The 144,179-nt window shown below is 40.4% G+C and overlaps 3 protein-coding genes, 1 non-coding gene and 1 pseudogene across 8 annotated transcripts; 3 read left to right on the top strand and 2 right to left on the bottom strand.

Annotated features, from left to right (window-relative positions):
• The first annotated feature begins 17,736 nt into the window (after window positions 1-17,736).
• On the top strand, window positions 17,737-17,842 carry LOC131910120 (U6 spliceosomal RNA). The gene has a single exon (XR_009378987.1). It is a non-coding gene; the product is annotated as a U6 spliceosomal RNA (small nuclear RNA).
• Window positions 17,843-21,333: 3,491 nt separating this feature from the next.
• Window positions 21,334-21,923, bottom strand: LOC131907740 (large ribosomal subunit protein uL11-like; annotated as a pseudogene).
• A 12,530-nt stretch (window positions 21,924-34,453) lies between these two features.
• Abcb11 (ATP binding cassette subfamily B member 11) lies at window positions 34,454-98,706 on the top strand. Of its 3 annotated transcripts, XM_059260618.1 has the most exons (25): window positions 34,454-34,508; window positions 35,896-35,983; window positions 37,133-37,266; window positions 39,846-40,017; window positions 42,909-43,033; window positions 46,068-46,242; window positions 51,050-51,163; window positions 54,281-54,391; window positions 55,682-55,807; window positions 56,376-56,579; window positions 59,620-59,790; window positions 60,204-60,405; window positions 61,260-61,329; window positions 65,308-65,407; window positions 70,244-70,405; window positions 77,110-77,214; window positions 77,302-77,463; window positions 82,877-83,080; window positions 85,163-85,404; window positions 87,217-87,373; window positions 90,745-90,942; window positions 93,446-93,652; window positions 96,000-96,146; window positions 97,006-97,179; window positions 97,303-98,706. In XM_059260618.1, the coding sequence occupies exons 2-25, from the start codon at window positions 35,900-35,902 to the stop codon at window positions 97,324-97,326; spliced, it is 3,570 nt and encodes a 1,189-aa protein (XP_059116601.1). In that variant the 5' UTR covers window positions 34,454-34,508; window positions 35,896-35,899; the 3' UTR covers window positions 97,327-98,706. The 3 variants fall into 3 exon arrangements, with proteins under 3 accessions (XP_059116601.1, XP_059116599.1, XP_059116600.1); XM_059260616.1 differs by having other exon boundaries at window positions 97,006-98,706; XM_059260617.1 differs by lacking the exon at window positions 34,454-34,508 and adding an exon at window positions 35,613-35,685 and having other exon boundaries at window positions 97,006-98,706.
• Window positions 98,707-111,330: 12,624 nt separating this feature from the next.
• G6pc2 (glucose-6-phosphatase catalytic subunit 2) lies at window positions 111,331-128,736 on the bottom strand. Of its 3 annotated transcripts, XM_059259177.1 has the most exons (6): window positions 128,254-128,736; window positions 123,004-123,105; window positions 117,727-117,836; window positions 115,349-115,460; window positions 112,707-112,822; window positions 111,333-112,053 (listed from the first exon to the last, which is right to left on the bottom strand). In XM_059259177.1, exons 4-6 carry the CDS (start codon window positions 115,438-115,440, stop codon window positions 111,542-111,544), a joined length of 720 nt encoding a protein of 239 aa, XP_059115160.1. In that variant the 5' UTR covers window positions 115,441-115,460; window positions 117,727-117,836; window positions 123,004-123,105; window positions 128,254-128,736; the 3' UTR covers window positions 111,333-111,541. The 3 variants fall into 3 exon arrangements, with proteins under 3 accessions (XP_059115158.1, XP_059115160.1, XP_059115161.1); XM_059259175.1 differs by lacking the exons at window positions 123,004-123,105; window positions 128,254-128,736 and adding an exon at window positions 118,365-118,582 and having other exon boundaries at window positions 111,331-112,053; XM_059259178.1 differs by lacking the exons at window positions 112,707-112,822; window positions 123,004-123,105; window positions 128,254-128,736 and adding an exon at window positions 118,365-118,582 and having other exon boundaries at window positions 111,905-112,053.
• A 156-nt stretch (window positions 128,737-128,892) lies between these two features.
• Spc25 (SPC25 component of NDC80 kinetochore complex) lies at window positions 128,893-140,727 on the top strand. Its single transcript, XM_059259174.1, has 7 exons — window positions 128,893-129,026; window positions 129,723-129,872; window positions 129,973-130,038; window positions 133,716-133,862; window positions 135,651-135,755; window positions 137,825-137,923; window positions 140,046-140,727. Exons 2-7 carry the CDS (start codon window positions 129,734-129,736, stop codon window positions 140,168-140,170), a joined length of 681 nt encoding a protein of 226 aa, XP_059115157.1. The 5' UTR covers window positions 128,893-129,026; window positions 129,723-129,733; the 3' UTR covers window positions 140,171-140,727.
• Window positions 140,728-144,179: the final 3,452 nt, after the last annotated feature.

Below are 144,179 nucleotides of genomic sequence, written 5' to 3'. Positions count from 1 at the left end.
GTTTTAAAGCTATAAATAAATGATTTAAATTATGAAAAATGTTTCAGATTGCTTTCCCCTTCTATTATATAAAAGTTCAGAGCTTAACATTTAATAGAGTTCTGATAAGCTGGTAGAGCAGTGACTACGTACTATTCAATAACAAGTTCAACATTTTAGATTTATTTTGGTTGTAATCTAAATATAAACTTCAAAGTGTTTTTCATCAAGCCAAAAAAAAATCTCTGTCCAATTTATGCCTGGCTCTCTGGACAGAAGTAAAATGCATGTGCTTTTAACCTAAATCTGTAGTTTTTGCTAGGACTCATAAAAGGTATGAGTTTACTTCTGCTGTTTTACAGATACCTATGACTTGCTTTGTCTACAATACGGTTTTCAGTACAGATTGATAATACTAATATATCTAAAACTTTTATGTCATTTTGTAAGATAATTCATATAGGCCTCAGAGGATTAAAAGAGTCATAAAAATTGGATCCACTTCACAGAGGTTAGAAGGACTCCAGATAACTACAGCTTTAATTTTGTCCACTTGTCTATTCCTAAAGATATTTTTTTCTTTCTCCTGGTCTTGGGACTTCTGCCCTTCCCAATTACTAAAGACTATGAGCCTAAAAGTTCCAAATAAATTCATAAATTTTGACTTCTGTTCCTGGTTTAAAATTGTCTCACCAGGTTTTCACTTAGCTGACAGTCACCTCCAAGCTTCAGTTGCTGACTACACTGCTCCGGACAACTATAAGCTCAGGATTTGCTAAAAGCTGATGTGGACCAGCCCAGCCAATGTGATTGTTCTTTGTCTCTACAGCTAGAACAGATAGCCACATGCTTCTGACAGATGCCCCCTGCCCAGCCTTTGACTAGCTTTTCAGCATTTTTTGGAGCCTTGACAACAATGCCCCAAAGTCAGCTCAAAGCATTTCCAGAAGAGAATGTTGTCCCATGTTCCCTGCCCAGAATAGGTTGAAATACTGGATCAAAAAGAAACTCCCTCACACAGGGGACAAAATGGTTAACTATAATGTACATTGACAGATCAGGAAAATAGGTTCAGAGTTGTCAATTGATAAATTTATTAACTGAAATGGTTCTGCAATAAGATGACACTTAATCCTCTTTGTGAAGAACTAAAGAGGTATTATATGGCTTTAAAAATATTATTTAAGATTATAATCTGGTTGTACTCAAAGATCAGAGCTACAGGGCCTTAAGAATGGCAATAGAAATAGTTGTCACTGATCTAGAAAAATCTGTTAACTAATGGATCTTAGGTCCCAATACCCTTGAACCCCTGGGCAGATAGGACTCATGATTGAGTCCTGTCCTTGGTACTTATGAAGGACAGAATGGGGGCGGCAAAACAGCTTGACCACACAACTGTCATGACAGACTTAGAAGCCCAGACACAGCTTCTGTAACTGGCTAACTGGTAGGTAATACCTGAAACCAGCAAAAGCCATGAGCTGACTACCCAGTGGGGCCTGCATCTAAGGGGCAATACCTGACATTCCAAATATTCCCTATACCCCTAGACACATGTTAGCCAATCAGGGTCCTGAACCCTAGAAACCCCCTCGCCCCAATCTCTGCTATAATAAAATGTCCACCCTGCCTGGGCTTGGGACTCTCTGCTCTTGCCACTTCGTCAGCAGAGAGTTCAAGTTCCAAACTTGAAAATAAAGACTCTTTGCTTTTACATGTGGTTTTCAGTCTACGTGATGGTCTTTTGGGGGTCTCCACAATCTGGACATAACAAGATGACTAGTGCTGAGTTTTTACAACTCATATTGATCTGCAGGGTGATAATAATGAAGCAAAAGAGTTCATAGGTGGCCATTCCCTGTTATTCTGTGCCGCTGGGCTGACATTTCATTCTCAGACTGCAATCCATCTCCCTGCCTCTGAAAGTCATTCTTGGCCTGTCTTCACCCACTTAGGTAAACATGCATGCCACTGTATTGCAACATCCAGGCTTTTTGCTCAATAGTCATATGCTGGTGTGGTGGGCATGCTTTAGGAAGGTCTTTCTCATGGTCTGGGCTGGAAGTAATGAAGACATTCTAAAGAGTCGCTTTGTGTCTCTCAATCTGATCATCAGACTACAGGAGCAGTGCACCCCAAAGAAATGGAAATTTCCTTGAGAATCTCCCACTGGGAGAAGGAAGAGATACCAGCAGGGTCAAGGGAAGCATGGGGTGTATGTGTGGGTTGTCTCTTGAGGTTTCACACAGTTCTAACAACTAGTCAGACCACCTTACAGGAGCAAGCCCAAAGCACAGACAGTGGGGGTAAGAGGGGTGCAGGGTGGTGGTGGTGGTGCAGGACCACACCTTGACTGGAGCTGCTTAGATGTGCATTTCATTGGTGCTCTATTTAAACTTTGATCTCACTTCAAGAGCCCAGGGACTGAGTGTTCACTGAATAAAATCTCCTTTTTCTTCTTTCCATTATTAATTCGCATGTTTTTATTGGCTTATAAATGACAGGTGGCCAGCTCTGACTTGGGGTACATGTTGTGACCCCATGTTCACAATCCTACTACTACCCCTTTGCAAGGAGAAAAATAAAAAATAAGTAGCATTTTGAGTCATATAACTATATTACTTTTAAAAATGTAATTCAAATTAATAAAGAAAAAAATAGTTAAAAAATACTACGCTTTTTTCTTTTCTTTTCTTTTTTTTTTAGAAATAGATAGAGTTAATAGTAAGAAAGCAGAAAAGGAGACCTGGGTAATTCTAAGCATTTATTTGCCTTGAGTCTTTGTTAATGAAAATGTATTTTTAAAGACACGCATTTCTACTGCAGCTGGTAGGTAGAGCTTGTGGTTACTGACTCATCAGGCCAGGGTTCAAGGGTCACCTCTGTGCTCAGACCTCTGAGCAAGAAGACAATTGCATGATATCAGTTCTCCACAAAACCAGGTGGGCTGGTTCCATATCACCCAGGGTCCACAACCCCAGGATGTCACAAGGGCCACTTCAAATCGAGGAGAGAAGACTAGCAGTATTTTTGTCTTGTTAGATTTTTAAAGTAAATTTTTAAAATCAAGGGCTTACAAAAGAAGAGTCAGGCCTCTTCCAGGCTCTCTACCATTAGGCTCATTCTAAGGCAAATAGCTCTTTCTAGAGCTTGTTGATACCCTCAGAAGGTTCCTGGTGCACTCTGGGTTTGGGGGTTACTGCTTTGAATATGGTTGACCTTTCCTTTCATGTTGCTGAACTGTGCTAGATCTGGACTTTAGGGCATTGACCTATAAGCAAATAGTGTCCTGGAAAAAGCCCGATTTCTGTTCACTGCTTCATTACGATGTAAGCTGAACTTGGAAAGGGGTGTACAACCCTGGCTTTCCACAGTGGAGTCTCCTGCTTCTCCTGGCTTCTTCAAATTCACAACCATAGGTAAGTGACTTGCATTTGCCTGTAGCACTTTAAGTCTATGCTTTCCAAGTCTTTTTTGTTGAAATCTCTGTTTATTGGTGTTGTGTTTTTGATTTACCCAAAGCCTAGTGTTGTCTTATGATAAGGCTACAGCCCTTGGGTAGATGTGTGATGGCTGGTTTCTTGATACATTTAGTGACGGAGCTTGGTGACTGTCCCACAACAATGCTAGTTTGTACATCAGCTGTCTTGAAAATGTGTGTGTGTGTGTGTGTGTGTGTGTGTGTGTGTGTGTGTGTGTGTGTGTGGTAAAAATGGGTTAACAGATCGGAAAAAAAAATGTATCACCCAAAGTAAAAATTCCAGAGAGATGCGTTTTAAACTTGATGTTACAAAGTTTGGTGTTATAAAAGCATGATCCTGTTTGATCTAATAATCACAAAGTCTCAAGCCTTATCAGAGACTTTTAAACACCGGTTAGTCTTTTCTTGCCTAAAGCCCTTCATAAGCTTCCATTGTTCCTGGGATAAAGCCCCAAGACCCCAGTGTTAAAGATCACGAGGAACCAAGAGATCAAGGACAGCTCCAGAGGTGGCTTGTACTCCCCCCTCTCCCAGACCCGTTGGTATTCTTTAACCTTTGCCCCTGTTCTGTCTCTGGGGTCTGGGCCTACCATATTCTCCTCCCTTCCCTGTCTAGTTTGAGTTTTTCTCCAGGGCAAATTCTTGGTGGACGTGTTTATTCCAGAGCTTCCCAAGCTGCTGCCCACACATCCCCTTCACATACGGTCATCTCTCTTGCTGTTCTTCCACGAGTCTATCAGCTGTCTTTTGCTTAGTCCAGAAGCTCCACGAGGGTGAAGCTAGTTAGAAGGTTGGAGCTCTAGACAATATTTTAGTTGAAAAAATCACATCCTTGAGGATTTTCTCACTGTTCTGAACTGACTTTGTGGTACTGGAGTGGGAGGATTTTCTGTAAAGAGCCAGAGAGATAATACAGTGAAGGACATTCAGTTTATGTCAGAGATACTCAGTGATGCAGAAAAAGACAATAAGAAAATGGGTGAGTGTAATAACAATATTCCAATAAAACCATGATTCAGAGAGAGAGAGAGAAAGCATGCAAGCAGGTAGTCAGCTGGTTGCCTTTATTGCATTAGGATTGTGGGATTCTTTACTCTGAAATCAGTTTCTGAGAGTCTGTTTCTCCTTCCTCCCTCTGTTCCTTCTACCCTCCCTCTGTCCCTCCCTCCTTCCCTCCGTCCCTCCATCCCCTCTTCCCTTCTATAATACCAATAGTCAGTTGTTAGTGTGGACCAGGCCCTTTGAGAAGTTCAACCCATTCATCTGCTGCTCTAGTCTGATATTTCCACCACGCCACAGTGCATCTTGGCCACCATGAGGTGCACACAAGAAACTGGTGGACATTGACTTTTTTTGTGTTCCCAGAATCTTTGTCCTGCATCTGCATGACTCTGAGGACCCTGTGTCCATCTCCTTCATCTGGAGTGTCTGCAGGATCCTTCATTCAGACTCTTCTCTGGATGCTATCACACCCCAGGTTCTCCCAGACAACCCATGCAGATGCTTGTCTCTGCCTTTCTGCTCAGCAGTGGTCTTCTACAGGCTGCTGCTAATGCTCTAAGATAGAAAGATTGTCGCTGTGCCTACCAGTTATGACCAGGGGACTGACCTTCGGTGTTTGTTCCTGAGTTGATAAGATTCCATCTTTTATCAAAAAGGAACTTCAACCTAGTTCAACAGAAGTTGAACAGAAGCTTATGTAGTAGACAAGTTAACTATCACATGTCATTGAATGGAGAAAGACACTGGGTTGTGGTCAATTAAGTCTTCTTGAGGGGTTCCTATTTAGGTAGCCAAGTCAGCCAACCACTGCATAAAAATCTTAATTTCTGCTTTTAACTGCTAGATTCTCTGATGTTTCAGAAAATTGTTTTTTTTCTGAAAGAACTTGGAAATTCTCAATCTTTTCCTGAAAGATTTGGGGGAGATGAAAACAATTCAATATATAAAAGTTCAAATGAAAAGCAAAAAATCTTGAAAAAAAGCATAAAATCTTGTTTTCAGCTCTGAATTCTCTTGTGTTTGTTAAAAAAATTATTATTGCAAATTATGAAGACATTCTGGTTATAGCTTTTGGCAATGGATAAAATAATTTAGGTGCTATTTAAGCATTAGAAGGAATTAGCTGAGAAAGCATTATGACTGCTTCTGTTGATAAGGGAAACAAGACAAAAACAAGATAAACTTCTGAAGGAGGAGGCTCATCCTGAAGATCCTGCCAAACAAGTCTGTTTATCATTGAAAACTGGGTTTCTCCACAGCCTTCTGACATCCAGGAGCTGGTCGGCCACTCCAGTTAAGCTCTGTTATTCTCCTAAAACAAGCAACTGCCCAACACTAATCACAGACCTTACTCTGAGAACATACATAATAAAATGAAATAACACAAGAACAGTTAACAGTTCGGCCACAAAATGCAGAGCATGAGTGAATGCCATTTCTTTACTCATCTTAAAGCATCCCAATTTGTTGACAGCATCTATTTAGAGATGACTCTCCCTTCTGTAGTTGACCTAATGGAAACCCAAGTCCCATAACTGGACCTTTCTGTCACTCTCTTACTGAGATACCTCATGGCCATCAATGTGCCCTCCTCTGTCACTCAACCTGTTGACTCAGAGTTGTGTTCATGGTGGTCTTTGCTGAAGGACATTGATGATGTTATGAGTATAGAAATCTACAATGGGAATAAAGCTTTGTCTTTCAGAATGTTTCATTTTTATAATAAAATAAAGATCACAGAAATGAATTCTAAGGATGTCCAGAAAGACATAAACCATAGGAAACCTCAAGTGTGGGATTGCCAAGGGGCTAGAATACGAGAGTGAACTCAGGTTAGTGGGTTGACCACAATGACCCTGAAAGGCAGAGTTAGGGAAGGAGCGAGGGGATTAGGTGTAGAAGTATAAAGGGCAGAAGAAACTTATGTTCTCTTCTTTTGTGGATTTTACCACTATCAGCTGAAGATGGATTAGTCAGGACTCAGAGATATGTTAAAAACAAACAAACAAACAAACAAACATGATTGACTTGATGGTGTTACCTATAATCCCAGCACTAAGGATGCAAGTTAAAGACCAACCATGGTTTACATAGTGAGTTCCTTGCTAGAGAGCTATGTAGTAAGATCTTGCATCAACTCCCATTGTGCCCTCCACCCAAAAACCACAATGGAGTAGCAAGTAACTACAGGACCTGTGAAACTCCAAACTCTGAGGGAAAGCATTGTACTTTGGCCTCTTAATACTGCTGAAGATATATATGCACAGCAGCAGACAGAAACTTCTTAAATGAAGGAGTAAATTAGGAAAAATAATTGGTGACTGAATGAAAAAGAACATGTCTTGCTGGTCTCAAGGGACCCCACCCTCACTATTTGGTACTGTGATGCTTCAGGGAGAGGGGCAATCATTGCCTTCTGTATCTACTATGACCTCCACAAGGCTTCAATGGATAGTTCCAGCACAATGCTCACACCAGTGGCTCTGGTTGAACTATATAGGTCACACAATGCACCACAAAGTTATAAATCTGGGATAGGAAAAGTAAGGGTTAATAGTTTTGGGAAGGATAAGAGATAAGAGAGGGGACGCATAGAAAGAGACAGAGAGACAGAGAGACAAAGACACACACACACACACACACACAGAGAGAGAGAGAGAGAGAGAGAGAGAATAAATAAGGACTTATTATATATCTCTCCAATCCATACTTTTCCTGGATTCTCCTCATTATTTCATTTAGTCTGAATTACAAAAGACAGTACACTGTGGACTCATTCTCTTCTTATTTTACATTTTCTTCAAGCTTTGGATTCCAAAGACATGCTGTAGTAAATATGTTAATATGTGTCTCAGCATGGATCTCATATGGTGTGAGCTTGAATCTAGGCTCCACCAGTTACTAAGCAGTAACTAATGTGTATGGTGATATTTTATTTGTACTGAAATGTGATTTTATTTGTATGTTAATAAATCAAGTTGCCTGGGGGTCAGAGCTATTAGCAAGCCATAGCAGAGCCTGGCATTGGTGGTGCACACCTTTAATCTCAGCACTTGGTAGGCAGAGCTAGGTAGATCTCTGTGTGTTCAAGGATACAGCCAGCATTGGAGACACATGCCTTTAATCTCAATACCAACCATAGAAGACCTGGAGGTCTGTACAGACAGGCAGTGACTAGGAGGTCATGTGGTTGGGTTTACAACCAATGAGAAGGCAGAACAGAAACTATAAAAAAAGACAGACACAGGAAGTAGCTCTCTTTCGGAGAGGTACAGTGACAGTGAAGGGTAAGGTTTTTAGCTCTTAGCTATTGCTCTGACCTCTTGGCTTTCATCTCTGTATTGGCTCTGTGTTTCTTATTTAATAAGATGGTTGGTTACATCTACATTTGGCACCCAACGTGACAAGAATCCATTAAAAACCACTTGGCTTGGCTTGGCAGCAGGTCCGGTTTCCCGTCTGGGCGGCCTGGCTCCCTAGGGCCCAGGTTGGCTTGGTCTCAGGCCTGACTGACCGTAGCCCCAAGTGGTTAGCTGCAACTGGAGCTACTTGCTTAAAGCCGGTGCTACAAACAACTCAGGCCTGCCCTGCCGAACAGGGCCCCTGCCTGCAAAGCCAACGCACGTGGTGGGAGCTTAAGGAAGCCGGAGCCCAGGTTTGACTCGACTCAAGCGGGAACACGTGGCTGGATTTAAGCTTTTAGCCAGAACTTGTGGCTCTCTCTCTCTCTCTCTCTCTCTCTCTCTCTCTCTCTCTCTCTCTGTGGATTCACACCTCAGACACTAGGTGGCTGTTTTGAAATTCCCTCAGGTTTCTACTGTTCTACACAGACTTGGTAAGTCAATTAAGATATCAGATATTTTAAAGGAAACTATTTAAAAGAGAATTTTTTTCCACATTAAAAAAAATGGGTTTCAGGCTGGAGCGATGGCTCAGAAGTTAGGAGCACTGACTGTTCTTCCAGAGGTCCTGAGTTCAATTCCCAACAACCACATGGTGGCTCACAACCATCTGTAATGAGATCTGGTGCCCTCTTCTGGCTTGCAGGAATACATGCAAGCAGAACACTGTAAACATAATAAATAAATATTTTTAAAAAAATGGGTTTCATGTGTACATTGGAAAAAATTGGGCTTTGTTTGAAATTTTAAGCAGTCTGACAATGGAACAACTATATGAGAAGATTAATTTTGATTGCACTTTATTACTTTTCTTATCCTCATTTTACTATTTAAAAAGATAGTCAATTTAAATGCCAGGATAAAAGTTTTAGAAAAACCTGTTAAACCTGTTAAAAGGAATTTTAGAGAAGTTCAGATTCAGACAGAAGAAATTAACAGTGAAGTTGTTTCAAGATTAGATCATAAGGTTACAGAAAGAAAGCCTGTTTTCACACAGTCACCCTTAATTTATCCGGTAACCATACAGCAGCTACCTGATCAAGTGAATACACAAAATATTTGGACTCCAACTGAAATGTTAGATTTATGAAGGTTTAAGGAGGCAATAGTATCTTATGGCATACATTCCCCATATGTAAAGCAAATGTTAAACACCTGGTCAACTTGTAATAGGATTATACCACAGGACTGGCGGGAGCTGGCACATGCTGTTTTAGAACCTGGACAAAAGCTTCAGTAGCAAATGTGGTTTAAAGAGGAGGCTAAAAACATAGAAAAACAATGGTGGGATAAAGGTATACAAGTCTTCCAGGATCAGCTTATTGGAGAAGGTCAATATGTTTCAATACAAACACAATGTTTATATGATATCCAAATCTTAATTCTATGTCGAATGGCAGCCTTGAATTCATGGGACAGAGTTGAGGAACCAGGAAAGAAAACTGAGTCATTTACAAAGGTTATACAGGGCCCAAAAGAATCTTTCACAGATTTCTTACGAAGACTGACTTCAACAGTAAAGAGAATGGTCCCGAATTCAGAAGCCAGTCAGATAATAATTGAATCTTTGGCTTTTGAGAACGCAAATGCAGCATGCAAGAGAATAATCAGGCCATTAAAGGCAAGATCTGCACCCTTGGAAAATTGGATTAGAGACACAGTTAATCTTGAGGCTCATGACCAAGATGATATGTGGGTAGGAGAAGCAATTTCAAAAGGTTAGAAAAATGTTAGATGTTTTGGATGTGGAAAGCAAGGACATTTGAAAAGGGACTGTAAACAGGTCATTTCTAGAAACAATGTTTCTTCAAGGAACAATGGCAACAGAATGCCCCTTCCTTCTGGAGTATGCAGAAGGTGTGGTAAGGGAAAACACTGGACCAACGAATGTAGATCAACAAGGGACAGGCAAGGTAATCCTTTGCCTCAGGCTTTGGGAAACTCTCAGAGGGGTGTCAGGCAGGCCCCCACAGCAAATCCAATTCAAAACTTTTCTGCAGTCATAGAGGAAATCCCTACTCAGAGCAATTAAATAACCAAATGCCTATTGGAATAAATCATGCTGGTCGGGATGATGAAACAGAGAGAATAGAAAATTCAGGAGAAAACAAAGAAATTTTTTTGTCAAACTTATAGAAATGAACAAAGACCAAAATTAACAATAAACATTAATGGTGTTTTGTTGTCTGGTCTGGTAGACACAGGTGCAGACGTTACCATAATTGCACCAGAATTTTGGCATCCAACTTGGCCTCTTCAGGAGGTAAACGTTCAACTGTTAGGAATTGGGACATTATCTCAAGTGAAACAGAGTGCAAGATGGCTCGAATGTATAGATCCAGAAGGACAGAGAGGAAAATTAAAACCATATGTGGCTAACATAGCTATGAACCTGTGGGGTCGAGACCTGTTGCAACAATGGAATACTCAGATTCCAACCTCAGAAACAAATCATAAACTAGCACATATTTCTGAGAGAAATATTAGAAGATATTATTCTAATGAGTGGTCACCAGCCATCCATATTATACAAGAACAGGGCACAACAACTGATGATCTTCCAAAGACACCAACAGCTCTACCTTTAAAATGGCTAACAGACAAGCCTGTATGGGTTCAGCAATGGCCTTTAACAACAGAGAAACTCCAGGCTTTAGAAGAGCTGGTAGAAGAACAGTTAAATGCTCAGCATATTGAAGAATCAACCAGCCCTTGGAATTCTCCTGTATTTGTTATTAAAAAGAAATCTGGTAAATGGAGAATGGTAACAGACCTTAGAGCAATTAACAAGGTAATTCAGCCAATGGGCTCCCTACAATCTGGAATTCCTTTGCCTACTCTGTTATCAAAAGGATGGCCTCTCATAGTTATTGATTTTAAAGACTGTGTCTTTTCAATACCCTTACAAGAAAAAGACAGAGAAAGATTTGCCTTCACGGTGCCTATTTATAATAATTCTCAACTTGTTAAAAGATTTCAATGGAGGGTCCTCCCACAGGGAATGTTGAATAGCCCAACTCTGTGTCAATATTTTGTACAACAACCATTGGAAATGATATGTAAAAAATTTCCTAAATCTATAATTTATCATTATATGGATGATATTTTACTAGCTGACTCAAATGCAGATACTTTAGAAAGAATGTTTGAAGAAGTGAAGAAAATTTTGCCTTGCTGGGGATTACAAATTGCTCCTGAAAAGATACAAAGAAGAGATTCTATTAATTATTTAGGATATAAAATGGAGCTACAAAAAAATTAGACCCCAAAAGGTGCAAATTAGGAGAGATCGACTACAGACTCTTAATGACTTTCAAAGATTATTTGGAGACATTTCTCATCTACGAACTATTGTTGGGGTAAAAAATGATGAACTGAATAATTTGTTTAAAACCTTAGAAGGTGACAAGGACTTAAATAGTCCAAGAGAATTATCACCTGAAGCTGAGAAAGAATTGGCCTTGGTAGAAAAGAAAGTACATGAAGGGCACATGGATCATATTGATCCAAAGCTGGATTGCATTTTGGTTATTTTACCTTCTAGGCATTCTCCTACAGGAATATTAATGCAGAGGGAAGATATTACATTAGAATGGATATTTTTAACCAAATAAACCAAATAAAAATTTAAAAACTTATGTGGAAAAAAATCTCTGACTTGATTTGGAAAAGAAAATTGAGACTTCGTCAATTAGCAGGAATAGACCCAGCAGAAATTGTCATACCTTTAACTAAAGAGGACATTGAAAAATTATGGACAGAAAGTGTAGCATGAATCTTAAAGAGTCTTATTAATAAAATCAAACCCGAGTCCAGTTATTGGGGTCAATGCTGGTAGATCAGAGAGACAGAACAAGCATAGCTATCTCACCTTGCCAATTCCTCAGCTGGTCCTGTTTCCTCAGACTGGAAGCTTCTGTGTTCTCATCCCAATGGCTCTCAGCTGAACTGCTGCTAGAAGCCTGAATGCTTAACCAGCCAAATGCTTAACCAGGCAAATGCTTAACCAGCCAAATGCTTCTAGTTTCTGGTCCTCACGCCTTATAAACCTTTCTGCTTTCTACTACCACTCTCTGGGATTAAAGGCTGCTTTCTGGGATTAAAGGCGTGAGTCAACATGCTTGACTGTTTCCAATGCAGCCTTGAACTCACAGAGATCCAGAGGGATTTCTGTCTCTGGAATGCTAGGATTAAAGGCATATGCTAACATTTTCTAGCCTAAGTATCTTGTGGCTTTTCTGTTCTCTGACCCCAGATAAGTTTATTAAGGTACACAATATTTTGGGGAACACAATACCACCACAAGAAAGTGAACCTTGGCAAAGAGCTTGCAGTAATTTTTTGGGAGAAATTAACAGCAAATATCCCAAAAGCGATAGAATTGATCTTATAAAGAGAACTAATTGGATCTTGCCTCGAATTGTACGGGAAAAACCCATATCTGGAGTTCGTACATTTTATACAGATGCCAACAAACAAGGAAAGGCAGGTTACAAATCAGAAAATTTAAGTAAAGTGGTTCAAAGTCCTTATAATTCAGTTCAAAAATCAGAATTGTATGCTATTCTGTTGGTATTAATGGATTTTTCAGAACCTCTCAACGTAGTAACTGACTCTCAGTATGCTGAAAGAGTAGTATTACATATTGAGACTGCAGAATTTATCCCTGATGCTTCAGAATTACCTTCACTATTTATTCAATTACAAGATACAATCAGGAAAAGGAGTCATCCTTTATATATAACTCACATCCGATCCCATACTGGTCTGCCAGGCCCTCTAGCACAAGGTAAAGATGAGATTGATAAATTATTGATAGGGAATGTGCTGGAGGCCTCAGAATTTCATAAAAACATCATGTAAATAGTAAAGGTTTAAAAAAGGATTTTTCCATAACCTGGCAACAAGCCAAAGAAATAGTAAAGAAATGTCCTACTTGTTCCTTCTACAATCAAATGCCATTACCAGCAGGATGTAACCCAAAGGGTACTCAGAGGAATGAAATCTGGCAGATGGACATGTTTCACTTTGCAGAATTTGGAAAATTGAAATATGTACACCATACCATCGATACTTATTCAGGATTTCAATGGGCAACTGCTTTGAGTTCTGAAAAAGCTGATTCTGTGATCACTCATTTGCTAGAAGTTATGGCCATCATGGGCATACCTGCACAAATCAAAACTGACAATGCTCCATTATATGTCTCTGTTAAAATGAAACAGTTTTTTGCTTATTACAATATAAAGCATATTACAGGTATACCACATAATCCTACAGGTCAAGCAGTTATAGAAAGATAAGACAGAACTCTAAAGGATATGCTAAATAAACAGAAAGGGGTAACAAAAAAACCCCAGAAATAGACTGCATAATGCTCTATTAACTTTGAATTTTCTCAATGCCAATGAGAAAGGAACAACAGCTGCAGAGAGACATCAGATAATAGAAAAAACTACAGAATTAAATCAGCCTATATACTTTAAGGATGTGCTGACCTCAGAATGAAAACCAGGATATGTGTTATGTTGGGGACGAGGTTTTGCTTTTGTTTCTACAGGAGAAGATAAGCTGTTGGTACCATCAAAATTGATAAAGGTTCGATTTGAACAAGAGAGACCTCTTAATTAGAGGAGGTGATAGTTCATCAACCAGCATGAACATCCAATTTAAACTAACTTATACCAGTAACACTCATTTTATTTCATTTAATCAGATAATAACTTGCCAAAAAGGAACCTCCCCAAAATTAGTCTTGGGGAAAGGTTTTTGTTTTTGTCTTTTAGGAGAATGAAGGCTAAGGAATCTGAAGAACACTGAACAAATGAGACAACTGAAGAAAAAGGACAAATCATCTATCCCAGGAAACAAGAGAAAAATGGCCTATTGGTATATCATCTATAAAATTTTATAAGTCTTCCTAAATGTTTGTTTCTGCTCTTCTCTAAAGACATTTAACACTATTGGTCTTCTTGTAGTCCCAGTTCAATTAAAATTTAAAGCTGACTTTGGAGTTGGAGAATGGCTCTCTCCTTCTTTAAACTCAAGCATGTTGTTAAAAGGAAAATGCAAACTCCCTGTATCATGCCAGAAGAAAAGAGCCATCTTCTGCTATGGGACAGGAGAAAAACCAAATTAATTAAGGACTATTCTATTACTAATCTCCAACTCTTTGATTCTATAAACTTTTCTTAAAGTATGAATTTTATATCAAAATTTACAAAATTTATATATATATATATATATATAGAGAGAGAGAGAGAGAGAGATACATTTTAAACTTTGTTAAGATATGAATGGCCATATAGAATACTAATTCTAGAAAAAAGGCTTCAATTAGCTGCATATATATGTCTTTGTGTTCGAGTCCCTTATCAGTTTTCTGCAGGAAATCACTGCCAGGCCTAACATCAACTGAAGTCTCCAGGAAGAAGATGGAGCCCCACAACAACAACAATTCCACGTGGACAATAATAATATCACTAAGCTGACAAACATCATCTACAAATCAGCTTTGAACTACAAAATGCTCAGAGCAATTTTGAGAGGTCTAGCTGAGATGATCCAGTTTCAAAGACTACTTGAATAAGGACTTGAGATAAACCCTGAACTTTGGCATTATACACAGACTGGATAATGAAGGATATAGTTACCTTTCCTAGAATTTGACAATTAACCTAAAATTTTTCTTTTCAGGATAAAGATACCTTTGCCCATACCCAGCAGGAAGCAATTTTAAGACTACGACACCCACATTCCCAAAGAGGTGGTGTGGGGAGGGTGGTTTTTTGGTCTTTTAATGGGTTTTGGGTCTGGGATAATTTTCATTGTTTAGGGGGGTTGGTTACAAGTTGTTGTCAAGGGTAATAAAAGGGCTAAGCAAAGGAGATTAGATTTAAGGTTATTGTTTAAAAAGAAAAAGAAAAAGACAATTACTAGTTTTAAATACTTTACATTGGATTGGATTTTTTTATATTGTAAGGAAATTATATATATTGAAATTGATATTGTTAGAAAATGCTATATGTATATTTCTAATTGTACTTATACCGTTCATTTAACAATGTAATGCAATTTTCTGATCCTTGAATGTTATTATTACCAACTATTAGGATATAAAGAAATGAAAGTTAGTAGTTAGACATTATAATAGAACTTGTAGTAATATTAGTATGTTTTCAAGATTGAGCAGATATATTTTAGATAGACAGGTCATCTTCAAACCCTTCAGAGATCTACAGAATATGGCATTTAAAATGTTTTAATAACTTAGAAAATTTTTCCTTTTTGTTATGACTATGAGACATGTCGGCTCCTGGCAGTACCAATCTACTTCAGAGAAAATATGGGCATTGAAGAAACTGCAATTGGAGTTAACTTTCATTGTGGCAAAAGTTAGCCACTGGACAACAAAGTATCCTTGAATCAACTGCTAACAAACAGGACAGACAGGACATGAAACAAAGGACTACTGATTCTTGCCAAAACAAGTGTGGTTATGGCTTTATCAAAAGGCATCTTGTGAGGCCAGGACAATATGGCACCATCCCTGAAGTGGCCTTCGCAATCTGGAAAAGGTACAGTGCCCTTTTCTTCGAAGGCAGCTGAACAGGCAGTGGGCCGATGGCTTCTGATGTGCAGTGGAATAACAGCTGAAACAGTTATTTTTGAAGAGTAACTAAACTCACACCTCTCAATAGTAGACTGGCATTTAATGGAAGGATATGGAGAAGAACAGGATGCTGAGATGAAGCCACACACACACACACACACACATAGCTAAGAAGAATGGACAGCTGAATTAAAAAACCATCAATAATTTCCAGAATTTAAAATCCTGAATCATGACATGACACTAGTGGAATTCAGGTGTTTCTAGTACATGGACTGCTCTCACCCAATGTGAGGTTGAACTATTGACCTTGTGTAATCCTACTTCACAAATGAGTCTGTCAGATACGCTAAGCCTATAGGCTGAAGATGATGCCCCAGCATTGCGGAGAAACCTCAGGTGACTGTCCAGGCAGCTGGCTGTTTCTGTCAATTCATGTTTTTTTTTTTTTTTTTTTTGGAGGCTGCTTGCATGCACTTCCTTTTTTTATTTTTTATTAGGTAATATTATTTCCTTCTTGGGTCTCTGAGGGAGTTGAAGGTTAGTTATAGCTGAAGATTAGTTAAGATAGAAAGTGAATTAGATACATTTTGGACTTACCAAAATTGGATAGATAATGGAATTATTTTCTCTGAATTTGTCAAATACAAATGGACTAGACATTGTTTAGGTATTTATTACTTGTATATATTGTATATAGTTATTGTACTTTTGTATATAGTTTTTCTTATGTTAGTTATAACTTTTTTCCTTTTTTCTTTTTATTAAAATAGAAAAGGGGAAATATGGTGATATTTTATTTGTACTGAAATGTGATTTTATTTGTATGTTAATAAATCAAGTTGCCTGGGGGTCAGAGCTATTAGCAAGCCATAGCAGAGCCTGGTGTTGGTGGTGCACGCCTTTAATCTCAGCACTTGGTAGGCAGAGCTAGGTAGATCTCTGTGTGTTCAAGGATACAGCCAGCATTAGAGACACATGCCTTTAATCTCAATACCAACCATAGAAGACCTGGAGGTCTGTACAGACAGGCAGTGACTAGGAGGTCATGTGGTTGGGCTTACAACCAATGAGAAGGCAGAACAGAAACTATAAAAAAAGACAGACACAGGAAGTAGCTCTCTTTTGGAGAGGTACAGTGACAGTGAAGGGTAAGGTTTTTAGCTCTTAGCTATTGCTCTGACCTCTTGGCTTTCATCTCTGTATTGGCTCTGTGTTTCTTATTTAATAAGACAGTTGGTTATATCTACAAATGTGTTCTTGGGCATGTAGTTTAATCCCTTCATGCCTTAGAGCCAGTGTCTGGAAAATATGGAAAGAGCTAGTTTCCGTTTTAGGAGACAAGGATTTAGTGATTGTTTTTTGTTTGTCTTTACTCCCGAGCACCCCCTTCCCTCTGCATGTGTGTGTGTGTGTGTGTGTGTGTGTGTGTGTGTGTGTGTGTGCATACCCCACAGCATGCACATAGAAGTCACAGGACAATTTGCGGGATTCATTCTACCGTTCTTCTACCATTTGGGCATTTAGGGTCTGGGGATTAAACTAGGGTAGTCAGTCTTGGTGGCAAGCACCTTTAGCTGCTGAGCCATCTCACCAGCCCCTGTTGAAGGGTTTAAAGTCAAGACATATGTAAAGAACATTCTTGGCATATTCTAAATGCCACTTCAGTTTTAATTGTTTTTTAAATTATTAGGGAAAATTATAGAATAGGATATTCTACAACCTATCATCAACATTTTTAGGCTTGCTTGCCTTTCTGATTTGCTCTCCAAAGCTATTCAGTCATCTTATATTTTCATTACCTGTAGAAAGAGAACTCTCCCTCTGCCCTCACAGCACTTTGTACTGTTGGAGTTCAGTCCACGCCTGTATTTTGGCCAATGGCTTTAGTACCTATCTGTGACCATGACCTAGAATTTCTTTGTTATGTTTGCAAAACCTTATTTTTTCCCCAACTTTATAGGTCTTCTAAAACCAGGAATGGATGTTAATTGTATCAAACACTTTTTTTTGAATCTGTTAAACTGATCGTTAGTCTTACTAAATAACCATTCTATGCTCCAAATCAACCTCATTTCATTGTATTTTGTAAGCTACTGAGTTACATTTAGTATATCTTGTTTAGCTTTTTAAAATCAATTTTTGGAGAAGTCTATTTTTTCCCCTTAAAACATTCTCTGTCCGACGTCAAGATTAAAGTTGTCTTATGAAATGAGTTGAGTGGGTATCCTACTTTGTTGTTAACAAAACAATTGAGAGTGTTCACTTCAGCAGCACATGTACTAAAATGGGATCAGCACAGAGAGCTTAGAATGGCCCCTGAGCAAGAATGACATGCAAATTTGTGAAGCAGTCCGTATTTTTGATGACTTTCTTCTTTGCTTCTTGTATTTTTGCTTCATATAATGCACAAGTTAACTAAAACAGAAAGCTTCTTTCAAAAACCTATAAATAAAATTCTAATTTATATGCAATATTGAAATCACTCAGTCTTTGAAGTTTGATAAAACTTGTCTATGTTGTTAATCTAACCCTATGTTATTTTTTTAGTGGGTTGGTGGTTTTTTGAATATTAAATAAATGTCCTTAATAATTATTAGTTTTACATTTTAAAATTTTCTTCTAAACAAAATGTGATCGTTCATACCTTTTCCAAAAAATCAGTTTTATCCTGGTTTTCAAGTTTATTACTGTAAAGTTACTTATAGTATTTGATTATGATTTTCAGTTTTTCTGCCTGGTCTTCTGCCTACTTATTTTCTATTATTTATTTGTGACTTATATACATTTTCTTTACATGTGTTGTTGAGTTCTTTTTGGTCATTGGCTATCTGAAAAGAACAGCTTTTAAATTGCTCTGTCCTCTCAATTGTTTTAAACCTTATTAATTTTGAAATCTCCCCTTTTCCCCTTGTTATGCTGAGGCTTGAACCCAGGGCCTCTATGTGCTCTGCCACAGGATGTCATCCCCAGGCTTGTTTTTGAAAGCTTCTTAAGAATGGCCTTTAGCCGGGTGGTGGTGGTGCACGCCTTTAATCCCAGCACTCGGGACGCAGAGGCAGGCGGATCTCTGTGAGTTCGAGGCCAGCCTGGGCTACAGAGCGAGATCCAGGACAGGCGCAAAACTACACAGAGAAACCCTGTCTCGAAAAACAAAAAACAAACAAACAAAACAAAACAAAAAAAGAATGGCATTCATTTGTTAATCTTTTAAAAGATTAAGTGCGTTTATGTTTACAACCAAATCTTTGAGTGTCTTTTTATCAAGATCCCACAGCTTTTCTGTCTTTATTTTCATATTCCTAGTATTTCCTAATTTTCATTGTGAGTTCATCTTTAGCACGTATGAATTTTAAGGTTATAACGTACACAATTTTATTGAATACAAATGTGTACAGACCAGGAAATGACCCTGGACTCAGGTAGCCAACAGGCCATTCACACTAGCCTGTTCCTCACCCACCCTCATCTCCTCAGATCTGGCTCTCTCCCCGGCCCATGAACTTTCTCTCTCTCTCTCTCTCTTCTCTCTCTCTCTCTCTCTCTCTCTCTCTCTCTCTCTCTCTCTCTCTCGCACTTCCCCACCTTCTACCTACTCACCACAATGGTGTCTGACTGTCTGGTGCCATAGGAGCCAGGAGGTACTTAGTTGAGACCTGCCCTCGCCAGTCTCATGGCTGGCTGGGAGCTGTTGCTGTTGCTGCGTCGGGACCCTGGCTAGAGTCCCAGGTGGCTCCTGGTTCAGTCCTGCCCCCATCAGCGGCATGGCATGGTGCAGAGCTGTTACTGTGTCAGGCTGGGGCTAGGGACCCTGGGTCGAATTTAATAATGTTATTTATTTGTTTGTTTATTTGATTTTTCAAGACAGGATTTCTCTGTGTAGTTTTGGTGCCTGTCCTGGATCCCGCTCTGTAGCCCAGGCTGGCCTCGAACTCACAGAGATCCACCTGGCTCTGCCTCCTGAGTGCTGGGTTTAAAGCCATGCACCACCACCACCACCCTGTCCCCCAGCTTAATAACATTTTTAATCAACGGCCATAGATACCTCTGAGAATAAGCTTAACACACATCATCTACACATTGGGCATCTTATTATTTCATAGTTTTATTTTTTTGTCCCTTTGAAATATAACAGGTTAAACTCCATATCATGACTTGACAAACCATACTGAGGTATTTTGTTAGTTCTTATGTTCATGCTTGGTTCTTCTTCATGGTTCTTTCTGGATACTCTTTTCTGACAAGGTACATCCTGTAACAGGTGCTTGGGTTTGTGAATGGAAACTCTCTTGGTTTTCAATGTCAGGATATTGGACAAAATGATCCCCCCCCCAGGATAAATCATTATTTATTTTTTCCTCTACACTTTGAAGATGTTTATCTGCTGTCTTCCAGTGTTGGTTATTGATAAGAAAGTATCTGTCAGTCTATACCCATTGAATAATGTATTTTATAGATTTGAGGATAGGGTGTAGTTATTCTTCATGCTCTACTCTTTTGATATAAATTGTCTATTGATTGATTTTTGTTTATGCTGATCAGCTCTTGGAGTGTTCGCCAGCTGTTGCTCCTGGAACAAAACACCTTTCACAAACAACTTAAAAAGAGGAAGGTTAGTTTTGGCTCATGGTTTTGGGTAAACACTCTGTTACCGGAGGCCAGAGGCAAGGCTGAATCTCATGATGGTAGAAACGAGTGAAGGGTGAGATCCCTCACCCTGTAGTGACCAAGAAACAAAGAAAGAGACGTGAAGGAGCTAGGACATGCTCCCGGTGACTCACCGTTCACAATCCCACCATCTTCTAACAGTATATTCAAATTCTGGATTTGGAAATGGAAGAATGCATTTACGAAGATAGAATCCTTATTATCTAATCATCTCCCCAAAGCCCCATCTCTGAACAGTGCTTGCACTGGGGACCAGGCCTTCAAGGCACACATGACATAACATAGGCTACTGTTAATCATGTCACTGCTTTTAGAAAATTGCTAGTAATTATTTCTTTAGTTATTGTATCTGTCATTTCCATCCTCTGTGATTCCAACTAGATGAAGTTGGGAGCTTCAATTCTTTTATCTGTATAATATGCATATATATATATATATAATGCATGTATAATATAATCATTATCTCCTTGTATAACCTTTGTAGATGTGCATTTCATCGTGAGATATAACTCCATAGGCAATGATTGGCAGCGAATTTTCAGGGACCTCCCGGCAGTACAGAAGGTCCATAATAGTCTGTGACTCCACCTAGAGAGGGCCTCTTTACTCCCCTGTCTGGTGTGGGAAGCTTCTAGTCCTCTTGGGATCTAAACTCTCACACTCGTGTTTGTGTCTAGAGCCCATAGTGAAAACATCAGCTGCTGGGCCCTCCTTCTGCTTATGGTGCATGGAGATGCTTATTTTTATTGTCTTGAGCCTGGTCGCAATTTTTAAAATGTTGCCCATCGTTGCTATATATATCTGAAGCAGAGAAAACTCATAAAGAGGGCTGTGATTAAAACTACTCTTAACCTGACATTTTCTCCAGCGCTTCTTCGGCTCCGGTTGGACTCCCCTTCCTTTGGGGCTCTGCTCACAAAAGACCGCGGGCACTGCTTGAAGGACTTGGGTGTCATTCCAACTACGCTTAAGAATGTCATCAGTCACTTTGTTCTCTACTTAGTGCTTGGATGAGAATTTGTTAAAAACAAATAAAGCACAGATAAACAGAAAGAACAAATAAATTTAAAAGCAATCATCTACTCATCAACTAAAAAACCCTCTCTCTCTCTCTCTCTCTCTCTCTTTTTCTTCCTTCCTTTCTTTCATCAGATAGTCATTTATTGAAATATTTCCTCTGGTTGATTTTAATGAGCTGAGCATTCCACTGCATCACTGCTGATGTCATCGATGATGTCATGAGGATGGAGGTCATCCACATTGCAGCCCATAGACTGTGCAGTACCCAGGATCTCCTTAATATTTTCAGACAGTTCTCTGGCTAAACACAAGTGCTGCATCTGCTGGGCAATGTTGACAATCTGATCAAAAGTGATATTTCCACTGTGTTTAATGTTCTTCTACTTCTTTCTGTCTCTTGGTGGCTCCTTGAGGACCAGGCAGAGGCAGAGTGCACCACCTCATCTGGGACCAGGCAGAGGCAGAGGGCACCACCTCATCTGGGACCAGGCAGAGTCAGAGGGCACCACCTCATCTGGGCCTGTCTGTTCTGGATGGTCAGCTTCACTATAATCCTCAGACCTTTCCAATCACCGGGTGCTTTGGCAATGTCATTACCAATTTTTTTTTTTGGAGACAGACCCAGGGAACTGATCTTGGGGGCCAAGGCAGATGGTGCCCACCTCACCCCGGTGAACCTCAAGTACACATCTTTGAACTTGGGTGGCATGGTGCAGGCGGCTGGTGTTTGATGAACCCAGATTCCGGATGACTGAAGAAAGTTGTAGTCTCCTCCGAGCCAAAAGCTGAAAAGCGGCCGGGCGGTGGTGGTGCACGCCTTTAATCCCAGCACTCGGGAGGCAGAGCCAGGCGGATCTCTGTGAGTTCGAGGCCAGCCTGGGCTACCAAGTGAGTTCCAGGAAAGGTGCAAAGCTACACAGAGAAACCCTGTCTCGAAAAACCAAAAAAAAAAAAAAAAAAAAAAAAAAAAAAAAAAAAAAAAAAGCTGAAAAGCAAGAAAACCATTTTCAACTGGGCTAACTTTTGAAAAGTTGGCGAAGGTCATTTGCGTAGCAATGAAATCATGACTTTAACCCAGTTTTTTAGTTTATCTTTCCTAGTTCATTGAAATGTTATTGAATTAAAAGATCTGCTTTTGTTTGAGATTGTTTACAGAAGCTTGTTTATTTGGCTACTTTGTTAAACGCAGTAACTGTTTTATTTTACAGGGTTGTTGAGGACAGATCACAAATACCATGTCTGACTCGGTAATTCTTCGGAGTGTAAAGAAATTTGGAGAGGAGAATCATGCCTTTGAATCAGATGGATCATGTAAGTGGCCTTTGAATTCCCTTGAGTCTTGTGCAAAGAAAAGTAAAGACAAAAATGAGACTAACCCATCGACGTTTCAAGATGCAGAGAAAAATCAGCTACAACATATGGAGCTATTATGGGCATCCACCTGACATACAGCCAGTGAGGTTTCTCTAGAATCCATGTCACGTCCCATCTGAAAGCTCTATGTTGGAATGCACAATGTGCGAGTGCATGGAAGCATCTCCCATGAGAACCTCCTTCCTAGGTAGAGTAGGGTTGTTCAGCCATGGCCATTATAGTAATTTTATCCCTGCATCATTACTGATCACCATGGCAACAGTAATAAGAGTTTCTGCTCCTGGTAAGAGTGAGACTGTGTGGGAGGGGCCCTGCAGCATTATTCCCTGGCATATTGTCAGCACAGACTCCAACTGCCATTCACTGATTAAATCATACGCTTCTATACTTTACAGATAGAGAAAGTAAGACTTTGCTAACTTTTTAAAAGTTGGTAAAAATCACGAGTTATGATTCATGGAGCCATGATTCTAATCCAGCTTTCCAATTCTCAAGCCCTGTATCTACACTGTAATGTCTCTTTAGTCTTACTGCAATTGTATTAAAAATGTCAGCCAAACCAGGAAATGATGGCCATGGTAACAGACATTACTTAGGGTTCTTTTCTCTGTGGCTTCCTTATGGTCCTGTAGATACCCACTTCCATTTCCCACCGACATTTGCTCCGCATGTGCTGACAAAAATTACATGTAGCTCCATCTTATTGATTCTGATAGTGATGAAGTGTTGAAGACATCTTATGGCCAACTTGTGATATATTAAGTAGAAAGATTTTTGATGTTTCTAAGGAAACAACCAACAAATTAATCCCCATTTCAGTAGATAATTTTAAATAGTCATATTCACATTAGCTAATTTAGAAATGGTAACTTCCATAAGGCATGGTGGCTCACATCTGTAATTCTAGCCCTTGGGAGTCTGAAGCAGGAGAATTGCCAAGGGTCTGAGTTTGAGACCACTCTGGACTACACAGTTCCCAGGCCAGCTGGCATTACAGAGTGGGAGACCCTGTCTCAAAAAGAAAAAACCTTTCTTTTGATATTCAGAAAATATCAATATTTTATGATCTGGAGAAAATCCAAATACATACTCAAAGCAGCAGGAGGGAAGGATAGAGGGAGGGAGAGGAGAGATATAGAGAAAAAGAAAGATGGAGAGAGGTAATTATTTTATAGTATTTCCTGAGTAAAAGTACCTCATATACATGTTTTTGATTGACTAATGATTATGATTGTGTTGCATTTGGACATGATTTTTATTAACCTCTTTATACATTGTTTTCATCCTGACAGATAACAATGATAAGAAATCAAGGTGAGTGGCCATTTCAACAGCACAGCATCTTCTCTAGAATGATTTCAGAATATTCCTATAAATACAGAGCAGAGTATTTTTATACACATCACTACCCTTGTTTGGTGTGCACAATGCTTTCTTCTCTTTGAAGTCTCATGGGATATCCATCCCTTCCTGATTATTCTAGTCTTCTTCCCATGCATCCCAGTCTACTGGAGAACCGCTAGCCCAAACAAGCAGGAAAGAGTTGGACAATAAGTGTGAGTTCATGAGTGCAAGGAGGTCCTCCAGCTTCATTTCTTTTCGCTCAGAAGAGACTATATAACCCCAAAATTGAATTCTTTGAGTTTTCTCTTCAGCAGCTTGAGTTGACATGTAAACAAGTGTATGGGGCAGGATGGGTCTGCATCAGAACGGAGTTCTTCACGTGGGGGAAGGTAGAAAACTAGTTTAAGAAGTGTGAAGTATTTCATGGCAGAAGAAGATGGTAGCAGTGGTTGGATTAACAGTGGGCTAGAAGGTCCTCTGGAAGTCCCATTGGGAGGGCAGAAAAGAAACTGAGTCACCTTCTCACCTAGAGAAGGTCATTTTATTTCTTTTTCACACAACATATTTTGATCATGTTTTCCCCCTCCAACTCCTACCACATCTTCCTCATCTCCCTAACCCACACAACTTCATGCTCTCTCTATCTCAAAAAAAACCTCACAAAAAGTGAAAATCAAAACAAACAAACAAAAAGCCCCAATAAGGCAAAAAATATCAATAAATAAATAAATAAAAGAATAAAAACAACCCACAACAAACTATTATGGAATTCGTTTTGTGTCAGTCAGCTACTCCTGGGCATGGGGCCTGCCCTGGAATATATACCTGTCGACTATACCCAGTGACACACAATTGGAGAAAATGGGTTTTCCCTCTGCTAATAGGTATCAGTTGCAATAGCTTTTCTGTTAAGGGTGAGATCCTGTGTCCTCTTCTTCCTCTCAGTGCTGGGACCCTGTCTGGCTTGAATCGGTGCAGGTCTTGTGTGTGCTGACACAGTTTCTGAGTTCACACGTGCATCAGTCCTGCTGTGTTTCTTGGAGTCCTCCATCACCTCTGGCTCTTACCATCTTTCTGCTTTCTCTTCGGAATACATCCCTGAGCCTTGAGGGGAGGGCTTTGATGAAGACATCTCATGTAAGGTCGAGTGCTCCAAAGCCTCTTCCTCTTCTCAGGTTGTCCAGTTGTGGGTCTGTGTTAATCTCCATCTACTGCAAGAGGAAGCTTCTCTGATGAGGGTGGAGTGTTGCTCTGATCTACAGGGATAACACCACGTCATTAGGAGTCATTAGTGCTATGCTCTGTTAGCAGAATCATAATAGTACATCCCCCCCTAGGCTCATGAACAGGGTAAATTAATGAGGAGGTAGAATAAACAGTATAAACTTAGAAAACATATTGCACAGTAGCTACTGGGAATGTATAACTTTTTTTGCTAATAAAAAGAGTGGATTGGAAATGAAGATTTAAGATGGAATGTGTGTGCCGGGGCAGATGTTATTGAAATCTTAACCATCTTGGCTAGGGAATGCCTTACTGGGAATGAAGAGACTCGGAGTGAAAGTCTGAAGTTAGAGTAACTGTCCACGTGAGTGTCTAAGAAAGGTCATTTTGGGAGGGAGCACATTTGGCAAAGGCAAATGGGTGGGTGACTGGCTTCAGAAGAACTAGATTATGTATATTGTATATCTCCTGCTGATTCCAGTTAGTGTTGCCTATATACATGTGAGTCTGTGCTGACCACTGGAGTATGGTCAGCCATCTACTAATGGTCTCATTCCTGAAGAAAAAGGACCCCCCACCACACACACACACACACACACACACACACACACACACACACACACACACTCACCCCTTCAGATGCCACTGGCTGCCTGTAGCTCTTCAACTAGGTGTGAGGTCTTGTGACTCCTCCCCCTCCAGGCTGTAATGTTAACTGGTGTGGTCCTGTACAGGTCTTGTCCAGGCACCCACAGCTGCTGAGAGTTCACGTGTGCAGACTACATTAAAATACTGGCTTTAGCCAGAATTTCCCAGCCAGAGGGGAAATTCTTTCATATTAAAGAAGGGCCCAGGAAGTACTACTCCGAGAATTTCTCACCAATTTTGGCAAAAAGACCTTCAAATACCTGTTTTTCTCCTCAGGTCACAAGAAAAAAAGAAAGGTGAAGACGTTCGAGTTGGCTTCTTTGAACTGGTAATACAACCATGCTGATTTATTTGGTTGATTTTGCAACTGTGAGTTAGTCGCACACTGGAGAAAGTGCCAATTCTGTAGTCATCGTGGCTGATGACTCTAGTCATTAGCTATGCAGTCATGAGCTTTACCTGTGTGGTAACATGCTGATTGTGATCACAAGTTCAATGCCCACAAATCATGTTTAGTATCAGCAAAGCCATTTGGAATAGAATCAGTGGACTCACAATTATAACTTGAATAAGGAAGACCATCACAATAACTCCCAAAGCAATAGGTCATATACAGCCATTCTTATGGGAAGTCTTTAGAAATTCTATAGCTTAGAGATTTACCCCAAATTTATGTAGGATGGAGGGATTTCAAAGCAAAAATCTGCCCATTGTCCAGATGAGTTTTCCGAGTTGAGAGCCAACTTATTGCATTGTTGAATGCTCACACAGTATATCTACCTGGTAATGAATGACATCTATGATAATGACTTGCAAGGTAGTGAAGTCAGCTCCCGACCTGAGGAGAATAGATTCAAAGATTTGAATGTGATGCAAGAGTCTAACATTTTAGACAATTGATGGTGTGAAGACAACTGCTCAACCATGACTCCCACAAGCACCCGGTGTTGAGTGCTACTTATCAAAATCTAAATGAAATTAAATAGGCCTCCTACCTACCTCCCTTGCTTTTCATATGTAGATAATCTCTGAACCCTTTGTTTTTCAAGTTTCGATTTTCTTCATCGGTTGACACTTGGCTGATGTTAATGGGAAGTCTGTGTGCAGTGCTCCATGGAATGGCCCAGCCAGGCATACTTCTTGTTTTTGGTATAATGATAGATATTTTTATTGAGTATGACATTGAAAGACAAGAACTCGAGATTCCAGGAAAAGTGTGTATAAATAACACCATTGTGTGGATCAACAGCTCCTTCAACCAGAACATGACAAACGGAACACGCTGTGGGTAGGCTATTTTCCTTTTTCTTTTTGTTATATCTTAAATTATAATTCAAAACATCCAAAGACAATATTGACTGAGTGAAATAGCATCTAATAGAAAAGAACAGGAAAACAAACTTACCCATGTTGATAGAAATTCTCTAACCTTGAAGCTATTTCCATCCTTCCAGGTCTCAAAATATCAGCAGACATTGCTGGTCAAATACTACAGAAACGATCAGTTGGTTTACTATAAGCCTGAGCACGACACTGTCCATACTTATTGCCACTAAGGAGATAATTGTATTCCTCTTGAGTCCCCTAGACAAAAGCCCCTTCCCCATTAGCCCTTTTTTGCCCCTTAGCTTTGTCCCCTCTCCATGTGTCCATTCTCCATAGGAATCAGTAGTTACAGCCAGCATTTCAGTTTCTGTAGAAGAGTGGTTGGTAGTGTGACAAGAAAGTGGCCCTGAAGAAGCAGCCGGAATGCAGACTAGCACAGTCTCTGAGATACGCCCCACAGACCACTTGGTAATCAATGAGTCTGTAGTACATGTGTGTCGACTCACTGTTGTGGCATGGACATTGCACCCGCCTTGTGCTGCCTCAATGCAGAACAAGTTCATTGACATGTATATGAATCCATATGCTTGGGTCCATGAGTCAAAGGAAGGACATACCCTTCTCAGAAAGGCATTTGGGATGGCTTCCTCAAAAAAAATTTTGTTTCTCAAATTAATTTTTTAAAATGTTGACAGGGTTGATTCAAATTATGGGTCTTTCTAAATCATTAAAATTCTTCCATAATATCATCTACTTTGAGGGTTTTTCATTTCTTTAATCAAAAAACTTTGAATGTCAATTAAGTAACATGAACTTGTAGAAGCACCAGGGACACACTGTCCTGGGAGTCACACCTTTATTTTTACAGAGCTTTGGTCTAGTCAGGCAGACAGTCATTCATTCAATGATCATTCTTAAAATATTAGTTGTAAACTAGTGGTGCTAGATGATGCAAAAGCACAAAATTCTATGCAATGCGTAGAATTATCCTTTAAAAATTAATAAGCAGAGGCTGGGGAGATCACTTATTGGGTATAGTGCTCTCTATGTAAACATGAGGACCTGAGTTCAGATCCCTGGCACCCACATAAAAATCAGGAATGACATATCAAGTTGAGGTAGGATTAAGCTCCTCCCCTTGTATTAAGGCTGGGCAAGGCATCCCAGTATGAGGAGTAGGTTCCCAAAAGTCAGCCAAAGTGTTAGGAACAGGCCTGGCTCCCACCACCAGGAGTCCCACAAGTAGAAGGAAACCTGCCCCTTTCTGAACAGAGACAGAGGAAGAGTGGATTGAGAGGAGGGTATGGGGAGGTGTGGGGAGGGGATGGGAGGAGAGGAGGGAGGGGAAACTGGGGTCGGGATATAAAATAAATAAACAAATTTAATTAATAATAATAATAATAAAATATTTAAAAAATTCAGGAATGACAGTGTCTGCATCTGTAACTCCAGAGGTAAATGAAAGGGCAGGAAGAGACAAAAGGTCCCCAAAGCTTGCTGGCCAGTCAGCCTGGTCAATCAGTGAGCTCCAGGAGTGGTGAGAGACCCTGCCTCAAAAATAAGTTGAAAATGTATGTGTGCATCCCTCACACACATATGAACATACAGACTTGCATATACTGCACATACACATTTTACAAGGCAAATTTAAAAGTTAGTAAGCCAACTCATTGGAAATAAATTTGCTGGCATCTGAATTTGTATGTTTCTCTAAGCTTGCAAGGATATTTTCTTCTGAGAGACTCAGCAGTTCCTATAAAGAGAGATTTCAATGAGCCTTTTAAAGCTCTTCATTTCTTTTGGAGGGCAGAAATGAACTACTTTTTTGAGAATGATATCACCACAGCCATTGATAACACTGGGCCACCAAATCATGAAAATAAATGTTAGATCAAAATGCAAGACATTTCCACGCATCAGCTGCCTATAGAGATTTGTTAGGTGAATTGAAGAAGGAACCTAGCTTTGATGTTTATACCACAGGCATGGATAAGCAAGGAATTTCCTGTCGTTACCACCACTCAGTGGTTCATCTTACCAGGACTTATATCTGGAATCAATAAATGTTGCAAACTGGAGCTTTCAGAAGAACGTTGGCCTCAGCTTACCATGATACAAGTATTTAATTGACCATCTGATAAAGTATAATAAAAAGATGAAGCATTAAGAATGGTCATTTGTCTTTCCCTTTTAAAATAATCATATGGCTAAGCTAGAATGGTTTAAGGTATACCTTTCTTAGATTGTTCCTTTACCAGGAACTCTTTGACAAGTTAAATCTTTTATTATGAGTTATTATAGTCATCACTGTGAGTACTATTTGTTTATCTTTTGTGGGGTAAGAACATTTTGAAAAAGGAGTTGGGTGTGTCCCAGGATAAGGGAGAGAACATTTTCTCATTTATTAGTGGTTAAATGCCTTCCCAGTTACCTAACACTTTCAAGATCCTTTCTCAGAAAAACTCATTGTTAAGGATACACTATTGCATAATATAGCGTAATAGATGTGTTACTCTGGTATCTGTAAGACAAGGCAATAACTTTAGGGAAGTACATATGTGGCCGGTGGCCTGAGCTGTTTCTGAACGTTTCCTATCTTGAATTTTACATACCTCTTTATTGGGTGGGATGTTAAAGCTAAACTCCTACAAATAGTTCTTAGTCAGCAACACTGATAAGGGTTAAAGACTATCAGGTCTCCCAGTTACCAGAATTTCTGCTCAGAATAGTAAAACAAAACAGTTAAAGAAAGAAATCTGATGAGTGACAAAATATCACAGTGTAATTTTTTTCACATTAGAGTCTAAAAAAGATAGAAGTCATAAAAATCTTTTTAACTTAATCATAGAAGAGATATTCTGTAACTTCTGGCATATTCCTTTGGCCACATACACCCTGGTACAGTTTGGGAAGCACTATCTATATGAGGCTGAGGATATTGGGGGATGGAAACCTTTGCAGCCCTGGGACAGCTACCACCACTGGACACCTGTTATTTCACCTGCCCCACATATGAACGCACTTGGTAGGAGTCTGAGGCCGAATCTTCAGTCAGATTTCAGCCTATTTTCTTGATAACGTGCACTGAATGTATGCACACAAGAACAACTTTCAAATTTGATACTTAAGGCCATATATTTCTTCAAAACAACTTTATTTTAAAAGTTACTTGTACCACAAACCCATCCACTTAAAATGTGCCATGCAGGGGTTTATTTTGTTTGCTTTTTGTGTGTATTCTCAGAGTTCTTTATCCACCACTTCAACCAGTGTCAGGGCATTTTTATTTGCAACAAGAAGGAAAAGAGAAAATGTACACCCTAACTATTGCTCCCCAGCTTCCCATCTGTTATGAGTCTGCAACAGTAATTGATTTCCTGTGTCTGTGTATTGGCTTATTCTTGAGGTGTCATAGAAACGGACTCATGCAACATGTGACCTTTTTAAGCTGGCTTTTCAAAAAACAGCATCATGTTTTTGAAGTTTTCCATGTTGTAGCATGAATCAGTATTTTATTTTTTTATTTGTGAATATTTTGCTATATAGACATAATGTTTTATTTCATTGGTGGTAATTTGATTTTTCCCTGCCTTTTTGCTATTATAAGTAATGCTGTTTTTGACATTTGTGTACAGTTTTTTTTTGTGTGGATGTATGACTTCATTTCTTGTAGTTACATAGCTCAGAACAGAGTTCTGAGATCACTCATGTGTAATGCTTTGAGGAACTGTCAGGCCATTTTCCAAGTGTCTGTAACATTTGCATTCTTCCTAATGGTGTACGAGATTATAATTTTTCTACAACTTCACTAACAATTGTTAATTATTATCTTTATTTTGAAAGTGGTTATAGTAGGTTTAATGACTCCCTGTGATGTCTGGGTCCTAATCCCTGTAACCTATGAATGTTAAATTAAGGATCTAGGCTAGGCCTAGTGGCATATGCCTTTAATCCCAGCACTTGGGAGGTTGAGGTTGGAGGATTGCTATTTGGTCTTCATAGGAGTACCAGGCCAACCAATATTCCACCTCAACCTCCTTCTACCATACACACATACACACACACACATACACATACACAAATAAAAAAGATTCAGAATTTGGGGGTGGGAAAGAGTATACAAGTGTACTCTAAATACAACCACTGTTTTTAATAGAAGGAAACAGCAAGACTTGACTATTGGAAGGAGAGGTAAGGTGACAGGAGGAAGCTGAGACCAGGTTGTCATGTCCAGTGAATGTCACAACACATTCCAGTAGCAGAAGAAGCCAGTGAGATTCTGCTGTAGAGCCGTTGGACATAGTTCGTGGTACAGTTTGTGGTACAACTTTCTTTACATGATGATGTAGGTCCAGGGAAGCTTTCAGACTTCTGTTCTTTAGAAGGAGTTGAGTCACCAAGTTTGTGGGACTCTGTTATGGCAGTGATAAGAAACTCATACGATACCCATCCTAGTGAGTGGGAAGTAGTATCTCACTGACATCATGACACTTACCCACATGACGTTGGACATCTTTCTGGGGGCTTATTGGCCATTTACATATGTTCTTTGGAAAGAGTGTCTATTTGAATTGCCCTTTACCAGACTGGGTTAGGTGTCTTTTTATTATTGAGTTATAAGAGTTTATTTTTCTAGTTATAAGTCCTTTACCAAATGAATGACTTACAGGAAAGTTTCTCATTCTTTAGTTGTCTTTTCAATCTGTTGATGGTGATTTTTCAAGTCCTAAATTTTTAATTTTGGTGACCCCCACTTTATTTTTTTTTCTTGTTTTGTTTTGATTTTGGTACCACATCTAAGAAACCATCCAAGGTCATGAAAACTCAAACCTGTGTTGTTTTTGTTTGTCTGATTGATTGATGTTTTTTAGACTATTGTGGTTCTGCTTACGTATTTAGGTCTGTGGTTCATTCTGAGTAAATTTTTCCCTATGACAGAAGAAAGGGCTTTGATTTGATTCCTTTCTCTACATAGTCAATTACTTAATAGTATTTGCTAGCAAGACTATGTCAACTTAATTTTTTTTCACATTGCATAATCTCAGAACCCTTGTCAAAATCAATTTAGTAAGCGTTAGGGTTTATTTGTGGGCTCTCACTTCCTTCCCATTCATATACACACTTCTCCTTGTGCCAACAGCACCTTTTAACTGCTGCAGCTTTATGGTAGACTCTGAGATCAGGAGGCATCAGTCTACCTACTTGGTTCTTTCCCACTACTGTCTATTCTGAGTCTTTAGGATTTTTTTTAATATATATAATTTTGAAGCTTAGTCTATTTAACTTCTGGAAAGAAATAAGCCAGAATACAAGGAGTTGCATGGAATCTGTAAATCAATCTGGGAGAATATTGTTCTCTCAATAGTAAGCCTGTGATCCATTTATTTAAGTTGTCTTTAATTCCAACAAGGTTGTATAATTTTAATAATATAAATTTTGTACTATTATTAAATTTATTTGCTAAGTATTTTGTCCTTTTCGGTGCTATTACGAGCAGACATTTTCTGAATTCCATGGTGGATTTTTCACTGCTGTTATATAGACATACAATTTAGTAGACATGCTAATCTCAACTTCTACAACCCTGTTGTCCTATTTATTAATGTCAATAGGTTTCTAGTGGATTCTTTAGAACTTTCTATAGAAGATAATGTCATGTGATAGAGACAACAGTATTTCATCTCTCACTAGATGTTTTATTTTCTTAATTTTTTCCTGTCTAATTGCTCAGTGTTGAGTAGGAGCTGTGAAAGTGTGCACCTCTATGTTTGTCTTGACTTTGAGGTGAAGTCCTTCACCATTGAGAATGGTGCTAGTTGTAGGTTTTCACAAGTGCCTTTTATCATATTGAGGGACCTGCCTTCTCTTCCTGGTTTGAGGGCTTTTTAGTCACTAAGGGGTGTTGAGTTTTGTCAAAAATTTCTGTATTAAGGAGAACATATGGGTTTGGGTATTATGATATTCATATGGCCTATATTACTGACTGACTTTTATATGCTGAATCACCAGGAATACCTTGTAGTAATGATGCGTGATCCTGTTAATATGCTTCAAGAATGAATTTGTTAGTATTCAGTTGAGGATGTGTGTGTGTGTGTGTGTGTGTGTGTGTGTGTGTGTATACATACTAGTGTTTGTGAACTTGCGTATGCAGATATGTATGGAGACCAAAGGTCATCATTAGATGTTTTCATCAATCGTTCTCCACCTTATTTTTATTTATGTTTAAAATTAATTTATGATTTGACAGTTTCAGACATGTATATAATACACTCTGGGCACACTCATCCCTCCACCCTCAATTATCCTTCTCACAACCCCTCTCCTTCTCCTTTCTGCCGATATGTCCCTATCCCACTTTTCTGTCTTTTGTTTTTGCTTTGGGACCCACTGGGTTTAACCAGGGCCATGTGTGTGAGCAGAGGGGTGAAGGTATCTGCTGGGGCACTGAGAACTCATTAGATATTTCATTTGAGTTTGGATCTTTCACTGAACCCAGAGCTTAACTTACATAGTTGCTAGATGGTTGGCCAGAAAGCCCCAAAGGTCCTGTCTCTGCCTTCCTGGTGCTGGGGTTGCAGATGCATGCTGTGTGGCCAGCTTTTACATGAATGGTGGGGATCACATTCAGGTTCCTGTGCTTATGTGACAAACGCGTTATCAACTGAGCATTTATTTCTTCAGCCTCCTAGGTGTCGAGGATTACTGTGACTATATTCATTAGACACATCAGCGTGCATGCACTTTTTGATTTTTTTCATATTCTTTTGGAATCAGGTAACTAACACTGGACTCACAGAGTGATTTTGAAAGTGTTTCTGGCAAATCTACTTTTTTTAAGCTTTAAAATAAATGGTATCGATATTCAACTATTTGGTAAAATTGATCAGTGAAGCCATCTAGTCTTTCCCTTGCTGAGTGGTTTTGATTATTGATTCAGTCTCTTTGCTGGATATAGATCTGTTCCGATTATTTGTTCCTTTGATAAGATTTTGAATTAATATATTAAAATTGTATGTATATTTTTGTACAAAGTTTTTTTGACATATTTATACATTTGACATATGTGGGGTAAACTACCCTAGTTAACATATATATCATTGTATATGCTTTCTGTTATGAGAATACTTAAAAGCCCTCCTTCAGCATTCTCACTTATACAAAGACACAGTTACTAACTGTAGTTGTGCTGGACAATAGAACTCTTACACTTGCTCCCTTTGCTACCAAATTTTCTATCTTTTGACAAAAATCTGGTTTCCTCACTCCCAGTTCCTGGACACCACCTTGTTATTCTTTCCTGCGGGTTCCACTTTTTTAGACTCTCTGCGTAAGTAAGACTGCATGATGTCACTTCCTGGCTTATTTCATGTCACAAAATGGCTTCCAGCTGACAGGGTGTCCTCTTCTTCTTGAAGGCTGAATAGTATTCTATTGTGATATATTTTCTTCATTGAGGAATTGTTGGTCACTTACTTTGATTATGATATAGGCAAGATTACTTTAAATCATGTATTGAAAAATAAAAGAACTAGAACTAAATTCATTAAAAATAAAATAAACCTACCAGATTTCAATATCACTTGTAGCTACAGCAATGGAGACTGTGGTATTGGTGGGGGACAGACAGTATTCAGAAATCTGTTTACAAAAATAAGTACATCTATTATTTTTTAAATAAGAGTGGAAAGAAATTCAATGGAGGAAAGATAGCTTCTTATTATATGATACTGAGGCAACTAGGGGTTCATGGGAATAAAAGTAAGAACTATAAGAAAGTGAACTCAAGAGACCCATTGACTTAAATAGTTTTTAAACTATCAGTTTTTGTAGCTGCATATGAGATCACTTTCATGTTCTAGGCTAGACAATGAAACTTTAGACTTGAAATCCGAAGCACAGAGCATAAAAGAGAAAATGGTCCTTTCTATTAAAGTCAAACTCAGGTTACCAGGGGACAGCGACAGCTGAAATCAAGCAGGATGGGGGCATGCATGTGCACTAATGAGCCTCTTCTCTCCCCTTTCCTAAATAACCGGATCCGTGCCATTTAACTGGTTCTTAAAGACCGGCATCGCTATCAACAAACGCTAATTCTCACATTACGAAAATCCCTTATTTCCTGAAGACACTTTTAGACTGTTGTTTCCTCCTTTGCCTGGTTCTGCCAATCCAAGTCCTTCTGTCACAGTGTCACGGCATGACATCTCTGTGGGAGTGACGAGAACTGCTTAGGGATCCCTGCCATCATTTCTTCTTCAACTCAGAACTGATCCTCGCGAGAGAAGCTTCAGGGGCTGTAGTCAGGAGAAAGCTCCGGCCAATGGGAGCGGTTTTCTCTCCCTCCGTAGGAATATGGCCGACCGACACATTTTAAAATGCCGCTCTGGGATGAAAAGCTGGCTTACCTTCCTAGAGGTGTGAACAGGAAGCTTTTGATTGACAGCTCACTTCTCTCTAGAATTATCTTTCCAGGAAGCCCACTGGCTGTTAAAATCTTTCTCTGCTTGTGAATGAGGAAAACGGCCAAGGTCCTCTCTCTTCTAGAAACGGCCATGTGTTATTGCACAATCCTAGCATCTTTGTGTAAGAAAATGAAGAGGGTGAGCATATTTGTGGTGTAATTGGTATTGTAAACTCTATTTAGGGATTTGAGTGGATCATTTACAATCCTATACTGATGAAACACAATGCCTTTCTCCTATTTAAGAGAAATGTGTAGTCAGTTTGTGTTAAAGTCCTCTAAACCTACCAATGCAACCTTTGATACTGGATCCTACTTGTAAATCTCAGCACTTTTCCCTCTATTTAAGGTTGATGGACTTCGAAAGTGAGATGATCAAGTACTCTGGCATCTACGCAGGAATCGGCGTGGCTGTTCTTATCCTAGGATACATTCAAGTTAGTCTCACCTCCATTTTATTTACAGACCAACGTTTGGCCTCGTAGACACCATGATGAAACTGAAAATGTTTCTTTTAGCTTTTTAGCCATTCAGAAGCCCTAAGAATCTCAGTCCTACTTATGAAGCATGTGAGAGAGCAGGGAGGTTTGTTCAGATGACAGCTGAGAGGGATGCTGGCCGTTGCTTAGGGAACCAGAGCAGCCGTTTCCGGCGATGCGCAGCCTCCCTGACCTCCCCTACCTGCCCTGCTCTTCTCAGCCCAGGAATGAAGAGCTACTGTCTATCTGTAGGCTGAAGCTGAGTGGCATGGAGAAAGCCAGGCGTTGGGAGATTAAGAAAGCAAAGAGTATATTTCTTTTTTCTCTTTCTTTGCTGAGGTCTAACCAAATGACATTCCAGCCCCAATTCTGTAATTCTGAATCAGATTTTCTAGTCTTAAGTGATCAAAGGGTTTAAGGTCATTTAAATTTATTAAAGAAAAAAATATTTCATGTTTTGCCACCTTCTGTAGAAACAAAGATAGTGAATGCTCTGTTTCACTTACCGAAGAATTCCAGGTAACATTAGTTGTAAACAGAAACTGATCCATTTCTCTTACTGTGGCTCCAGTTTTCATGACGCCTATTTTTTTATTTTTTTTAATTAGGGGAAATGTATCAGAAATGAGATTCCCTGGTTGGATCATGATTTTTGGCTTATATTGTCCCCAAATCATTTTTTGAACACTATGTGTGGATGCCTAGAGGTGTTTATCCACAAGGAGAAAGCTGAGAAGCAGTGTGCAAAAAGAGCGGATGTAGAGCATCTGTGTCTCAGTGTGCATGCCTCGAACCTGTTTCTCTTGATGTAGACAGTGAAACTCAATAGGCAAAATTCAAAGACGGTAGCGTGACCACCTGCCAGAACTGGAGTCCAAGCCGGATCTCTGGTCACCCCTGCAAGTGTTCAGCTCACCTCCCCATTAACAGGAGGTGTCAGAGCTTACACCTTAGTCCCTCAGAAGAGGCACTCCGGGAATGGCATCCCTCTGCTTCTCAGCTATTCCCAACCATAACCATGGGAAGTGTCATTTGTCAGAAACAGAAGGAAGAACAAACAAATGTGCTTAATACTGCCATGTTAAAGACACCTTTGTCCACTTCCAGATAAGATTTTGGGTCATTGCTGGGGCTCGTCAAATAAGGAAAATGAGGACAATTTACTTTCGGAGAATAATGAGAATGGAAATTGGATGGTTTGACTGCACGTCTGTGGGAGAGCTGAATTCAAGATTCTCCGAGTAAGTAGCCGGTACAACTATGCCATAATGTATCATTTTGATTAAAAAGAAAAAAACACCACCCTATGGTTATAAGTACTTGTTAGCCCAGCAGGTGAAAGGTGGAGGCAAAATAATCAGCAGTTCAAGGCCACTGTTGCCTATACAGGGTATTGAAGGCCAGCCTGGGCTATATGGCACCTTGGTTTAAAAATTATCAAATAAATAAATAAGTAAATGAATAAATAATAAGAATTAGACTTTCATAGGTGTGGCATTTTCATAGATAATAGCTTACAATACAGTTACTAAAACAGCATATTACAGCTTTGTAGATCATTGGTCAAATATTAGACATTAATTATTACAAGAGAGAGTTTAGATATATGACGTTATTTGAGATAAGGTAAAACTGAAAGACGGCTATGACAACCTACACACATATGGAAAAAATAAACTTGGAAGCAATTCTTTTGCTATGTCTATGGAGGCACAGAAACAAACCCCAAAATAAATTCTAAAAATAGCTTAAGAAAGTTAAAAACAATAACAAAAAACAAAACAAATAAACAAACAAAAAACGAACAACAGTCTCCAAAACAGCTTACAGTAGTTGGACCCTGCGGAACTGAACTTTGAAGCTTTGCAAAAGTCTATAAGGGCACTCTGGAGAGGAGGCAGGCAAGCATGATGAATGCTTAGTAACTTGAGACTCTGTTTAGTTTGGGCTATACATACCCTCCCTTGGTAGCCTAGCTCTTAACACACACACAAACACACACACACCCCTCTGAACAATGCACCTAGCAACCCTGAACCCCCGACCTGTATCGACTACATGTACAGATCTTTCTGAACAACGGGTTAAGTTTCTCCTCTCCTAACAACCATCAAACTTGGGTGGTTTCTAGACAGTTTATCTAGGTATGAAGAGAAGAAGGACCGGATGTGCCTTTGAGAACCTGCTCAGTAAAGCCAAACTGTCCTTGGGTAAACTTTAGGGAAGCTCCTCTATTTACTACCTTATGCCTATGCGTAACTGGGCATGCATGTGATTCAAGTCAGATGCGTTATAGGAAGAGACATGCACAGTAGGAAGACTTAAACAATGCTCTCATCTATCAATAAAAATAGGGAGCCATCCAAACCATGCCCCTTAGTAACCAGCCCCTCTTTTCTTTAGATCCCATACAAACAGATCCCAGGCCATGTGACACGGGGGCCCCTGTGAACTCTCAGCTATGTGGCCTGCTGTCAATCTCAACAGTAGATTCTCTATACTTTGTACTATCATTTAAGTCTGAATAAAACTATCTTGCCGGGTGGTGGTGGCACATGCCTTTAATCCCAGCACTCGGGAGGCAGAGCCAGGCGGATCTTTGTGAGTTCAAGGCCAGCCTGGTCTACAAAGCGAGATCCAGGAAAGGCGCAAAGCTACACAGAGAAACTCTGTCTTGAAAAACAAAAAACAAAAAACAAAAAACAAAACAAAACAAAACAAAACTATCTTATCTTGCTTCTTTTGCAAATTTATGTGAGACCTTATTTTCAGTTCTCTGGATAAGAGGCTAAGAACCTGGAAACACCTGGTTCAGATCTGTCTGCCAGCAACAAAGATAAGGGAGAATGGAAACTCGGGCCTCTAGAGTTTAGAACTTACTTTCTCTTTACTTTCTATGACCATCAACAGATGCTTGACATCACTAGAATACAACGGTTAACCTCTGGATAGTGCCTTGGGTTCCTTCTTGCTATTAAATATCAACTCCTGTTTGCTCCATCTAGACAAGAGATTAAGGGAATAATCTCAGGCTTATGAGTTCAGTGCAATTATTTTCCACCCGATATTCTGGAATACTTCATATCCCTGCTCTGAAGCTCTGGAGTAACTAGAAGCCTGAAAGGAGGCCCAAGCTGAGCAAGCTAAGAAGTGAGCCAAAGTAACACATGTTGGGTGCTCATCACACTGAGTACTTATTGTTCTACATGCTTGCACATATCAATTAGTTTGATTCTCATTACTGGACACTAAGGTGACTTCTGCTATTATTATCTTTTTATAGATAAGGAAACTAATGCACAAAAATTGAATAATTTCCCCAAGAAGAGCTTGTATTCAAATTCAGGATGTGGTCCCAGAGTCTGTGTTCTTAGCCACTAGTTTTTAATGCCCACAAATAGAAAGTAGTAAAAACAGACAAGGTTACAGACAGATAGACAGACAGACACACACACATATACATACATATATATGAGACAGATATAGAGAAATACATATATATATATAGACAGACAGACAGACATATACAGATTAATTACTTTGCTATGGAGACAGGGAGGCAATATGAGTTTTTCCCGGTGGTGATCCAGAATTTCGGAATCCACACCAGCTCGAAAGTTAAGACACACACAGCTGACTATAAGGAGAGCAGTTGTAATGTTCCAAGGTGTGAGAGATTTTTGAAGGTTTGGAAAGTAGTCTTCACTTCTCATTAAAGAGCAACAGTGGACAGAGACATGAAAGAGAGAGTGAATTGTTTCAACAAACACTTGAACTGACAGAATTCAGTTGCATTGCTCTGCCTCTCTCTTGCTTCTAGTGATGTTAATAAAATCAATGAAGCCATTGCCGATCAGATGGCCCTTTTCATTCAGCGCATGACGACAGCCATCTGCGGGTTCCTGATAGGGTTCTACAGGGGCTGGAAACTGACCTTGGTTATTCTTTCTGTCAGCCCTCTCATTGGGATCGGAGCAGCCATCATAGGTCTGGTAAGAATGTTTTCATTTTATTTTCTTTTGCTCCATGGGAAGATTTACATTTGCAGTTTGGCAAAAGGCAAAAACATGCTTGGGTTCTTTCCCCAAGTGTTGTCAATGTGATTATCACTATATTGATTTCTAATGTTTGATTATTCCTTAGTATTAAATAATGCTCCACAGATGATGAATTAATGATGTTTTAGTAAAGTTATTATTTGGCTACCAGCAATCTACTGCATTTATTAAGTATCTTCTATTTTCTCAGGTACTTTTTAAGGGGTTTCGCACTCAGTATCTCTCATTCTTACTCAGAAGGAAAGTGCTAACACCATTTAGGATTGAATAAATGGAGCTCAGAGAAGCAAAGGGAGCTATCTAGGACTTCACAGCTAGAAGTTCGAGGGAGCCTGATACTGAATCCCACCCGGTCTCCAGCAGCCCTGTTTCTCCCCAAGCTCAGATGCTTGAAATGATATAACAAGTACACATAGATCAGCAATAAGTACTCCAAAAAGATTTCTGCCTCCGCAGCTCAGCCTCCAGTCCACCTGAGCCATTTCAGGGGCGGGGTCTGTGGACTCATCCTGAGTGTCTGTTCCTCACTTCCGTTATCCAGACCCAAGTGTAGGAATAGGGGTCACTGTAGTTAAAAGTCTTCCCTGGTTTGAGGAATTATTATTATTTTTTTTATCTATAGAACACATTAAAAAATCTTTAGATCACAAGTCATGGTACAAGGCGTGCTGAGAGTTTACTATAAATAGAATTCAAAGGGAACTCTCGAGCAATACTTAGACATTGTTGAACAGCAGCTGTCAATCACCATAGTGATAGTTTCTAGTAAAGCCCTCCCACAGCCACTGATGACACTCATACTTCCCGGGCAATATAAGAAAGAGCTGAAAGTGACCGTAGCAGAGAGCTCACTTCACAAAGCCCTCTGTCCTGACCACTCACAAGCGAAGTTGACTGAAGAATAGCACGTTTAACCCTTCAGAACCTCAGTTCCATCGTCCTTAATACAGGGATAACAGCCTAAGTCATGTGGTAATTCAGGGTACCATCCATGGTATACGTTAAGTACAGTGCCTGGTACAAAAACCTATTATTAAAGAAATATTTTATTATTTTTAAAAACCCACAAGACCTTGCAAGCTTTACAACTGGCTTTCCTACAAACCTCTTTCCTGACTTGCTCCAGAGAACCTCAAATTCCACTGAAGACCCTGATGGGCTCTGAAAATTTTTGTTCAGCTTTTATTTTTTTTTTCTGTACTATTTTTTTTTCTTCACACCTGTGATAAATTGATATCCACATCCCCGTGGGTCACACACTGTGTTTTCACACCGTAGAGATGAAATGATTGCCCAATCACCTTGTTTTGAACCAGACTTCACAGTACAGTTTCTTGGGTCACCTAATTGCCTAAAAGTCTAGCTTCTTGATTTGGAATGTTCTAGCTTTGCACTAACTTCCCTTCGCAGACATGTCTACGCCTGATTGTCCCTGTAAAATGATACCAGCAACTTCGCTGCATGTAAGTCAAAGACAGGACACATAAATATATATATATACACACACACACACAGAAGGGATGGGCAACATATGACACACTAACACTGGTTGTGGGTTTTGTATGTTTTTGTCACACCTTTCTCTTTAGGATGAGAAACACAAGCAACTGTCAGATATTACAAAATATATGTTTCTTAAAATCTCAATGTGTCTTATTATTGAGTAATGCGACTTTATAATAAAATTGATACCATTCATAACTCTTTAATGCTCTTACTACTGAGCAAAATGTATTTATTTTAGGAATGAATTAGGCAGAGATGGGGCAAAAGGTGTAATGTTGTCCATTGGGCTTGAATTTAAATAAATGCCAGTGTAGGTGAAAACAATCTTTTCAATTTACAGATTTTAGAAAATGTGGACTGAGGAAATAATAAACATATTATTAAAGTTATCTTTATTACTTTGTATTTTAGAACTCCATATAATATTTTGCTAGTAACAGTTCTCCCAAAAATCTAGGGGAAAAACCTGTTAGAATACACACTTTTATTATTTGAGTGCTGTACATATTTTAGTTTTCTGAGTTAGGTGAGTTTCCACAATATTAACTCTCCCCCTTGTTTCTTATTGTTGTCTGGTTGGTTTTGCTTCTGACAGGGTCTCTAGTATCTCAGACTGGCTTCGAACTCATTGTGCGGATGGGGCTGACCTTGAATCCCGAATTCTCCCGCTTCCACTTTGCATATGCTATGATTACAGGCACGTGTTGCCATGCCTAGCTACTTTTCACCAGGACTCAGTCCAAATCCAATTTTAGAAAAATGACTTTTTAAAAACTACTAAACACAGTTGTCTTTCTCTTTTGCAAAAGTTAAAAATTTAGTAAACACTTTATATTTGAGTCAAAATATTTACTTGATGCTTTCTCCTTTGGAATTACCCCTGCAATGCTGTGTCGCTGTGTACTGTGATTCTGTCATTCTCTACTCTGGACAACCATGTGCCTATATAGGCCTCCAGTCTCTGCCTCTGATATTTTTAAATTCTACAATGGTTTCTCTCCAACAGCAATGGAATATATCATAGTTTGACTTAAGAACCTTTTGAGTACAACACCCTAAACACTAGTTTTATCAGACTTGAGGGCACTTAACTCCATGAGAACACTTTCTTTGAGATAGATTTTTAATGTCATTTTGGTATATCAAACTTCAAACACAATGGATGATGTTTAACACAAACTAATCTTGGACCAGCTTTTTTCTTGGTTTGTTACAGTGAAAATCTAATGTTTTGTCAAATCATACCACTTGTTCATTTTGTTGAATGAACCATTGATGGACAGGCTAACTTTCCTTTTTTTCCCTCCTTTGGACTTCAGAGTGTGGCAAAGTTCACAGAGCTTGAGTTGAAGGCTTATGCCAAAGCAGGATCTGTTGCTGATGAAGTCATTTCATCGATTCGAACAGTGGCTGCTTTTGGTGGTGAGAATAAAGAGGTTGAAAGGTTGGTTGTTTTGAACATCTGTTTGCTTCTTGAATTTCATAAATCAATCAGTCCCCTGACTTTCTTCATCTTGTACAAAGCAGCAGATCCACAATCATCTAGAGAAACATGAGAAGTCTACGGTCATAACAACCCTGAACGCGCCCAATCTCATGTAGAGAAACATGAGGGGACATTTTTTTTTTCAAGAGGTGGATCAGCAAACATTCATTGCCAGAGTGCTTTAAAAAGTCTAAAACACTGTTTTGGATTTTCATTTTCCCCTGTGGACCTTGCTATATAGACCAGGGTGGTCCCGAGCTCATGGTTGTCTGCTTCCATCACCCAAGTACTAGAAGGAAAGGTGTATGCTACCACACCCAGTACAATGTACTTCTGGAGATGGTTTCTAGAGAGCTGAGATAGGCAAGAAAGTTGTTTCAGATTTTGATGGTAGAGAGAGAAGTGTACATATTATACTTCATGTCAGCCTTCAGCAGCATTTTCTGTTATTAAAGAAAAGCCTACCCAGCACAGGAATGCAAAGGACAAAAAAAGAAAGCCCAAAAGAACTCATAAAAAATAAACAAATGATACTACACCACATTGAAAAGTTCCCAGGTACGAAGGAAAGGACAGTCATCAGAAAGGGAGAAACTGTGCATATACCATGCATCTGACAAGGACTGATGTAGAGAACTGTAAGAAACTTTAAAAACTTCGCTAGTAAGATAATGATTACTCCAACCTGAAAATAAGCAACAGAGTTAAGTGGACAGTTTGCAGGACGACATACAAACAGTCAATTTTGTGAAAACAGTGCCATCACCCCGAGTAGTCATTAGAAACACAACTCAAAATTAGCCCGCAATTCACCTCATGCTAGTAAGAATAACTGTTGGCAAAATGGCCAAATATAGTAAGGCCATAGAGGATACAAGGCAAAAGGAAACCTTGCACACTGTGGGTTAAAATACACACTAGTAGATCTATTATGTAAAACAGCAAAAAAGTTCCTCAATAAATTAAAATGAGAAGTATACAACCCAACAGTCCCACTGCTGGGGACATACCCAAAGGAAATGAAATCAGTATGTAATAACAGATATCTGCATAGCGTATTTATTGTGGTGGTGTTCATAGGAGCTGAGGAATAAAAACAACCTTAGTGTCTATTCATTGATCAATAGATAAAGAAAATGCAGTACATATACACAGCAAGATACAATTTGAGCATAATAAAACACAAAATGGTGTTATTTGTAACAACATGCCCAGTCAAGTGAGAGGTTTACACAATTGCACTTATGTATGTGGAATCTAGAAACGTTGCCAGCATAGGAGTTAAGAGTAGACTGATGGATGTCAGAGAGTGGGCGGGGCAACAGGGGGGTGGGTGGAGAAAGAGTGACCAACGGGTTTGAAGTTGGGAGAAAGTTCTGCTATGCTAATACACAGTACAACAACATAGATAGCAATGTGCTGCATTTTTCAAAAAGAAAGAAGGATTTTGAAAGTTTGTCTTTGGGGTTTTTGTTTGTTTTTTCAATCTGTAGCCCATGCTGACTTTGACTTGCTATGTAGCCAAGGCTGTCCCTAAACTTGGAATCTTCCCACCTCTGACTCTCTAGTCCTAGGATCACTAGTTTACTCCCATACTCAGTTGGTCAATGATTGAGAATATATATATATATATATATATATATATATATATATATATATATATATATATACACACACTCTGATTTAAACATTACCGATGTGTACATGCATCAAAGCATCACACTTTTTCCCATCACTACATATGATGCTCTGTTTTTATATGTTAGTAAAAAAAAATAATTTAATTTACATTTTCAAAGACTAAGGGAGCCTGGCACAGTGACTCATGCCTTTCATTCCAGCACAAAGGAAGCTGAGGGAGGAAGATGTTTACATCTATTAAAATTGGTTGTTCATCTGTTGGGGGGAAAGAAAAGAAAGAAAGAAGGAAAGAAAGAAAGAAAGAAAGAAAGAAAGAAAGAAAGAAAGAAAGAAAGAAAGAAAGAAAGAAATGGCAGCATGATTCAAACTGTGATTCCACTTTTTTCATTTTCTTAAGATTCTATTTTATTTATTTTACAGGGAAGAAGGGTGGTGTGTGGCTCAGGGCAGATGAAGGTCAGAGGATCACTGCAGGAATCAGATCTGCCATTCCACATGTGGGTCCTGGAGCTCAAACTTGGGTCCTTGGGCTAGCTGCCTTTACTCACTGGGTCATCTGGACAGCCTCAGAACATTTTTTTTAATTGAACTTTTTTTTTATGAAGCTACTGTGCTGTTAAATGCATTTAATAAATCCTATAATTTTTCATTTAACCAAACAAAAATTAACACTGATAAATTATGACAAGTCATTCTAGAGACAAATTTTTAATGAAAGTAAAAACTTAATTTGCAAAAATGATGTAGCTATCAAAAATATGATTTTTTTAGTGGGTAGTGGTGGCATATACCTTTAATTCCAGCACTCGGTAGACAGAGGCAGGTAGATCTCTTGAGTTTGAGGCCAGCCTAGTCTACCCAGCAAGTTCCAGCCAGAGCTACACAGAGATATCCTGTCTTAGGAAAAAAAAAAAAAAAGAAAAAGAAAAAAAAATTTATTCTTGTAATTTAGTTCATATATTTTGAGATTTTTGATTTGTTTTTTTGTTGTTGGTTGTTTTTTGAGACACAGTCTCACTATCTAGTCCTGGCTGGTCTGGAAGTCTCCATGTGATTAGTCTAATCTGTTGATTTGGAGATAATTGCTTATTTTCTGATAGAAAACCTGATATATATTCCAAGAAAACACTTTAAATGTTGTTTAAACCAACGAAGACAGTTGTCTTAAAACATTGTTTTCTCTTGGGACGAAGGCTATCTCACCATTCCCCATCCAAGCTGTGACCAACCTAAGTAGCTTTGTGTAGGGGTGACTCTAATCCCTGAATAAAATTCTGCATCATGACCCATCTTAAACGTTATACCCTGAGCTGCTCCAGCTGGCATTGACTCAAACCTTTTCTGTTTACAGGTATGAGAAAAATCTTGTGTTCGCCCAGCGCTGGGGAATTAGAAAAGGAATGGTGATGGGCTTCTTTACCGGGTACATGTGGTGTCTCATTTTCCTGTGTTATGCGCTGGCCTTCTGGTACGGCTCCTCACTAGTCCTGGATGAAGATGAGTATACACCAGGGACACTGGTCCAGGTACTTGTTTCCTGTCTATGGTATTTCTTGATAGTTTATCAGAAAAATCATAGTAGCTGTAAGGATTATTGCTTTAACGCCCTAGGCAGGAAAGCCTCCGTGGTTTGCTGAAGTCCATCTGCAGGACCAACAATATTAGGACCCCTTAGTGAAGACAGGCTGAACATCTGGGTTGATGACCAGCCAGTTAATGATTTCTAATTAAATAAAGATTTCACAGCTGTACAACAATGATCCTCCAGCTGATCCCAAAAGACAATATGCCACAGAAATGGAAAAATCATTGACCTCTCAGCCAAGAATGAACAGGTCACAAAACTGAAGTTAGTAATAGTACAAGATGTGTGCCTAAATCCTATGCTTGTGATAGGTGATGGGTTATTAACATGCCAAGTCAGCAGCATCTTCAAGTAAGTGATACAAGCATCTTTCCTAATTCATTTGTGGGATGCCATGCCATCAGGAATGTTGTAGCTACTTTAATTCACAGTGCCCCTTTCACTTAGTTACTCTACAAGCATTTGCTGGGCATCTGCTGCATGCCAGATCTACCCAAAGCACAGTGAACAGAAAAAACAATGTGGTTCTTTTTGTCCCATTGGGGAAAGACAAGGAATAATTAACCAATCACGTGAGTATATGATGGCAAACGGTGATGTGGGCTATAACATAGAGGACAGGGAACATTGATAGTAAATAACAGGGTCACCAAATGTGTCTGGGACAGAAAAGAATGTTCTTGTCGCCTCTGCCAATGCCTTTCTTCCTTAGTTTACCATTCCTTAGTTTACCATTTCTGAAGGTAGCCGCTGACTGCCTGCACTTTCCCAGCCACACCTTGCACACTCATCTAGTCTTGCACACTCATCTAGTCGTGAGTTCTCTTTACAGCCCCTGTTCTTTTCCTTCGGGACACTTGTGTCTTGGGAAACTTCTGCGTCTATTTGCATTTATCCTTACCCCTTTCTGTTCTCAGACAGTAAGGCCCGTGAGGTCCATTGAGGAGGGAGGGTGCTCTTTTTTTTCATTGCTGTGGTGATAGAAATAGCTTCATGGAAGAGTTTTAAATAAAATGTTTTGGCTGCAGATTCTGGATGGTACAGGCACCAGTTGAACAATGAAAGTACCAGGAGTTCACTCCATGAAAGTTTATCATTCAAAATCCACTGTTTATTACAAACACATCCCCCAGGGAAACGGGAGCATTTGCATTGGCAGTAGGAATGGTCGTCCAATGCCAGTCATTCTGAGCAAGATGACGAAGCGAAAGAATGTCTTAAAATTGTTTTTGTGTTTGAAGAACGGACAGCTGGATAGCTTTGAACTTTGTTTAAAAATATTGAATCTGATAACACATGTTCAAATGTCACATAACTTTCAAAAGATATATGGAAAGTGTTAATACTGCCATCATTTGCCATTCTCCCCGCAACTTAGATCTGTTTTTGCACAGCGAAAAGTTACAGTATTGTAGGTCTAAAATCTGACAAAAAGTTCCGTCTCCTTACTGATCCAGCTGCTTCTGAAAGCTTTAGACAGTTGGGCTAGTGGGATGGCTCAGTGGGCAAAGGTTCTCTCTGCTAAGCATGCCGACGTGAGTTCGATCCCCGAGACTCACAGGGAGGAGGTAAACGGACTCAGGCAAGCCATCCTATGATCCCCACACCTGCACTGTGGCACACATGCAGCCCCCAACGAACAAATAAATGTGTACTTAAAACAGTTGAACAGCTTTATACCATACATTTATCAACCAAAGGTGCTAAGAGCCAAACTCAGCGTGGGCTGTTCACATTGCAGAAACACACTCACTGGGTAAAGTTGTTCTTTTATTCTGTGCCTATGAGAAGAGAGAAATTCATGAATAAAAGTTCAGAGGAGAAATGAATTAGGGAATTGAAAATTAAATATCCACAAATTCAACTGAAAGCTCTGAAGAGAAGTCCCTGTGTGTCATAGCTTCAATTGTCAGCTTTACATACCTGGGAACGGTGCCTCAGTTGAGAAATTGCACTCATCAGATTGGCCTGGGGGTATGTGTGTAGGACGTGGTTTTGACTCATTTGTCTTTGATTGCTGATTGGTATCTGAGGGTCCAGACCACTGTGGGCAGTGCCATTCCAAGGCAGGTGGTCCTGGGCTGTGTAGAAAGCAAGCTAAGTAAGTCAGAGGAAGCAAGTCAGTGAGCACTTCCGCTGTGGTCTCTGTTTCAGTTTCTGTCTTCAGGTTCCTGCCTTGGCTCCCCTCAATAATGGACTCTGACTTGTAAGTCAAGTAAACCCTCTCCTCCTCAGATTGCTTTTGGTCATGGTGTTTATCACAACAACAGAAAATCGAACAGTACACCTTGGTAACTGTCTTAACTACTTTTCAGTTTCTGTGAAGAGGCACCATGACTAAGGCAACTTACAAAAGAAAGAGTTTATTGGGGGATTTCAGTTTCAGAGACTGAGTCCATGACTGTCATGATGGGGAACGTGGCGGCAGGCAGGCAGGCAGGCAGGCACGGCACTGGAGTGGTAGCTGAGAGCTTACATCTTGTTCTGCAAGCATGAGGTAAAGAGAGAGAGAGACAGAGACAGAGAGACAGAGGGACAGAGAGAGACAGAGACATATAGAGAGACAGAGAGAGACAGAGAGAGACAGAGACAGAGAGAGACAGAGACAGAGAAACAGAGAGAGACAGAGAGACAGAGGACAGAGGACTAATTGGGAAATAGCATGGGCTTTTGAAACCTCAAAGGCCACTCCCAATGACACACCTCCTCCAACAAGACCATACCTCCTAATCCTTCCCAAACAGTTCCACCAACTGAGGAGCAAGCATTCAAATATAGGAGCCTATGGGGTCATTCTCATTCAATCACCACAGCGACTAGTTTCTAGTTTTATGGTTCTCATCTTTAAGTTTCCTGGCAATTTGACCATGAAATCACCTATCATGTGTGTTCATTCTGCGACCCATATGTTATAAGTAGCCAAAGGAAGCTATGAACATAGCCCAACAAAGTATCTAAACTTACTTAAAACATTGAGATGGGGGCACACTTTTTGTTCTGTTTTGTAACTTGATTGTATGACTTTCAGATGACAGTGCTGGTTGGACATACCTGCTAGACCTTCTCTGGGAAGTTCACCATTTCAGTGGATAGTTTTTAAATACTTACTATATATGGATATAGCATAATGTGTGTCTCTAACAATTTAATCATCAGTTATTATCTTCCTCTTCTCAACTTGTTCCTATAGTCCTCTGCTCACACCTTGCCTTGATAAGTGTTTCTTTTGTAAATGAAAAAAAGACTTCCTTTAATGATATTCTGTGTGTGTGTGGCAGAGAGAGAGAGAGAGAGAGAGAGAGAGAGAGAGAGAGAGAGAGAGAGAGAGAGCTAGTTCTTGGCTATGCTTCTATACAAGCAAATATGAAAGTTGAGTACTCTTGAGTTGAGTTAAATGTTTTAACCCACTAAACTAATTAACAATCAGATTAATCTTTTTGTGGTGCACAAAATTATTATGGTTTCATTGCGTGTAAGTGGGAAGCAGTTCACACAGATGACTGTAATTAGTATCACTTGTGTACAGACAAAAACATGATCTCTGGTCTATTAGGAAAATATGAAGAGGAACTGAAGGAGGCTGAAGTCTTTGGTTTTTCATTTAGGTTTCAGGTTTCAACAATAAATAATAATTACGTAATAGAGTAATACAAAATAATATTCACTCAGTGTATATAAGGCAACAGATACTGAGTGAGGTGTTTGATGTAATTACCATAAATACTATGCACAACTTCATTCTGTGATTGGCATCATGAGTCTACCACTACAAAAATGAAAGGTGACCATGAGGTTAAGAAATATGTGCTAAGTGGCATAGAGTATGACCTGAGCTCACATGTCAGTGACTATAGGCCTGGCCCAGTAGCCAGTTTACCTTCCTCCAGATCTATGTTGTAAGGAACACAGACTCCAGTTCCCTAGAAGAGTGCCCCATGCACTGCCTGCTCCCGGTAGTCTCTCTTCTTCCTTCCTACACACATGGCGAAAGCTATGATATTTCTAATGAAAACTTCTGCCTGGGATGTGTGCTGTCTACTACATGGCCATGTGTCTGTCTTCTCTCACTCATGGCTTCTCTAAGAACCTCCATGGAAAAAACTAGGGATCAAACCCTTGCTTAGCCTGGCATTATAAGCTGTTTTGCCTCAAACAGTTTTCTCCATGGAGGTTTTTAAAGAAGCCATGACTCAGTAAAACAGTCATTGGGCCAAATACAGTCCCTATCTATTTTTTTTAAAATAAATATACTTTATTGGGACATAGCCATGGCCATTTATTTACACATTGCTAAGCTTGCTTTTGTACTATATGGTGTATGTATACGTGGGTTCAAAACCCATATGTCCTGAAGAGCCTGAACTACTTACTAGTGGGCTTTTACAGAATGTGTTTGCTGGCCCCGGATCTAGGGTGCAAGAAGATTTCCTTGCTGAGGTGGAGGGGTCTCTGGAGAGGGCAGTCTTAAAACAGTTTTGACAAGAACTGTTCTTGTTAGCCTGTTTGCACCACTCACTGAATTCTACTCTGTAGAAGAGTGATGCTCAGTTAAAAAGTGTATTTTAAAATACAACTATGGAGAAATGCTTTACAAAGCAAAAGATATTCTGTATAGTTCTAAAAGTCTGTAAACTACTTTAAATATTTCTGAGAAATCTCAAGAATTCACGAGGATGCTCCGATGATAAATGGCCTTGTTTACAAATAGGCAAAAATGTATGAAAATTATGTTTTTCTTTTCATTTCAGATTTTCCTCTGTGTCATAGTAGCAGCTATGAACTTTGGCCATGCATCTTCTTCCTTGGAAATCTTTGCCACTGGGCGGTCAGCAGCTACCAGCATTTTCCAAACAATAGACAGGGTAAGTAAAAACCAAAAGAAGGGCTGGAGAGATGGCTCAGTGGTTAAGAGCACTGGCTTGTTCTTCCAGAGGTCCTGAGTTCAATTCCCAGCACCCACCTGGTGGCTCACAGCCATCCATTATGAGATCTGGTGCCCTCTTCTGGCAGGCAGGCAGACATACAGGGAAAACACTGTGTACATAATAAATAAATCTTTATTTAAAAAAAAAATTTAAAAAAAAAAAGAAATAGGTAGTGGGATATGTATGTGCTGCATGGGTTCTAAGAGCTGGGAACCCATCTGTGAATTAGAACAAATTATGTTCCTACTCTCATACTCATGCTGGGAGATAACTGCAAAGAAATACAGTTTGTTTGAGACAAGTTTTTACCATGTTGTCCTGGATGGTCTGGTGCTAGCAACATAGACCTGTCCATAAGATCCACCTGCCTCAGACTGGTGTGTTCTGGGATTAAAGGTGTGAGCCACCACACCCAGCAAGAAATAAACATTTAAAGATAACATCAGGTAGTGCTAAATCCAGTAAGAGAGATAAAATAGGACTAAATGTTTTGACTGGCTAGTGGGAAGAATCTTTAAACGGGATTCATGGGAAGTCAGAGCAAAGAAAGACTTCCTGGTTGAGAAACTTTCAGGTTTGGAAAGAGATTGGTGAGCTCAGGAAGTTAAGAAAGTCCAGTGTAAATGAATGAAGTGATTCAGGGCAAAGGCTGTAGGGATGGATGGGAAAGGCCTTAAGGTCACGTTCATGAGCCTAGATTTTTGTCTGGCAGGAAGTCTCTTTAAGTTTTTAAAGGACTTTGGTAGCCCTGGGTGGATTTTGCTGGTTAATTTATGAAAGTAGATTGAAAAACATGTCAGGTAACTACAGACCAAGAACAGAAGGAAAAATAGCACTGTGCTCTTTTTCCATTTGAGAAAATGCCATGGAACAAGATCCATGGGTCACCTGAACTATGATTATTTTTTGGCCAACAATGAGGTTGTCATCTACCTGAAGAAACTGTTTGGTGTTGTGAGTTTCATAACCTAGAATACGTTGATATTTTCCTTTTGAAAAAGTTTGATTTTGTTGTTTTTTATCGTGTCTGTGTCTGTGTCTATCTGTCTGTCTGCCTGTGCATGTGTATGCAGGTGCCGGTGGAGGGCAGAGATGTTAAGATTCCCTGGAGCTGGAATTAAAAAAAAAAAAGTTGCTGTGAGCCTCCCATGGTAGGAGCTGGGGACTGAATTTGTGTCCTCTAAAAAGCAGTGTGCGGCCGGGCGGTGGTGGCACACGCCTTTAATCCCAGCACTCGGGAGGCAGAGCCAGGCGGATCTCTGTGAGTTCGAGGCCAGCCTGGGTTACCAAGTGAGTTCCAGGAAAGGCGCAAAGCTACACAGAGAAACCCTGTCTCGAAAAACCAAAAAAAAAAAAAAAAAAAAAAAAAAGCAGTGCGCGCTTGTAACCACTGAGCCACCTCTCCGGCCCTTTGACCTTTTCTAATGCTAACTTCTTCTTAGGGCTGTCATAGTCTCAAATGACTGCAAAGGGTCCCTGTGAAAACAACTGAAAATTAGGGTATCTACATTTGTTTTATTCTTCTTAGTAGACACTTGAGAAGAAGAAAACAGATTCCAGTACATCCTCTGATAGGGCTGTGGTCAGGAATTCCTGTTTCCAATGTGGAAGATGGACAAAGTTGAACCTGGAGTGTTCCAAGAGGAAGAGGTGGCCCTCAGCCTTCTCTGGCTAGCCAGAATGGTTCTTTTAAGTTGGTCTCACTGGTAACAGGAGAGTGAATTCAGGGTACAGTTGGAATTTGGTGATATTTGAGAACATTTTGTGGACACTTAATTTTGCTCATTATCTGCGTTGGCTACCAAATGTAGAGTGCTACTAGCCCCAGCCTAGATGACCAGCTCTGTCATCCTAGGCAAGAAATGCTCTCAGAGGTTCCTCCCTGTCTAACGAGAACATAACAATATAAATGGAAAGGGTACATTAAAACACCTTGGACTTTGCCTCGCATCCTCTCAGTAATATAAATGTGTGTAATATAATACATTACAATAAATATTAACTATATTAACATCATATATTACGTATCAATAAGCATTTTAACATATTGTATAGTATTAATAATATATAAGCTTACAGTAGTAATTCAGTAAGTAACAGTAATTAAATAAATACAACTTACTCTCCGCTATTCTGTCAATGTCATATTCAACAATAATATATAGTAATATAATAATAATTCAGCAGTCTCAACAGTAGTCATTAGTATCATCATTCTTATAAATATGGAATAGGAAAGCAACTTATCTTTAGCATATCTTTGCAATATTTTATCCAGATACAATTCTGCTCTTTAAAAAGTTTTTATTAGATTTATTCATTTTAATTTTTCTGTGTATTTTGCCTGCATGTATGTATGTGCACCACATGCATGCCTGGTACCTGTGGAAGTTAAAAGAGAACATCAGATCTCCTGGAAATGGAGTTATAGATGATTATGAACTACCTTCTATGGGGGCTCTGGTAATTGAACCAGGGTCCTTTGTAAGAGCAACAAGTGCTTTTTTTTTTTTAATTTTTATTTTGCAATACAATTCAGTTCTACATATCAGCCACAGATTCCCTTGTTCTCCCCCCTCCCGCCCCCCTCACCTTCCCCCCAGCCCGCCCACCATTCCCATCTCCTCCAGGGCAAAGCCTTCCCCACAGACTGAGATCAACCTGGTAGACTCAGTCCAGGTAGGTCCAGTCCCTTCCTCCCAGGCCGAGCCAAGGAACCCTGCATAGGCCCCAGGTTTCAAACAGCCGACTCATGCAATGAGCACAGGACCCGGTCCCACTGCCTGGATGCCTCCCAAACAGATCAGGCCAATCAACTGTCTCACCCACTCAGAGGGCCTGATCCAGTTGGTGACCCCTCAGCCATTGGTTCATATTTCATGTGTTTCCGTTCGTTTGGCTATTTGTCCCTGTGCTTTATCCAACCGCAACAAGTGCTCTTAACCACTGAGCCATGTCTCCAGCCCCTGCTTTACTAATGAGTTAACTAATACTAAGACAGACACAAAATGCACTTGGCATGCATTGTCATTATATCTTTGTATTGCACTTCAGCAACCCATCATTGACTGCATGTCAGAAGACGGATACAAGCTAGATCGGATCAAGGGTGAAATTGAATTCCATAATGTGACCTTCCACTATCCTTCTAGACCAGAAGTGAAAGTGAGTATTCACCTTTTGTCTGATGGTTTTATTATTATTATTATTATTATTATTATTATTATTATTATTGAGAACCACACACTGATTTCTTAGTGCTGACTCAGTTCCCAGGAACAGAGGACAGAGATCTGTTTCTCTGGAAGTGTCTTTGTGTATTGTGCCAACTTAGGGACACCCTGCATTTCTAAGTGATGATTGTATTGTGCAAATCCCTCTGGTTGGAACACGGTCTAGTACAATACAAGACTCAGGCTAAGTCAACCATATGATCCTCTGTTGAAACGAGTGGCAGATCCTGTCATTCTAGGTATGTTCTAGACAATCCAAACAATCAAGCAGGACAACTTCCAATCACCCCCTTCTTGGAAACCACAGAAGGTGAAGCATAGTGAGGCAGAAGTGTGACTGGCCTGGCTAGCCACTGGGAGCAGCTTTGCCTCCCAACGGGAAGTTCTCCAGGCTGCTCGCTGCATTAGTCCTTACCGAAAGGTCACCTGGTACTGTTGTTCTGCTGTATCTTGTGCTTAGCTACTGTGCAGGGCACACAGTGAGGGAAATGTACTGTTTTCCAGAACCTACAGAACAAGACTGTTAGAGGTAACCCCACTCTATAGGAAACTCCCATCTGCTCTCTTGAATGAATTGGCTTTGAAACGATGCTTTGTTTTCATTCAGAACTTAGCATCTCTGGTTTCCTTTTATTAATAATATTTCTGTTATACTCACAGAACTGAATCCTAACACTGGCATTTAGTCCTTGCCCTTTACAGAGTTTTAGACCTAGAACACAACACACACATTTATTAGTCAAAGCTATTCAAGTCATATACTCATATACCATTCAACCATATCATCTGCAAATTGGTTTATTTCTGATCCTTGGTCTATGAATTATCATTACACTTGTGACTTATAGGAGCTTCTTATTTAACTAATTGAGATTGACTCCTTGAGGTATCCTAGTATGTCAGATGTATTTTAAATTAGATTTCAAGGCATAATTTTAAAGGTGACCCTTGCTTATTTACCAGTGTTAATACATGGTCATTTTATTGTTGGTAAAAGCTTTTTTCCAGACAGTCTTCTTTTATTGTTGATTGATGGATATATATGGATAGTACCACAGGGCATAAGTAAACACACACACACACACACACACACACTGACACATATGCAGGAGGTATGGATACAATACACAAGTCCTCACAAAGCATCCTCCGCATGCTCTAACCGCTTGGTTAAGGGCCCAGTGACATTCTGAACTTAAAAAACAAGTTCTCTCCTCTGCAGATTTTAAACAACCTCAGCATGGTCATCAAGCCGGGGGAGATGACGGCGCTGGTGGGATCCAGCGGGTCTGGAAAGAGTACAGCACTACAGCTCATCCAGAGGTTCTACGACCCCTGTGAAGGCATGGTGCGTATCTTCCAGAAACTTCTCAACACGCAGGGGCAGGCAGGGCAATGCAATGGTGATGTCATCAAACTGATTTTTTTTATTTAATACCATTTTACCTTTACCTATAGTGGGTTGTTTTTTTTATATATTTTTAATTTCATCTTCCTTAAGCAGCACAGTGTTTTTTGACGAATCAGGTTAGGAGTCAAGCTTTACTGTAAAGCACACCCACAAGACAGGAGCAGTTGCTTACTTTGATTGTATCATTTGAAGTCCCTTTTCGGTCACAAGCCAAAAGACAATAAATGTATTCAGAGTATGGTGAACTACTCGTCAGACAAATTAAAAATGTGCCCATTCTGAGGCTAGCAATGAGAAATGAAGTGATTTGTACATCACCCGTGTTTCTACAATGAATTTTTTATTTCAATTACGTCCTTGTATAAACAGCCACGTTTCCATGGGAATCGTTTCTATTACAGCCTTGTTAGTCTCTGGTTATTCTCCCAGTGGCTAAGAATCATCTAACATTATGACTCAGAAGCTCAAAGGACTCCAAGCTGTGTGACGCTCTTCTGCTCTCTAGGTGACTCTGGATGGCCACGATATTCGCTCTCTTAACATCCGGTGGCTGAGGGATCAGATTGGGGTAGTGGAACAGGAGCCAGTTCTGTTCTCTACCACTATCGCAGAAAATATCCGTTATGGCAGAGAAGAGGCAACAATGGAGGAAATAGTCCAAGCTGCCAAGGAGGCCAATGCCTACAACTTCATTATGACCCTGCCACAGGTACCTTCCCTACAGTCCAGGGGAACGCAGAAGTCATCAAAGGAACATAGGTCCTTTTCGTTTGAATCCTCTGTCCTTAAATTCTTAATGGCATGCTCTAGATTTAGGCCTAGAAATGTACCATGTTTTCCTTTTGAAAAATATGTTGTTTATATACTTGACATCTATCAAACTGAAGATCTGCCTTTCAAGAAAGATCCCTTTGGTGTAGATATAATTTCCTTGTCTACCTATTAAGCATGTGTTGAAAATTTTGCAATATTTGTCATGAAGCAATGCTTGAGAAATGTTTTCTTACTTGTTAGTCACCTTTCAGTTACTGTGACAAAATACCCAAGATAAGGAAGTTATAAGGAAGAAAATATATTTGGACATACGGTTTCAGTCAAAGGTCAGCTGTTTCCTTGGCTTGTGGCAAGATAGAACATAATTGTGGGGAGTGTGTAGTAGAGCCTAACAGCTCACCTCTCAGAAGCCAGAGAGAGGAGAGAGGAGAGAGAGAGAGAGAGAGAGAGAGAGAGAGAGAGAGAGAGAGAGAGAGAGAGAGAGAGAGAGAAGGAAGGCAAGAGTCCTGATGCCTCTTTCAAGGGTATAGCCCCCTCCTGCTCAGTGGAACGACTTCCTTCCTTCCACAGAGTTACTTCCTAAAGGTTCTGCTGGCTCCCAGTAATGCCACAAGGTGGGACGAAATACTTGATCAGAAGCAACTGCTGAGAGGAGGGATTTATTCTAACAGTTTGAGGATGAGGTCCAGCCATGGCAGGGATGGTGTGGTGGCCTGGGCATGACACAGCTGGTCACACATGTTTGTAAGCAGGAAGCTGAAGATGGTGGATGCTGGTGCAGAGCTGGATTTCTATTTGCCTTTTCAACCCTAGCCATGGGATAGTGGTCATTTATATTCAGGGTGGGTCTACTCTTCGCTGCTTACCACTTCTGGAAATGACCTAAAATTGTACACAGAGGTGTGCCTCCTAGGTGATTTCAAATCCCACCAAGTTGGCAATGATCATTAGCCATTGCAGGGAACATTTAAGATCTAAATCATAACTACCACCGTCTCTATGATTCAGTTTTCTTGTGCTTACATGGTTTAACTATTATGCTTAGACCTGAATCTCATAAACTCTAAAGTTCATCACTACATCTCCATTCTGTATGCTCACCATGTCTACAAAGAGTAGCTCTGTATTATAGCTATTGTATTCTCCATGGCGGTCTGCTAAGTCACAGGACAATTACTAATAGTATATTCATGGCTTTTACTACATTGCAAGCGTTGTTCTTTACATCTATTAGCTCTTAACCCTCACAACCACCTTGCCAGGTAGCAACTCCTATGGTGTCCATCTGCAGATGAATAATGATGTTCTGTGAGGTCAATAACTGCCTCAAATTATACAATATGTAAACAGGAAAGTCACAGCAGGTGGTCTGGCTCCAGAGTCACTGACTTTGAATATATCCCATTCACCCTCTGAGTTAGTTAGGGTTTTATTGTTGTGAAGAGACACCATGACCACAACAACTCTTATAAAGGAAAACATTGAATTGGGGCTGGCTTGCAGGTTTAGTTCATTATAGTCGTGGTGGAAAGCATGGCAGCACACAGGCAGGTATGAGGCTTGAGAGGTAGCTGAGAGTTCAGAGATCTTCTGAAACCTCAAAGCCCACTCCCAGTGACATACTTCCTTCAATAAGGTCACATCTACTCCCAACAAGGCCACACCTCCTAATCTTTCAAATAATGCCACTCCCTATAAACCTACGGGGCCATTTTCTTTTAAACTATCACACCATCTACATCACCTTTTCGAGTAGCATTGTCACTATGAGGATGCTATGGTCTAACAGCTAGTGAGACTAAAGCTTTAGAATTATCCTGCCTCAAATTCCAACAGTCTTCTCCAACTTCTGACTTTATGAGCTTCTGTCAGGCTAGTTTAACCCTTTGTGCTCAGAATTTCTTTGTTCAGCCATTAAGACAAACAGCAGTATTTGCCTCCTGGGGTTCTGTGAGGACTCTATGAGACAACAGCTGTAGAATTTCAGCACCATGCTTTGTCTGTGGTAAGGAGCCTGTGGGAGTGTCCTTGGCTGATACTAAGAAAGTCAAGAATCTGACGTCAATGCTCCATTGTTAAATTTCAGCATGGACTTAGTCCTGTGGGATACTCAGTCAGGACTGGCTAGGACATTAAGGAGTATGAAGTTAGTTTGATCTTTCATTCACAATATAATGACAGCTTTGGCATTGTGTTTTGCTGTGTGTTCAACAGGAGAAAGGAGACAAGAATGTGATATGTGACTTAGTCTCCAATGTTGGATTTTTCAAGACTGATCAATTTTCATTCTGGTTGAAAATTTTTATTTGAATATAAACTAAAAAGGAACATCCACACAGTTCAATGTATTAACTATCTCACATGCAAATATTGATTAATTAATTCATTTTGGAAAGGGATATTTTGTAGACAAATTTCTAAACAGACTTATTAAATAAGAAACACAGAGCCAAATACAGAGGTAATAGCCGAAGAGATCAGAGCACTAGCCATGACTAGCCTTAGCTTACCACCAGTAGTAGCTTCCACAGAGAGAGCTTCTTCCCATCTGACCTGTGTTTTTATTGCCTTCCTGTTCTGCCTTCTCATTGGCTCTAAGCCCAGCCACATGACTTCCTCATCATTGCCTGGCTATACAGACCTCCAGGTCTCTATGGTTGGTACTAGGACTAAAAGCTTGTGTCACCACACTTGTCTGTGTCCTTGACCACACAGAGACTCTGCCTGCCATGTGATCAGATTAAGGGCATGTGCTACCACTGCCTGACTTCTATTTATGGCTATGACCTCTGAACTCCAAGCAAACTTCATTAACATACAAATAAAATATCACATTTCAGCACAAATAAAATATCACCACAATATTTCTTTCATTAAAAGTGGGACCTGTAATAATTCACACTTGAGAAAAAAGTTAGAAGGGGTACTGGATTGCTGTCAGGAGCCATCAACTTCTTCTCCCTCATGATTCCTAGCAATTTGACACCCTTGTTGGAGAAGGAGGAGGCCAGATGAGTGGCGGTCAGAAACAAAGAGTAGCCATTGCTCGAGCTCTCATACGGAATCCCAAGATCCTGCTTTTGGACATGGCTACCTCAGCGCTGGACAATGAGAGTGAAGCCAGGGTACAAGGAGCACTGAACAAGGTTTGTGGAGAGTCAGTTCATTTTACAGGCCCTTCAAGGAGGGAATGATACTAACAGGTCAGTACATCCAGTCTGAAAATTTATAAAGTATTGGTCAATTACCATCTATTTTGAGTTGAACAGAACGTAGTTGTGATTTTTCCCCCAAGTTGCAATATTAAATCATATAAAGTGTCACATGACTTGAATAGCCTCTCCCCAAGTAAGCTATTGATTAATTGCCATAATCAGGCTGACCTATGATGTGATTTATGACTACAAGAAACTGTTGGCTATTTCTGATATATGCACAGCCTGTTTAGGCTGTTCCTAGGGTCTAAAACTGACTTCCTTGTGGACTCAGGGATGGTGTGAAGGTTGGTGTTGGCTCTGTTCTATAGTCTTGTTTAAGGGTACACCACGTCCTCTTACAGATGCAGCATGAGCACACGATTGTCTCAGTTGCCCATCGTCTATCAACAGTCAGAGCTGCAGACGTGATCATTGGTTTGGAACATGGAGCAGCTGTGGAAAGAGGCACCCATGAAGAACTGTTAGAAAGAAAAGGCGTCTACTTCATGCTTGTGACCCTGCAAAGCCAAGGAGATGAAGCCATCAAAGAAAAGGGTGTAAAGGGCAAGTACCTTTTCCCTTCGGCCTTATAGTATACTAAATAATTAACATCTCTGGTACTGGATGAATTTATACACTTGTGGGTATGTATTGTTTATTCTCCCAAAGCCAAGCAGACATTATACAGTTGATAAGGGAACTAGATAAAACACAGAAGGCTAAGTTATCTGGTCAAGTTACAGAGCTGAAGCCAAGGTCTTTTGCTTTTCAACTCTACCATTTTTCAAGTAGGACAGACAGGCTTCCTGGATATGTCAAGCATATGGAGAATTGCCATTACTATTGTGTGAATTAAACAATGACTAAGTATTTTACACTTGTTTTCAAATGGAGATAGACACTTCAAGCCCTGCTATGCCTTCTTTTTCTCAATCTGAATAATCAGACCTGGGGGTTATCACGAGCTAATTAATCAACCACTCTTGACTTTCTCTACCACCTCCCATGTGGACTCATGAACAACATTAGGCATAACTATTGCATATGTTTGACACCCATGAAGTCTGTAAACTTTGAAACTTTGATGGTTGTATCAATGTTTTTTTTTTTAATTTTTTCCCAACTCTAGTGGGTTTTTATTAATTTTTAAAATTCATACTGAAAGATACTCATGTCTATAGAGGGAACAGCCGGCACACATTTCATACAAGTCAGTCTTGCTGAGTACTTTAAATTTTTTTTTTGTTATTGTTAGAATGTGTTGGACAAGTTTCAAGTTTTATTTATTGCAATAAGTTAATAGGATGTTTGGGTATCCCATGCAGTAATTACCTTCTGAGCAAACAGTAAATTATTCTGTGTAAATACAGCCATGCTTATTGTGTGCTCTAAGGAATGCCTCATTTTGTGTTAAATAGGAAAAGATACAAGCAAAGGTGGTACCCTTGAGAGGACTTTCATCAGAGGGAGCTATCGAGATAGTTTAAGGTAAGCACAAGCCACGTGATTTCCAAGTTTTCTGATATTTAAGAGACCTCTACAGTTGTGGTCCTTAGGCAATATCTCAGGTCCAAGAAGGAACCTTATGCAGACTCCAGGTCTTGTGATGTAAGAGTATAACAATTTGTTTAACTTTGTCATTTCAGTCTGTTGAGAGGAGGGCCACGATGGAGGGCTCTCTGATTAAAATGTTTATTGAGCTTAGAATAGAGATTTTATATTGTTATTTGTTTTAATTTTAGTTTTATGTGCATGGATGTTTCGCCTGTATGTATTTTTGTTCACCATGTATGTGCCTGGTGCCTACAGAGGCCAGAAGAGGGAATTGGATTTTCTGGGACTGGAGTTACAGTTGGTTGTGAACCTCCATGTGGATGCTGGGAATTGAGACCTGGAGAGCAGCCCGTGTGTGCCCTTACTCACTAAGCCATCTCTTCAACCCCTAGAATAGGGATTTTTTAAACTGCTGTGGTAGCTTGGTACTGATATCCATATACTTAGGAGGCTGAAGCAGAAAGATCACAAGTTCAAGGCTAGCTTGGACTACATCATGAGACCCTATCTCATGAGAGAACATACAAATAATTACAAACAAACAAACAAACAAACTACCAGACACCTAATCTTCCCCCACCAAACTTAACTACTTTTTGAAACACTCTTCTATGAAGGCCGTCTTTACCGTCTGTTCTTTATCCTGAGTGAGAGGCAACTGAACTACTAACACTTCTGCTCTCAGAGTAAAGTATTTGGACTCAAATCATTCCTTAACTAGATAGAATAAAATGTGTGTTTTAACTTTTAAACAGGATGTCCCCAAAATGAGATATCTATTTTCCTGTGTTTACATATAAAACTATTCATTTTCAAAACATAGTTTTGGAGAGTGCTGTTAGTGAGATTGTAAATCATCATTTTTACATTGATTTAAGAATTTTATTTAAAAATTTTCTGGTGTTAAAAGTTATGTATTAAGAATTCTATCCAGAAATATTTGTCTGTGTTCATAAAAATATTGCTAAAACATTTTCTCCTTCAGTCAGAAAACAAGTAACAAGTTATGGTTGATACATCTCTCTGCCACTGGCCTCACCATTTCCAAGACAGTAAATGAAAAGACTGCTCAGAGCGAAGACTCAGTGTAGGACTTGTGCACTCAAGATGGCTACTTGTTTACTGAAAAGGAGTTAAAGCTGCTTAAAATAGAACATTCTGATAAGAGCTTCACATAGTCAAAACGATTTTATTTATTGTTAATTTTTAAGGAATAATTTACTAAAAATATTTGTACCTATTTCAAACATAGATTTTTTTTATACTAATGTATCTTTTCTTTATAGCTCTAAATTCTGTTTTTTTTTTCTCTTTAGAACAAATCTACTGAAGAAAAAGAAAAACTTTTAAAGTGTTAGCGTTATTGAGCTGGAAAACAAAGCATTATCTTCGAATTACTCTATATAGTAAAAGATATAGCTATTACCAGAATTGTTAGGTACAATTTATAGACCTGCGGCACTATGTTTGACCATGGCAGCATGTTTAATCATGAGTAAAATACAAGAATCACAAGTTAAAAAGAGCAACTACTTTCTTGAACACAATGACTGGGCGCCTTGCTCTGTCACTGGGTTAAAATGACATGTATCTTGTGGTCATGTCAACAAGAAAGTAAATGCTTTATTTATTTTGAAGAACAAAATTCTGTTCATTCTAAGTAGTCTATGATGAAAAACAGATAACCATTTTCACACAAGTATCTCTTATTTGGCTACATTTTCCACAAATCCTACATTTTAATGACTAGGACTAAAAAGCCAGAAAGACAATCTACATACAGAAAGTAGCTATTAACCTCCTGCAGAGAAAGATTTCTAACTTTGAATAAGGAGTTCTATTAAAAATATCTCATTGTAAGGGGTGACAAGATTTTCTTCTAGAAGAAGACTAAATGAAATGCTAATTTGTATCTTGTTTCTAGGGCTATAGTCTTTCTGATAGCTGAGCCTTTCTTCAACAATATATTTTAGGTTCAAAAACAAGTTAATTGGCAAAAGAAAATAATTTCCTAAATAATAATGCTGAGAAAGAGAGAAAAAGCATTTATCTCCCCAAATTAGCTGTTTCTCTTTGCAGTGAAAAGTGGTAAACAACTTTTGACAAAGTGAGGATTTCTTAAAGAGAGTGTTGCATAATTTCTGGAAAGGGGTGTGATGGAGTCTTACCATAGTGTTTCTGATAAAGCAGACTGAGGACCAGCTGGTAGACAGAGCCCTTCCCCTGCACACTTACTGCTCATGGTCTCACAACAGCCTATTATGCTAGAGAGGTGGAAGAATGTGAGGACTAGGAGAGAGGGAGATTTAAGAAGTACAAGATTAAGGTAGTAGAAACCTGAAGGAACTCACAGAAAAGTCTTCCTACATCTGGAACTGGGTATTAAACACAATTAAATATTGACATTCTCTCCTTTCTCATTTACTCCTACGTTGGTGTCAACTGCTGTGAGTTTGATTAGATCTATGGCTTTGAGTTTCACTCATCTCATATGCCCCATGACACCCTATGACCACCCTGTGATCTCCAGGTGACACAGCCTTCTTCATAATCTGGAGATGTCCCAGCATTAGTTACCTAACCCAAAGAAATAACTCTATATGCATCCTCTACATACCACACTGAGCAGAGTAAGTTCAATATCCCAGACATTAGGTTGGGGACAGTGAATCAGGCTTCAGGAATGCTTTTGTTCTTGATCATGATAGGGCTTGGTCAGAGTTTGAATGTACAAGATTAAAGAAAAGAGATGACTTCTGGGAAATGTATGGTGTTGAACCCAGATGACTAAGAGGGAGACCATTCATGTAGTATGGGAAGAGATTATCATAATGAAGTTGACATGTTACTGATTTCTTGGGAAGCAGATGGTAACAGGTATCATCTTGGCATTGTTTTAGTCTAATTTCCCCTACATTCAAATAATAGAGGCCATGTAAACTAGTCTAGAGTTGGAACAGTTGACACGGTCCCCTCACCTCTATCATCTCTCTTCTTATACTGTACTACTTCAAATCAAGTCTTCAAAAACACAAATTTAACTAGTCAAAATTTCTGCACAGCATCCACCAGATTTTTTCCTTACACTAGCTGTAATTATATGCATTGCCCTCCTCTGGGATTTAAACTCCTTGAGAAAGACATCTGTGATTTGGCTTGTCTTTATGTTCCCTCTAGCACTAACATTGGATTTTTACATGCTGTAGGGACCCAATAAACTGCAGATGAATGAACAAATACATTAAGCTAAATTATATTTCAATAAGTTGTTTTTTTTTTTTTTTTTTTTCTGGAGGCAGTCGAAATAAGCTTCGTCACACCTAACTTGGAAGCTCTTTGGCCTGGTTGCTGTGTGACCTACAAAATCTAGAGAGAGTCTCACTGGGGACTCTATATTTCTTTATTATGTCACTTATATCCAGGTGGCAGCACCCTTCAGGGCAGAAGGACAGAAGAGGAAGAGGGAGAGAAAGAAGGAGAGGTGGGAGAGGGAGAGAAAGAGAGACACAGAGAGACACAGAGACAGAGACAGGCAGAGACACACAAACTAAACAGAGACTAAGACGCTGTCCCCTAAACCAGAAGGAAATACAGCAGCTGGCAGAACCATGTGGTCTCCAAACACACTTGAGCCTTGGGCAGTTTTTAGTAGGTCAATGGGAAGCTTTGCTGGTATACACTGAATCTGGACCCAGTAGTGACAGAGCTTGGGTTTGAGAGAAGTCTACCCAATTTACTCTGACCGTAGATAAACTTCACCAAACCTTACTTGGAAGCTCCATGCCCTGGTTGTCGTGTGATCCACCAAACATTTCTGTTGATTTGATGTGTGGTGTAAACTGGGACACCCATTGAGTCCATTGCAACCTGTTTGCCATCTACAGCCTGTCTTGTCTTGCTGTTTTTTTCCAGAGCTTCCATCAGGCAACGTTCCAAATCTCAGCTTTCTCATCTGACACATGAATCCCCGACAGCGATTGCTGATCACAAATCTACTTATGAAGACAGCAAGGTCAGACACCATTGTTCTGGGGAGGGTCGGGGCATGGAGGAGTCTTTCCCGGGTGCCCCATCTATCTTTAGGTATATATGCTCCTAGGTGTATAGTCATGGCTTACTAAGTCAGACCAAAGAGGGGGACATTAGGACCTAGTTAAAACTCCATATTTACACACACCCCTCCCCTGCAAAGAACATAGATTCACTAGTTAATTTCTTTGAAGAACATATATTAAGTTAAACTGAATTGTTAAGGGATAGCTACCAATTTTTAGATGAATAGTTATAATAAACACAAAAAATATGTTTCTTAAACATGCATAGCAAATTGTTTGTTTTTATGGTGGTAACTTTTTAAAGTTATAAAGAATATCCCAAATCATTTTTTTCTCAAAATTTAAAATTTCTTTTTAATTGGTGAAGGTATTTGATAAAACTAGACCTTATACAAATTGTCACAAGTTTTAAATACAAAGGTACGCTCATGAGGATGGAGGTATTCTGCTGTTGTAGACATTATCTTTTTTATAAGGGACCATGTGTCAAACCCCAAGTCTTTCCCCCACTGGATGAATTCCCTTTTGACCCCTCTCTGCCCTTCATTAGAACTTTATTATGGGATTCTTCGTTTCTGAAGCCAATCTCTGTTCTCTTACTAAATCTCAGGCTTCTTAGACTTCCTGCCCCATTACATCTCTGTTGACTCAACTCAGGCCCTTTGCCCAGCACCTAGTATCAACAGGTTTTTGTTTGTTTGTTTTTGTTTTTAACTGGAATGAAAAATTGAGTTTCTCTGATTTAAATGAAGCCCAAACTTTTGCATCTATGTATCAAGTTAAATAAGCCAGGGGATATTGTAATTACAAGTACATCCATTATGTATGATGTAATTTCAAAATGCCTTCAATAAAACCCCAGCTTGTGAATCCAGTAAGACATCATTACAAACACTGGCTGGAGAAATTTGGGATAATTCTTGACTGACAGCCTTTAAGACTTTATGGAAGATGGGTTATTAAGGCTCTCTCTCCTGTCTTGCTCTATTAACATTGAATAGAGGTCTCAATGTTGAATAAATTTGCTTCAATAAATTCCATAGACCCTTCTTTCTCAGGAGTTGGCAAGATGAATCACAATGAGGAACACACATTTGTAAGGATGATTTCTGGCCACAGAGGAATTAACTATTTCGTTTATGTTCATGGCACTGGGAATAAAACAATTAAAATCTTTTGGATGGTGCTAGAACAACTTTTAAAAGATGCCATTTTATATTTTCTCTTGTAAAGGAGATGAAAATGAATAGCAGGAAAAAAGATGCTGAGAAGTTGATATTATGTTGTTCAAGCTCCAAAAGGAAACTATCTGTTGCCCCCTGATACTACTTGTGGGTACAGTAACTGTATCAGAGTCCTTTCAACTTGAAGAAAAATTTAAAGGAAACAACATAATATAATTTGACTAATGGAATTTCCATTTTTTTTTGGACTAATTAATTTTTAATCCTAAGGAGCCACTGTATGAGAAGGTGTGGCTTTGTTTTAGTATTTCAAAGTATTTTAATACTTCTTTAAAGTCTACAAGGCCAAGCAGGATTCTTGCTCTTCCTCATTGTGATGGCTAAGGCGGGCCTCACCTTCTGTGGCATGGGAAACGGTCTGTTGTGTTGCTAAAGGTCCTGCTTCCACAGAGCAATTACTGCCACCTTGTGGTCTCTCAGGGTACTTACAGAACACATAGATGGGTTGAGGGTTCAGTCTGTTGTTCGGAACTCTTAAGTGGGTGACTCGTCCAAAGAAAGGGTCAGGAAGTGACAGGACTAAGCCAATTCTCCTTCTCCAAGCTGTATCTTTAGCTTCCGTAAATGGGACCAGTTGGTAGATATCCTGATCAGGGTAAGTTAAGATTAAGGAACGTCAACAGAGTAGAGATTTCAGTCTCTGATATTTATGAATCTTCTTCAGTAAAACTAAAATAAATGATAGATAGATAGGTAGGTAGGTAGGTAGGTAGGTAGATAGATAGATAGATAGATAGATAGATAGATAGATAGATAGATAGATAGATAGATAGATAGGTAGGTAGGTAGATAGGAAGGAAGGAAGGAAGGAAGGAAGGAAGGAAGGAAGGAAGGAAAGAAAAGTGGAATATATATGAATCAATCACCTGTATGAATCAATGAGCTGTATTAGACACTTGTAGCTTCACCACTGCTGACTTACAGGGTTTAGTCCTAGCTTAAGAGATAGGACAGAGATAGGACTCAAAAATGGCTCTCCATGCTCGCTTATCTGGGAAATCATGGCTTCTTTGTTATATGTACCATTTTATCATTAAATCTTAAAGTCATTATCCATGTAGGAGTCTCCTATTGTTAGAATACAGAAACCAGCATAAAAAAAAAGAATAAAAAGAAGGACACAAAATCCAAGTAGGAAGTTTTATGTTCCCCTGGATCATGTGGGAGATCTAAGAAAGAAAACTAGGGAAGCCCTGTTGAGCATGGAACCATCTATACAGTAGGTAGGAGACAACTGTATCTTCTGGAATGACTCTAATTATTATTTATAAAGTATAAAAGACTTTACATTAGTTTTTATTCCTCTGTTGTTCATTTAGTTATAACAAATAAAATTCAATAACATAAGACACTGTCTGAGGATTGGTGTTCTAGTTTTTGTACTGCTCAAGTTGGATATAAACTTTCTTTATTTAGTTTTTGGTTTTGTTTTGTTTTTTTGAGACAGGGTTTCTCTGTGTAACCACTTTGGCTGTCCTAGAACTCACTTTGTAGACCAGGCTGGCCTCGAACTCACAAAGATTTGCCTGCCTCTGTCTCCCAAGTGCTGGGATTAAGGGCATGTGCAACCATGCCTAGCAGATATAACTCTCTTTAAGATCAATTGTGTGTGTGTGTGTGTGTGTGTGTGTGTGTGTGTGTGTGTGTGGCAGTAACAAAAATTATTCACATTAACTAGTTTTGTTTATTAGTTTATTTTGAAATGAATACTATAAGGCATATATTTCATATTGCCCTTCACTATCTCATTGCTTAAGGCAAGGGATATTTTGCTATAAGAACACCAGGAAAGGTTCCATTTTGTTAGGCTATGAATATATGGGAAGAGGAAAGACTTCAGAGAATGTTAGCATGACATTTATGAGTCTGTGAGCATCCGGATCTGGACCATCAAAACCTACAAAGGTCAGTTTTGCCATATTGAAAGGCATCTAGTTAGCCTGACAGAATCCCAAGGGTGCAGGCAGAGTCCACCACAGCCAGAGATAAATACTGAACTACTCAGAGCAATAACAGTATCTGCAGCCTGGCATTTTTGCACTGGTTCCCCAGCTCAATTCCCAGTTCCCAAAAGGAGATGAAAGGGGGCCAGATAATACCACCTTGAAGTAAATTATGTCATAGGAGAGGACTTAAGGGCTCAGGGAGCCTGTCTTCTCTCTAGTGGGCAGACGGGCTGAATGCTTGTCTTCCCAGGTTGTTGGCCAGGCAAATATCCTCAAAAAGCAATCTAAACAAAGGTAGTTACTGTCTGTGTGCAGAAATATGATTTATCCAACGCTCTCATTTTAGTGAAATAGCCGAGGCCCAGAGGGCTGAGTGCTTGGCTGTATATTCTGCGGGTGGCCAGATAGGGTTCTCCCAAGAACTCCATTCTTCCTCTGCCTGCTGCACGGGTCCTGTCTCAGGCACCCCTCTCTGTGGCACTGATGGCCTGATTAGTAGGCTGAGATGAACGATTGAGCGGGAGGATCTGCTGCCTGAGTGAGCAGCAGTGACGAAGCACCAGTGTTGAAGGCAGCCAAGAGAGAACACGAAAGGGAGACGATGACAAATTCATTATCAGCTCCAGCGGCAGCGGTAATGAAACGGTCATCACTCCAGCCTTTCATTTAAACTCAACTGGTAATGTGGTCTTTGACTTTGCAAGAGAAGGGAAATTTTTTTTTGAAGCTTTGTGCCATTTTCTGTTCCTGATATTTAGCTATCTGGAGGATAAATTGACTTGTACTAGTAAAGAAGGACATCCATTAACTATTTTGTAGAAGTATTTTTGTAGTCAATTTTGTATAGATATTTTTAGTAGAAAAAGTTTAAAAATCAATATAAAGCAGTATAAGCCATCTAGCATCCTTTCTCAGAGTGGGTATTAAGTTTAACAAATCATTAAATTAAACAGGCAAAAAGATGAAAAATAAAATAAGGTTCTATACAGAATACTTGCCCTCAAGGGGATGAGAGTTACAAGCTATGATATTTTAATACCAACTAAAAAAAGATCAGAATGGGGAAATCCTGATTAATTTTCATTCTCTGTGGGGGAAATGTGCAATTTAGAAACCCAGATCCAGTATTGCTGGCTTGTGAGCACCCACTAAGGAAACACTTATTAACACAAGCGCTCGACCATTGTGAATTAAACATGTCTCGCCTCAGATACACCGGCCTGTCCCAGAGCTCTAGCCAGTTACTAGTTTAAAGAACCTGGCTTGATATGTATGGAAAATATACCTCAACCCCCGCCCAAAGTTCTTAATATGTAAATACTCTTAGCAAAGTTGTTTTTAAAGTGAGGAGTTACTTTCAAAGATGCAACACATACCTTACTGCATGAGAGTTAGTCAATATGCTACTGTGAGTGCTATCAACTCACCCTTTAGTGAGGAGCCCCACCCCAGCCAGGCCACAGTCCCAGCCAATACCAGCCACAAGTCATCACAGGAGTCTCTGAAGTCACTCCTACTGAGCCAGCCTGTTACTCTTAACCCCGTGAGCACCAAAGGGTATGAACATATTTGGGTAACTGATATAACCTTCTCTTTCCCTAAGGACAAAGACATGCCTGAGGAAGAAGTTGAGCCTGCCCCCGTTAGAAGGATTCTGAAATTCAATGTTCCAGAGTGGCACTACATGCTGGTGGGAGCGTTGAGTGCATCTATTAACGGGGCAGTCACACCCATCTACTGCTTTATATTCAGCCAGATCCTCGGGGTAAGCAAGCAATTGGGCTAACCTCATTCTGTTCATACCTTCTGCTTTTAAATCACTGGAAAATGCCGTCACTGATCTAATATCTCTTTGCTTTAACACACTTAGTTTTTTGTTTGTTTGTTTGTTTGTTGGTTGGTTGGTTGGTTGGTTGGTTGGTTTTGCTAGCTCTCTTGCCCACCCCCAGCTCTAAAGAATGAGAAATACATAGCCTCCACCATACAGAAGATAGGAAGGTGACACTCTCGTTTGGGCTGGCAAGGGCTCTCAGTCTCTACATCTATGGAAAATAAATAAATATAGCTACAGATTGAGGCCTGAAAGAGGGCAGCTTTCTTGTGTGGAAGGCATGTTTGTTGAATAATAATACAAAAGGATTTTAGGGCAATTTTTAATCCCCGCTATTCCACTGAGGTCCAAAGCTTGACTTAAAGATCAGGTGACTGACCGTGTGTCGTGTGCAAGCCTCTGTTCTGCTATTGATTGCATTCGAATGGGGATGTGGGAGGAAGTGAGAGGGAAAAAAACCAATAAAGAAGTAAAAATACAGCAGGGAGGAAGAATAAACTTATTTTAATTTTTCACTCCCTTGGAGTTTTGCTATTCTCCATTTGACTGTTGCTATAGCAACAGTGGAAAACACGTATTAGGCATCATCTAAACACTTTGTGTGCATTTTGTTTCCTAATAACCACTGGATGCCCAGGTTCTTCTCATTGCTATTTTATAGAGGAGCAAACTAAGGCTCAGAGAATTTAGGGGATGGGGCACTTGATGGAGTTGGGATTCATATCCAGCCAGGGTGATGCAGAGCCAGGCTCTGTTTACCGCTTGGTACCACAAAATTGGTCATTAAAAGGCTGTCATATTTTCATAGTTCTCTCTCTCTCTCTCTCTCTCTCTCTCTCTCTCTCTCTCTCTCTCTCTCTCACACACACACACACACACACACACACACACACACACACACACACAGAGAGAGAGAGAGAGAGAGAGAGAGAGAGAGAGAGAGAGAGAGAGAGAGATCAACAAAAAAGGAAAACCACATCCTTGAGAACATTGTCAACTTTCTCAAGGACTTGCCAGCACACCACATTGTCAGAATAACTGAAAAACTCAGTTTTGTTCCCATTTCTACATCCCTCTCTGGTAGAAATTAGGACCACAGAAAATAAATGGATGTGACTTGTACAGAAAGACCTTAATAATCCACTAGTAGGACCTCCTGGGTAGAAATGTCCCTGGCCATTTTTTTAATCACATGACTTTTAGGAAGTCAGGCAATTGGAAACACAGCTAGAATGAATTGAGTTTCTGGTTACATGGTACCCCAATCTTTCATGCTGAAAATCTTTTTTTTTTTTTCAGAGCTTAAGATTGAACCTAGGGCCTTGCGCTTGCTAGGCAAGCACTCTACCACTGAGCTAAATCCCCAACCTGAAAAATCTTTAAAATAATTAAATATATTTCTTAATTTCCTAGTAGGTACAGTATCCAAATATAAACACATGTTCTTTTATTCGCCCAACAAGCATTTATTGAGAGTCTCCCTTAGACATTATGCTAGTGACTTGAGAATACCATCACGTTTATGATAGAGGACAAGATCAGGCCTAGCCTCTAGCTACCACTCCAGAAGGGACAGGCTCTAGGTGGACCTCATTGAGCAAGAGGAACATATATTAGTAGGAAGAGTACACATGAGTCTGAAATATAGAAACCTACGCCTTGATGTTGGCTCGGTATAAAGAAAACCTGGGTTATTAGCTTCTTTACTAATTTTCTCTTTCTAAAAGTATTTATTTGTTGACAATTTCATGCACACATATAGTATAATTTGGTCATGATCTCCCCTTTGCCCCCTTTTAGCCTCCTCCCATGTACTTCAGACTCCTCAACAATTCTGCTCCTACCTTCATGGTTTGCTAAATGATCCACTGAATTCAATTAGGGTTGCTTGCATGAACAGGAGTGGGGGGGGTGCTGTTTACTAAAACATGGGTGACCTTACCAGAAGCTGTAACACTAAGAAAAATGACTCCCCCTTCTCCAGCAGCCATTGACTCTAGTAGTTCATCACTTAAAAGTAAGATTTCATGAACCTTTCCCTAGTCCATACTGGAATGTTGACAAGCTTGATTTGTTCAGGTCAACATAGCTGTTGTGAGCTCATGACCATGATGGCCATGTCCATTCAGGAGATAGCATTTCATAGCTCTCCTATTGATCCTGCAGCTCTTATGTCCTTTCTGTTACCTCTTCTATGATGTACTCTGAGCTTTATACATGTGTGTAGGTGGGGGTTGGTGACATAGCTGAATAAAATTCCATTGTGTCCACGAACTACTTTTTCATTATCCAGGCATCAGTTGATGGACATCTAGGTTGATTCCATTTCCTAGCTATTGAAAACAGAGCTGCAGTGAGCACAAGTACACAAGTTTGTCTGCAGTGGGAAGTCGATCCCTTTGAGTTTATGCGACAGCAGTATGTCTAGGCCTGCTTAAGGTACAAACCTTAACAAAGTGAGAGGAAGAGCTATATTAGCCACTATAGAAAGTGCCTTGAGTTCCAGGAGACTCTTTTTCCTGAAATTGGCTCTGCTACTTACTGACCATGTCCTCAGCATCCTGGAGTCACATCCCACTTCTCTGGAACTCAGTTTCATTACAAAAGGGAGCGTTGACAAAGATGACCTCGAAGACATGTTCTAGCTCTAGTAGCTGTGAATTGGCTAAATCAGGAAAAGTTAATGATTCAGCAAGAAGCTCTGCCCTCCTTGAGTGCCCCCTCTGTCACTGATAAAGACTTCATTCCCCATGACTCTTCCAGGCAGCCCTGAAAGTCCTGGGATGGCATTAGACTGGGCAGTCAAACTTTCGGTTAAAGGTTCTACAACCAGAAAAGCAGGGTCTAGTTGCTGGAACCCAATGTCGGCTTGTCATTGATGTCCTTGCGGGGGTAACATTCACTAAGAGAATGAGGCTGAACAAATCAGTCTCTCCTCTCTGCTAAAGAAGATTATTTCTAATTTGTCTTAGCACAATCATCACACACTCATCATTAGACTCAAGATGCTTTCATCTCACAGGGTGTCATGAGTCTGTTGCTAGTCATCTTGTTTTTATCTTGACATACTTCAAGGATATCATATTAATGTGTGGCACATGAGACCACACTAAGAGACGAGTGCCCGTTAAATGATTGTGCACAAGTAGAAACCTGGTTGCTAACCTATCTAAGCCTCCATATACAGCTAAAATACAATATATCTGTTTCTTTCCCTGGGTCTGTTTGGAATGGAAAATGTGCCAAGTGTTCAAGCCACTGTAAGTCAGATATAGCATGCTGGACATGCATAGACACAAAAATCAGCCAGCGCTGAAATGGTTTTATGTCTCTGTATGAAACAAGAAGCCTACCTCCTGGGTTGCTGCGAGAATCCTAAATTAAATGAGGATTTAAGGAAATCCTAATTTAAGATTGGTTAAGCCATGCATTTGACATAGAAAGAAGTTAATGACTCCTTTCCTCCTTAAACAAATGTCACCATGACAAAAATAGAAAGATGTGTTTCTGAACCACAGCCTGTCTAGAGACAGAGGGTTCTAGTGGGACAGTGCCTGTTGGGCTGCATGTCAAAACTAAGAATGTACAAAGAACTCACAGAACAGGATTTTGTGGCAAAAAGATTATGGGTAAAATTCTAATTCTTGAACTGAACAGTCATGTGGATTTTCAGCATTAGCTACTCTTTCTGCACTCTGAGAACATAGACAATCCCATAAACCAAAGGGCACAACCAGAAGAAATCACTGTACCTGAAGCTGGAAATGAGGATTTCCTCAATCACAAATAACTCCTAGATGCATGGACTCAGGCAAATGTCTTGGTCTTTGTGGCCCTAGTTTTCTATGACTTAAGGAGGCTCATCTGCAATCCACAGGGATAGTGGGTGGCTTTTGTGGGGGGAAGTTATTGGCACATAATAGTTGGAGGTTCCAAGAATATCTGTGTAGCTACTTTTTTAAAAAAATATCTCAAATTTGTAAATTCTTTGAACTGGTTAGTTGCACAAGTCTGGCAGGAACTACTATGGTGTCTTAGAACCCATTTTCTAGAAAGTATGCAGGGTGTAGAAACTGTCCTAGAAATAGTAAAATCTCACTAATCTAGAACCCCTTCCCTCTCTCTCATCTCATTAATCTAGAACCCCTCCTCTCTCTCTCATCTCATTAATCTAGAACCCCCTCCTCTCTCATCTCATTAATCTAGAACTCCCTCCTCTCTCTCTAATCTCATCAATCTAGAACCCCCTCCTCTCTCTCTAATCTCATCAATCTAGAACCCCCTCCTCTCTCATCTCATCAATCTAGAACCCCCTCTCTCTAATCTCATCAATCTAGAACCCCCTCCTCTCTCTAATCTCATCAATCTAGAATCCTCTCCTCTCTCTCATCTCATCAATCTAGAATCCCCTCCTCTCTCTCTAATCTCATCAATCTAGAACCCCCTCCTCTCTCTCATCTCATTAATCTAGAACTCCCTCCTCTCTCTCTAATCTCATTAATCTAGAACCCCTCCTCTCTCTAATTTCATTAATCTAGAATCCCCTTCTCTCTCTGCTTTGCAGTTTGTGTTCAGTCCTGGAACAGCTTTCTTTTTTTTTTTTTTTTAATTTTATTTTTTATCTTTTTCTCATTTTACAATATATTTAAAAAAAATGTCATTATAGCTGCCTTAGCTGTAAGACCTGGAATTAAAAACAAACAAAACCAAACCCTCTGAGCACACAAATGCCAGTTGAAATAATGACCTGTACTGAACCATTACTATCAAAGCGTTATAGGTTGGATGATATAAGATGGATGATGATGCAAAATAAAATGAAAGTGGTTAAACTTGTAAACTTTGCATTGGTGGTGAAGAAAGGGAGATGGTTTGTTTCCTGGTTTCAGTACATCTGGTTCTGGCGTCAAGTACTATTACTCATTAAAGCATTATGTGTCCTGAAACCTGTTTTTTCTGTTTCTGTGTATTACTTGAATCAGAGACCAGACATACAGAAAAAAAAGAAACAGATTATTTTTGCTTCACAGAAAAGATTTATTAATAAACAATATTGTACATGTTGTTTTTGAGATTTATTTGGCACATAGGTATTCAGCAAATATGCATTGAATAAATTGTTTTCTTTGAGAAACTATGCTGGCATTGTTCTAGCTACTCAAATTATTTCAGAACTGTTGGACTGGAGTAATAAAGTACTTACTATTCAAGCATGAGGACCCGAGGCCAATGCCCAGAATCCACACAAAAAGCTAGATGTTGTGGCACACACGTGTAATCCCAGCAGTGGGGAGACCGGAGGATCCTCTCTAGGACTCACTGGCAAAATTGACTAGTTCCAGGTCAGTGAGAGAGCCTCGAGAGAGAAAGGGAGAGAGGGAGATGAGGACACAGACACACACAGAGACAAACAGACACACAGACACACAGACACACACACACAGACACACACACACAGAGAGAGAGAGAGAGAGAGAGAGAGAGAGAGAGAGAGAGAGAGAGAGAGAGAGAGAGAGAGAGAGAGAACACTTTTCCTGGGTTCTCCCAGTGACTTCATTTGGTCTGAATTACAAAGATTTGTTGTGACTAAAATCCATTTCACTTAAGAACTTTGCCATCACAGGACACTGTTTTCTTATTGCAACAGCTTGATTCTCTGCTAGGTGCTTAAGTAACTATCAGTTAAATCTTCACAGATTTAAGAATATCATTTACTGATCAAAATAGACCTTAAAGACTCAAGTCACAATTTCCATGGCCTTTGAGGAGAGAATATTTCCAGTTTCCTATAGGGCAACAACGTCAGACTCAGATTTCCCTTTTTTTTCTTTCCTAGGCTGACATCAGTCAGTGCAAGAGCTGGTTGCTTTAGAAATGAACATATATAATATTTTATACTTATAGACTAGTTTATATGTCAAAGACTAGTAAAATATAGGATACCTGAGTCTAAAAAAAAAATCTTTCTTGTGTCCATTATAAGCAAAATAAGAGTTGAAATAATAACCATATTTTCCAGCAGCCTGACATCCTCAAATTCTCAATAATGTCCTTCTGTCCCCTTTTTCTCTTTTTCCCCTTCTTTCCCTTTTCCCCCTCTTTTTTGCCCCTTATTTCTTAAAGGATAACTTTATTTGGCCGTCTTTTCTTTTTTCATCAATGTCAGGAAAAAAAAGCTAACACCACTGCTTAAATCAACACAACGGGGGCTGGGGAGGACTTCTGTAATTGTTGCCATTGGTTTAAACTTCCCAGGAACCCTGCCACGTGGGAGATTAAAAATAGTGCATCATAACGTTCATCACTAACTTTGGTTTGAAAACTAGTGTGTTTAAAGTGAAGCCATTTTTAAAGTTTCACAGCAAGATTAAGAGGCAGTTCCAGAGATTTCCCATATACCCCCTGCCTTCCTCAGCACCAGCACCTGAGGCCACAGTGGCCATTCAGTACAGTTGGTGCCCTGCACTGAGATTTCACAGTCCTCTCACCTTTAGTATATGTTGATATTGAGGTTCACTCGTACTGGACATTCTATGGGATTGAACAAATGTGAAAATTTAATTGAACATATTCAAATGTATTTATTTTGTTATTAATTATAACAACAAACTTTCTTCCCTATTTATTGTCTTCCGCAGATTTTTTCACTCCCTGATAAAGAAGAACAAAGGTCAGAGATTTATCACATGTGTCTCTTTTTTGTCGTCCTGGGCTGTGTGTCCATTTTCACACAGTTTCTGCAGGTAGTTTTATTTTTCATCAAGTGATTTGCCTCTTTCCCCCTATTTTCATGTAAAAATCTCATCAGAGACTCCTTCTTTATGTTTCAGGGTTATACTTTTGCCAAATCTGGGGAGCTCCTTACAAAGAGGCTACGTAAATTTGGTTTCAAAGCAATTTTAGGACAAGACATTGGCTGGTTTGATGACCTCAGAAATAATCCTGGAGTACTGACAACTAGACTTGCTACAGATGCCTCCCAAGTTCAAGGGGTAAGCCTTGGGAGTGTCTGCAATGGATGCCATAGCACAAGTTCAAGGGGGTAAGCCTTGAGAGTGTCTGCAATGGATGCCATAACAAAATGACTTAGATGAGGCAATTTACAAATAACAGACACATTTTTCTCATGGTTCTGTAGGTTGGGAAGTTTAAGATCAAGGCTGGGTAGGTTGCATCTAGTAAGGGTATATTCTCTCTTATTTGAAGATGGCACCTTCTTGCTCCATCTTCCTGTGGTAGAAGGTTAGAGGGGCTGGGATTCTGTGATCACCTTCTTTTATTCTGGTTTTATTGACTCTGGGAAGACAGAATTTTACAATCCAATCATGCCCAAAGGCTCCAACAATAATACCCTGCCGTGGGAATTAGATTTCAACAGGAATCCTAGAGAAACACAATTAGCTATATAGTATGTAAGGGTGAAGAGTAAGGGTCTATTACATAGATGTCCTAACCATAGAACATTCTGGGAATTATCCATGTTTCCTCTGAAATGAACTGGTAGGGCTGGGGTAACCCAGAGCTTTGTGACAACAGCTAACGCACAGTGTCCCTTAGGCAGTGCCTAGAATCAGTGTTCCGGGACACATCGGTATGCTAGGATTTGGGATTTCATCTTCTGAGTCTAGCTGCTGAGACGTTTTCTCAGACATTTCTAAGACCCAGAAGTGGATTTCGTCCGACTCAAGTGCGCCCCCTAGAAGTGGAAGGAAAAGGTGCATGGCTACATCTTCACTTGAGTGTCCAGAGTGATGTTGTCTTTGAAAGATCCCCCTTGGGAAATGGGGAAAGAAGAGGCGGTTGCTGTCTAGACTCTCTCTCTCTCTTTCTCTCTCTCTCTCTCTCTCTCTCTCTCTCTCTCTCTCTCTCTCAAAGACTTCAAAGAGCAATATTTTCTGACCTAGGGACCCATGGAGACAAAGCTATAGTTTCTAAATCCTTGTTAAGAGATGTAACACACCTGAGTAAGATCAGTCTGGACCTTTATAAAGCCAGGGCTTAGGATTAAAGTGATGAGAGCCAAATTTACCTCCCAAATCTCTACCCACTTTTAAATGAGAAGAAAATGAGCATGATTTGTGAAGCTTGGGAGAAAAACAAAAAACAAAAAAAACTTCCTGTATTAGGAGTGCTGTCTGTAGTATGCCTCAACTCCTAGCCAGTTCAACCAAAATACAAAAATATTGTGTTTCAATGACCCTGTAATCATCTTAAAGGAAGGTTCCTAGAAACACATCAACTTGATTCTCTTATCTTTTATATACAGGCATGTTTTCCGTAGACCTAGAAGCACTCTACACAGGTTGTTTCTGCCTTTCTTATTTCCCCTAAAAAATTCTAATGGAAGCATATTTTCAGTGATATATTCTTCTACAAGGGAGTTTTAAAACAATGTAATACATAATTTTAATGAATGATCACTTTCATTGTTATTTTTGAACACACATTAATTGTACAAATCAATGGGGTTCTTATGCATATATCATGCATTGATTATGTCCTTCCACCTTTCATCTCCCATCACTCACAACCCTCAACAATTTTCCCATTCCTTTGCAATGCAAATTGTGTGTGTGCATTTGTGTATGTGTAAACACACACTAACAGGGACTACAGAAGGTCCAGTCCCTTGATAGCCCTTTCCCAGAGTCCGGGATGAATCTACGACCAGCTGATAATTTTATCTTTGTTAAATGAATCTATGTACATGAAACTCTTTAGTTCATATGCTTTATTTTTCTAAGTCAGTTTTCTCTCTACACAGCTTTTTTTTTTTTTTTTTTCTGTTCTTATACTTAGCTCCTCTCTGTCCCTTCTCCTCCTGTCCTCTCATAACTCTAATTTTGTCTCCGTCCTCAGCTTCATTCTGGTTCTTCATCTTGGTTCCTTCCCCTTCCTCTTCTGGAACCAGTCTCCCCCTCCCAGCTGCCTGACTCTTACTCATCCAAAGCAAAACTTCCAAGGTCCCCACAAGAGCCAGGATAGCCAGCTTCGTTTGCAACCCAAAAGGGGAGTGAATAGAGGAGGTGGGTCAGGTAAGGACTGGAAAAGTCAGAAAGGGAATTTATGTGCTCAAAATATATTCTTATAAGTGATTATGTGAAACATTACAAGTCTATCATAAATGTGCTCAAACTACAATCTTACAGGTGGTTAGATAAAAGAGTCTATAAGTCGCTAAAATAAAGCTGCCTTTATTTTCCTATGCTGCCATTTACTGGCATATACGTGGGGTAACTCTGTTCGGAGCTGGGAAGTCGGCCTCATAGCTACATTGCACCTGGCATGCAGAAAACCCTTTTGTTCTGAGTCAATTGTTCTGAAATGCCATTTGGGCTGTGAGAGAAAGGAGGGTCTGAGCTCATTTGCACAAGAAACAAAGCTATGCCTAGGATGCTAGAGAAGAACTACAGGTAAATGTGCTGTTAGGAGTTCTTGGAAGCATACACAGCATACAAGAAAATCCTTGCAGGAACCGGCTAATATACACACAAAAGCTAAAATATCACCAAGACTCCTTAAGCCATGGCTTGACCTTCAGAAAAGTCCTTGACCTTTCCAAGTAGTAGCTTTTGTCATAGTAGCTGAATTCCATTATATTTTCCTGTAGCTTGCAGCAACACACCTTTCTTAGCTTCCACATATGAGAAAAAACATGCAAGTACATCTAACGACTGGCTTATTTCACTTAGCACGATGCTGTAGCTCCAACTGTTTTGCTGCAGATGACAGGATTTTATTCTTCTTTATGTGTAATAATATTCTGTTTCATGTACATACCATACTTTATTTATCTGTAGGTCTACTGATAAGTACCTAACCTAATACCACATTTTAACTATTGTGACTATTCTTCAGTAAGCATAGACATGCAGATTTAGATATATACCCAAGTGTAGTGACTGGATCCTGTGAGACTGCCATTTTTAGGTTTTTGTTTGTTTGTTTGTTTGGTTTGGTTTTTTTGTTTTGTTTTAACTTTCAGCTGTTTTCCATAATAGTTGTTTTCTATAATAGATCTTTTTGTTTGTTTGGGTTTTTTTTGTATTTTTGAGACAGGAGCTTATGTTAAGCTGGTTACCACAAGGAAAAGTCACAAGCCACAACAAAACCCAGTATCAGAGCTTTATGGGGGGAGGGCAGGCGGAAGAACCAGGCCTGGGGGAGAACACATGTAGAGAGCCAAGACAGCGAGAGAGAAAGAGAGATAGTGGGGGTAAGAGAGAACAGAGAAGGGAGCAGGGAGGAGTCTGTGTCCAGCTTTTTAAGGGTTCCCATGAACATGTGCAGGCAGGCTTACAGAGCTACATCATGCATGTGCTGATTGTGTGACCATGCCACGCACACATAATCACCAGTGCACACTGATGACATAAGATACAGACTCAATTGCTTAGCTCCTGAACTGCGTATGTATGGTCACGCAGCTGGAGTAGCAGCAGAATCCTAACAGCTTACTATGTAGTTCTGGGTATCCTGGAACTCATCATATAGACCAGTCTGGCTTTGAACTCATAGAGATCTGCCTGCCTCTGTCTCCCAAGTGTTGGGATTAAAGGTGTTGTTTATGCTGTGGCGCTGCTCCTTGTGGCTGGTCACTGCCCACGGCGGCCATGCCGGCAGAGGAGCATGCTAATTGAAAGAATCACAGCCATGGTTACCTTTTTAGAGCTTTATTGGGAAAGAGAGGGGGAGGGGGGAGGGAGAGATAGGGGGAGGAGAGGGAGAGATGGGGGAGGAGAGGGAGAGAGGGGGGCCGATGGGAGGAAGGAGTGGAAAGGAGAGGGAGACGCACAGAGAGCCCACCTGCTTTTTTAGGCTGGGACGCCTTGAAGGCTGATGACATAATTAAGGACCAAATCCTTACAAGAGGGATATCACTCTTCAAACACATCTTATACTTTTACATGCTGTCTGGCTAATTTTCTTTCTTCCACTTCTGGATATAAAACTCCATTAAACATCTTTTGTTAAGCTGGTCTGGTAGCCATAAAGTCCCTTAGTTTTGTTTTTTTTTTCTTTTAGTTACAATATTTTCCTTTATTTATATTCATGTGTTTATGCATGTGTGTACACATATGTGGAAGTCAAAGTACAACTTTCAGGAGCTAGTTCTCTCCCTTCCACCATATGAGTCTTGGGGATGGAACTCAAGATGACATGCTTGGCAGCAAGTGCTTTTTCTAGCAGAACCATCTTGCCAGCCCAGAATACCTTTAGTTTTTGACTAAAGTAGAAAGTCTTCATTTTGCCGTTGATTGTGAAGGATTGTCTTCTTGGGCATGGTTGTCTGTATGGGCAGTAATTTTCTTCCAGGAGTTAAAGTATGCCATCCTGTGCTCCTCTAGCCTATAAGTTTCTGCTGTGAGTCTGATATCATTGTCTTTAACTATGATTTGGTGCTTTTCTTTTGGAGAGTTTAAAATTCTATTTTTGTACTCATATTTTTTTTTCTGCCAGACTTACTATGTTGGGGTGAGAATCTTCTGGCTGTATCTCTCTGGGCTTTTATAGGTAGGCATCCTGTTGAGGGATGTTCATGGCTTCCCCAAGGTGAAGGAAGCTGTATGCTTTTGTTTTGTTGATAAATTTTTATATCTTTAACCTTTATTTTATTTTACTTCCTATGAATCAGTGATGTAAACATTTGATCTTTTAATGGTATCCTAAAGATCATGTAGTCTCTCTTCATTTTCTTTTTTTCCTTGTTTTTGTTTGAATATGATATTTTAAGAGAACTTTTACTCAATCTTTGATATTCTTTCTTCTACTTGGTGTAGTCTGTTGGTAAATTTCCAACCATATTTTAATTTAATTTATTGGCTCTTCATTTTCAGAATTTTTGATGATCATTTTTCAAAATTATTATTCATAACAGTTAAAATGACTCAACATCTCATTGGTGGATGAATAGATAAACAAAATGTTGTCTATACATGAACCAAATGTTTATACCTTCAACAGGAATGAAATTGTAATATGTAGCACAATGTAGATGAGTCTTGGATAAATATTATATAACCCCATTATATGAGGTACCTAAAATAGACAATTCATACAGACAGAGAGTACAATAACAATTACCAGTGGCTCAGGGGAGGAAGGTGAAGTAATCATTTGATAGGTAAAGAGCTTTAAAGATAGAGAGGATAAGAAAGATTGAGTATGGATGTGATGGCTACATACCATTGTGGTTTTTGTTTGTTTTTGTTGGGGAAGTTGTTTGTTTGTTTTGTTTTTATGTTCCTGAGTTACACACTTATGAATGTCTAAAAAGCTAAATATTGTCATATATATTTTATCACAATAAAAAAATCTATCTTTTGGTATAAAATAGCTTTTCACATCATAGTGTCTGGTAAATGAGACCATATCTGAGATGGGCTGGTTGCTTTTGATTTGCAGGCTGCTGGCTCTCAAATTGGGACAATGGTCAATTCCTTCACTAACATCGTTGTGGCCGTGATCATTGCCTTCCTCTTTAGCTGGAAGCTCAGTCTGGTCATATCATGCTTCTTCCCCTTCTTGGCTTTATCAGGAGCCTTGCAAACGAAAATGCTGACAGGATTTGCATCTCAAGACAAGCAAGCTCTGGAGAAGGCTGGCCAGGTAATCTTATGGACTTAATTTTTCCTACTTATGGCTGAGTGGTTGTCAAGTAAACCATGTGAAATAATAAGTACAAAGAGATACATGTGCCTCTGCCTGAAAGCTATGACAATAAGGCTTGACACATAAGCTTGATCAGGAAAGGAGAAAGTGTGGTAAGCATAGAAGCTTATATGTTTGATTTCTTCTCAGTTATTTGTCCTACATTTTCTGTATTCTCACTTGTAGAGGTGGACAGTTCTATTAGAGTTGTTGTTGTTGTTTTCTTAGCTTATGGTTACCCTGTAGATGAAGTTTTCCTGTGCCCCGCCTGATCCTGCAGCCGCTCAGACCCAAGTAAACACACAGAGGCTTATATTAATTAAAACTGCTTGGCCATTAGCTTAGGCTTACTACTGACTAGCTCTTACACTTAAACTTAGCCCATTTCTGTTCATCTATATGTTGCCACATTTTCCGTGGCTTTACCTGTGTGTCCTTACAAGCTACTCCCTGGATGGCAGGCTGGCATCTCCTGGCTCAGCCTTTTTCTTCCCAGAATTTTCCTTTTCTGTTTATCCCACCTATACTTCCTACCTGGCTACTGGCCAATCAGTGTTTTATTAAACCAGTATATAAAAGCATTATCCCATAGCATTACCTCAAGTCTTGCAATCCATACAGAAGACATACACTTTCAACTTTAGTATTTGCTAGACTAGTGGCAAATGTCTTTCTCAAATACAATCATGAGCTACAGAGTAGAATTCAAGTACATTCCAGTTTTAGGTATTCGAATTATTCTAATTAATATCTGAATGCAAGGAATAAATGAAAGGATAATGGCATAAGCATTTGTCAATTGAAAAAAAAGACCCACACATGATGGGCATGGTAACACAGCCTGCAATGATTCCAGAACTTAGGAGTGGAGACAAAAGGATCAGAAGTTCAAGGCTATCCTCAGCTACACAGTAAGTTAGAGTTCAGCCTGGTTACTAGAGATGCTGTCTCAAACAACAATAACACACTGGAAAGGAAGAAGGGAAGGAAGGAGGGAGATAGGGACTGATGGATCAATCAGTCACAGATAACATGCCTTCCTTTTGTTTTTTCTTTCTGATACTAGAGCCTGAGCATGGGGACTAGAGCTTACTATGCAAAGTAAACACTTTAGAACGGAGCTATACCCCAATCTTTTTATTTACTATCTTTTTAATTTTTAATTTTTATACCTATCATCTATCTATCTATCTATCTATCTATCTATCTATCTATCTATCTACCTATCTATCTATAATATATACATATCTATAATATATACATAGCATATATCTATAATGTACGTAGACATATATTATTTTGAGACCGTGTCTTGTCAGGTTGCCAAGATGGCCTTGAATTCACACTGGAGACCAAGCAGGTCTTGAACTTAGGATCCTCCTGCCTTAGCCTCCCAGCCTTGGTGTTCTGGGCTTTTACTACCAGGCCTGAGCCACACACTCATGCTTCGTAAACTCACTCCTGAATACATTCTATCTCTTTTGAGACAGAGAATACAATGCTGTCCAAGGAGACAAAAGCATTTAGATGCCAGTGTAGAAAACAGCATCTCCAGTGAGGGAGACCCCAGTTCATTAACAGTGGACCCTAAACTGCATTTCAACACATGCTCACATGTAGACTGTAGAGTAACTCATATTTAACTTCAGTAATATTCAGTTAGCTGTTTTTAGAGAGTATGGTTTGCTCGACAGTCACTTTTTAGAAAGTAGTCTCTAGTAACTTAGGTTTACATTAAGTGGATGTTTTGTTCCAAAAGACATTCAAAGACAGGGTTTTAGACATTTCAGACGAATTAGCAGAGAAAATGTAAAGCTTGTCCAGCACGAACATTGTAAGTGGAGGCAATAAAGTCACGCTAGAACTAGGCAGAGACTGAGTGTAAGTGACAGATGACCTCATGGTCCAGTTGAGTTGACCCCCAGTAACTTCTCTGAGCGACTTTCTGCCATTTGTGACAAATCTAATCTGGGCAACGACTGAAATGTCATGGAAAGAGATATTCCTTCTTTGTGATTCCCTGGACTCTTTGCTTTTCAGATCACCAGCGAAGCCCTCAGCAGTATCCGCACTGTGGCGGGCATTGGCGTGGAGAGGAGGTTTATCAAAGCGTTTGAAGCTGAGCTGGAAAAGTCATACAAAACAGCTGTCAGGAAGGCAAACATCTATGGATTCTGCTTTGCCTTTTCGCAGGCCATATCATTTTTTGCAAGTTCCTCTGGCTATAGATATGGAAGTTACTTAATTACCGAGGAAGGGCTGCATTTCAGCTTTGTTTTCAGGTGAGGCACATCCCACATGGCCCTCTGAGAGTGACACTCCAGGGGACTTGCCTGGATCTGTCACTTAACTTCCTTGCTGCCCAGCAAACCATTCCCTAAAAGCAGCTGGGGTTGTTCTCTTTCAAAGTTCTACAGGGTGTGAGATGGCTCTTCTGGACTTGGCTGCCTCACAGACTTCTGTGTGTCTGTCTGTCTCCAGGAGGCCTTGGTAGCAATCGAGCTCATTTCCTTCATGAATTATCTTAGAGGTTCCTATTCAACAGAAGAAGCATGTCCTACACTGTGAGCATGTTCAAGTCTCTCCATATTTCCTCTACTGAGGTCTCTTTGGCAAAAACAAACAAACAAACAAAAAACACCTCACACAATGAAGCCTAGGTTTAAGGATTTTAGAAATGAAATCCACATTTGAACTGGAGGAATGAAAAAAAAAAGATGACCATAAGCAGATGAATCATAAGATGAATTGTTGTAATTATATTTACACTTGTTAGAGCTGACGGTTGAGTCCTGGAACAAGATGGGCCCAAGGGCTGTTGTATTTGAACTCTGTTCCTCCATTGCAAAGACAACTGATTTCTAGCCTCTTCCTCTGAATGGAGACAGGGTAGGCTAGAGGAGGGTGTCTTTGTTCTTCCAGTCAGGGTCTGCTTACTTCCAGAGGGGAGGGCCTAAGAGTACATGTGAGGGTGATAGTGGAGGGTAGTGAGGGCAGAGACAATCTTAAGTGTGCAGGGCACGGAGGCATGATCCTCTCACCTGATATCATTCTTCCAGTACTTTCCTGCTAGCCCACTATACCCACATCAACTAGGAAAGTCTCTTCTCTCAACCCTTGCAAATTTCATGTTACCAGCCCAGACCAGGGAACAGCAACTCTTGAGTTCTTTCTGTCCATTTGTATGAGTAGGTAACAAGTTATTGGCCAGTGTGTGAGAATCAAGAGCCTATAGAAAACCTCCAATTTCTGGTTTTGTTTTAAGCACCAGAAAGTCGTCTTTCATCATTTCCTACCTTATCCCCAAAGCTTTCATTCTCAGCAGCCTTGTCTTGGGCTCCTGGAGAACGCGGGTTTCCGACCCTGGCCTGGAAACAATCACTGATTACAAGCCGAGCAGTAAGAAACATACTTACACATCTCCCACCTATCATCCCACCCACGAAGACCCCTGTGGAAGATAGCACTGATGGGCAGCCTCACGGCTCCTATGCACAACAAGGACCGGCATGCACAGCACCATGGTTGTCTCACATAAATAAGTTATTCCTTTGTTCATTCATTCCTGAGGTCCCTGTTGATCTAGTTAGCGGCTGGGATAAACGGAAGGATACAGGCAATTGCATTTTCCTTACCCCATCTGACGCCCAGCTTCTATGGGTGCTCAACATAGACTAGGGACTTTCATTGCCTGCCATTGTCACTATCTTTTACACACCTGTCTGTGATTCCTGGAATGTAAAATGGGAAGAAAAGGCAACTTAATTTGGTCATCTTTCAAATTCCTTTCTAAGATAATTATTTTCAAAAGTCTCCTCCACTCCACTCCCCCTACCCCACCCCCACCAAAAAAAAAGTTTTTAATGTGGTAGATCTAGGATTTGGAGGTCTGAGCCCTACCCCATTCAGTCTACCCCTTGACCCTTTTACAGAGAGCACAATTTGAAAACTACTGATGTTTCTAACTCCCACAAGACCAGGCATGTCCAAAATGACTTGCTTAAGCTGCCTGGGGATAGCACCCAATACTTTTGCCTCTTAGGCCTTCATACTACCCACACCCTACCTCTCACTCCCTGGGTGTTTGATTGCAGGACAATCTCTTCAGTTATGATGAGTGCAACAGCTGTTGGAAGAACCTTCTCTTATACCCCAAGTTATGCCAAAGCTAAAATATCAGCTGCACGCTTTTTTCAGCTGCTAGACCGAAAGCCTCCAATCAGTGTATACAGTGGAGCAGGTGAAAAGTGGGTAAGTACTGGGCTGGAAGAGGTGCGTGGATGCGTGCGTGTGCGTGTGTGTGTATGTGTGTGTGTGTGTGTGTGTGTGTGTGTGTTCATGAGTGTGCATGTGTTTGTATACAAAAAAAGCCATTGAAGATCGTCAGATGTGCCATTTTAGATCCTAAATTTTAGCAGCCTGTGTTCATCCATATGCACCCAGAATGGACAAACAATGGATTTATAAAGGTAAAGGAAGGAAATAACTGACATGAAAAATCAGGTATTACATTGACATTTGAATAATACAACAACACATAATTCTATCAGTTCGTTTTCCATTACCACAACTCAAGGATGTGTAATGTATACAGAAGAAGTTTGCTGGGCATGTTGGTATACCCCTGAGCTCAGAAGGCTGAGGCAGGATGATTGCAAGTTGGAGGCCAACCTGACTTTCATAGCAGAAAAGAGGTTTGCCCAGCCAGCGGTGTCTCAACGGGGGCGACCCACCTGCGGGAGAGAATGAAAGGGACGGGAGACATGAAGGAAGACAGCAAGACAGGGTTCTGATCAAGCTGCAAATTTTATTTTCCTCAGCAAGGCTTATATAGCATGGGAGGGGGAGGGGGTAGGAAGGAGGGAAGGGGTGCAGGACGTGCAGGATGTGCAGTTGAGGGGAAACATGTGGGTGAAGGAGCATGTGAAGGTCATGAGGCTGCAGGATGTTGTGCTAGGTGATAAGGTCACTGGTCAGGGCCCATTGTTCTGTTGCTATGCTGCTACCTGACCACGGGGTGTTCTTTATCTTTGGGGGCATCTGGTTTAGGGCCTGTGGCTTGTTCTCTGGCCTAGCTAGTACTTTTCCATGGTTCATGTTTGGTCCCTGACAGAGGTTTATTTAGTGCACCATTTGGAGGCTGAAAGTATACGATCTGGTGGTTCCATCATTCAGTCCTTTAGAACCTCAGAAATATAATATATCATAGTGAGTGGTGTCCCTGCCCATTAAAAAAAAAAAAAAACTCCATATGTTCAAGAGAGTAAAATACTAGTAAAGCTAAGGTAAATTATGAAATTTTTGGTCAAGTGACTTATTTTTCCTTTAGCTTGATAGAATTGTTCTCTGCAAATGTTTACCCATTTCTAGAGTTCATAATTCAGATAGTGTTTTAAATTAATGTTTTATGTTATCATATACAATAATAGGGTTTGTCACGGCATTTACATATATGTGCATCATTATACTTTATGATCGTTTCTTCCCCTCTCTGACTTCCTACTTCCAGAACCCCCCTTCAAGTTGGTTCCCTTCCTCTACCTAAACTGTTCCTCCTTCTACTTTCTGATTACATGTGTGATATTGCTCTCTCCCCACACCCTGCCTTCAGAGCTCTTCCTCCCTTCTCCTTTGTAGTTTCATGAGCTACACACAGATACATATAAGTACACACCCACATATACATACATATATGATTTTATTTGTTTTTAATTATGTATATATATGTATATATATATATATATATGTATATGTATGTGGGTTTGTGCATATGAGTGCAGTACCTACAGAGTCCAGAAGAGGGTAGTGGATCTCCTGAAGCTGGAGTTACAAGCAGTGAGGTACCCAACATGAGTGCTAGAATCAAATTCAGGTCTTCTGGAAGAGTAGTCATGCTCTTATACTCTGAGCCATCTCTCTGGCCCCCATAAATTTGGGTTTTGCATATAACAAAAAACCAGTGTTCCTCTCTCTGAATCTGACTTATTTTGTTCAATGAAATGATTTATAGTTCCCTCTACTTTCCTGAGAATGTCATGATTTCATTTTTCAGGGCTATCTAAAATTCCATTATGTATATACTCTAAATGAAGTTATTTGTTGATGGATCTCTAGGCTGGCAAAGTAATCCAAGAACTGAAAAATAGAATTACATGAAATTGAAAAGCTTCTGCATGAAAGGAAAGAATCCCAGAGTGAAGGAACTACAGAGTGGGCAGAAAAAATTTCCCAAGTATACATCAAATAAAGGATTAATATTTAGGATCTAAAAAGAACTGTAAAAATTAAACTCCTTAAACCAAATTATCCAAACAATAAATGGGCTAAGGAGCTGAATTAACAGTCCCCAAAAAAAGAAATACAAATGGCAAAACACACTTGAAAAAATATTTGACATCCCTAGCCATTAGAGAAATGCAAATTAAAGCTGCTTTGAAAGACCTCATAACCCCAGTCAGAATGACCATCATCAAGAAAACAAATGATAACAAATGCTGTCGAGGATGTAGGGAAAGAGGAGCCCTTATCCACTGCTGATAAGAATGTGAACTTGTGCAGCCACTATAGAAATCAGCATGGAAAACTGAATAGACTGTAGCAGGCTTTTTTTGGACTGCCAACCCCCAAATCATGACACAGAGACTTATTATTAATTATGAAATCTCAGCCTATAGCTTAGGCTTGTTTCTAACTAGCTCTTACAACTTGAATTAACCCATTTCTATTCATCTAAGTGCTGCCATGTGGCTTGTGGCTTTTACCTCTCCTCCTGCATGCCGTGCTTCCTTTGCATCAGGCTGGAGACTCCACCTTTCTTCTTCCCTGAGACCCCTCTGTCTCCAGAAGTCCTGCCTAACCTCTTCCAGCCTAGTTACTAGCCATTCAGCTCTTCATTAAACCAATCACAGTGACACATCTTCACACAATGTAAAGGAAAATTCCTCAACAATAGACCTACCATATGACTCAGCTATACCATTCTAGGATATATACTTGAAGTCAACATACTACAGAGACACTTTCACATCTGTGTTAATGTGGCACTAGTCACAATAGCCAGAAAATGGAACCGACTTAGTTTTCCACCAGACAGTTTGAAACACACTAAAATATTCATCTTCATGGCACAGACTCCAAAGAACTTTGTTTTTAATTCATTATTTTAAAGAACAGGGTTATAACAGTTCAAAGAATTGCTGGCTTCCTTGATGCATTAACTTTGCTATTCTCTTCCTCTTTTTACTATAAAGGAATAGGTAATAAGGAACTGTTCAGAATGAGGTTAAGAGGTCAATTGTCTTTAATTTCCTCACCTCTCTTTATGCTGCAGCTGCCAGCATTGGGAAGAAAATGTCATTTTGTAGTGGTGTTCACTTGGTTGCTTGTTTTGAAGCAGAATGTAGCCTATGTAGCCCAGGCTAGCCTCCAGAGAACTCACTATCTTCCTCCCTCAACTTTCTGAGTTCTGGGGTTACCATTGTGTACCACTATCCTGACTAGAATGTCACCCACTGAGCTGCTGTTTCATAACATAGTTTCACACTGTTGTGTACATTGAGGTACATCTTACATATTCCAGGCTCCAGCAGGAGTACATGTAATTCCAGTCCTCTCATTCACAGGGCAACTTCCAAGGGAAGATTGACTTTATTGACTGCAAATTTACGTATCCTTCTCGACCTGATATCCAAGTTCTGAATGGTCTCTCCGTGTCTGTGGATCCAGGGCAGACCCTGGCTTTTGTTGGCAGCAGTGGGTGTGGCAAAAGCACCAGTATTCAGCTGTTGGAACGGTTCTATGACCCTGATCAGGGAAAGGTGGTAAGTGGTGCAAACGCTTTGGGGGGATTTCGATTTCTGTATAAGATCTGTCCCCAAGCGGTCTCTGAGGCTGCGCCTTGCCAGGTTAAACTGTTTGTCTTGGACACTTCCGCCCAACCCCATGGATGTTTTCATTTCCATCATTTGCTGGTTGACTGTGCCCCACAGCTTCTAACATCAGACTCTTCCCAGTTCCAGATGGCCTGCTGACCAGTTAGGAAAGAAAACTGGACACACTGCAAAGCTAGAGATGAGTGTATTTGAAAGACATTTACTTACCTGTAAATGGAGCAGAAAGTGCAGACTAATCAGGAAACTAATGGCTGGGGATGGAAAAAGTGCAGGGGTGGGGGTGGGGACAAGGGATACAATGATAAGTAAGCAAGGCAAGGAAGCAAGCGTGAAAAACCTGAGACAATCCTGGTCCAAGAAGCTTAAGCCTAATAACAGATAAACTCACATTGACAAAGCCTTGGCAAGGATGGTTGACACACTGGTCAACTGCTTTATTGCTTATTCTTCTAAGTACTTCTTCCTCTCTTCTCCCCCCTCCCCCTGCTTTCTTCTCAGGTAATATACTCACCAGACGATAGAATCAGATAATAAAGATTTTTAATAAAAAGTACACTCCCCTGTGTTTCTTTGCTCAACTTCCTTCACCACTTCATACTTTGAGTTCTCCTAGTGATGATTACTTCTGTGTCTCTAGTTGCTCTGATTTCTGTCTTCATGATTTAACTAACTTAGACTCTCTGCTGATTTCTTTCTTTTTCCCCAACATACCCCAGTACTTTTAAAAATGCTCCTTCTGATCTCCCTGAATAGTGTGGTCTTCACTGCAATGGGGACAGGTAACGTTCTGAAGAGAAACACCGAGAGAAAAGTGAGGTTCTCTTGCATAGAGCAAAGAAAAGGAGCAAGCAGATATTAGCAGAAGCCAGGAGGGTATGAAGATAAGGAGTAGGAATTGATTGCTTGTGGTTCATGACCCTTGCCGTTATTGATTTTAGATGTAAAGATTTCAATGTATTGGCAAGTATTTGGTGACTGACGAACCTAAGAAATGCATTGCCCTAGAGATCTCATCTCTACAAAGGAAGAGCTCCCTTTTCCACAGTGTCAGCTTTGTCATGTCTAGGTCCAGGTAGATGTGAGCTGCTGCAGCCTGTCTCCACCATGCGTGACCTCTCCAACATTAGCATGGGTACTAAGCATATTTTTCTTTTGCACACATTGAATTCTCTAGTCACTGGAAGGAAGCAATCATTTTATGATTTCTTGCATTTAAGAGGCACAGTACATTTTGTAAGCTCATTGTAAAATGTATCTATGAACACTGTAAGTAGGAAAATACTGCTCTAATCAATTTAAAAGAATCCTCTTTGCTTTTAGACAAGCTACCAAACACAGGTACAATATTTAATTAGGCATCTGTGATATGTCCAACACTGTCTGTGGAAGATTCTTCAGGAACATGGAACATATCTTCTGTTTCCTAGGTGGTCATAATAGAGCACAAATACAGCAATTTGCAAAAAGCTCAGTTTCTAACTCAGTATTAAATTGTTCTTGCAGAAATAGATCCTATGGGAAATACCTCAGGCTGAGCAAGGACTACCTCTTATTGAGGGCTGATGTACTCATCCTTTTCTTTTTAAATAGGGTTTAATTTTCCATTGCTTAGAAGTTACCTAAAAAATATCTTGCTCACATTATTTGAAATAACCTTTGTTCCCCCTGAAATCATACAGTCAAATACTTTACAATTAATATGTTAGATTTACTGTACCTCTGGGGTAGAATATTTGGAATCTTAACTGAACCAACTTAAATAGCACGTATTTTTGTGGCTGAACTTCCCTGACTTCTGGACTGTGAGTTCCCAGGAAACAGACATTGTGTTCTCACATAGTACACAGAGATTGTTTATATGGTGCCTCCTGGCAGATGACTCCATATGTGAGGATGACTAGGTGAACAATTATATTTTCCCCTGGACTTATTATCTCAACTGTCCAGAGAATATTGTCAATAGAGCCAAGGACACAGGGTTGATCTTCATGTCATCTAATAGCATCTATCTGTCTCTCTCCCTGGCCCCACCCCCTACCCTCTCCCTCTCTTTCAGGAGACTCCCAAAGCCTCAGAATACAGTAAGTGTACATATCTGAACAGACTAGGCTGTGCCAAACTATAAGGAGAATTTTTTTCTTAACTAAATGCTATTCTGAGATCCTTTCTCATTTATGTAGTACCTGTGGAGCCAGAGTTTGGAAAAAACAACATCCCAAGAGCAGAGTAATCAGTGTCAACTTTGAAAGCATGCCTGTCAGAAACAAGTTCCCGAGGCCACAGGCCGTGAGATGTATTCCCCCAGGTCTCTGGGGGTGTTCACTCTAAAGCAGGACAAATGCACTGTCCAGCACCCGACGCCACCATGGGGACTTCCCTCACGGCTGGCATGCTGAAACTTCTTGTCCTTTGCTGTCCTCTCTTTTGGCAGATGATAGATGGTCATGACAGCAAAAAAGTCAACGTTCAGTTCCTCCGTTCGAATATTGGGATTGTTTCCCAGGAGCCCGTGTTGTTCGACTGTAGTATAATGGACAACATCAAGTATGGAGACAACACCAAAGAAATCTCCACGGAGAGAGTCATAGCTGCCGCAAAGCAGGCTCAGCTGCACGACTTCGTCATGTCCCTCCCAGAGGTAAGCCCCAAGTCTGCTGTTCCATACAGGAACACAGTGCTGCGGAGAGGTAGGATACCCAGAAAGTAGCAGGATTGTGGCTCAGGGAGAGGGTCAAAGGCAACACAATGTATTTCCCAGTGTCTTGTATTGTCTTGGTCTTTTAAGTAAAACAAATGCCCTCTATCACCACATGCTAGGAAGTGTTATAATGTCAAACAAAATGGATGTTGTAGAGTTTGCTGCATATAAAACAATGCCCATAGAACATGATGTAGCCTGGCAGAAAGAAATCCAGAGGTTCAGACTGGGTTTGAACACAAGCTTTCTCATTTACTACCTGAGTGTGAAAATTTGGGATGCCTACCTATCCAATCTGATATTGCCTGTTCCATCTGCCAAATGCAAAGAAACCCCAGAATATTAAAATGAGGGCATAGAGGTCAAAGGTCAGGGACATAGCTTACTGGTAGAGCTCATGCATGAAACCCTGGGTTCCAAAATCAGCCACACAAAGAAAGCCGCAGCAGCAATTGATGGCCATCCTGTACTGGAAGCATGGGGATGGTGGGGTAAGTTGCATCTGTCTTCGGGCCTTTTACTTTCCCAGAGCCGAGTCTGAATTTGGCAGTCTCTACCATGTGGTTTTCCCTTCACCAGGCACTTCTCTTGGTGACTGTTTAATTACAAGAACCAAAGACAAGAAATGTAACATCTAAGTTCTAGGTTGCAGCCTTCCGCACTCCGGTTTTTACAGCACCGCTTGGAAACTCCTTTTCTTCTTGGACTGTTACATCTGTAAACTGTCTACCTGCAGTGTGCTTCTTTCTTTCTTTCTTTCTTTCTTTCTTTCTTTCTTTCTTTCTTTCTTTCTTTCTTTCTTTCTTTCTTTCTTCCTTCCTTCCTTCCTTCCTTCCTTCCTTCCTTCCTTCCTTCCTTTCTTTCTTTCTTTCTTTCTTTCTTTCTTTCTTTCTTCACTTGCCCTTTCTTCGGTTTTCTCCAGTCCTAGGCTCCTGCCCTTCTTCTTGGCTAGGCAGCCTAACAAGCAAGCGTATTGAAATCCCTGAATTGAAAAGCAAAGGAACATTTCAAATACCCGTGTTTGCTAGTGTGCCTAAAAGCAAAGATTTTTTAAAAAATTTATTAAAGCAGTATTTTCCTACTAAAAGTGCTTGTAGACATTTTACAGCGTGATAACAAAATGTACTGTGCCTATGAAATGCAAGAAATCATAATGATTTTTCTTGGGTCTCTCCTGGCTTAGTTGAACTTTTTCCAGAGGCAAGGAAGGGAAACACAGGCAGGCAGGTTAGAGTAATGGACAAGGCAGAGGACCAGAAACTAGGTGAGTCAAGATTTAACTTCACATTTGCTGTTCATTGCTTATTTGTCTTTGTGCAATTGTCTTGCTTCTCTACACCTCAGTTTTATAATGTGTAAATTCAAAATACTATCATTTCTGTGACTATGAAATGGTACTCAGAATAATTATCCAGCTGTGGTGGTGGTGCACACCTTTAATCCCGGCACTTAGGAGGTAGAGGCAGAAGTATGTGAGTTTGAGGCCAGCCTATTATGTAGAGAGTTCCAGGACAGCCAGGGCTACACAGTGAGACCTTGTCACCCTGTCAAAAAAGAAGGAGGAGGTAGAAGAGGAGGAAGAGGAAGAAGAAGAGCAGCGGCAGCAACAACCACCACACAATCCTTGATGCAAACTAAATACTGTATGAATGTTAACCATTTTTAACTTTGCTATGCTGGGCATCTAGTTAGACATTTTCTTTCCTAATTTCATAAAAAGTTCACAGCACACATTTTATGTATGCTAGGCACTAACCCTCCATTTTGCAGGTGAGTTTGTGGCTCAAAGACATTTAAACAAGTTGTTGATGTTCACTAGGCTAGTAAGCAACAGAGTCTAACTTCCAACCAAGGCTTGTGTCCCAGAATGCTCTCCCAAGGGAAGGAGTCAACCAGAAAGCCTTTAAGGGCTTCTCTATAGCTGGGATTAGCCTATCTTGCAAAAGATCTTTGGATGAAAGTCTAGAAATCAGAGAATCTCAAACCAAAGAAGATCTCCTATGTGGAATCTTAGCTGGACATAGCAAGGGATCAAAAGTATAACCCTTAAAGAACGCAGAGACGGGAATCACTCCTCTCATTTTCCAGCTCAAACTTCATATATTTAATATTTCTAGCTAGATTTGATGTATTTTATTGCATTCATTCTGTGTTTCTAAGTTCAAAAAAAATAAGAAAAAAATTTAAATTCATGGAAGAGTCATTGATGTGGGCTCCAAACAGCACAGAGAAATGGCTGTGTCCTCTAGTTTTCAAACTTGCTATGTTTTTGTTTTTTTTTCCCTAGAAATATGAAACTAATGTTGGGAGCCAGGGCTCTCAACTCTCTCGAGGGGAGAAACAGCGCATTGCTATTGCTCGGGCCATTGTCCGAGATCCTAAAATCTTGCTACTAGATGAAGCCACATCTGCCCTAGATACAGAAAGTGAAAAGGTACGTGTTCGTTTTCTAAACTCTTAGGTCACTAGAGACGAGTCTTTGCTGGAAGATTTGTACACATAAAATGACACTATTTTCAGTTGTCTTATTCATTTGTAGCAGAAACTGACAGTGTTTTTCTCTGGAAGCAAAAGACAGTAATTTATAAATAACAGTCTAACAGGGCTACTGCCATTAAAAAGAACTGTACTTTAAAATAATTGTTCTATAAGGTACTTTAGGTTAAATGACATTTTTTCAACGGCAAATAGTTTTCTTACATAAAGTAAAACAATTTACGTAATCTGTGAAACATAACATATTTTATAGTTTTTTCTGTGAAACATAACATATTTTATAGTTTTTAAATTATGTGACAGAGTAAGTAGGCCGTATGCAACACCTAAAAGGAGGTGGTAGCCATGTGGAGTTTCCATAGTAGGACATGTTGTCGAGAGAAGAACAACTATGAATTCAGAGTTTATGATCTATGTCTTTAAAATCGAGATTCTACTTTGGAATGCACTAAAGTGTCCTCCGTGAAGAGTGTGTCAGAAACCATTAACTGCCCCATGCTTTGCTCTTTGGTTTTATCTTAGTAAATTGGACGGTTCAGTATTGTAATATTACACAGTGACATAGTATTTAGCTCATTCTTGCTTCACTGAACTTTCTCAGTGCGTGGACTGCAATTTAAATAAAGCATGGATGCATTGTCTGTACAGCCATTTGCTTACTCCCCTTTAGTGCTCAGTCTTTGGGGTCAGCCCTAAGCACAGAGCTGTTGCTCAGCTGGTGTTTGAGATGGACCCTCACAGCAGTGGATGGGAACAACCCTGTGTCTTTGCATTGACTCTCCACCTTCTTTTTGTAGACTGTGCAGATGGCTCTGGACAAAGCCAGAGAGGGTCGGACCTGTATTGTCATTGCCCATCGCTTGTCTACCATCCAGAACTCAGACATCATCGCTGTCATGTCACAAGGGGTGGTGGTTGAAAAAGGGACCCATGAAGAGCTGATGGCCCAGAAGGGAGCATACTACAAGCTGGTCAGCACCGGAGCCCCCCTCAGTTGACCCGACTTAAGACCCTCACACACAGATAATAATGGATCAAGTCCAGGAGGGCTGCAGGTTGTGGTCCATATACAGAGAATCATTAATGTTTTACAGATATCATCATCCACTGGGATCTGAGCTAATTTCGAGTGACCTTCAGTAATAATTCAGTTTGAAACGTCCATGTAGAAAAGAGAGAACCTAGGGTCAGAGTAAGTGAAAATCCAAAGTCAGGCAGCTGCTTACCTACTACCCAGTGCTGCTCTGGGTGGGAGCTGATCCTTGTCATCATCCAGGACTTAGTGAGAGGACATGGAGTCCTCCTCTGGGACAAAGAACTAGCTTTTGACTTGTGAAAGCTCCTTGGGCACTGAGCCTGCTGAGTAATCCACACTCAACAGTTGTTGGAAACAGATCAAGGTCAAGAACAAAGGGCATAAAGCTATTGGTATTTCTTGATTAAGTTTTATTTGTTTTCTATATGGAAGCAAATCCATTTACCTCTAATCCTGTGGGTAGAGAAAGGAGCACTTTGACGTTCTGGAATCTCAAAAGTGAGCTAAGGAATAGTAGAGGTTAGCAGTCAGGTGTACTGACTTAGACTGAAGGCTCAGGGTGTTGGTGTCATCATACACTACAGCTGGATCTGCTAGTGTGGAGCAGGCCTGTCTTCCAGGACTTCTACCATTCATTCCTTGCCCTGTGTCGCCTGATGTCCCTTATTCCTATGAAATCCTAGTCATGGAGTGGAAATGCATCAGCTTCTGAAGTTGTTACATAATAATCTAGTTAAACATTGTAGAGAAACATCCACGTTTGTCATTTTCTTCAGAATACCACTAAGTACCACTTCTTATGGTATCAAAGAAGACGTGTAGCCTCAGGAATAAAGACAATTTCAAAATCATGCCAGGAAAAAAATGTGTGAGCTAAATTTGTGACGATGGATTTCAAAGACAAGAGAAAATTGACATGTAATCTGTTAGCTAGGCAAAGCCTGTAGGCACTTTCCTACCACAGGCCCCTGGGAAAGGCTAGGATACAAAAGTCTCAAGGTCCTTCTGGAAGGAGGAGGCAGAGAGACAGATGAGCCCAAAGTTAGACTTCTTACACAGGCTGAAAACTTGTGTAAATTTTGTGAAGCAGGCTGGCAGTCCTTGTCCAGTTCCAGATGAACACTAGCTCCTGCTTTCCTTGCCCACAGGCAGGCTTGAGTGTAGGGACACAAACTACAGCTGAAGGGGTGAGTCATCTTCAAGAGATGAGGGACTGGGTATAAGATTTCAGATGAACAGAAAATCGTGCAGCTGCCCTGTCTGGCAGGGCATCAAAGAATTACTTTCTGGCTAAAGCAATTGGTCAGTATAAAAATGAAAGGTCTATGGTCTGGTGCTAGGGAGACAGCAAGGAAAATTTCCTGTCCACCCACCACCCTACCCTGAAGTCCAACAACACGCTGCCACAGAGGCAGCTCTTCTCTGGCTGTTCAGTGTCTCTCTCAGGAGGAAACAGAGCGGCTAGGATCAGTAGGATACACTTTAACAAGTAAAGCAAAAGCTACCACAACAGAGCACCAGGAGAAAGGAAGTGACAGGTAAGAGACAAAGCAGAGCTTAGGAAAACACTGAGGTGAGACAAGACAGTTCCGTCTATTCAAATAAAAATATGGGTCTATAAAAATGACTACACACATACACACACACACACACACACACACACACACACATGCATGACACTCACATGCATGCACACACACATGCATACATTATATATAGACACACATTAAATATGTAGAAAACAGCTCATGATAAAAGAAATGAAAAATTAAATAACAGGACAGCTCAAGGCCTGGTTCCCATGGACCATACTGTCATGGCAACACCTCCTCTCTTTCATCTTCCTCCCAAGTCCATCCTGCTTATAATTTCATCGGCCCATGCCCCCAAATGAACATCTGCAGACAGAGGAAGACTGAGCTGGGATGTTTTGAAATGGACGATTATTGTCGTTGCTGTTATTTGTCATTTGGTGTTTCCTGGCAAATAACTGCAAAGGTGGGTTAACCTGAAAGGTCAGAATTGCTGAAAGTGCCACGCCGGGGAGGCAGAGGGTGGAGGAATGCCTCTAGCTTTGGAAAAGAGCAGGGACAAGTACGTTTCAGGATAAATGACTGCTAACAAGGAACTAAGCCCTATAGTAAACACAGGCCCATCCTCAACTCTTGAATAAGGAAGACTAAAACTCACTTGTTTAGGTTTGCAGAGAGGAGGATGGGGTGTTTTCTGGGAGGTTGCCTGTTCCTAGGAAGGCATCTGTGAGGTGTGCAAGAGGAATGAATGAAGTTGTCCTGTTAAATAAAGTAATTCTAAGATTAGAGGGAGCGGACTGACCGGACAAGTCGCTCTGGTTGTGGTGATTATCGCAGCAATAGAAGCCTGACGGATACAACTGATCCCCTGATTCTTCCGTCCAAAGCTCTGTCAACTTTAATTGCTCTGCATCTGCTCCGCGTGCACATGGAATAAAGCATCTCAGCGACAGGAGACCATGAATTTAGAGCTGCATGCAAACATGCAACTTTGGCAATGGGAGTATTCATTTAGAAAGGGGAGCCTGGAATATTTGATATTGTGTCCTAGTGGAGAAAAAGGCATGGGATCTCAATTAAGAGTATTTTGTTATATACTAGTCAAGAGCTAAATTTCTGATTTCTATGTTAAGAAATATTGGTGGATTTGTGAGGTGGCTCAGTGGGTGAAGACACTTGCTGCCAAGCTGATGACCTGAATTTGATCTTCAGGTCCCACATAGTGGAAGAAGAGAACCATAATAGACTCCTACAAGTTGTCCTTTGACCCACATACACATACCATGGGGCATGCATGTGTGTACAAAGGCATTCATGTGTATGTGTGCACACACACAGAGGGAAAGAGACAGACAGACACATATGCACAGTAAATACATAAATATAGTTCTACCTTTTTTAAAAGAGAAGAAATGGTCAGAACATTTTCACAGGGCTGGCTTTGGGTCTAATCTCATTCATTTACCTAAGGGTTTGGTTGATTATATATTTCTTATGCATGCAAATCTCTCTGTAATCAGGCCACAGAAAGATGTCAGTAGAGAATTTTAAAAGAACTGCAAATTTCATTGCTGTTTCCTAGCATACTTAGAGAGCAATTTGCATACACACAGGCACCATTGTAAAATAGGCATTATGTTCATTTGTATTTTTCTGAATTTCAAGAGCAAGTGAATAATCTCACCTGCATATGAGATGACAAGTGAAAGGAACTTCAATAAACAACTAAACTCAATTGCAATTTCTTTCAAACTGTGTTCAATTAAATGCCCAATTAATTTAAATGGATAGACTGTAAATAAAATAATGCACATGATTATCATCTAATTAGCACTGGCCAGCATTAAAATGTGCTCATTAGTGAGTTGTATAGTATCCTAAGGCTCATAATTAGTAATCAGGGTGTACGTGATTGGCATGGGTAGCTGCCGGGATCTAGCTACTCAACCCAATAAATCAGAGTTAGGATGAAATGTGCCTTATAAAAGAAAAGAGGGATACATAGCCAGCTGGTGAATCGACAGTTTTCTCCTCTCTATAATTCAGGTGCAATTCCTACTCTCAGACACAAAGTGATAAATCTAAGAACAACAGAACCTCTGTAGAAAAAGAAAAATGTGCACTCAAGATGAAACAAGAAGTCCCAGTAATTACCATGAAAGAATACAAAAAGGGGAAAAATGTACAAAAACACCCATTCGTGTTCATTAGCTGCGAGTACGGAGTTCTATTATACGAAGTACAGAATCAAAGTGAAGAAAAGCAAGGTCTTAAACTTTCATGAAAGCTGAAAATTCCAATAATCATTTCAACATGACTGTAAAGCATTTTGTAATTTAGAGAGTATACCTTGCCTTTACAATTTCAATATGTTAGTGTGAAATCAGCAGGCTGCAGAGGACAGACACAATGGAAGTTATATTTGTTGTTTTTTATATGCATGAAGCCATCATGGCAGGTGCTGTTGACTGGCTACACTGTTTTCCTTTGTTTTCCCTATTACAAGGGCTGGAATTTCTTTACCTTTTCAGAATCTCATGCAGCTAGTGGTCAGGTGATCCTGTCAGGCTTATGAAACACAGGCACTAGGCTCTGGGTGGGCTTTTCCTTCCTAAATAAAGCCTGGACAGGGAAAACAGCTGTTTCCCTTCTTGTCTGGATGCAAGCAGCCACACTGTGGTCATTTGGACAAAGACTATGGCACACTATGGTAGCAGAGGAAAAAAGACAAAGCCTGGTTCCTGTATCCCTAGCTGGTTTACCAGCCTTGGCTGCTTACCTCAACCACCTTGACAAAAGACAAAAGGCACACTTTGTTTGCATAAGGCCCTGGAATAGTATGTTGTGGTTGTTGACTGTGAATAAACACAGGTTTAAAACAGGTTCTTATTTATGAGAATATTGAAGAATAAGTATATGGAAAACTAAGCTATACTATGCTTAAATGACCTTCAGATATGACCTTTATATTGAGAGGTATTCTAAAATGATTTTTGCTTATTTTTTGTGTTTTTGGAGGCAGGTCCTTGTGATTTAACTAAGTCTAGCCTAGAATGGTCTATATATCTCAGATTACCTAGAACTCATGTTTCTCCTGCCTTAATCTCCAAGTGCTGGGATGACTAGCATGTGCTATCATGTCTGGCTTTTAGAATGATCTCAAAGTTACTAATTTAAAGGAGGAACCAGCTCATCTGCTTGTAAGTTACTATTGTGGAAACGATGGTGGATGTTCCTGTAGCTTATTTTAGTGGCTTTTCAAAAATATTTCACCTCCCCTGCTTTAAATAAAGGAAGTTGTTAATTAGATACTTCATATGACATGTTGGAACTATGATGGTTATATTCTCTATCCCTCATTAAATGTATTGGGCTTACACTGGGAACATCTATGTTGTTCAAATCTTAAATGGTCTTATAATTAAAAACCCAAAGCCAGATATCAGGGTGAAAGCTGAAAGATCAGAGAAGCAGAGCAAGCCACAGCCACCACCTATTACCTCACCAACTCTATGAATCCTCTGACTGAAAGCCTCTGAGTCCTCACTCGAAAGGGTCTCAGCTGAACTGCCTTAGTTCCTGTTTCCTCAAACCTTATATACCTTTCTCCACCCTGCTGTCACTTCCCGGGATCAAAGGCGAGTGTGCTTCCCAGTACTGGGATTAAAGGTGTGTGCCACCACTGTCTGACTCTGTTTCCAGTGTGGCCTTGAACTCACAGAGATCCACATGGATCTCTGCCTCCCGAGTGCTAAGATTAAAGGTGTGTGCCACCACTGTCTGGCCTCTATGTCTAATCTAGTGGTTGGCTCTGTCCTCTGATCCTCAGGCAAGCTTTATTAGGGTACACAATGTGTCACCATACATCTGGATTCCATCTAAAGGTTATAAACAATTGGAAAGAAAGCATATGAAGGAGAGGGCAGATTTGAAAGGATAGGCTAGAAAGATAGGAAGTCACGTCACCAATCAACTCATAGCCAGTTATGGTCTCAATTCAGTTCTCTCAAGTCTCCAAGCTTGGAGTATTCCAAGGATCTATTAGGGCTACAGCAGATGGCTGGGAGCTAATGGACTCCTCAGGGTAAAGGTTATGGTGCTCTATGATCACTGTGTATGACCCCAGGGCATGACTTCATCCCTACACCTCTAGTAGCCAAAGGCACTTGATTAATACTAACGGAATGGTTGGAAAGTTCGAAAAGAAAAGCCCAATTTGACCTGAGGTGATCTTCAAACAGTTTTTGAAACCGTTTTCTGTTTTCTAATATTTCTTTTTCATGGTCCATTCTCAAATGCCTTGGTATCATGACATTAACTGATAGAGTTTTGTTACATTCAATAAGCACTTTTCAACAGCTTGAAAAATTAAAATATTACTTTATCTTTATATTTTTAAATTTTTTTGTCTTTTTTTTAAATTTCTTTTTTTCTTTATTAAGAAATTTTCTACTCACTCTACATACCACCCACAGATCTCACCTCCTCCCTCCTCCCATCTCCTGGCTCTCCCTCCCAAGCCACCCCACATCCCCACATCCCCCAAATCAAGGTCTCCCATGGAGAGTCAGCAGAGCCCGGCACACTGAGCCTAGGCAGGTCCAAGCTCCCTCCCATTGCACCAAGGCTGCGCAAGGCGCCACACCACAGGTACTGGACACAGGTAAACTATGAAACACATGCACCAGGGATGGATCCTGATCCCCCTGCCTGGGTGTTCCCCAAACAGTTTGAGCCAAGCAACCGTCTTCCATATCCAGAGCGCCCAGACCAGTCCCCGGGGGGCTTCACAGCCACTAGTCTACAGTTCATGGGCCTAATTTTTTTTTTAATTAAAATAATTACATCATTTCCCTCCTCTCTTTTCTCCATCCAAACCCTCCATATCTCTTTCAAAATTTTGGTGTTTTTTTCTCAATAATTGTTGCTACATACACAAGTTTATATTTGTCTATATTCCTAAATACATAGATGTACCTCGCACAGTCTGTATATTGTTACTTGCATGTCAGTTTTCAGGGCTGATCATTTGATATTGGATAACCATTAGTTGGTTGAGAGATGCATAATCAGTAAACTTATGAAAACACTAGTTCAAACAGTGTCCTCACACAGCAAAAAGCTCCAACCTCACAAAAAAGTTCCCTTTCACTTATCCTAGTATTTTTTATATCTGCTAACTATCTCTTCTAGCAAGAATTTCCATCTTAAGGTGTTGAGGAAGAATGGAATTGGTAATTTAATTATAAGAACAATCAGTGGGCATGAAGTCTATGAATATTCTCATGTTAATAATTTTGCCTCATTGTATCGGTTGAATTATTTCACATCTTCATGTATTTCCTTTCATAGCTATAAAACTTGAATTTTAATTGGTGTAGAATGTTTTAAAGACCAAAATGCATTTTATAGATCCAAAATTATTTAACAAAAGAACAAATTTCAAATCAGATTATAGCCCTTTTAAGGATTGATAGCCTTGTTCATTTCATTAAGTAAAATTAAAACAGTATCTATGAAACACATTTGCCACAGCCTTTCCTATCATCTTCCTTGCTCCTTTTTATAGAGAAATGGCAACAATATCCCTATAAGTCTTCCACCAACACAGTGCTTCACTAGAGCAAACAAAAGAGGAATTTGAGGAAGCATTATAGTTTGAATCTAAAATGTCCCTCATAAGCTCAGTTTGTAGAGTTTTAGGGTGTTGGGGGGTGGCTATAGAACCTTTAGGAGACAGGCTCTGGCTGGAGAAAGTGGGTGGTGGGTAGGGGTGGTCCTTAAAGTTGATAACCATTTCCTGTCACCACACTGCTTCTTTTTTTTTTTTTTTTTTTTTTTTGGTTTTTCGAGACAGGGTTTCTCTGTGTAGACTTGCGCCTTTCCTGGGACTCACTTGGCTGGCCTCGAACTCACAGAGATCTGCCTGGCTCTGCCTCCCGAGTGCTGATATTAAAGGCGTGCGCCACCACCGCCCGGCTCCACACTGCTTCTTGATTCATGGAAGTGTAAGCAAGCAGCTGCCATCAGCTCTTGCCACCATGGATCCACGTGCTGCTACACCTTCCCCACTGAGACTGTGTCCCCTCAAACCAGGAAGCAGAGTAAGTCTTTCCTCCCTTAAGTTGGTTCTCATTGGGCTTTTGGTGGCAGTGACGAGAAGTAACTAATATAGGGAGCCAGAGAATATCATATTTGGTTGGATGTGAACCTGAGTCACAGCTGGAATGAACTTTCCGATCTTAGTCTGTGCTATACTACACACCTTAGTTATGGCTTTAGGAAACTATTATTCTGCTGAATGGATGACGTATCAAATGGCCCTCTCAATTCATACCTCTCTATCCGTAGATAAGTGTACTTCTCAGACTTCATCAGAGAAGTTTCTTTGTGCGGTGGATGGTGGTTAACACAGAAACTCACAACTGCTCAAAGAGAACCAGTGACTGTGGAATGCTCAGCCACAAATGGGACATCTATAGCAAACTGCTCCTCTCCCAAAGCCCAGGGACCACAGAGGAAGAAGAGGTGGATAGACTGGAAGAGCCAGAAGTTGAGGAGGATTGGGGCAAAAAGCTGTTTTCTGAACTGTATTCATAAGCTTGCAGCCGGCGTAGCTGCCTGCACATGATCAAACCAGTCACTCTAGCATGGAGGAGAATGGGGTGTGGTTCATAGTCCTCCGGTCCACAACTGAGGCTCTGTGGACAGTTTATTCCTTCTGAGTGAGGGAAAGTCACTTTTCTTTAAGAACGTGGCCCCTGGTGAGCTGACCAGGCTCCAGTAGATGGCCTCATACTCAGGAGTACAGGGCCGCACAGACCGGACTCCCTCAATGCCCTAGTGTGCTTCCTGTCGTTGTATAAACCACTAACCAGAAACGACTTGGGGTGGGGGGAGGATTTATTTGGGTTGCAGGTTATAGGCCATCCTTGTGGGAAGCCAGAGCAGAAGGTGAAGGCAGGTGGGGGTAGATCTGGAAGAGCTCAGGGGAGGAGTGAATATAGGCTCAAATTTGAATGCTTGCTCTGAAGTTGAAGTGGACGTGATTGGGGAGGATTGGGTGTGGCCTTGTTGGAGGTATATTACTGGGGGTGGGCTTTGAAGTATCCAAAGCCTAAGCCATTCCCAGTTAGGTTGTTTTCTCTCTCTCTCTCTCTCTCTCTCTCTCTCTCTCTCTCTCTCTCTCTGCCTCATGCCTGTGGGATCGGATATAAGTTCTCAGCTACTGCTCCAGCACTATGTCTGTCTGCCTACTGCCACGCTCCCCATCATGATGGCCACAGACTCTTGCCCTCTGGAACCATGAGCCCCTAAATTAAATGCTTTATTTCATATGTTGCCTTGGTCATAGTGTCTCTTCAAAGCAAGAGAAAAATAACTAAGAAGTATGATAATACGTTATAGGAAGTTCTCAAAGAATAAAATTATTTTTTAAATATTTAGTAAACTTACACTACCTTTTAAATGGCCTCAGAATGACAGTCTAGAGCTACACTGGAATGTTAGACTGATGGTGCTTGTCCAAAGTGATGGATGATAAACTCCATGAAGTCCTTTGTACATTTACTGCCTTTGAATTTGCTGGCATCTACCCACTGCATTCTAATGCTGTCTGGTATACACAAATTGAGCTCTAACTGTGCCTCCTGTTTGGCCAGGATGGGAAAGGCATGAACCCATGAAAACTAAGAGAATAAGATGCGCGGGAACACCTCAGGACAGGCAGAATACTTGCGTCTCCTTGTAAAGTCAATGCAGTCTTTGGATGTGAAAGCATTGACAGCTCCTCTACTCTCTCACCCACCCAGAAGTTTAACGGCAGAGCTAGGAATAATTGTGAAGAAAAAGGATCTCAAGGACTACATGTTTTTAATGTAGAATTGCTACACTTAGAGATGTCAGCATCTGTCACAGGCAGTGGTGGGTAAAACACCATCCAGTAAAAGCAGGATGCCTGGCCATGGAAGACAGCATGGGCAACACTGTTTACAAAATAAAGCCTGGGGCTTGGAAAGTCGATTTTAGAATGAGAATCAGAATGTGACTGAGCCAAAATGTCTGCTACAGTAGATAAGAGCTTGGAGAGGGACTGTGCTTTTCATTCAGAGGTGGGCTCTTTCTCAGGTACACATGTCCCCTGCTCTTCCTACCTGGTGCCCAGATGATCCCAGGGAAGGGGTTCCGCCCTCATCTGGCCCAGCACCGTTAATGAGATGCTGGGTTTGGGGAGTCAATGTAACCCCTGGGTTGTGCCACAAACCTAAGCCAGCAGGACCCCAGCCACCACTTTCTTTCATTTTCCAGGCCTGTCCTGGCAACCTCTCGGAGGAAGCAGCAGTCCTTGAACTCAAGGCAGACTATCTTCAGAAGTCACGTGGCAAAATGTTGGAGGAAAAGAAAAGATCCTAAGAAATACAAAATTTATAACAGAACAGAATTAATTGGTTTTGCACTAACCTTTACAACCTCAATCTTAGAGTTTTCTCCCTACTTTAGGGAGCTCACTTCTGTGCTGTCTAAAGAAATGAGTCGTGGTTCCTTTTAAATCATTATTGCGATCTTCGTCAAAGGACAGCAGAGACAGTAATTAGTACTCTTCACAAACCAGCCTCACATTTGACATAAACTGCATTTGTCTTTTGCAGAGCCCAAAATGAAGCATTTATTCTTAGAATTTTCTCATGAGTTGTCACTGGAGTTGCTTTTGGATCTTTCTACCACTCAAGTTCTTTTCAAGGAAACAGGAAGAGGACTTTAAAACATTGATAAAGTAGCATCACCCGACCTTCATGGGGGAGTCACCAGATGGCACATTAAAGATAAGGGGATGCTTAGGAATGGCTCCTTAGTTGCTTAGCAACATTAGATTCAGGTATTTATTCAAAAATGCTGCCTACAATTTACAAAGAGACCAAGGCTATGAACCAGGGCAAAGTCTTCAGGGCAACTGGATACTTGGAGAGCTTTTGTAAACAGTTTCTGAATGACCATATAAGCACTGGTATCAGACATAAATGTATGCTAAACTAGGAAAACTTGGTCAGAAGGTCCTCCAGTTATCCAGAATATGGCCATGAATTATGGGTAAAACACATAGTTTTGTTGCCATTAGGTTCCCAAGACAAGGTGCAGGGAGGATGAAGCGGGGCTCCTCAATGACAAAGCTGAGTTCAGGGAGACCAAGGCGGCCAAAGCTCACAGGATGGAGTCAGCGAGAATGGGGTCCAGCCTCTGCAGAGATACATCTGGAAAATGCTGCAGAGCCCGATATTAACCTGCTACAGATTCCCTACCTCACCTTAATGTAGTTTGGGGATAGGAGACAATATGAATTTTGTTTTGCTTTGTTTTCAAGGAAAAGCACTGTGGAGTTGGACTTGTAATACTCACTTCAGTAGGTACTAGACACACATTTAAATTAACTAAGAATAACATTTTATAATATCTGTGTTAGCTGTTCTTACGTCAACTTGACACACGAACTAGAGTTATCTGAAAGGAGAGAACCTTAATTGAGAAAATGCCTCCATAAGATCTGGCTATAATGCATTTTCTTAATTAGTGATTGATGGGAGATGGCCCAGCCTATTGTGGGTGATGCCATCCCTGGACTGGTGGTCCTAGGTTCTATAAGAAAGCAAACTGAACAATCCATGAAGAACAAGCCAGTAAGCAGCACCCCTCCATGGCTTCTGCATCAGCTCTTGCTTCTAGGATCCTGCCCTTTTTGAGTTCCTGTCCTGACTTCCTTCAATGATGAACAGCAATATGAAGTGTAAACTGAACAAACCCCTTTCTCCCCAACTTACTTTTGGTCATGGTGTTTCATTGCAGCAATAGAAACTCTAACTAAGACAATAACCTTCCTCGGTTGTATTACCTGTTTTAAGAGCTTAGTAGCCACATGAGCCAGTAACTACAATATAATACAAAAGCGAATACCTTTATCATTCTAAAAAGTTCAATTAAAAACTTCTGGGGAAAGTAGTTTGAACATATTTAATGAATCAAAACTTTTTAAATGATTTTTTACTTTTTTACCAAGAGTTTTTTGTGTGTGTCCATTTAGTCTCAATTTTTTTTTTTTTGAGACAGGGTTTCTCTGTGTAGTTTTGTGCCTTTCCTGGAACTCACTCGAACTCACAGAGATCCACCTGCCTCTGCCTCCCAAGTGCTGGGATTAAAGGCATGCGTCACCACCGCCTAGCTTAGTCTCAAATTTTATGTTAAAATTTTGGACCTGTAAAAACTTAGAGTTTTGAATTTCAAGAATGTCTTATGACATTTGCAAGCCCTCGGTTGTAGGGACATGCACACAGAGATGGCACCAACTTGACCTTCTAAGGGAGAAGCCCAGTCAATAGCCTATCAAAAGAAAGTGACTAAACACTCTTCTTGGTAGCTACTTTTAACAATGATAAATTCTCTTGCACTTCTCCTCAAATGCATGTTTGATTGGGACAGCTTCTTAAGCCACTTGTCTAGATTTTATCATCCTGACAGCTCATGATATTGACATCTTTCTCTTGAATATGCAGATGTGTAGACACTGTGAATAGATGGATATAGTGAGTCAAGTGAGCTCAATTTTGCTTATTTCTTGTGAATAAATTGAAATCCGAAGTCTTCTCCATCATGATTAAAATCAGGCATTTTCTCCAAGGCGGTACAGAGCTGTTCCTCTTGCTGCCTAAGCAATTTCAATCACAAAAGCAAATTGCCTCTATATGGATTCCTCCAGGAGATTTCAACTAGATGGAAAGAAAAAAAAAATCTCCTCACTTGGGACTCAAAGGCTTCATGGTAGACGGGGGTAGAGTTGTTGGAGATTAATTATTGAAAATAAGCCGTGCCTCATCCCATTTCCCCTCTGAGCATCACCATCATCTAGCAGACAGCTGCGTAGGGTAGCTGCAGAAAGTTCCTCTCTGGGAACCTACAGGGAATGCCCGGTAGAACAGAATGCCCTGCCTATTGCTGCCCCAGTCCCCTCAGGCCCAGGTGAGAGCAGCTCATCGTGTGCTGGGATGGAGGATTCAAGATGAACATTCCTGACTCTACAGGAAACTTCAAAAGAAGGCTCAGAGGGAAGCAGACCTCTTCCATTTGCAGAAGATGTGGCGGGGCAGACAAAACGCAATGACTATGGCACTACGGTAGCCTCGTGCAGGGACAGTGGCAAGGAATGCCAAAGAGATGAACAAGAACAACTCTCTCCCACTTCTTTCTCCCCAGTTCCCCAATCAACACCAGGTGGATTTATTCTTAAGTAAAAGCTTCTTTTGCCCTGGGGTTTTCCCCCCTAAGGAATCAATTGCCTCTTAAAAAAGGACGCTAGTTAATCTGTCTTGTAAAACCAACAGTATATTTTCTATAAATACACTTGGAAAACAGCCAATTATTAGGTGTTAGAAATGTTCTTTTCCATGATTACTATCAAATAGCCTTCCCTTCAACTGGTACGTTTTCATACATATTTATGACCTATTTAATATATCATCACCTGAAGTAATTCATGTATAACACCCTTGAGAAGAGTTACAGAGTATGTTGTAGGAGACCACTGGCTGTCAACAGAGGCTGTCAACAGGTAGCCAAGACAGACTCACAATCTTTGAACTTGATCAGAAAGTCATAGTTATCAACTTAAAGTCTAGAATTCAATGAGGAAGAAAAACAATATTGCTGAGAGTCAGCATAATATTACTAGCCCATAATTAACTTTCTAAAGTAAAGCACAGAGATCAGTCCAAATGAGCCGATGAGCAAGCATTTAACAGTTTTTCTGAGGTAGAAGAATTTGCTCTTCCGGATTTTGAAAGACTGGACTCCCAGAAGTAAAATGTGGGGATGTCGCAACAAAGAAAGGAGGATTTTCCGGTGACTAGCAATCCAGTGGCTAGCCTTCAGCAGGGTTTGTTGAAACATGAAGAGGCTCTACTATGAAACAGAGAGCAGCAGGTAAGAGTTAACAGAGGCAGGCGCTTGCTCTGCTCATGTGCCCTGTTTACTCTTGTGTGTCACACATACAGTCATTGCTGGCCTGGAAAAGACTCTATTCTGGATGTAAGTCAAATAGATGTATAGGAGTCTTGTACGGCAGTCATAGACTCTAAATACATCTATCTGCTCTTACCGACTTTTTTTAACTTCTTCAAAATAAAGAAATAAATCATGGTCATAGAGATATGTATCAGAAGTCTTGGGGTCTAACTCCGGTTCTAACACGACATCATTACCGGCAAGCCGCTTGATTTGAATGGACCTCCATTTCTTTATCTGACACATGAGGAGATAGGATTTGACTGTGGACACCTCTAAAAGGCCCATGGGAGCCAGAAGCAACTAGGTCTTTACATGATAGAGGCATCAGACACTGGAGGGTCTGTGGAATGCTACCGAGTATGATAAGAGAGAGAGAGAGAGAGAGAGAGAGAGAGAGAGAGAGAGAGAGAGAGAGAGAGAGAGAGAGAGTCGGTCACCACGCTTACTAGGACAGTCAGAATTCAGTCCCTGTCAATTGTCTACATGGGTGATACCATATTGTCAGGTTTGTCAAGAAAAAAACGGATGTGATTATTTCTGGTCAAATACTGTTATTTTAAATGCCACTGGGAAAACAGACTAAATTGGGGTGGGACCTGTAGCCACAATGTTGGGACCTCCGCAGAGATGTTTCCAGCATCTCTGCTGTATGGTTCTACTGAGGAATGCAGGAAGTAGGTGATCCTGGGAGTCCAGAGCGCTGCAGGCACAGCCGCTCTATTTAATCTTCCTCTCCCTGGCTCTCATTAACATATGGACAGCGTAAGGAATTAGAGCCACCACAGTCAGTGGGATGGATGCACTTTTACAGAAAGACAACAGGTAAAATAAAGGTTCCGTGTGAGTCGGGATCTTGATGAAGTGATAAAGTTGTAATGTGGTCAGTGAGGTCATGGCACAGAGCAATCGGAAGCTCGGCCTGCAGCCATTTTCTCCCCGGCAGCTCATAAGGAACATTTTTGAGTTGATGGCGAAACCCAAGCCAAAGAGGACCCCGAGGTTTCTCACAAGACCAGCAAAAGGTGTGCTGTCTATATGGATCCAGTCTGGGTTGGCACACCACTTTTTGGCTATAGGCACAGACCACAGCAGGTCAATGTCGAGCAGTCTGAGAAGCAGGTAAAAGCCAAGTGCAAACAGGAAGAGGAAGATGTTGGTCTTCAGGTACATATTCAAGCTGGCCATGTGGATGCCTGGAGTGTGTTCAAAGGCCTCTGCTACTAGCATTCCTAGGGATTGCAAAGAGATACTGCCATGAGTGTGTGACCCTGAGCCCTTCAGAAATCTCTCCCCTCTGCACTGGGCAGGGAGGGGGGGGGCTTTAGACACCCAGGTTCTAACAATTTCCTAAAGTGTTTTCAGACGTTAATTGAAAACAGGATAGTCCCGTGGTCTTTCCACTACCTACACTGGCCAAGATGGATCAGTTAGAAGCCAGTAGCATTGAATGACAACCTATTTTACAGGCAGAACTCTAAGCAATACAAAGCAGCCACTAAGTGAAGTTAAGCCATGCAATAAGAACTTAGATAACTCAGAGTGTCTTGGCTGTGGGTTGCAGGGTCATTATGAAGTCCCCCCAAAGCACGGTACATGACAAGATGGCTTGGAAGATGGACTTCACTTCAGCTACACCTCTCAGCAAAGCCCATCTCACCATGGAGTTATCCATTCCACACGTGAGAGAGACTGTCAGCATGTGCACAGAGGCTCAGGGGAGAGGTATTAAGTCACCTAAGCCCCCAATGGCAGCATTTGTGTTAGTGGCTTTGACAGAACTACCTCTGCCACCAGAAAACTGGTGACCAGGGAACATCTGACACCACAGTGCACCAAACAAAGCAAAGGTTTACCAACTAAATATATAAAAGACCATACTTACCACCAATGACTCCAAGAATGACCTGATGAGGGAAGTGTGTTGCTATGAATATTCTGGAGATGCAGACGCTGATTTGAATCAACCAGAAAACACTCCAAAGGAAGAACCAGGCCAGTCTGTGATGGAAGAATAGACACGAGTATGAATAGTAAAGAAATCATAGCATCTATAAAATTAGGTATGTGACACCTGATAGTCCTTACAGGAATCTTCCAGGTATGACATAACACAATTATAGAGTCTCTTTTTCAACACACCTTCACGTCTTCCATAGGATTCAAAAGCTTTAGCACAGGACCTCACATTCCTCAATGCTATCTCCTAAGACTTTAATAAACGTTTAAAAGGAAGGTATGTATCCAAAATCTCAGCATGGAGGAGAGGGATGTGGGCATGAAGTCCTACTCCAACAGAGGAGCTACTGGCATTTGGTAGCCATGGGGAGTTGAGGGGGGGAGTTAGGTTTTTTTTTTTTTAAGAGTGTGACATCTGGTAGGTCTACCATGTTCCAGGCTCCACACCCAAGAGCAGCTGAGTAACACAATTTGCTCCTGATGAGTTTAAGAGAAGAGACAGAAAGAGAGACAGACAGACAGACAGACAGAAAGACAGAGACAGAGATCCAAATTGGGTTGCTAAGGAGGTAGGGGTGGATCTGGGAGAAGCTGGGTGAGAGGAGATTTATACCAAGATACATTGTATGAAATTCTCAAGAATTATTATAAATATTATTCTTAAAGAGGAAGGCATTTTGATGACCTTGAAATAAGGGAAAAGGAACAAGGAAGTTTCAGGTGTGTGTGTGTGGCGGGGGAATCAGTAGTATCCAGAATAATCAAGAATAAACCATATAGATTTCTGTCCCCTGTCATTTGTGCTTCCTCTCTGCCCTGCACTCTCAGCTGTTCTTTGTTTGAAGAAAACACTGGAGAGGCAGTGTCCATTTGGGTGAAAAGCTCACGAATGTTCCACTGAGCCCGTGGCATGTAATCTCACAGACTCTCAGGGGCCCTGGTCATTGTATGATATATAGAAAAATAAAAAACAAGAAAATATACCATATACATTCAATTAGAAACAGAACTGTACAGAAAAAACAGTGTAGAATATTAAAATCCAAACAATTAAAAGAAAGCTGTATTTAGTGCCAGGCATCATCAAATGGCTTATTGTTTACAACTAGACCAAAATTTAGTTAGCAAGACGAAAGATTAAAAAGAAGAAATGAATCTGTCAAAGAAGAGGTACCAAGTGTTTCTCCAAAGGGAAGAAGAATGAACAAGTATTTGAAAATGTCAAGGTAAAGTGTAGGCACTCACTACATTTTCTTTCAAAGATTTAATTTATTTTTATTTTATGTGTATGAATGTTTTGCCTGCATGTACATATAAAGCACCATGTGTGTGTCCCTGGTGCCCTTAGAGGCCAGAAGAGGGTGTCAGATCCCCTGGAACTACTTTTATGGATGATTGTGAGCCATCATGTGAGTTCTGAGAACCAAACCTGGGTCCCTTGCAAAATCAGCAAGTGCTTTTAACCACTGGGCCCTCCATCTCTTCATCTCTTCAGCCCCCATTCACTAAATTTTTATAGATGAAGAAAATATTGCCATTACAAATGTCAAAAAGGAATAGGAATATTTGTTAGAACAAACATATTTTTCTAGGATTGTTAATTCGAGGGAAGAATGACCCACATAGACTTATTTCTTACATTATTCATCACTACTCTTAAGAAGTGGAATAATTCTTCATTTTAGAAAAAATTTTATATACTGGTTATGGTTGTATGCCAGATTTTTAAAAAGGTTGACACATTTTCTTTCTATAACTAAATTTTGGTCTGCTTCTCAACAACATAATGTTTGAGGATTCCTGATACTCAATATAGTTTTTTTTAAGGGGTGGATTTTAATATTTGATTTTCCTTGCATGTTTCTTCTTCTAATCAAAACTGTACAATTTATGACTATAGTGGTGTTTGCGATTGCTTTAATTACAAAGAATTTCAAAAGGAGAACGAAGAAAAAGGCCAATTTCTTCAATGGTGTGTTAATCTTAAAGTTCTATAGGGGTCTACACATTAAGAAATCTGTTGGCAGTAAATCTAACATGCGAACTTAATTTTGCCTCTAGAATGTTTTAATTAAAAAGACTGCACAGATTTTAACAGCTAGAATATATTTTAGTGATCTTAAAAGCACTGGGTGTTCAAAGTAGGAAGCATAAATTCACTAGATAAATCAATGCATTCAAGAGCAACAGTGATTCTTAAGATTTTAAGTTAATCTTAAGGTAAGAGAACATGCGTGCAAAAATGTTTCCTTGTGCAATTTTAGATGACTTGTTTATGAAGTATCAAAATAATAATTGAATTTCAGAATCCCAAAGGCATATTTAACAAGTCATTAATCAGATAAACATTTCCAACTCAATTATAAAAGTGGTAATAGCTGTGAGCTAATTAGACATTATCTTAAAGCAGAATATTCATTTCCCACTCATTCTGCTCCATGGGCTGTGAAAGAATAGAATAAGCACATTTCATTGAACGACTAAAAATGTATTAAAATGAATATTTGGAAAGGACTTCACGTATTCAATACTGTCTTGTTAATGCTACAGAAGCTGGAGCAAGCTGACCTGTGCAGAGTGACAGAGGACTTCTCCAGCCGGCTGACAGTGAAGCTCAGGGCAGCTGTTACCATGACGTACCAGACACACGATGAGCCCATTGCGTGACCAGATGGACTTCCTGTAATGAGCATTGTTTGTTCAAAAAGTGGTTAATTAAGTATCAGGAATGAGACAACAGGATGTCATATTTCCCATGAAAATTACAATAAAATAAAATAAAATAGAAGCCTCATTGGTTATGGGTTAATGTATACTGTATAGAAGTAGATAAAGGTTGAGTCAATTTGAGACCCAAATTCACCATTTCAAAAACTTTTTTTTTTTTAACAAAAGGAAGGAACAGAGAGAAAATTGCTAGAAATGACTGATTTTTCCTCTTGGTCCCTATAGTAGCCCATACTTGACCATTATATGGACAATAATCGTTAGAGTTAAAAATTGCTGTGTCAAATATAGGGAATGTGACTTCTCCAGACAATTCCACATGACATGGATGTAAGGGGGCCATGAGAAGTCCTGACATGAACCTACAACATACACAATCAGCCATAACTTTATGTAATTCTACCTTGACTTTCTTTAATGAAAGTGCTTTACATATTAACTCTCTCCCTCCTCCAGATTTTCAAGGTGATTGAACGCTGCAAATCAACAACATATCCAAGTATAACTAAGAGCATGGCCAGTTGCACTCAAATCTAACACAATCTTATTCATTCTTCGTATGTTGTTTTCAATTGACAAGAAAATTAAAGTACTACTGGATCTTGAGTCGATTTATTTTCCTTTAGCTAACAGACTATCATTGGTCAGCCTGTGGATTACCGATCCACAACTGCTGTGTGTAGGCGGAAACCAGAATGTGCATATTGTGGCCATCGCAGTGAGAATCTTTGCTAAACAATGGAGAATCCACTCCACCCAGACACTAAAGGGGGGTGTGAATCTTGACAGAAAACACCTGCCATTAGGCCTTTCCTTATTACCAGAACGGATGCCTTTCCTACACTGTTAATTTTACTTTTAACCATTTTACTTAGGTGCTGGACATAACTTTTCACCCAGCAGAAAGCCACTCGGGTTAAATATCAAACTATCTTGGAAAAACAAAGCACCAGGCACTTTTTTTGTTGTTAAACCTAGATGCACCCATTTTTCACTGTAGGAATTCTTTTTCTCTCATCCCATATCCTGTGAAAAGAAAGGAACAGATGCCAGGAAGTTTTAGGATAAAGGAAAAGAGCATTTTAGTCACCCCAAAAGCTATCCATCAATCCGTCTACCTACTTATCACATATTGGTTACACAAATATGAAATACACTTATTCCTTGGCTAATGGGGCATACAGTTGGAGCAGCAAGATAGCTAAAGAATTAATTATTATATTAAAAATTATATATATATACACACACACACTTTTATGAGAGCAAAGGAAGATATTCAGAAAATTCATTAGGAGCTCATGCATTTAGGGTTTGTTTCAAAGGACTGTCCAATGGCAAGAATTTTATGCTGTTCAGCAAACCACGATATGGCACAATACAACACTTTCACAAAAGCTAAGGCAACATATATTATATATACATGACATATATAAACTTTTTACTCTCTTAAATTCAACTTCTACATATAGATGTCATACTTAATACAGACTCTTGTAAGTTAAAAACAGCCTAAGAAGCCCTGCTAACATGCTACACATTCAAAAGCAAAAAAGGATTAAAAAAAAGGTAAAGACACTGTATACTGACACAGGAATACTAGGAAGTCCTCATCTTTCTTATAAAACATCTGTCTTTCCTACATTCATGAGATTCTCGGAAGACCTGTAGCCATGAAGCCACTGAACAGCAGACAAATCAACATTTCTAGACTTTTTTTTTTGGTTTGGTTTGGTTCTTCCAGACAGGGTTTCTCTGTGTAACAGAACAAAGTCCTGGCTGTCTTGGAACTCGCTCTGTAGACCAGGCTGGCATCAAACTCACAGAGATTTGCTTGCCTCTGTCTCCTGAGTTCTGGGATTGAAGGTATATGCTACCATATCCAGCCATTTCTAGACTCTTAATGTAGATCTTTGGGACTTCGTTCTAGCTTACTGTTTTTTCATTTATTTTCATACCAAACCATTATTTCAAAAAGTAAATACCCAAGTATAAAATGATTTGGGAAGTATTCTCCCTACACAATCTTTCATAAATAACAATATAGAATTTGACTTCATAAAATTCTTTCCTCCCTCATTAGCAATTTTTACAATAAATGTTAAGCATCCCCATTTGTGATATTTTCTTTGAGATCCTAGATATCACATGATTATAGGATACTAATCATGCACAAAGACTTACAATAGCATCCATGAAGTGAGGTTTCTTTAATTGCTTACCTGGGCCTGTTTCACATGTAGTAGGAAACTGTTCAAGACATGGACTTGAGTGATTTGGGTAAATCTGAGTTTCTTGGATCCACCAGTAAGGACGATGCCCAAACAATATCCTGTAGTTAAATGCATACGAATTTCACATGTACTTATATACAACAGTTAACTAAGTGGAGACTTGTGATTTTTGTAAAAAATGACTCAAATAAAGAGTCAAGGGGAAAAGCTCATAATTTAAACACCCTGGAATAACTTGGGTTTATCTTATAACTATCATCACAGAGGATGGTAGTATGTGGAGTTTGGGCACCCTTGTCTCCCATAAACAGGGAAGTCCTGTGGGTGCTTTTGGGTAGGACTCTCAAAATGTCCTTAGAATCATCTCTCTCACTACTGTACTGCTAATTTCTTGGCTAATCACAGCGTATGTGTTATTGGGTTTTGGAATAACTTATAATTCAGTCAAAGTAAATATTTCTATACTTTTTGTAAGTTCTACTTATGAATCCTGGTGTTTCTAAGTAACCAATTTGTTTGAAGTGTATTCCAAGTCAAACTACATGTGCCTGAAACTTGATCGTTAAGCTAAAATTACAAATGTAAGAATACATTTTAGGAAAAATCGAACAAATCAGTAGTCTTACCACTTGAATATAAGATTGAACCAGTCCCCTATGGCGGCCACCCATATCATCTTGGTTCCAACGGTCTGATTCAGTTGAAACCAAAGTGGGAAGTAAACAGAAAAGATATTCCGGGGGTCTCCAACATCGGACACAAAGTTTAGAAAATCGTAGTAAGCCCTGTAGTCTCTCTGTAGATGCTGAATAATGAGCACTCCACTTGTGTGAAGGAAATCCATCTTGAGAAGATGCGGGTCTAAATCTGAAGCCACTGGAACTGCGGAGCTCTGGGTCCGCCCATCTTTATATGTGATGTGCTGAGCCATTACTGTGACATGTGATGCTGACCATCTGTGGAGAGGGCATGATGGTCCTCCTCCCCCGAAAAGTTCATCTGTTTGTGACTTTAATTGGTGGAAAAGGTGCAGTACATGCTGATCCGGGGCAATTTGGAGGGAAGCACAGTGGACTTCTTCTGCCTCCTTCTTTTCTGTGAACAGCTGGATCATGTTTGCTTGAAATTTTTCACGCAGTTCATTTCCCTCAAGGGCAGACATTAGCAATCTCCATGCTTGGCTAGCAGACTACATAAGTAATTATTCCGTGTCAAATAAGCCTCAAAGCTGTGCATTTTAATTTCAGATAGACTGGCTTTCTGACTGTTCTACTACGTCTCTCGGGAAAATGGAAGGGTGAATTTTTTATTTGAAAATTTTTATGATTCAACAGATTAATTTCTGATGATAGGTTTTAAAAAAAACCAAATGATTGGGTAGGTCCTCACGATCTAAGATGACAGGATATGTATGGAACAAAGAAGAGGCTACAGGGGGTACATGAACTCAGGGGGGATACGTGTTATTTATATGTTTGATCGTGAGGGCCCCCCCCCTGCAAAAAAAAAAAAGCAGACTTCCTTGACTTACTTGGGTAATAGAAATGTGTTAGGACTAAACTATTATTATTTTTACAATTATGTATGTCCGTGTGTCTGTCTATGGGTGCACACATAGCACGGCGTATTTCTAGAGGTCAGAGGACAACATTCAGGAGTCAGTTCTGTTTTCACCGAGGGTTCCAGGGCGTGAACCAGGCTTGTGGAGTCAACACTCTTACTACTGAGCCGTCTCCCCGGCTCTATACTGCTTTTAACTGATGAGAGAATACAGTTGCGAGGTTTGGAAAACAGCACTTGTGACAAAGATAGAAATTGACCACCGAGGGCTTCCCACCAATCAGGGACTTTCAACCATTTGGTTTGTTGAAAATTGCTCTTTAGAAGTAAATGAGAAGCACCCAAACAAACGCATAAATTGGGGTGAAGAGAGTGCAGCATGGAGACCGAGTCAGAGTGCAGTTCTGTTTCTGTCTAGTAGGGTTGGTGAGGGGTCAACTAAACCGTTCCAGGCACTGAAGGTGTGGCCAGTAATGCACTACTCATCCCTCCATTCAGAGGTCTTTGTGAATCAGAGCCTCCTCTACTAGAAAGTGTCTTCACTGGCTACAGCTGTCAACATGACGATCGTCTAGATCTATCCCATCGTTCTACAGGATCAGTGTTAGGGGCAGGCAGTCCCTGTGGGTACCTTGCTGACCTCTGTTGCCTCCCCTGGAAGAAATGGATTGACTGGCCATTAAAATGTTTGGGGGCACTTTACAGTGAGCATAGTTCTTTTGATAAGAGGAAAATGGGGTGGGGGAAGGACTGGCCTGTTTCTAACATACATTGATTTAGTAGAATTATTCTTTTTTTTGTTATTTAAAAAATGTTTTTTTTTATTCATTTTACATACCAATCACAGATCCCCCTCTCATCCCTCTTCCCACTCCCCCTCAGCCTTCCCCCTCAACTCACCTCCTAACCTCTCCTCCAAAAGGGTAAGTAAGCCTGGTACATTCAGTTGAGGCAGGGCCAAGCCCCTCCCCACTGTATCTAGGCTGAGCAAGGTATCCCACCACAGGTAATGGGCTCCAAAAAGCCAGTTCATGTACCCGGGATAGATCCCGATCCCACTGCCAGGGCCCCCTCAGACCAAGCTACACAACTGTCTCCCATATGCAGAGGGCCTAGTTTGGTCCCATACAGGTTCCACAGTTATCGGTCTAAAGTTTGTGAGTTCCTACAAGCTTGGAACTGTAGATTTCTCCATCATGATCTTGACCCCCCCTTGCTCATATAATCTTTCTTCCCTCTCTTTGACTGGACTCCCAGAGCTCAGCCTGGTGCTTGGTTGTGAATCTCTGCATCTGCTTCCATCAGTTCCTGGATGAAGGCTCTATGATGACAGTTAGTGTATTCACCAATCTGATTACCAGGGTAGGCTAGTTCAGGCACCCTCTCCACTATTGCTATAGTCTAATGTGGGGTCATCCTTGTGGATTCCTGGAAATTTCATATAGCCAGAACCTGGAAACAACCTAGATGCCCCTCAATTGAAGAATGGATAAAGAAAATGTGGGGACCCACAGAGGCTCCCTACTAAGGCCTTACTCAAGGTCAGAAAGTCTGAGCTTGCTTTACTCAACAGGGCAGCATAATAGAATGATCTGACCAGGGGCATGGTTACCAGGTGTTTTGAAGGGTCTATACTTGGTTGTACATTGTGCTTTGATCTTGAAATGGGAGGTCTTTTGCCCCTCCCCTTGCTGATGTAAAAAAGGCCCATTATGAATAAAGTTGGGGTAGCTGGGTATTAACCCAGGGCCTTCCAGAAGTTATCCTGTGTCTCTATATATATTTCTTCCTATTATTTCCCAATTCCTCACTCCTCCCCTCAAGAACCCTTAGACAGGTCGGGGCTGGCCCCTGACAGGTGCATATACACAATGGAGTATTACTCAGCTGTAAAAAACAATGACATCATGAAATTTGCAGGCAAATGGATAAAACTAGAAAATATCATCCTGAGTGAGGTAACCCAGACTCAGAAGGACAAACATAGTATGTACTCACTCATAAGTAGATACTAGATGTAAAGCAAAGACTACAACTCCCAGCTCTAGAGAAGCTAGGAAACAAGGAGGACCCTAAGAGGGACACATGAATCATCTTGGGAAGGGGAAACAAAGGAGACCTCCATGAGTAAACCAGGGATGATGGGGGGCAATAGAGGGGAGAAGATGGGGAATGAGAACATGAGGGAAAGGGATGGTCGAACCGGGGAGGGATGGAGTGGGAGAGCAATGATGGAGATATCTTGATAGAGGGAGACATTATGGGGTAAGGGAGAACCCTGGAGCTAGGGAAATTCCCAGGAATCCACAAGGATTATTCTTAACTGGCAATTAGATACCTCAGGCTATCATGGGCAATGACCTTGTCTCATCCCAGATCCACTGAATCCTTGGTGGTGGGATCTCAGCATTGGTCATATAAAAATACTCTGATTCCAGTGTAGAACCTAGGCTTAGAATGACTGAGCTCAAACAAGCCATATGTAGCATTTGCCTTGACCAACCAACGTCTATCCTTCAGGCCTTTTTGTTTTACATATTCAGGTTCTCTAATTTCCATAATTTCTTTAATGAGCCAAGAGGAAAGACATAACTTCCCTTTATTCTTTTTCTAAGCAGTTTTTGAGCTACATAATTCATGATATTCATTTTCTTTAGAAGTGCCTTGTCCTTAAATCAGGGTACAAATGGTATCAAATGCATTTTGTCTTACAATTAAAAATGAAACTTGCTGCTCATTCGACATTTTGGAGTCTATGGACTGGGATGAAGGTGACTGCCCATTTTCTCTTCATCTTGGGTATTAATTTAGACAGTCTCTGTGTCTCCAGAGAGCTCCAGTTCTGCAGATTATAGGATAATTAACAGAAGGAAAAGTATCTCAGTGTCCTTTTCCCTTTAATACAATTTGCTAAATCTTTTGATTCCATCCTAGTTCGCTGAGTCTTTTCATGTCTTTGCTTGGTGCACTTTCTCAGCACTGCCTTCTCTGAACAGATCCCATCGCTCTCTCTCAGGCGTTCTTTCTAGGGCGACATATTCCTCTGCCAAGGCCACCTGCCATGAGAGTATCAGTCTGGGTGGCTAACATGAACATACATTGGACTTCTCATACTCGTGGACAGTAGAAGTCTACGATGAAGGGGGTCACTACTGTTACAGTTTCCTCCGTGGTCCCCCCTTGGCCTTTGGATGGCTGCAGCCATCTCCGTGCGTCTTTACACGGTGTTCCCTCAGTACCCGTCCCCACCGTACTCATCTCTCCTCCCCTTTCCTGTCTTTGTGTTTCTCTCTTACCCTTTCACCCTTCCATCTCACCCCCTTTCGCACACATTGTGAGGTTTACTTATCTAGACTCATCACTATTATTGTAGTTTGAGACTGGGGATCAAGGTTGACCTTGAATGACTTCTGGCATTATCTGTGTCTTCAAACTGGTCGCTATCTTTACCCTTTCTAGCCAAAGTGCAAAGGCATCTCTAAAACAGCCATAACGAAGTTGAATTGTCCAGTATTGCATTTAAAAATGAAACCAAGGCCTGTGAGGTAATTCAACAGCTATGAACACTTGCTGCCAAGCCTGGCAACCCGAACTCAGGCGTGGCAGGAGAGAAGTGAGACTCCGCCCACCTGGGTATGCATACCCACCCACATATGTATAACACAAAACTCTCCCACACAAAGCAAAGGGTCCTCAGAAGCACACCTTCCCTTCAGGATCACTTGATTCTCTTGCTGTAGGATCGTTCTTCACTTGATTTCTCTAGGCTTCCAACAATTAGAGTTCTGCCATGCCAGAAAAGCATTTCTGTGTGGAAAAAGAGAGAGAAAAAATCGTTCTTAGTATATGGTTTGGATCCAATCTTGGCCAAATCTTTTCAATCCCTGGGCAACCCGTCATCTGCAATGTATTTAGTGGCCAGTGAACTCCCTGTAATCACATGCAAAATGTTTGTCCTTACTCACATTTCTTTGAAGAAGGTCACAGCTTTCAGCAGATTACCGATGGAACCCCTGACCCAAACAAATTAAGTACAACATGAAGTTCGCTGGCATTCCCCGTAATGTCCGTGTGCCTGCTCCCAGGATCTCACCTTCCTGTTTCCTTGGAGACTTCAATACTCCATTCTCCCCAGCGTGACTGGCTTGTGTTAATGATTTCCTTACTTTCAGTGACTGTGTGGATGTGTTTTCTCTCACTAATGTAGCCAGTCTCAAAACCCGACACTGTTGCCCTGTTTTGAAGGTAGTTCTAGTAATTTAATACTTTCAGCTCTCTCCACAATGTTCTCATTCAGGTTTATTTAAATGGTCCCTGGGTTTTAAGTAAACCTTGCTAGTTTCAGACTGCAACTTGGAGGCCATAGAGCAGACTTTTTTTCAGTATGTTTTGCCATAGCAAATATTAAAAACAAAACAAAACAAACCCACAAGCTATGTTCTTGTCAGAAAATGAACTCTTTGTCTCTGAGTTACAGTGCCTGCTGCAATTCAGCACCATTCAGACACGTTTGACTTTGGCCGGCACTGCTCATGTGTTGGCACTAAACAAAAATAGGCCTTTAATGTCTTCATGGCCATTATCCTTTCCTAACAAACTTACCTGCCTTTTCTAAAATAAATCATATTTGAGAACTCTCCAGTGTCACCTTGCAGAGTAAGTGGATTTATTTCAGACTCTAGAGTTGAGACTCTAGTGACTTTTAGAAAATAATTACCTCCATTCTGGCTAGCATCCCAGGAACACTGGCATTCCATAATGACACTATTATAAATGATCTTGCCACAGCTTTCAGGTACCCCTTCCATTAGTCTCATTATGAACTACTCTCTAGAACTAATCATGACCCATACATCCATGAGCTGAGGCTTGGATCACAGGAGAAACCCTGGTGGAGCTAAGGTGTTATGTAGATGAATTGATGTCAGATGGCCGAGGGAGCACTTACTCCGCAACACATCCTGCTCACCTGGACGGCTTGCTCAAACCAAGATCCCAAGAACCTGGTTCCAGAGTCTTAGATTTAGTAGTAATCGAGCAGGGCCCGAGAGTTTGCATGTCTACCGAACTCCCAGACAGTGGGGGTGTAATTGGGGGTTGAACCTTAGTTTTGAGAAGCACTGACAGGTTTTGATTTTTACTTGTCCTGGGTAGGACAGAAGTAGATCATGCAGCAAGAATCCTGTACTCTAGTAGAGCCTGTGAGATAGCTATACAAATACCAACGCTATGCCCTCAGACATGAACAGAGCAGGCGAAACAGAACAGGGCAGAGGTAACTTTCAGTCAGTGCAATGGAGAAGTTTTGTGGAAGAGGAAGCATGTGACCGGGCCTTGGACAAGAAAATGACATTTCAGAATACAGTGGAGATAATACTATTGTGCCAACATATTTGCATGAATTAATTAGTAGAGTGCATTTAAAAGCTGTAAAATAAACCACCCGGTTTCTTCTTTCCCCTCCCTCCCTTTCTCCCTCCCTTCCTCCTCTCCTTCCTTTATTTTGAGACTGGGTCTCAAGTTACAGCTCAGACTGGATTGGAACTCACTGTGTAGCCCATGCTGGCCTCAAATTCACGGCAGCCCTCCTTTGTCAGCCTCATGAATACTGAGGTTAAAGAAAAGAACCACCACGCCTGGCTTCAAATGACCACTTTTTACATTTAGGAGACAATTAAAAACTTTATCGGTGATTGAAGCCATGACCTCACACATGCTAGGCACTCTACCACTGAATTACACTCTTAACTCTTCTCTTCCTCCTCTTCCAGGAGACAGGATCGCATGCTGGCCTCCAACTCACAGCAATCCTCCTGCCTCAGTCTCCCTAGTACTGGGATCAGCAAACCATCATGCCTGACTAGCAACCAGCTTCTTAGAGAGAGAAAGTAGAAAAGTGGCTGCCAGTGCCCAGGAGACAGAGAATGGGATGCATTGTTCAGCGGACACGGAGATATGAGTAAGAGCAGTGGTGGTACAATGGTGTTAATGCAGCATTGATGTTACTATGCTTCAAAAGAGTTAAAGTTGTAAATAATACGTTATGTGCATTTTACCACATTTTCCAAAAACTGAGTAGTTTTCTTTTGGCATTGAACATTTTCTCAGTATTGAAAAATGTCCTGTCTTTCCCCCTCTGACACTCTGATATCATTCATCCTTCTTTTCTAATTGAGTAATTTATTAGTGTAATTGTTTTAAATACACAATTCAATAGTTTTTAGCAAATTTATAGAGTTGTAATCAATCACCATAATCTAGATTTACTGCATTTCTGTCACCTAGAAGGCTCCTGTGTGTCCTCTGGCAGCCAATAGCTGCTGCTGCTGGTCCCCACAACCACCCAACCGTCGTCTGGGTGGATCTTCATTTTCTGGTAATGTGATATAAGTTCAACCACATAATATATATTCCTTCGCATCTAGCTTCTTTCATGTAGCATGTTTTTTAGGAAGCTCCCTTCCCCCACCCCATGAATAAAGTTTGCTGTGAGCTTTTCATTCAGTTTCCAGGGCCCTGAAATGACTGTTATTTTTATAACTTTCAATGTTTCTTTTGTAGGGGAGAATTCTTAGTGAGTTCATCAAACTATCATGCTGGAGGGCTCAGGAAATCCTTTCTTTACTTTACTTTTTAACATAGAAGAGGAAAGAGTCTAGTGAAATCGTGTGTGTGTGTGTGTGTGTGTGTGTGTGTGTGTGTGTGTGTGTGTGTGTGTTGAGAAAGAGTCTCACTATGTAACACTGGCTGGCCTGGAATTCATGTAGACCAGGCTGAGCTTAAACTCACAGAGATCACCTTGCCTCTGCCTCCCAAGTGCTAGATCACAGGCATGTGACATGATGCCTGGCCATTAGTCCACTTTCATGGCTGTATTTATATGCTGTTGGCTCTAGTCCTCTGGAGAACACTGACTAATCCACTGAACAAGGCTCCTTCAAACTGACCCATAGGAACATTTCCACACTGGAAGATGTAATATCTTTTTCCTCACCACCCTGAAGAAACCCACGTGGGTCCCAGACCATATCTATTCCAGAGAAAGCAGCATTCAGTTCAACTCATGACTTAAGAGATTCACAGTAAATCCTGCTTGGGTTGAAATGAATGGCATATAAATATAGTGATAGAAATGATGACAATGTTCATGGACGGTGACAGAAGAGTTCTGCTTTCTCCTTTCAAAGACTCAGAAAGCTAGTCCCTGGGATGAGCGGCAGGGATGGGGGGATAGTTTTCTCTATCCCGTCTTCCAGATATGAAAAATTTGACAAATGATAGGAATTTCTTTCTCAGATTTTAGTTGAAAAGGAGTCTGGACAAAATGTCAGTGGTTATGGCTAGGTGTAATGATACACACACACACACACACACACACACACACACACACAATCTTAAGCACTCAGGAGGCTAAGGCAAAGGAAGAACAGAGATCAAGGTCAGAAGCCCGGGCTACTCAGGAGGCTGAGGCAGGAGGATTACAAGATCAGCCTGAGCAACATAGTAAGACTGTCTTTGAATTAAAAAAAAAAAGAAGAAGAATAGGACTGGAGATATGGAGTAGAGTGCTTGCCTGGAATGTGCCAGGCTACAGGTCCAAAATTGTGTATGGTAAAAACATAAAGAGAGGGAGTGAGAGGTCATGGGGCAGGAGGTGGGTTGGTGTGGGGGTGGAAGGGAGAGTTATCAAAGCTAGCCTGGACTACATAGTACGACCAAATAAAGAAACAACTCAGCCTCCCTAACTCCCACAAAGAAAGCAGTGGTCATCCTAGAGTAGGTCACCCCGAGACCTTACCTTGCTAAAGGCAATCTCTTTCTCAGTCCAGATTCCTCGGACATGGAGAATCTCATCACTCAGCGGTCAGCTGAGGAGCGGTGAAAGGTGAACGGGCCCAGGGCTTCAGAAAGCACCTTCCTTGAATATCCACTGTCAGCGCCAAGCCCAGTGCAAGTGTTATCGCTCATTCGGCTGAAGACCCAAGACACCCAAGATGTAAAATGTAAGGTAAACGCTGCCACACATCTAAAACCAGATGTTATTGCAGGAGCATTCAAAATTAAAGGCCTTTCACAGCACTCTATCGATCTAATTTTTAAAATCTTTAAGATAATTTATAATTAAAAAAATTGTGTTTGTGGGGTTGGAGAGATAGTTCAGTGGTTAAGAGCGCTGGCTGCATTTCCAGAGGACCTGGGTTCAATTTCTAGCTCCCACATGGTAACTCACCTTCTGTAACTGCAGAACCAGGGATCTGATGCTCTCTTCTGACCTCCAAGGGCACTATGTACTCACATGGCACACAGTCATACATGCAGGCAAAACACCCGTACACACCAAACAAACAAACAAAATTGTGTTTCTGGGGGAGCCGTATGTACACGTGAGTGTCTGTGTCAATGGAGACACTTGGGTGCTGGGAACGCAACCCAGGTCCTCAGCAAAGGTGACCAAATTTGTTAATAACAGGTCCCAGGCAAGAAACTGACTTTTAGACACACTGATGTGCTAAATGATGATAACTTGCCATGATTCCTAAGTCTTGATTTTTAGTTCTTGAGTTTAAATGGTCCAAATCTGATATTCCTGAGATACCATAATCTTGTAGCTGGTGTTTGGATGCTTAAAGGAAACAGCAGTGTGGTGAAGACCTCTGATCTTCAAGCAGGGAGTTATTTTCAGAAACAATATCATAATCAAAGATGAAAAAAGTAATAAATTAATCTTTTGATACTGATTTTGATACTGACCGTTTCTAGTTCCCTTTCTTTAGAGGGTGTATTCTCAATTCCCTTTTATCTCGGTTTTACAAAGAGGGATGCAAATATCAAGTCTGTTTCATCTGTAAAGTTCGCTTCCCCGCTGTAAGTTTGCTTCCAACAAATCCTAGTTTAAAATCTATTACTGTTATTATATTTACAGTATGTGTTTTAAAATATCTTGGTGTCTCCTACCTATTTTCAAGGAGCACGGGTTACTTTGGTAGTGTTCTGGTCCCATTCATTTTGAAGTTCTGCAAGATCGGGGAGCATATTGTTCTTGTGACCAGTAAGTTTTAAAAAATCAACATCTTACTGGCCTTGATGGTGAAGAGTGCCTGCTGTTCCTGTAGACTAGTGGAGTTCGATTGCCAATGGCTCACAACTGTTCCAGAGGATCCGATGCCCTCTTACGTAAACACATACAAACAGAGAAATTAAGTAAGTAAAATACTCAAGATAAAGCAATGTTAGAGAAGCTTGGGAAGTTCAAAAAGAGAGTGTTGGTGAATAGTTTGGTAACTTTCAGGATGTTGCTGCCTAATCAATCATAACTGGAGTCAGTTCAGGAATATTTTGTCATTTCCAAAATTAAATGAGTACAAAAAAATGAGGTATATATTTCATAAAAGAATGCAGTTCAACTTCAATTTTTACATTTTTCTTCTTCCCGTGGCAAGTCCTTCTTGCTGTCTCACGACAGACCCAGTCCCGAGTCTGTCTAAGACAAAAACTACGAACCCCAGAATGCCCTGCTCCATATTTGTCCGCGAGAATTCCCCAGGTCGATATCAACCAATTGTTGCAAGGGGAGCCTGTGCCGCCAGCCAATCAGAAGGCGAGTTGACTGGCGGGTAGCAGCGGTCCAGAGTTTGAAATTGAAAGTCTGCGCGGCTGAGGAGCGGCTGGCTGGTTCCTGCCGGACGGTCCGGTCTGGTGTGAAGACGGTGGCGTTCCTGGCCGCCCAGGTCGGGGAGCCTTTCCGAAGGGCTGTGGGGCTCGCCGCTGGCGCGCGGTGAGGGGAAGTGGGCCTGGGCCTGCCGGCGTGTGTCCGCGGCGCCTGGAACGCGGACCTCCGCTGTTAGCCGCGGGGTTCGGGTTGCGTCATCGTCCGTCCGGTCCCCGCCTCCCCGCCCCCGTCCGCAAGGGGTCCAGTGCAAAAAAAAAAAAAAAAAGGAGACCGTGGGTCCCCCAACTTCTTAGGGTCTCCTTGCTTGCCTATTAGATGCTTAGAAGTTGACTGACACCAGGTCCTGTTAAAAAATGACTTGAAAGTGTCTTACGACATATTTTGATGCTGTTTTTCCCTTCCCCACCTCCCTTCATGCTACTCTCAGAATAGACTGATGCTCTTTCACCACAGTTAAGCCCAAGTGGCTGGAGTTATCCTGTTGCTAACTACCGGACTGTTGATGGGTTTTGTTGTTTATTTATTTTTTAAGACAGGGTCTGTCCTGGAGCTCTATATTGACCAGGCTAACCTTGAACTCAGATACCCTCCTGCCTTCTGCCTCTTTAGTGCTGGGACGAAAGGTGTGCACCACCATGCCCTGCTGTTTTTAATTTATTTAAACAGGTCCTCAGGTATTTCAGGTAGTATACTCGGTTAGAATATGTGGCTTATTTGGTGTCAGTAACAATTACATGTGTGCTCTGTTTTGCAGTGCCTTGCACAATGTTGGAAGACGAGCTGGCACTCTTCGAGAAAAGCATAAATGAATTTGGAGATAAGTTCAGAAACGGCCTCAGTGATAATCCTAGTCAGGTGCTGGGGCTTAGGGATGCCTTCAAGGACTCCATTAGAGCGCTTTCAGGTACTGCACTTCATTCCCAGCTTGCTCATTTTGCGGTTCTTACTTACTTTCTACTGTTACTTCAGCGGAATTGAAACTTCTGTTGTAATTTGTCTTGCAGAAAAGCTGTCTTTGAAACTAAAGGAAGAAGAAAGGATGGTTGAGACGTTTCTGGAATATCAAAATCGTATGTGAAAAACTATAGATCAGTTTTTAGATTGAATGTCCTTATCGTGAAATCTTCATACAAATAAGACAGTGTAGTAAGGGTTCATACATTCACATACATGCATACACACATTCATGAAAATTTTAGTCTCGTCACCAGCTTAAAGTTGAATATCTTTACACCTTCCAGTACCACGAATTTTTTCAGTATTATATTTGAATGCTATATGAATGGCATCATTGTATAATGTATTCTGTCTCTTTTTAATTAAGCAGTGTATGTGTATGCTCATGTGTAAAGGCCAGCCTTTAAAAAAGTTTGTTTTCACATTGGAAATCCCAACCAAGGAACCTGGAGTTTCTTGGGACTTTGGGGTCTGGTTAATGTTCTAATAATCATATTTTTACCACTACTCTTCACCTCTCATTTCTATAGCTCTCCAGATATTTCAATACGGGATCTGTATCTTTTATTGAATCCTTATACATAAGCTATGAACCTGGGACCGTGGCTCAAACTTCCATAGAGACATTTGGTTTAGGGGCACCATGTTTTAAACACTTAAACTGGAAAACCCTTGCAAAACACACAGTGTGAATACACACACACACACACACACAGTGGTTGAACAGAAATAACAGTTTATCTAAGGTCAAAGAATATTTTGAATATTTGATTGCTCTTGCCCTGGATTAAGGAAACTGCATAAGGTATACTTTTAGAATTTAGTAGAGATAAAGACAGGGAGGCCATAGTTAAAATGTTAAAATATATTGTAACACTTGCAGTGATAATGGAGTGCATGCCATGTGGGTATAGGCTCTGAAGAGCGTGATTTAATAAGTTGCAGAATATTTAATAACTAACCCTTAGTTCCCATAGTCTAAGCCGTTCGCACATTTTAACTCAGTCCTCCCAACTTTAAGACACGTAGGTTATCTTACTGGGTTTTTGTGAGAGGTTTTCTTTGGTGGTTTGGTTGGCTGAGATGGGACATCACTTTCTTTATAGCCCAGGCTGGCCTAGGACTTGTGGTCTTCCTTCTCAGTCTTGTAGCCTCACCTTTCTGAGTGCTAGGATTACAGGCACTGCCACACTCTCCTTACCCTTGTTTTTTAAAAAAGAGAGACTTCTGGAATAGTACCCTAGCCTTGAGTAAATTATATAGCTATGAGGTATTTAGCAAGGAACATAGCATTCAGTACTTTTATTTTCATTTGTGTCAAATGTGAATTATTTTACCTGTATGTTGACTTTTGTAGCCTTTCTCTTTGATCTGTTTTTAAATCAGATCTTTTGCCCTCATGGTTAATTTTGTAATTTTGTATCTATAGATGCTATTTTTCTGATTTTATAAGATTTTCTTTTGTCTTTTAAGTATTTAGTAAGTTCAGGATTTATTTCGATTCCAGCACTGCTTAAAGAGCGTAATCTACCCTCTAGTTGCTGTGTTTATATTTTTCTTGTCATACTAACTTCCTAAATACACCACAATTGCTTCCAGGGTCCTTGTTTCTCTGAGTTGCATATTAGTTCTTTAGTACTTCACTGGGGTCAGGTGTATCTATTCACTGCGTCTTACAGGGCAGTTCCGTTCCTTGTTAGTTTAATAAGGTCTGTTGCAGCTCCTTATTCTCACCTGTGTATTGTCAGATGGATTTACTGGTTATTCTTGTCAGATGGTCTGTTGCCTGCCCCTTGCTTCCCCTGAGCCCGCAGTAATGTCTAGACTCTGGGAAGTTCTGATACCTTAGTAGTGTTTAGAAGAACACAGTGTTATCTAGAATCCAGCTCAGCTATGTGTTTGAGACAAGTTGTAGTTTTTTCTTTACAGAGACTGTTTTCTTGATGTGGATTATTGTCTAGTTGTAGATGATAATTTGTTTTTGTCATGTTAAAAATATGGACCCCTCTATATAGTTTAAGAAATAGTGGCAGAGTTGGCACAGAGGCACCTACCTATACTACTTGGAAGGCTGTCACAGGAGCATTGAAAGTTCAAGGCCAGTTTGAGCAACTCAGTAAGACCCTGTCACAGGATAAAAATTTTAAAAGGGCTTGGGGGTGTAGTTTGGGGGTATGGAGTGTTGGGTTAGCATTTTTGAGAGCGTTAGCATTTTCGAGAGCCTGGGTTTATTCCCTAGTACAATTAAAAAAATTCAGTAGGAAGAGTAGGTACTTAATTTATATATAACATATTTTCCCAGTGCCTGCTTATATGATACATTTTGCTAATATTTTATCTTCATTGTATCTAACCATATTTGCTTTTAGTGGATTGTTTATATATATGTTTATATATATGTATAAACATATATATGTATTTGTTTTTGTTTTATGTGTATGGGTATATTTGTTACATGTATTATGTGTGTAATACATTCATTCAGTGCCCTTGTGGGCCCAGAGAGTGCATCAAATCCCTTGGAAATAAAGTTACAAATGGTTGTTAGCCTCCATGTTGGTCCTAGGAACTGAATTCAGGTCTTCTACAAGAATACAAGTGCCCTTAACCACCGGGCCATCTTTCTAAGTCCCCGAATTTTTTTTTCCCTCCTTGAGAGTTTTGTATAATAGTTTGGGTCATACTCACCCCCTCCCCCAGCTCTTCTCAGATTCACACCTGTTCCTTTCCCCACCCGCCCCCAACTTTTCTTTTTTCCAAGCCTTCAAGACTGATTTGTACTGCCCAAATATTTGTGGATGTGTAACTTTCTGTGTAGTGGAGGATGACCTCCTGCCTCTGCCTCTAGCGCTGGGATTACAAGTGTGCACCATCATACCCAGTTTATGGGGTGCTAGGGATCAAATCCAAGGCTTCCTACATGGTAGGCAAGAGCTCTACCACCTGAGTTACGTCCCAAGTCCCATATGTTAGTGTTTAAACTTTATGACACCTTTTTACTTAACTGTTTGTGTGTGTATACATGTGTGCATACACATGTATACGTACCATGGTACATGTCAGAGGTAAGCAGACAATTTACAGGAATTAGTTCCTTTTTCACCATGTGGGATTGAACTCAACGGGCTTGGCAGCGACCACCATTACCTCCCAAGTCATCTCTTTGGTCTTGTCACTGTTTTTTTAAATAAAACTAGCTGTGAGTGGAGACATGGTAATGTCTGCTGTGTTTTAGTTTCAGGATTATGCTAACTTTGTAAGATTTGCCAATCTTATCACCATTTTCTTCTATCTTTAGTAAATTCCAGAAAAACTTACAAGGCATTAGAATTAGCTCTTTCTGCAAAGTCCTGTGAAAAGCTGTCTTGTAGAGTTGGGCTATCTTCTGTGGCGGGCTTTACTTACAGACTTATTTGGAACTGCAGGGGTCATGATCTCATTTCCTATTTTGTCAATTAATTTGGTTTTCTCAATTTTAGAAGCATTTTTTATTTTAAAGACAAATAAAGCAGATTCTCTTTTAACATTTATGTTTTTTGTGTCATTCAATATGTTTATCAATCAAGGTACTCTTTATACTAGGGAGATAGAGGCCAAAGGATTATGAGTCTGAGGCCAGCCTTTGCTACATAGTGAGTCTGAGGCCAGCCTAGGTTTACATAGGCTCTGTCCCCAAAACAAAATCCAAAAACAATCTATTAATCTTAGGGAAGGCAGTGCTTTTTGTGTTTTTCTTAGTTATAGGTCAGAGTAGGCCATATGTATTTTTAATGCCATTTGTTTCTTACAGAGCTCTGTAAGCAGAATAAGCTTATTCAAGAAAAGAAAGATAACCTGTTAAAGATGATTGATGAAGTAAAAGACAAGAAGCAGGAATTGGAAGTTCTGACAACAAATATCCAGGACCTCAAGGAAGAATATTCTAGGAAGAAGGAAAGTGAGTTTGTAGTTACATTTAAAATAGTCGGCTGAATTTCAAAGGCAGGATGGTTAACGGCTGTATGCATCTTGCTGGCTCTACTTCATGTCTAAGTAAATGGCTAACACTTCAGGGCATAGCCAGCCCAGCGTCTCTGCTAGGTGTCACTCAAGTCAACCAAGTGGGCTTGGTTTTCTTTTTGAGATGATTGTTTTGCTTAAAAGGCTTTGTTGAATTTCAGTTACAACCAAACCCTCATGTCATTATTACTCTGGTTGTAACTGAAATTGGACAAAGCCATTTAGTATTTTATGTAGTCTGGGCTGGCCTCAAGTTTGTAATGAAGGATGCCTTTGAACATCTCCTCCTGCTTCCACCTCCTGAGTGCTGGGATTATAGGCATGCATCACCATGCTGTACCTGTGTTGAAGAATCCTTTGAAGGACTTAAAAGGATTCAACAAACGGCCCATAAAATCTCTGCCAGGCAGTTAGTGCGCAGACTCACAACTGGTGAGAGTACAGAGACTATGTGGCTACAGTACTTGTCCCTAAAAGGGTTGTTTAATCACACACACCCTCCTCCTGCCAAGGCTCAGGGAGCATCACAAAGAGTGTAAGACCCAGAGCTTGGAGGAGTGCTGTGAAACATCGTCCTTGGACATGACATAGCCAGGGCGCTCATGAATTCCCAGCAGCTGTGGTTACCTGTGTAAGCTGGGTCAGTCAACATATGAGAGGAAGAAGAGCCCGTGAGACCCCGCCCTCAAAGAACTGTTGACAGTGTTGGCTGGGGAGACCCCGCCCTCAAAGGACTGTTGACAGTGTTGGCTGGGGAGACCCCGCCCTCAAAGGACTGTTGACAGTGTTGGCTGTGGAGACCCTGCCCTCAAAGGACTGTTGACAGTGTTGGCTGGGGAGACCCCGCCCTCAAAGGACTGTTGACAGGGTTGGCTGTCTCAGTGGTGTAACTGCTGATAACTCAACCCTTGCTCCTGCAGGAAACTCTCTTAAACTCAGCAAGTCGCAAACACAGGACGTGAAAGTGGGGGATGGGGGGAGGGCCCTGTTGGGAAGAAGCAGGGTTTCAGAAGGAGAAAGATGAGACAGGGTAATAGGAGGTAAAAAGAATGAAAATCCATGTGGGGTGTGTGTGTGTGTGTAAAACTGAAAGGCTAAAAAAGGTTCTTAATCTCTGTCTGGTTTATAAACACTCATACTACAAAGGCCCTTTCTGTAAAAACTTTCATATTCAAATAAATGCTTTATTGAGAAAGGAAATTTACTGGCCTACAAACTCTTCAGATCTCTTGGAAATAGCAGTTTGGTTAGTGCTTTCTTTTACAGAGTTCTCATCCAAGACTAAATTGTGCACTTATACTTCTCATCTGCCATCTATTAGTTAGACCTACTTGTTAACTTTAAAATAATTGTAAACCAGCATGAAATAAGGCTGAATTCTCATGGGAAGCAGTTATGCCTAGAGTAAAATATTTTTCCCATGAAGCAATTAGCATTTATTTGTCTAGCTAGCAAACAACAACAACAACAATAATAATAATAATGAAACTTTTTTTTTAGGCTAGTTATACAAGTCCCTGGCCTGATTTCTGTATCTCAAGCAATCTTTTTTCTTTCGTCTTGAACAGATACCCCTTTTGTTATTTGTTAGTTAGAAACGGAATAAATATAAACAGATGGATATGCCTGGCATAGTTTTTTAGTAGTTTTCAAGTTTCTTAAAATTAATTCGATAAGCCTTAAACTGAGAGTTACCTGAGATATCTAAATGCTTTTTAAATCGTAGCCATTTCTACTGCTAACAAAGCTAATGAAGAGAGATTGAAACGGCTGCAGAAGTCAGCGGACATGTATAGAGACTGCCTTGGACTAGAAATTAGAAAGATTCATGGTAAGTTTTTTGCTGTAGCTGGTATATAGATGAATAGAAAAGGGGGTGTCTAGAGAAGAAAAGAATCTAAGAAGTATTTTCAGCTAAAGTAGTAAAGACAAAGTTAGGTTTCTAGAAAATAGGCCATTTTTAATCATCTAAATATAAGTATTGTTTCATTTATCTAGGATTCTAATGAAAGTAGTTTGACATGTCAAAACAACAACAACAAAACCATACAAATATGTCTTGGTTTTCACTGGCATTTATATCATCTCCAGTGCCTTAAGAATGGTGATTTGTGAATGCTGGTGTAATTCCTCCTTCTATTAATGTAGTATGATTTATTCTATCTTTTATCAATCGGATTGCTATGAGCAATTGAATTATTTTTCTAGCTTTAGAAATAGTGCATATTCTTTGTCACTTGGGAGGATCCTTTCTCAGAGGGGATTTACTCTGTTAAAAAGCACATGAATATTTTTATAGCTATTATATACATATATGTTAATTGGTTATAATGGGTAATATTTGGGGGCTTCCCAAGGTCACCATCAGGCTTGATGAGTCACCGAGGGGACTCAGTGTATGTACTGACCTTCCATAATTCATGAGGAATATATTTTAAGACATGTAGTGGATACCGAACCAGTTAGTTGTGAATCCTATGTATATTTCCTGTACTTGTGCATATCTAAGATAGCTAAGTTTTTATATTTTATGTCTTTATTGCATTTTTGAAGTCATTTGTTGTGTGTGTACATGTGTGCCATTTGTGTGAGTGCGTGTGTGCTATTGCACTCTTTGGCGGTCAGAACAGCGCGGCAGAATCAGTTCTTCCTGGGTTCTGGGGATTGAATTCAGGTCACCAGGCTTAGTGGCAAGTGCCCTTCCCTGCTGAGCCATCTCCACACCATCCTTCCCCCTTAGCTGTTTATTGATTGTTATTGTGTGTTTATGATGGCAGGAAGGGCTCAGTGTGTGTTTGGAACCAAGTAGCACTCTTTATCATAAACTGGTATATGTAAAGTGTTTCCCTGACCTGTGAAAGCTGGTCAGGCAGATCAGTTGACCAGAGGAATGGATGACAACAGCCGGCTGTCTTTAAGAAGAGAGGATCAGACGTGAAGGAAATAAAAGGCTGAAAACTGCTATCCACTGCAGAAGGATAGATTGCTTGGTGGCCTGGCAGGGGGAGGTACCAACTCACAAATGGTCACAGAAGTACTCTTTGCCTATTGGAGACTCTAAGAGAAGTGCCCTCTTCTGTGTACTCGGGCAGAGAAAACCCCAAATTAAACCCTTCGTTTTGTTTAACTGAGAGTATTACCAAATCTTCCCTTGGCATGCACATCCTTCCCAGTACTATTAACAGTCTAAATCTGGTGTACTGACAGTTACTTCATTTTGAAGTTGGATGTAAGATAAGTCTTTCCTAAGTTTCTGAAGATTCCTTTTATAACTAAGAATTTTAAATAAGATTGCTTAACTTTTTATGCTATAGAAGAACTAAAATGTGTGTGAATTTATATGTTGTGGCAGCCAGGAATTTACTTCTTTGGCAGCATTTCAGGGTTTTTTGTTTTGTTTTGGTTTGGTTTTTTTGATCATAAAATAACTAGAAAAATGTAAAATGAATTCATTTAACATTATGGGTTTTATTGTAGTAAGATACATATAATGTAAAACTAAGCTGTTTTAACCATCTATAATTCATACATTAATTACATCTAAAGTGTTGTATGACCATCACCAACCGCTATGGATTTCTATATTTTTTATCATCCCAAACATAAATTTTTTAAAAGCTCTCAGTAACCTTTAATTTTTTGTTTCTGGGAATTTATCTTATCTGTTCTAGCTATTTTATAGAGTTGAATTGTGCAGTATTTGTTCTTCTGCCTCTTAGCATTGTAGTTCCAAGGTTTGTCCATACTGTAGTTGTGTATGAGAAGTTCATTCCTTTTTATGTCTGGGCTGTGTGTGTGTGTGTGTGTGTGTGTGTGTGTGTGTGTGTGTGTATGTATCTCCACCGAGAGCCTTGGTATTCTAAGTATTCTCATATTAAATGGTTTACTCTCTTTCTTCAGGTGATAAACTGCAATTTATATTCACTAGTATTGACCCCAAGAATCCCGAGAGCCCATATATGTTTTCCCTGAGCCTAAATGAAGCTAGGGATTATGAAGGTATGTCTTACTTGTGTTTAGGATCACTGCCCTCACTGTCATTTGACTCATAATATTATAAAATAAGGAAAGTAGTGTTTGCACATGCTGTTTCCTTTTCAGCGTTTCTTCTTGAGGTACCGTTCGCTAAAGGGTATGAGAGTAGTTTGGCCATGTAGATTTATTTAGGGGCCCTAAAAAGTAACACCTCTCCAGAATGACACAGTGTCATGGGGACTGAAAACTCTTGAGACCAAAGTTCATTGTATTTCATAGGTAAATTTGATGATCTTTGCAGAGAACTTTAACACTGTGAGTGGTAGTATGAATAGTTTAGTCATTGTCACTTTGTGTAAAATAATCAAAATGTGGTAATTTACTTTTCTCAAAATGTTTTTAAAGGCTGTTTCATCCTGAAAAGTCCCACACATTCACAGTGTGGGTTAGTTACTGGTTCTGCAGCAGGTCAGAGAGCCTTTAATTCATAGGGAATGTATGTGATTGCTAACAATGTGAACACTAAGCAGGTAGAAGTATGTTTGTACCTTTTTAATTCTTCTAGTCCTTTATATTAATACACTTTAATTTGTTGGCGTTCATAAAAATGATTCTCACCTGTGATATCATTTTATAGCTTGTATAGCTAGGGGATAGATAGTACCCAGGGTGCTGCTTGGCTCTGAGGCCCTGGTGATTCACTGTCATCCTATAGGATTCAGATTTTGAGAATCATCATTCACAAACTATTTGAGGATTTTCTCTTTAGTAATTGTCTTTTAATCAAATGAGTACCAACTGTCAAAGAGCAAACCCCAAAACCTGTTCCCTAGTTTCCAATTTTCTCTAAGTTGTGTATTAGTACATAGTCTGTTGGTGATGGTTAGTGTGAATTGTCCACCTGACAGAGTCTAGAGTTACCCTCCTGCTGTGAGTCATTATCGTGACTGTGTTAACTGAGGCAGGAGGACCCTATGGTAAGTGATGCCGTTTCCTGGCTGGGAACCTGAGCTGGAGAAATAGAGAAAGGGAGCTGAGCATGTGTGCATTGCTCTCCACTTCCTGATCGCCAGGGGACCAACCAGCTGCTTCCAGCTTTTGCTGCCTTGACTTCCCCATGCTTGATTGACCTTTGAACTGAGGGCTGGAATAAGGCCTCTCTCTTGTAAGTTGCTTTTGTCAGGTATCATATCCATAGTAAAGAAAACTTAAAGACACTCAGAATGTTTGATAGTGTATTAAAATGATACTCACAGAATACATTTTGAACTAAGTACTCTGTTTCTTAGTTGTGGTCCTCTCCAAGCAAACTCTACCAAAGCCAGAAAGCTAATGTGGTCAAGTTCTTCCTCCTGAACAAAGGAGATGATTGATGTTGAAAGACGGGATCATTCCTTGGCAACTCTCACTGGAGATTTGCTCTGTTCTACCAGTGTGTGCAGCTGACATGAGGATCATTGTAACTTGTGACTTTTGTCTCTTTTAGTTAGTGGACTCTGTAACTACCACTCTTGGAACAGTAACCATGTTTCCTACTGACTTCCATTGTACTTGTAAAAGTCTTAGATATTTCTTTCAAAAATCATAAATTACTAAGAATTGGCATTGAGGCTGGATGTGTTTGCTCTTGCCTTCAATCCCAGCACGTAAGAGGTAGAAGCAGATGGATCTCTGTGAGTGTATGGTCTACATAGAGTTCCAGGCCAGCCACAGTTATATAGTGAGACCTTGTCTCCAAAAAAGAAAGGAAAAAGAAAAAAAGGATTGTCATTGAAAATTGTGCTTTTTTTCATATTGTGGCAAGAAACTTAAAAGTCAGACTACAGTTTTACACAGAAAATGACTTCTAATAGTTAAAATGTATATGCGAGAGACGGTGGAAAGAGCACTTGGTGTCACTCAGCTCTCAGTCTCTTGGATTCCATGCTTAGATTTAAGGTGGGACTGTAGTACTGACTTTGAATACTTAGGGATTAAGCAAAGAAAAGGGCTAAAAGATAACTATAAAATTCAAGTGTATTAGTTTATGCTCAAAGCATTTCAGTAAAGTGTAATTGTCGCTCAGAGCAGCTTAAAGCCTATGTTGGAAACACTTCTACACACGTGCAGAGAGCCCTCATTTAAAGCATCTTCTCTTTTCTTCCAGTGTCTGACTGCTCGCCTCATCTTGAGTGCCTAGCAGAATTTCAGGAGAAAGTCAGGAAGACCAACAATTTTTCAGCGTTTCTTGCTAATGTTCGGAAAGCTTTTATAGCTACGGTTTATAACTGATGTAGAAATAATAGATGACAGTTTGTTCTACTTTGTTATTGTATATATCCTAAAATAATGTTCACCTCTTGCCCCTCTGTGGTTCTTCAGTGGTTTTGTGTGGTATGAAGGAAACTAGAGTACATCATTCCAAAACATGCCCCTTTGATATAACACTTTTGAGTTAAAAAAGTTAAATAGCAACAGAGTTGGAAAACTGCTGCACTCAGTTTTCCTAAGCACAGGACCTAAAATGATAAAGGTGTCTGGCCTCATACCCACAAAGAAAGATGGAAGTTAACTGCTAAAGAGAGCTATTAATACTTCAGACATGACACCGGAAATGGACAAGCTTGCTTCATTAACTTATGCCCGTAAATTTAGTCTCCATAATTCCCCATCTGCGGAAGACAAAAGCCAACCTGCCGTCTGTCTGTCACGTCTGTAAAATCCAACTGTTCTCTGTTGAAGATGCTGTGTAAACGTGAGTTCTAAGCCTGTTTGGAGTTTTTTGTTTGGGTTCTCCTGCCCTGTGTGCATGCACATGTTAATAAACTTGATCAGTTTTCTCTTGTGAACCACTTTGTAACCATCTCTTCAGTATGACTATATGAGGACTGAAGGGAAATGGTTTCCTCCTTCACAGGTGTGTATCTGTAATTATTTTCATTAAAATCTTAGAGGGAAATTGATAAAGTAAAACATGCCCTTTAAAAACTAAAGCAAAAATTGATGAGATAACTTGAGTACATGTATCTGCCTCCAAGCCTGATAACTCAGGTTTAATCCCCATGACTCACATATCAGGAGGGAACTGACCCCCAAAATTGTTACTTACTTCTGTCTGTGTCATGGCATGTGTGCCTGCATGCATGCACACAACTTAAAAAATTTTAAATGAAATATATATCCATAGAAATTCATTAATCTTTGTTAAGTTAAACTCAGTAAGAGGTTAATAACAATAACTACATTTTGGTCCCTTAGAAGGATAAAAACAATACATTACATAATTATAAAAGGAGGTTTGCTCGGTTGACTTACATGATTAGAGATGGAGTACTCCTTCAAGAGCTGTGTGCATACCGGAAATGCCAAGAACTCAGTAGCTCCTCAATCCATGAAACTTGAAGCCCCAGAAAAAGGGAGACCAGTAACATAGTAGCAGTCTAAGGCTGAAGGCTAGGGAACTAGAGTCACTGATGTGAATCTCCATTGAGAGGTTACGGTCCTTGGGCTGTGACAGCAGCAGCATTAGATGCACTAAGCACCTCCCCATGTATTAAGGCTGGCCAAGGTGACCTAGGGTCCCAAAGGCGCGTACAAGAGTCAGAGACAGCCCCTGTTCCCACTGTTAGGAGTCCCATAAGAAGACCAAGCTATACAACTATAACATATATGCAGATTACTTAGGTCAGTCCCATGCAAGCTCCCTGGTTGTTGGCTCAGACTCTGAGCTCCAGTGAGCCCAGGTTAGTTGATTCTGTGGGTTTTCTTGTGTCCTTAACCCCTCTGGTTCCTACAATCCTTCCTCTCCCTCTTCTGCATCTGTTTCCATCAGTTGCTGGATGAAGCCTCTCTGATGACAATTGGCCTAGGTACCAATCTGGTTACACGAGATGGACAGTTCAGGCTGTGCATCTGCTATTCCTAGGAGTCTTAGCTGGGGTCATCTTGGGAGATTCCCTAGCATCAGGTTTTTTCCTGACCTCGAAATGCCCCCCCCTTTCCAGTAGTCTCATTCAGTACCCTCCCCCTTCATCCTTCCCAACCTGATTCCTCAAATTCACAGCCCTACCTGCCCCAAGTCCACTCGTGAAATCTCTCCTATTTCCTTTTTCCAGGGAGATCCATGCATCCCCCATCATGATCCCTCCTTGTTACCTAGTCTTTCTGGGTCCATGGATTGTAGCATAGTTATCCTTTTATTTTATGGTTAATATCCACTTATGAGTGAGTATATACCATGTTGTCTTTCTCAGTCTGAGTTACTTCACTCAGGATCATTTTTTTTTAATTTTTAGTTCCATCCCTTTGCCTGCAAATTTCATGATGTCATTGTTTTTTAATAGCTGAATAATGCTCTATTGTGTAAATGTAACACATTTCCTTTATCCATTCCTCAGTTGAGGAACATCTAGGTTGTTTCCAGGCTCTGGCTATTACAAATAAAGCTGCTATGAACATAACTTTGAGCAAGTGTCCTTGTGGTATGCTTGAGCATCCTTTGGGTATATGCCCAAGAGTGGTATAGCTGGGTCTTGTGGTAGATTGATTCCCAGTTTTCTGAGGAAGTGCCACACTGATTTACAAGTTTGCACTCCCACCAGCAATGGAGGAGTGTTCCCCTTGCTCCCCATCCTTGCCACTATTCTGACAGGCTTAAGATGGAATCTCAGAGTCATTTTGATTTGTATTTCTCTGATTGGCTAAGGATGTTAAACATCTCTGCTATGGGATGGTCTGTATGTCAAGTGTGTTGCTGATTGGTCAGTAAATAAATCACTGATTGGCCATTGGCTAGGCAGGAAGTATAGGCGGGACAAGGAGAAGAATTCTGGGAAGTGGAAGGCTGAGAGGGAGACACTGCCAGCCGCCATCAGGACAAGGAAGATGTAAAGTACCGGTAAGCCACAAGCCACGTGGCAAGGTATAGATTTATAGAAATGGATTAATTTAAGCTGTAAGAACAGTTAGCAAGAAGCCTGCCACGGCCATACAGTTTGTAAGCAATATAAGTCTCTGTGTTTATTTGGTTGGGTCTGAGTGGCTGTGGGACTGGCGGGTGAGAGAGATTTGTCCTGACTGTGGGCCAGGCAGGAAAACTCTAGCAACACATCTCCTTAAGTGTTTCTCTTCCATTGGAGATTCTTCTGTTAAGAATTCTATTTAGATCTGTACGCCATTTTTTAGTTGAATTATTTGGTTGGTTGATGTCTGGTTTCTTGAGTTCTTTATGTACTTTAGAAATCAGCCCTCTAACTTCCAAAATATATGAAACCTCAGAGCCAACCCTGAGTGACACCTCCAACAAGGCCACGCCGCCTAATCCTTCCTCAGTAGTCTACCAACTGGGAAGCAAACATTCAAGTCTATAAGCCTGTGGGGACCATTCTCATTCAAGCCAGCACAGGCGGGAAAATTAGTGTTCTCTGAACAGAAAAAACAGCTTAGGTATTTGGCATAACAAATACCAGTTGACTACAAAGTAAGTGAATACTTTTTATAGCAATCGCTATGAGCCCAATATTTCTAAGCCCTTCCTGTACATCTGCTCATCAGTATTCTTTCAACTTGTGAAATAGATACCATTAATAACTATATTCTGCAGATGAGAAATCAAATGTAACATTTACATAGCTTCAAGCACACAGCTCTTAAGTATTAGAATGGGGATTCAAACTCAGGTGACACCCGAATCTGGAAGCTGTGCTTGGACTGCACCACCTGGTTTATGTGACCACAAAGTTGTCAACAGAGGCAAACAAATTTGGACTTACAATTCAGCTTTTGTGTTTCTGTAGCTCTATAACAGTTAAGAAAATGAGCACTGGGTGGTGGTGGCACACATTTTAATGCCAGCAGTTGGGAGGCAGAGGCAGGCAGATCTCTTAGTTTGGGGCCAGCCTGGGTACACAACAAGTTCCTGGAGAGCCAGGGCTAGGCAAAGAAACCTTGTCTCGAAAAACCAAACCTAACCAAACAACAAAAACAGAGTAAACAGGTGAATATGTCTAGAGTCTTTGGAAATAGTATTTAAATGGTGAAGCTGCTGGCTTCAGACCCTGGGTGGCCGAGAAGTCTCCACGCTATCAAATGAGAAGCGTCCGCTCAGGGCTCTACAGAGAAAGAAGATGTGATACAAAACATCCCCGCCCTCTGCTGTCTATGTTCCCACACTCTGCTCTGAGTCCGAGTCCGTCTTGTCCCTCTCCCCCTCTGACTTGTACATTCCTACATGAATTGCAGAAAGACAGGAGGGTGTGCTGTTTTGATCCAGTGCGCTCTCATTCCTCTCCTCGAGCCTGTT

Source organism: Peromyscus eremicus, chromosome 4 (genome assembly GCF_949786415.1).
Source record: "Peromyscus eremicus chromosome 4, PerEre_H2_v1, whole genome shotgun sequence".
NCBI lineage: Eukaryota > Metazoa > Chordata > Mammalia > Rodentia > Cricetidae > Peromyscus > Peromyscus eremicus.
The sequence above is the reverse complement of the archived record's forward strand: the minus strand, read 5'-3'. Positions and strand labels throughout refer to the sequence as shown.

Coding starts and splice junctions, on each gene's coding strand:
- Spc25 (XM_059259174.1), top strand. CDS start 129,734: ATGTTGGAAGACGAGCTGGCACTCTTCGAGAAAAGCATAAATGAATTT. Junction 135,756..137,824: donor AGAAATTAGAAAGATTCATG/GTAAGTTTTTTG, acceptor CTCTTTCTTCAG/GTGATAAACTGCAATTTATA. Junction 137,924..140,045: donor TGAAGCTAGGGATTATGAAG/GTATGTCTTACT, acceptor CTTTTCTTCCAG/TGTCTGACTGCTCGCCTCAT.
- G6pc2 (XM_059259175.1), bottom strand. CDS start 118,582: ATGGATTTCCTTCACACAAGTGGAGTGCTCATTATTCAGCATCTACAG. Junction 112,823..115,348: donor TCCTCTGTCACTCTGCACAG/GTCAGCTTGCTC, acceptor CTTCCATCACAG/ACTGGCCTGGTTCTTCCTTT. Junction 112,054..112,706: donor CATTCTTGGAGTCATTGGTG/GTAAGTATGGTC, acceptor TGCAATCCCTAG/GAATGCTAGTAGCAGAGGCC.
- Abcb11 (XM_059260616.1), top strand. CDS start 35,900: ATGGACTTCGAAAGTGAGATGATCAAGTACTCTGGCATCTACGCAGGA. Junction 51,164..54,280: donor TTTTCCAAACAATAGACAGG/GTAAGTAAAAAC, acceptor ATTGCACTTCAG/CAACCCATCATTGACTGCAT. Junction 83,081..85,162: donor CTCTGGAGAAGGCTGGCCAG/GTAATCTTATGG, acceptor TTTGCTTTTCAG/ATCACCAGCGAAGCCCTCAG.